General features: G+C 40.9%; 6 protein-coding genes, 1 non-coding gene and 1 pseudogene across 9 annotated transcripts; 2 read left to right on the forward strand and 6 right to left on the reverse strand.

Annotated features, from left to right (window-relative positions):
- Positions 1–677: 677 nt before the first annotated feature.
- NPM2 (nucleophosmin/nucleoplasmin 2) lies at positions 678–8244 on the reverse strand. The gene is made up of 6 exons (XM_088138792.1): positions 8175–8244; positions 7991–8076; positions 6089–6208; positions 5701–5794; positions 3781–3965; positions 678–698 (listed from the first exon to the last, which is right to left on the reverse strand). The coding sequence occupies exons 1-6, from the start codon at positions 8242–8244 to the stop codon at positions 678–680; spliced, it is 576 nt and encodes a 191-aa protein (XP_087994918.1).
- Positions 8245–19348: 11104 nt separating this feature from the next.
- Positions 19349–25700, reverse strand: LOC112540544 (uncharacterized). The gene is made up of 5 exons (XR_003084625.2): positions 25632–25700; positions 25201–25265; positions 22871–22935; positions 21020–21136; positions 19349–20707 (listed from the first exon to the last, which is right to left on the reverse strand). It is a non-coding gene; the product is annotated as an uncharacterized LOC112540544 (transcript).
- A 907-nt stretch (positions 25701–26607) lies between these two features.
- CHEK1 (checkpoint kinase 1) lies at positions 26608–37876 on the reverse strand. The gene is made up of 13 exons (XM_088139120.1): positions 37783–37876; positions 35954–36038; positions 35452–35675; positions 34463–34527; positions 34290–34359; positions 32468–32656; positions 32188–32292; positions 31227–31322; positions 30339–30447; positions 29414–29591; positions 28879–29010; positions 28356–28457; positions 26608–27961 (listed from the first exon to the last, which is right to left on the reverse strand). Exons 2-13 carry the CDS (start codon positions 36016–36018, stop codon positions 27866–27868), a joined length of 1431 nt encoding a protein of 476 aa, XP_087995246.1. The 5' UTR covers positions 36019–36038; positions 37783–37876; the 3' UTR covers positions 26608–27865.
- A 2040-nt stretch (positions 37877–39916) lies between these two features.
- On the reverse strand, positions 39917–53721 carry STT3A (STT3 oligosaccharyltransferase complex catalytic subunit A). 3 transcript variants are annotated; one of them, XM_025166193.2, is made up of 19 exons: positions 53624–53712; positions 52515–52569; positions 50812–50934; positions 50518–50578; positions 49684–49805; positions 49167–49312; positions 48422–48512; positions 47369–47475; positions 46437–46601; positions 46062–46242; positions 45259–45414; positions 44712–44803; positions 44444–44599; positions 44014–44202; positions 43301–43417; positions 42922–43024; positions 42401–42589; positions 41656–41771; positions 39917–40169 (listed from the first exon to the last, which is right to left on the reverse strand). In XM_025166193.2, the coding sequence occupies exons 3-19, from the start codon at positions 50897–50899 to the stop codon at positions 40131–40133; spliced, it is 2118 nt and encodes a 705-aa protein (XP_025021961.1). In that variant the 5' UTR covers positions 50900–50934; positions 52515–52569; positions 53624–53712; the 3' UTR covers positions 39917–40130. The 3 variants fall into 3 exon arrangements, with proteins under 3 accessions (XP_025021961.1, XP_007427479.1, XP_025021962.1); XM_007427417.4 differs by lacking the exon at positions 52515–52569 and having other exon boundaries at positions 53624–53721; XM_025166194.2 differs by lacking the exons at positions 52515–52569; positions 53624–53712 and adding an exon at positions 52376–52514.
- A 2217-nt stretch (positions 53722–55938) lies between these two features.
- On the reverse strand, positions 55939–75390 carry EI24 (EI24 autophagy associated transmembrane protein). Its single transcript, XM_088139121.1, has 11 exons — positions 75198–75390; positions 71511–71656; positions 68574–68719; positions 65294–65354; positions 63185–63251; positions 61766–61890; positions 60759–60878; positions 60019–60130; positions 59505–59616; positions 58662–58736; positions 55939–57526 (listed from the first exon to the last, which is right to left on the reverse strand). The coding sequence occupies exons 2-11, from the start codon at positions 71550–71552 to the stop codon at positions 57376–57378; spliced, it is 1011 nt and encodes a 336-aa protein (XP_087995247.1). The 5' UTR covers positions 71553–71656; positions 75198–75390; the 3' UTR covers positions 55939–57375.
- On the reverse strand, positions 71126–71280 carry LOC112542837 (U2 spliceosomal RNA; annotated as a pseudogene).
- A 19527-nt stretch (positions 75391–94917) lies between the features above and the next one.
- On the forward strand, positions 94918–98463 carry LOC103057475 (interleukin-1 family member 10-like). Its single transcript, XM_088138793.1, has 4 exons — positions 94918–94987; positions 96300–96422; positions 97445–97578; positions 98248–98463. Exons 1-4 carry the CDS (start codon positions 94918–94920, stop codon positions 98461–98463), a joined length of 543 nt encoding a protein of 180 aa, XP_087994919.1.
- Positions 98464–113797: 15334 nt separating this feature from the next.
- Positions 113798–123877, forward strand: LOC148216203 (interleukin-1 family member 10-like). Its single transcript, XM_088138794.1, has 4 exons — positions 113798–113882; positions 117915–118070; positions 121387–121520; positions 123662–123877. Exons 1-4 carry the CDS (start codon positions 113798–113800, stop codon positions 123875–123877), a joined length of 591 nt encoding a protein of 196 aa, XP_087994920.1.
- Positions 123878–143435: the final 19558 nt, after the last annotated feature.

Consider the following 143435-nt stretch of genomic DNA (forward strand, 5'->3'; position numbering starts at 1 on the left):
GTTGTGAAGACTTCACGTTTCAATTATTTATGCTGTGTTCCCTTCCTTTAAACCCCCCCCCCCTTCTGAATCCTATTTGTGGCATGCACACCACTGAGTTGAGAACTATTGACTTACAACATAAATTCTACAATTTTCTTCTGAGGTAGATAAAGCAATAATTAAAATAATTCCTTTGGACAATTTTTTTTTCTATGCAACAATGGCAAGTGGTACCGAAAGTAAGAAACTACACTTTGATAAACCTTGCACATTCAGAAATCATGAGTTAAATTGTAAGTTGGAGTCAAGGTTGTAAAACATTGTCCATCCCTGCCTTCAAAAAAATAGAAAGAATTCATTACGATGCAGTGAGAATGACTTGTTAGTGCACCCACATCATGCACTTTTTAAGGATTGAGGGCTGCTGAAGACCCACCAACAATACAGCAATGATTCTCCTCTTCACATAATGGTATAAAAGTGGCTGTTAAGGTTCCTAAATTGGTATCAAAAGACAAAACTATACAAAGGGGAAAGAGTTGTCCTTAAACACACAATTCTTTTAAAGTTATTTATTTCCCTCGCTTCACAGGTAGGATCCCTCTCTTTGTTTTCCTAGGCTGTACCCCCAACTGTATTAACACCTACGAAGCACCACAAGATCAGAATATCACTCAAATTATCACCTGCTGTGCTCACCGAAATTTCTGCAATGCCTGAGAAAAAGTTGGAGGATGGAAAAACAGAGTGGAAAGAAAAGGAGTGAGCTCCCAATCTGCTCTGATATCTGGACTGCTAAGCAATTTCTGCACAATGGTTCATGCCATATGATGGCCTTCTAACTCCAGAAATTTGCATCCCTGCTCTTGAACAATAACAGTGAAACTCAGCATAGTATTCACTATGTAATCACATACTGATTATTTGATTGAAACTTCAAAGTCTCTAGGCAGCTTCTTTTAGATCAAAGATGGGGCCATCTGGGTTGGGGATATATTTGGTTACCAGGTACAGCCAGGGAATTGATAGTAGAATCATTAGCAGAGCCAACATTTCTAATTTAGTGGATCGAAAGGATTACATGAAGTCAATTTCTTCAAGAATTTGGGAGGTTTTGCATAGCCCTTTTTACTGTTTATTTGTGGATGTAGAAAGCGAAGAACTCAAGCCACAGAAAATATCCAGCTATGAAATAGTGGCTCTTCAGTTTGGGGCATTACATAATGAACTATGCAAGTCAAACTAGCTCAGCTGTTGACATTCATCCATCACATAATGAAGGTACCTAGATAATGGAAGGAAAAGGAGATGTTAATCGGGATAGAGAAGACAACCAGGGAGAGTTGGAATATTCCTTAATAGCTATCTGCTCTGGAAGAAGCCCATATTCCAATGGTGACAGCAAGTGATACAGTAAGTTATAAAGGATCCATAGAATGATTCAGAAATAGTAAAACAGGGATGATGGACATTTCAGTAGAGTTTTGTGGCCATGCTTTGATAACACTGGGGAAAGAAATGTACCACAGGGCTTCATAGAGAGGAAATCTTGGCTTATCTTCTATCACTGGTCAAAGGAATAATTGTAACTAAAGATTGAAGACTGAGGCTTGCTGAACATCAACTAAGTTCATACATTGATCTAAATCTTAAGTTATGTGTTTGATTTTGGACTGGCATGTTGTCATTTGTAAAGCATGTTTTATAACCAGTTCAGGATCACAGGACTCCTTTGGGTGTGTCCTCATAGCCACTCATAAAGCTGCCATAAAATTGAAAATTTTATATGACAGAATAAGCAGCTATACTATACATGGAGAACAAACATATTTAAGTATAATTTTACGGTGTTTAAATTGCATCACCTTTTCTTGTGCAAGTTCTGATTTTTTAATGGATCCAAGCTCCTGGCACATAGTTATGCAGTCCATAGCCAGAAAAGACTAAATCATGACCTTATTGATGCACACCCCTCCCTTCCTCTATATCAGTGTTTCTCCACCTTGGCAGCTTTCAGATGGGTGGACTTCAACTCCCAGAATTCCTCAGCCAGCTGGCTGGGGAATTCTGGGAGTTGAAGTCCACCCATCTTAAAGTTGCCGAGGTGGAAAAACACTGCTCTATATAGAAACAAAGGCATAACAGCTTGTTCAAAAATATTTGGAAAAAAAAGTGTAGTTAAGCATGTATGAATGCAACCATTGTCTGAATTTTTAAGCCATTATGTAGGCACAATTCTGCATACCCAGAATGAAGTGTAAGAAATAAATACTTCTACGTTACCCTCCTAATTCCTACTGTGGCTGAAATCCTAGCACTTTCCATTCAAAAACATAAAAATGTTTACTTCAATCTTTCCCAAAACTTGCCCTCCCTTAAAAAAAGCCACAAAGCATATTGATGTGAATATTTAATTCCTTTATAAGAAAATACTGACCTATCTGAATCACTTTCCAAGTATATCAGTCTATACTTCCTCCAAATCTCTGGTTTATACTATTCTTTAATTCTCTTCCATTACTTTCTTCCTATTTTTTAGCTCATCTTGCCAACTTGTCATACTGGTCATATACATTTAGAATGAATGGAACAGACAAAAGTAGAGGAAGATACATATTTTATTTTATATTTTATTTTATTTTCTAATGGCTTTTTAAAGTTCCTGAAATAGAAAATGAGGCTTAACCATTTGTAGATCATGTGCACATTAGATCTAGAACATTTATGGCCTTTCATTCTACATTAGGAGAGAGGACTTCAAATTTCCAGAAATGCATAGGTTTGAAAGCAAGGTCTTGCAGTATCTGTTTTTGCTTCAGGGATGAAGTGCCCATATAGATATGTATATATCCAGTAAGTGAATGCCTTGTGGAAAACATATAAGAACCACCTTGTTCTCTGGAGAATCTCTTTGGATTTGAAAAGTGTCTTATTCTTTTCTCCATCAAAGGGGTTCAAGGAAGCCACATCTCACCTTGCATGGGAATTTATAGCCGCAGTTCCCCCTTTTCAACAGGCTTTCTCCCTCTGTTTCCTTTTTTTGTCTGTAGGAAAAAGCCAAGGCATTCACAATTACATGGACCCAGAGATGCAACCCATAAGCATTTAATGAAGCTGGATTTTTAGCTGGCTTGCTAACTTAAACCCATTTTTTTTTTAGCTTAGAATGGTGCATAAACCCAACCAATTCCTGCTTCCTTCATGAAGGTTCTTTACTATCCAAAAACTTGAGGATACTGTATTTTAGGACCAGATAGATTAATGTAAAATTCACTTTAGGTTGGAGCTGGTGCTAGGCCTATGTGCAAGTTACCTGTCATCTTTTGAAATATGACAATAGACTGAATATTAAATGAAAGACATTCATCCTAGTTCCTAAAAGATGGACAACCTGTTCATCTTTGAGAGACACTTGCTTTTCTTGAATAAGTTCACTAGGAAAGAGCCATCTCTTTACAGATTGCTAGTATCACTACAGAAACCAGCAATCTTCAGCAACTCACTGGAAGTAATGAGGAAGAAATTATAAGGAATCCTCACAGAATCTATCAGTGGTTGCTAGTTTCTCACTGCCATTAGCAAAGCCAGGAAACAGGAAGTGAGGAATCAGGCTGATTGACAATTATCAAATTGTTGTTTCCTGCTCCCAGTGGTAACGGGCTAGTGGGAGAAGTGACTAGAACTTCTGGTGATTTTTCAGACTATTCTTTTTATGGAGAACAGTTGAATTGGCTTGTAAGTTGGCCACTTATGCATTAAAATCTAATTGTTTCTTTCTAGCCATGAGTGTAGCTTTACCAGAGCTGGCTCCTGAACAGGGGGTTCTTGTTCCTTCTTGGCTGCAGCTATTCGCTTGCTGGGTGGATGTTTCATAGGTTTTACAGGTGAGTCTTCCTTGGAAGAACTTTCTGCCTCATCATTTTGCTGTGATGAAGAAGATGATTCTCCCTCCTGATCATCATCTCCATTCCAATGCAAGCCAACTGCAAGACAGACTGAGCTATAATGCTGCTAGTTGTATGAAAAGCTACCCTGACTGGAGGCACAGGCATACCGCCATAGACTACAAAGTCAGTTTTCCTCAGGGACAAATTAAATGGAACATCAGTAGTACTCATGCAATTAATTTGCATTTTTTTGTCATCACATCTTCAATTCTATATACAGAATTCAGTTCTGAGAACTTGTACCACCATAGGATTGCCATTTTTAATAAACCCAATTACACTGGAAAGTTGGCTTCCAGACTTTCAAATTTCTAGAACTCATTGTTTCTACCACACATGTCAACCCCATACTGTCAGGATCAGTTCACAACCCACAATACATTCCTTTTTGTAAAGAGCAATACAGTGGAACCTCGGTATATGAACTTAATTCGTTCCGTGACTCTGGCTGCAACCCGAATTGGTCGCAACCCGAAGGAAATTTCCCCATAAGGTTCAATGTAATTACCATTAATCCGTTCTGGCATGGAGGACAGGGAGGCGGCTATTGCTTGGAGGGAGAGGTCCCCCCCCCCCCACGACCACGTGTCAGGGGTGGAAAAATGGCCGCGGACCACGTGTCAGGGGTGGAAAAATGGCCGCGGACCACGTGTCAGGGGTTGGAAAATGGCCGCGGACCACGTGTCAGGGGTTGGAAAATGGCCGCGGACCACGTGTCAGGGGTTGGAAAATGGCCGCGTATCCTGCTCGTACCCCGAGGCGGAGTTCGCAAACTGAGATAAATTTTTGCGGCCGGAGCTGGTCGTAACCCGAAAAGTTCATTAACAGAGGCGTTTGTAAACCGAGGTACCACTGTATGATTATTTAATTCAACCTGCTTCTACTCTTGGAGGGGAAACACGTTATCCAGCCACATCACCTCCATTTTTAGACTTACAGCATTCACGGAGAACTGCTGAAAAGCAATAATCTACTGAATGTAGCTGACGTTTCAAATGAGGCTCAAGATTCAACTAAGCCTGGCTTAGGTTTTTTTTCCTGCAGTTTTCCCAGCAAAGGAAGGGAAGGGAGGAGTTGCAGCAAACAAATTCATGTGTTTAATATTTGCCATTAAATCTTTGTAAAGATGGACTATATATGTATATATTCAGCCCAAAACAATCCATTACTGGATGAAGGTCTCTTTACTGAAGATTATGGATTGTAATCTACCATGCTGATACAGTGTGGGTTGGTAGATATGTTTCCCCTGTGTAGGGCTGAGAAAGTGACTAACCTGAAGTCACTCTGCCAAAATCCATATGTAAAGAAGGACTCAGACTTGCTCTTCCTGCTTCTAATCTAGCCCTCTAATTGCTATACCACACTGGCTTTCACGCATACACAGACAAGCTGGGTTTGCATATTATAGCCAGTCATCGTTTGTTTAAGCACAGCTTATTAAAACTATGATCAGCTTGGTTCATACAACATATTAAGTTATAGGTCACAGTTTCTAAATCACAGTGGCTGGGTTCCCACAACACACTAATCCCAAATCAATCCAAATATATATCTGTATAATGTATGAACCCAGCTTTAAACTGATCTGCAGGTGATCACAGCAAAACAGCTATAGATCCAAATTAGAGAAATAGACAAATGTGTTTTCAGAAATTATATGGAAAAAATATCTTTCACAAGAACATTTGAGCAAATCTAAAGAGCCGCTTAATAGAACCCAAGATCACCTTCTGGTTGTCCCATCAGGATCAAGTGCTTTGGGTTTTACCTGTTACATGTTGTCCAGCAAGGTACACAGGTCCAGATCCTGATTTTAGCCTAAATGTGATGGGAGGAGTCAGATCAAGACCTGCTAGAGTTGCCTAGAGAACATAAAAATTCACAGCCTGATAAGCTATTCAACATTTCAATTAAGCAAAAAATACAAAAACCATTAATACTAACTTGATAGACTGAACACTGGCTAGTAAATTCTGCTGTTGCATCTATGGGATCAAATCAAAATGACCTCTAGCTGAACTTCAGTAGAGAAATTTTTTAAACAGGATGACTATGCTAGCTAGAAAGCTTTGGAGGAAAAGCTAGGTAGAAGTTGTTTGGAATTATCTTCCAAAAAAGAAATTCTAATAAAAAATAATTATGATGACATAACTCACCATCGGAAGCACAGAAAGTTTCAAGGTTGCAATGCGCACTGGAGTTGAATTTGTGCTACCCTTTGGTGGTAGGATCTCTACAACATTGAATTCATCTCTGGCATTTTCCCCAAGGCAGATCTACTTGAAAGAAAGGCAGAGTCACCAAGGCTAACAATATCTGTTGGACCACCATTTCTGAATGCAGAGTTCTGGAGACAGATTTGTAGGCACCTAACTATTTCTAGAAACAATCCTATTCTCTAACCAAGAATTACATTTGGTTTAGCCCTCATATATCCTAGATGTAAAGCTACTGAGGGTGAGTTGACTGAGGTTTTGGCTTATTATGTTGCATAAACCCCAGTCATTCTAATGTATAAACCAATGTTTAAGGTTTATGAGACAACCTGTGGACCCTTTAGGTCATCATTTCAGAGATATTTCCTTATCTAAACAGAGAAACAGAATGACCAAGGGCAAAAAAGCAGCAGGAGTGTGAGCGATTTACAACTTGCTGCCAGCTTCCCCATTGACTTTGCTCACAAATCTTCCTTCCTCCATCTTCCTTTCCATATATAATATAGGCTTACACCATTTGCCCTCCACTCATGACAGCCCTGGTTAAGCCACCTCCTCAGCTGACCAGTGAAACTGGCTGCCATTTTGCTGGGGGGAGGTGGAACAAAGGGAGCCATGGAACATGAAGAAAACTGCACCCAGGCTCACCATTCCGGCATGTCCCAAGGGCACCCTCCCTTGAGGGAGGAACAGGACTCATCTGTCAACCACCAGCACCCCCCAGCCAGCCCTACCTCACCAACAGGTGTCCAAGTCACTTCCTCGTCCTTCCCTCAACTCCCACAGCTGTTAAAAGATTAACTTTCAGCCTCATTTCCTAAGCAGCTAATTGCTGATTGCCTGTCAGCCTTACCAGCAGCCAACTGGCACAAGGGACAGAGTGAGGTGGGAAAGAGGTCAGGGATACACCCATGACTATCATATGACCTGGACTGACTGCAGTGGCACAGCAGCAGCCACAAATTTCAATTGCATGGAAGTTATGAGTCCCAGATTTTGGATGCATTCTGCAAGTTAGCCCATTTGAGGTATCTTGATTTAAAAATTGTTGCCCTACGGTGCACTGTTTTGCCCAGTTGAAGGTTACAGACATGAGTTTTAGTGGTATATAGATACAAAATATATGAATCTAGCATCCGGGTCTTACTCAACAAACCATTTCACTACAACATTAGTACATAATATAAGCTCTTAGCAAGACTTTTTATACAGTTCCACATGTCTGGATTTTGTAAATAAGGTAGAAATATACCTAGCAGTTTGAATACTAGATATGAAAAGAAAGGGTAAAGGAAATTCATCTTCTTTGGGGGAGTTGGTTATGGTTAAGAAAAATTTAGACTTACTTACAGTATTTCTATGACACTATGTGTTTTCCCCAGTGTATGTCTACATGTACCCCATAAATATTCCATAAAATCTAGAGACCCTGGATCTAAAGAAAATTGCACACAATATGCCCTATACCTATACAAGATTTAGAAAGTTGACAGTGTTTCACATCTGTTATATTTCTCTGGGGATTCACAAATTTAGAAACCTTTCCCCCAGAGTCTTTTGGAGGAGCAAACTATAATTCAGTATTCAAAATATTCAAAGTGGAGATTTCTTTAATTGAATTCTATGAAACCAAGCTTTTCAAATATAAGCCCCAACATTATTTCAATGTTGTGCATTCAACTGTACATTGATACCAACAGGGGGAGGGGAAAACCATTGATGTGGGAAGCAGTGGGAAGAAAGTATGTGTGAGGAGAAGAGAATGGTAAAGTTCAAAGGAACATTTGGCCCCCAGGTCCCTCAGAGTCCCTCCTCCTTAAAAAAGACCAGCCATTCACTTACTGTTCTTAGAGCTAATTGCTGCTCACAGGACCATTCTTCTGACATATCAAATGTGTATTCCGGGCTCTCCCTGTTGAGCTGACATCCTGAATAGAAAAAGCGGACATCAGAAAGTGGTTTGGCCAACTCACCCTCTCCTGTGGTTTACCTAGAGTAGATCAAATATGGAGGGAACATTTCTTACCCCAGATTACACAAACAGGCTTTTCTGAGCGAAAACTGTCATCAGTAACAGAACTGGCATCCAAGGCCATTGCTTCGAGAAAGATCCTCTTAAAAAGATAAAGAAAAGAGACTGTGTAAATTCTGGACAGTCAGCAGAAAGACTACTCACATCTATTACTTTAGCATCAAATCTGTAAGGAACAACATCATAGGCCTGCTTCTTTGGGAATTTAATTGCAGCTTGAGTTGAGCAAAAGCAATGTATGTTGTTTTCAGCCACCAAATATCTGGTTTTACTTCCCTGAAAATAATCAGAATACATAAGAGTGCAACTGCTATTGTTGCCAAGACTCAGGAACAAGATAATATAAAACCATTCACTTACAAACAGGTAACATTCTAAAATTCATTTCCTTAGAAACAACATGCTCTCACTTGTTAATACAATATATTTTAAAAGAGATTATCTAAAATGAGTAGTTTGAAAAGAAATGCTACCAAAGTTCAAATACCTGGATTACAGAGCTCTGCCTAAAAGTCTCTCTTAGATCCCTGACACAGACTACTGAAATAAAAGATGGTATCCAGGTTAACTTCCCCACGAAGGTTCTCTCTCATGGTCCCTTTTTCCTTTTCACTATAATTTTTAGATGGAAAACCCAAGTCTAACTAGATGGTCTTCAAAAGCTCTTTTAGGTGCTGTTTTCAGCTGAAAAAACAAAAAAGCAAACTAAATTGCAAATTTGTTGAGACCAAGCACAAACAAGTTCTTGATATATATAAGTTTTTCTCAATATTTTTTAGTTCAGATCAGCATAACATGAGAGTTTCATGCAAGTAACTCACCAAAGACTCAGAAAGTAGCACCAAAATCTACTCTGAAGAGATAACCTTTATAAAAAGAAAGCAGGTGGTCAATGTTGCCTTAGGCCAATCAATTAAGCCTTGCAACTAGAGTAAAATTTCAGCCTTAAAGGAAATCAACCCACTTCAACTGAAATCTCTCCCAAATTGTGGGGGTGGGGGTTATAAACCAACTTCCTTCAAGCTGGTATTCTCCAGTCTTACTGTTCTACAACTCCCACCACCTCAACTTGCAGGTTCAGGTAGCCTTGGTAGGTTGGATATTGGAAGTTATAATCCAACATATGATATCTGAAAAGCATGAGCATTGTGAAGAACATTCTGTAGAGCAGGGAAACAAGTTTAATCATGATTTATTGAATTAATTACAATTGGCTGGGCCTGCCTATATTAAGCTACAATCTAGGATTAACAAACCACAATAGAGTCTACCCTAAGCCTGGGGTACAAAAAGTGTGGCCCACAGGATGCATGTAGCCTACCAGCATCCTTCTGGGGTCTTCTCCCCACCAACATTTAGAACACAACTTCAATATGGAGCAGAAAGTTCAGTGTGACCTTCAAGTTGGCAGAATTGAAACACCTCTGCACTAAGCTGCATTATAGTTGACTTGTTGTACAAACCTAGCTTATTACTTTAAGAGGAAGTTTCAGGCAAGCACAGCCTGTACTGATGGTTACAGAACTGCAGAGAAAGATACAAACTGAGGCAACTGTTTAATTTTTTTTTTTCACAATTAGTTGGATTCCCACCTTGCATTGAACAATAACATCATTTATTTGGTTCTGAATTAGTTTATGTGAACCCAGCCATTCTGCTTGTGAACCATATTTTATGGTTCAGTGTAATGTGTGAAGCCAGCCAGCTAATCAACAAGCCATGATTAAACATATTGTGATTTAAAATGATGTATAAACACAGACATCTGACTTTCCCTATAACTGCATGAGACACAACATTGGGATGATTAGAGAAGCAAAAATTGAGGCCTGTGTATTTTGTTTCCTTAGTGGGAGGTGTGGTCTTTCAGTTATGGCTTGGTATTATGTACAAACATAGATTCTTGACTTATTGAACAAACCCTGGCTTTTAAAATCTTCAGATGATCTTCATACAGTATGTATAATTGTTTGGTTTTGGGGAGGGATAAATTAAATAATTCAATAATGCCAGTTCCTATCATATTTTCCTCCAAGAAAGACAAATTCAGAAAAAGTATTTCTAAATGAGTGAAATAATTTCAAACTGCTGTTTGTCCTGTTGGGTTCACACTAATACACAAGGTAAGCTAGGTTCTCATGGATTGTTTATTTAGTTGATTTACATCCTTCTTGCTACTCAGAGAACTACTTTTTCTCCTGCCCCAGGAAGTCCACAGTACAAGGGAACTCTAATGCTGTCCAGAGTTAAGCAATGATACCTATCTGGGTTGTAACGATCTGAGCAACTGCTAATGATTCAAAAGGTTCTAACTCATTGGTGGAATCTAGTAGTTTTAGACTGCATATTTTGCCCCAGATTTGGGACAATTGTGAGAAAGTTGCATGCCTTTGTACTTTTCTCAGTTGCACATTTTCCAATAGAAAAGACACTAAGGAATAAATCCCATTAAATACTATGGAATTATAGGGTATAAAGATGTCACAATCTCCAGCCTACCAACTCATGGATTGACATCATATTAAACTGGAATGTGATTTGATTGATTTTGACTTAACAGTTGTGTGAACCTAGCACTATCCATATTATAAACCACAGTTTATGCTTCACATTACATGTGGACTCAATCAATTGTGGTTTGAATGAAATATAATTAAATAAACCATGAGTTCGCATGATTGTGAACCAAATCTGTTGTGAAAATAATATGAGAAAGCAGGCTATATAAACTACTTTGAGTGAAATCGTTTATTTTAAATTGAGAATCAGTTTTTGCCTCCCATGATTGCTTTCTTTATGAAAAATTCACACACAGAGATAAGTATACGGAATTTTGTTGGTTCAGACAAAGTTTGGTTTTAATCAAAATGACATATTGCTAGACAAATTAGCAATCAAATTAATAATTCCACACATTTGGGTCATTGTGGTAGCTTCCTGTTGTCCAAAGCACTGTAGCATTCTGTTGCATTTACACTCAGACACACAAAGAGACCTTCTGTTCTTTGTGGTTGATAGCAGAACCCTAAAAAGTAGAAAAGATGATACAACTTTTCTATAGAAAGAATTTTCCCATAGGAGAAAGGAGGGCTACCAATCAGCTGGCAAATAAGGTGGAAATTTAAACACACACACACACACACACACACACACACATTCTGGAAAAAAGAACTGTTGAAAGGAGGAGAGATAGGGATATAATGGCTGGCAAACCAAGATGGATCTAGACAGTGTTGGCTGTTGAAGTTATGTGGTTTCCAGGAGAGCCCAGGTCAAGACTCTCAGAAGTGAAGCAAGGAGCCCCAAGATAAGACCTACCAAACAAAGAGAATCACTGTGAGTGAAACTATGTAGCAGGATCTATATCTATCTTGAAATCACATTTCTGTAACCCCAGAGAAAGAGAGAAAGAAAGTTGACTGTTCTTGTAAAAGGATCTATGTGATCAAGTCATGAGGATGCAGTTACACTGTGTTTCTGGAAGAACACCCAGACAGTTCCTTTAGGTTGTCCCCTGAAAATCTCATTATTTTATCAAGGTGTAAGAAAGAAAGGAAGGAAGAAGTTTCTCATTGTGGTTAAGATTGGAAACTATAAGTATACTATACTTGGGTTGTGAAAATGCAGACCACTGACTAGATGACAGGAAAGAGTTGGAATTTTCATATCTTATTGCTCCCCTCTGGTGGTCATCTGGATGTCTGTAGCCGAATCTTCTGCAAAATGCCAAGACCAGAAGACCAAAAGAAACACAGTGTCTTTCAGATTATCTTGATACTGAGCTTTCTCTTGCTCTAAGCCCATTCCTTTCCACACTCTAGTTTATGGATTGCAATAATCTGTGAAGCAGCAAATAATCTCATGCCAAATCTTAGAACTGTAGGTTCTGTAATCGTCACATTCCTGCATGCATCCAGCTTCAGAACTGATCATAGTTTTTGCTGGAAAGAGAAGGGGAAAAAAAACTTTTCAGGTCATACTCTTAAGTATCTGGTCCTTTTCTATGATGTTAGCTGTGAATCTTTTTTGTTACTCCAGAGTCTGAAATCAAAATGGCCAACATGATGTTTGGCATAAATACCAAACCTTTGATGCCATGTTTCTTTTCTTTTTTAAAAAAATATTTTATTAGAATTTTCCAATACAATAAAAGTATAAGGAATTAAAAGAACAATAAGAAAATAGAGTATTGAAAATAAGAAAAAGAAAAGAAATGAAAAAAGAAAGAAAACAGAATTATGACTTCTGCCTTTCTTTCTATCAATTGCCCTCTTATTCTTTCTCCTTCCTCTTTGACCCTTTTTTAAACCCCGAATCTATGAATCATCAGTTCAGTCTTTTCTTCTTTCACCAAAAAGTCCACATAAAGCTTCCATACTCTTAAAAAAGTCTTCATCATTTTTTCCTTAACCCACTGGTGCCATGTTTCATGCTAATTCAGGAAGCTGAATTCACGATCATCTCTCTGTATAATAAGATCTTCATAACAGTAGTCCTGTATCATGCTTACTGCTGTATTGCCCCAAAATAAATATTTCAGTAAAAAGTTGCAGAAAGGCTTGGCTTTGAGTGAGGAGGAAGACAACTCCAGCTGACAGATATAATCTGCAGTCTCGCTGCATTTATTGAAATGGTACCTCTTCTTGCACACTTACAAAGGTAGAGTTTCAGTGTGTAGCAGCCTGCTTCTTCACCTGCCCAGCATAATTCATTTTTCAGAGAGCAATTCCCCTTTGGAAGTGATCTAAGACAGTGGAAACACCAGATAGCATATGCTGCAGAAGAAAAAAGTACAAGAGGGGAAAAAAAGGGGGGGGGGAATCATGAAAATTATTCTAAGATGTTATCATCCCACATGAAGCTTAACGAAGTTTGGGATTGGGGGACGGATGCTCTTTGTGTTTGTGTATGTGGTATGAGTCTGGTTGGTAGGTGATGGGGGTTATAGTCCAACACGTTGGATAAGGCACCAAGTTTGGGAAGTGTGTAATCTGGTGGAGTAAAGTTCCTATATTCCTATTTGATCTCATAAGTAGCATCTGAGGATAATTCTATTTAACAACCTATTTTTCTGTGTGCAGAGTGAGTTCCTTCTCCCAGATAGAAATATTAAAATATGAAATCTTTTCCCCCATCACAACCTGCAGCCTAACGTTTTATACAGTCAAGGAGAAAAACAAATAACACTTCATCCAGCGAGTTGTATCACCTGGCTCAGTGACATAAACCCTAAGGCACAACATTACCAAAATAAATCTACTTGACATGAAAAGTGCCATTGGACCTTCCACAGGATATTTGTGCAATCATCAAGAAGTCATTATTGGAGTGACAAAAGTAAAAGTACACATTAAAATGTTAGATTTTCATTACATAGTCAAATACTACCTAAAAGCTTAGATGAATCAGAGTGCTAACTCAGACATATAACATGGTGAGAGCTTGCTTTGAGACTGAAAACTCTTTCATTTTTCCAGCTTTTCTTCACAGACTTACCTGAGTATAGATGAAAGACCATCCACGGCCCATAGATTAGAAGTTTATTCATCTTCTGTCGTTGCTCTTTCAAAACACAAGAAAAGCGTCCTAGATGGGCCATTTAAAGAACTCTGTAATTTTATGAGGTGGATGAGAGGAGAGACAGGATCACAAGAGAAGTTTAGCTAGTCTTTCTGATAATACTTCCTGAGACAATCAACTCAAAACTTCCTCACTAACAATACAATGCACATCATGGAAGGAAAGAGGTTGATATGTTACATATTTATCCTGTGTCATCTTACCTTTCTATCCAGCTCCTTTCTGACTGAATCTCCAGTAAAGTTCTAATACTACAAACCGAGATTCCAGAAAGTCCCTAATGCTCTAACTGGAAACAAGGAGTAAGTGTGCTAAAAGGCCCCACATTCTCCCACTCCTGGAACATGGTATGGGCACATTGTCTGGTGTCATCCCAGCAGATCAAACATGCCACCTACACAAGCATGTACTTAGGTTTGTGATAGTATCAACTGGCAAGGGAGAAGAATGTGAGAGGTTGTGGTTTGCCCATTAAAACTATTTACTTAGCAATCTTTTACATAGATAGATAGATAGATAGATAGATAGATAGATAGATAGATAGATAGATAGATAGATAGATAGATATAGATATACACACACACATACACACACCAGCATCCCTTATTATGGTTGGTTGCACAGTCAGCCAGATGTTTAGACTGGATACGGCATTTTTATCCACCTATCAAGTCCTTCCCAAGGACGTGGGATAGACAGATGTTGTTGTCTGATGGTGTGAAAGGTATCGTCGCAGGATGTGAGCTGTTCCAAGTAAAGCTACCTTTTGCAATTCTGATGGCGATTTTGTCAATGCCAATGGTCTTCAAGTGCTGGTCCAGATATTTTGGGATTGCACCTAAGGCACCCATAACTGTTGTTGTTGTTATTGACATAACTTCTAGATAAGAACAAATAAAATTTCTCTAGCCATGGCAGAAACTTTTTTCCTGGCATTTTTCTTGCATCTGGTGCTATAGTGGATGGATATCTATTATTCTCTTTTTAAAGAAGATTTTAGACAGGTATGAAAAAGTTGCTTTAATGTTTGAAGCCTTAAAATAGGGATGGGGAACATTTGAGGAGTTAGAGGCTGCAACTCAGCCTCCTGATCTTCTGGAGGGCTATAAGAAGTCATCCAGTAATGGTGTGAAGATGTTAGAAGATTAGGCTAAAATTTTTCAACTGATTTTTTTGTTTAAGCTTGTGGGTGTTAAGGATAGAGAGATGAATAGAAGGCTTCAGAGGTAAATTCTGTCCATTTCTCCCCTTAAACCCACCCCAAAATCTAAAGTTTGAAATTGTGCTGCCAAAGGTTGAATGCCAGCAGAGGTCAGAGCTCTACAAGTAGGATGAAAGGGTACCTGTACTTTCAAACACAAAAGTTATCCTAAAAACAGTGGAAAATTGCCCCATTGATACCCAACAACATAGAATAAGCTCTAGAAATCATTAAAAAGTGGATCATAAGCATCCCACTTGTTATCTTGTTATATGGCATGAGGAACCTCAGAATCCTTCATAATCAGGGGGGCTGCTTAAGAAGAAAAAAAAATATTCATTGAAAAGATGAAGACATAACTTTTTCAGGGCCAGCCTGGAGGGTGTTCTTCTTGTAGTTAATGCCAAAGTTCTTTTCCTGCCCTCTTATGGATATAGAGGTTCATGGTGAAGCATGCGTGCCCAGCAGAATTCTTCCATTTCAGGACATGGCAGAGTAGGAATTGGCTTGTCACATTGGTAACACCAGGCAGCATTTGCTGCAAAAAGAGGTTAGGGAAAAACCACAATAAATGGGTGTGGACGAACATCAAAAGCCATAAAATCAAGGGAAGGGTGGTTATATCCAGACTTCCAAAGCATTACTAGCTATAAATGCATCTAAACCAGGAAGATAAAACCTATACTGTCCAGAATGCTCACTTGTACCTACCTCACATGAAGACATACATTTTTAGATACATGGAATCATGTCTGAGAAGACCAACAGCAAGTTAATTCTAAGCCAATTCCTTTCTTGAATTCTACTATACCATTTGCAAAAGCTAGCCAAAATGCTCTAAAGCCAGTCTACCGTTCCTCCACTTTGCCCTCCTTAACTGCTGTCCCAAATGTGTTTGTTTAACCTATGTAATGTGTAACAAATGTGTTTGTTTGAAACAGCTTCAAAGTAATGCTAAAGTACAATAACAAAATCACAATATGACACTATTGAAAATTAAGATTGCCTTAATTCACCTAAATGTTGTTCCTCTGTTCCCACCTAACTAATTGCCTAATGAAATTTGTTTTCACTGTCATACTTTACACAAGATAAATAGTTATTATTGTTATATGTAGAAATGCAAAATCCAAGTGATGTCTTGGAAGTGAAATGTTCCTATTGATTTATAAAATGCTTTGATTATATTTCAAGATCTAAATTTTTTTTTTGATTCTCCACTTTTTCTTTAGGGGCTGAAGTTTAAAGACTTACCAGTGGACATGTTGAAAAGCATCCAGAGCACATAAATCAGAAGTTTGTTCATCATCCGTCAGTGTTGCTTGCATTCAAGATGAGTCACAGCTGTGACTTTAGTGAATTGAAAATTATAATAGTAATAACATCAGACTACAATATAATGGAATTGTGAAAGAAGCTACAATGATTTTTGGGAAGCTACAATGATTTGGGGGATCTTAAACGTGCCTGATGATTGTTTTGTAAGTGGGCCAGGAAATGGCATTTCATCACACGTTATGCAAGATAGCAGCTAAGCTAGAGGTGCTGCTGATTTTCTTACCCCACCTTACTTTTCCATTCAGCAACTCTCTGACTGAATCTTCAGTAAAGTCCTCATGCAGCAAACCAAGATTCCAGAAAGGTCATAATGCTATCAATGATTAGAATTAAGTGGGCCCAAAGGTTCCATATTTGCTTCTTTTTTCTCCCACTCTTAGTACATTGTGATAGGTACACAGTGTGGTATCACTCAGTAGGAGTGCTAACCCTAAGTAAGTAGGTTTAGTGGGGTATGATAACATCAACACCCACGTTCAGAAGTTTGGTGTTCACTCATCAGAACCACTTTTATGGGGAAACAGCGAGAACCCGAAAGTCATTAACTTAGCATACGATGGACATAATGAGGTTTGGGAGGGTGAAGGCTGCAGGGGATGGTGCCAACATTTTCCATAATTTTCTTGTGTTGGATGAACAACCTGGGATTTAAAGGGGAAAAAAAGCATTTCTTAAACCCATTTTTGTGTCTATATATACGTATATATAAATTTTCTGCCTCAAAATAATTGGAAACAATGCATTCCCCCAATTTTCTATGATTAAATGTATTTGTTTAACCTTATTTGAGCAAACAAAGGAAAAGTCAAATTAACTTTGGTTTTAATTACTAAAACCGGTTACAAACAGCACAACCTTGGAAGCCATTTGTTACATTCAGATTAACAATGGGAATCTGCTATAAATGTCCCCTAGGAGCTAAGGGAAAGATCTTTAATTCCCATTGCATGACGCTGTCTGCCATCCAGAATCAGGTACACAACTAGCTATTTTCAACAGGGCCAGCACTAAATGAGAGTGCAGAAGGTGTGACCCATCAGTGTCCTTTTATAGAACCCAGAACCTTTCATGGAGAGTGGATCAAAAATATCATTATCTTTTTTTCAGCTTAGGGAAATGTAAGGCCCCCATTGTATTTTACAAAACCTGCCAACCATTTTCTTATTTGGACAACGCCGGTTGCTATAGAAAGCCAAAGGTGGCACTTACGTTATCCGAGTTTGTGCCCCTGAGTGGCAGGAGGATCTTAAACAAGCTGAGATGGCATCAGAATGCAAGTTCCTCACATTACATACTTGCATGCAAAGGGCCAACGTTGCTACAAAAGGGGCAGAATATGTTTGCGTTGTGATGTCACAGGGCATGCTTTAATTTATGGTTTGCCCCTTCTCTCTCCCACAGATATCAGTGCTGAATAGTGTTAACTGGATTAAGGAAAGAGAAAATAGCAGCCTGCGCTTTTTGATTTGCAAGGAACTCCTCACCTGGATTCACACAAGGACTCCAAGAGTAGCAGCAGCTCCCTTTTCAGCTAGCTACGGTCCCATTTCTAGCATGTGGTTCAGGAAGAAGCTGAACCGCAAGCCGAAGTTTTGAAGCATAGAACCAGCATCTCTGAGCCCACAAAGAAAATCCATCGGGCTACATCCAACATGTGCTTGCAAGTGAGGTGGCTTTCTGAACTTTCTTATCTGCTCCTTGGGTATTTCTCAGTAAGGTCATCTGAAATGGCAGAACCACCTCCCTAAAAGTCAGGAGCCGACCAAACCATGGCTAAAATAAGTCATGACTTGGTCCATGGGCTGACCATTTTGAATTTCCATTTTGTAAGCCAACAGGCAAGTGGAAAACACACAATATAATACTTTCATGCCATTCAATTCTCTTTCGATTTATTTATATCAAAAAGTATGTCCCCGCATATGTATTGACTGTCTTGGTTATTTGCTTGTCCTTTTGTGGTGATCAGCTTGTATTCTTAATTGCCTGATCAAAGATCAGAATACAGATTCATTCATTAATTTCTGAGAGGTATGCAGATCAAAAACTTGTGGACTACATGATCCTTCAAAAACTCCGTTTTTTCCACCCTCAGAACTCTCTCCAACTGAAAAGGTTATTCTCCTGCAGCTTGGAATATATTAATTCTGCACGTAGCAATTGAGATGTTCAGCCAGTGTGTGCTATTTATGCATTTGTTGTTTGTATTCTATATGCTAATCATAATGCTTTATAAAATTAAAATTAAATTATGATTTCAGTGCGTTGCAAGCCACCCTGGAAACGCTCCATTTTTTGAAAAACAGCATGCTAATATTTAAAATAATTCAAATACAATAAGATTATAATAAAATCTCTGAAGGTTCTTTGCAAACGTATACCTTTATTTCTGACCCTTAATTTCTGAGAATCTAGATCTTTTTATTCCAGCTCTATCCATCATTTCCAGGATTAGAAACAATGATAGATGGGTCCAACAATCCAGTAAGCAATAATATTAGTTTGGCTTTGGCTTATCATATTGTGTGAAGCCAGTCAGTTATGGCTTATTCAACAAATTGTGGTTAAACATCCATTAATATGATATGTGCCTCGAAGTAGACTTCATAAGTAAATGGATCTTTACATCCATGGAGTCTTCTTTCCACCAACAACACGAGCTCTTAATGCCCTGGTTGGATATGGTGGTAGAGATTCAGTGGGGCAGCAGTTGTTCTGGATTTCTGTATAGGATACTGCTGGACCATCTTTTCCAAGATCATAAAAGTATAAGTAATGAGAGCTTCAGAAATATATAGATTGGTTTCTCTCACAGGAAGAGCATCAAACTGTAAGGACTATAAAAGAACAGCAAAGTTAATGGAATACTTCACATCAATTTCATACTGAAATCTGTGTTTATTACTTGCAACTGTTGTAATTGATGATTGACAAAATAAAGCTGGGATTGTCCCCACACTCTTATCTCACACAAACATACACGTTCATGCTGGGGAAAGGGGGATGTTTACCATTTGAAATGGCGGGGAAGAGGGATGGTAAATTTTCCCTGCTGCATTTTGGGAAAGACGAGGGTAGAAGAAATCAGAGAAACCACACAACCAGTTTGAATTATCTTATTAGAAGACATAGCAAGATATATTATTACTCATTTCTCACTCCAAAAAACAAATCATGTACGTGGAAAGGAGAGAATAAAAGGAGCTCAAGTTTATTAGGATGTTTTACATTGTTTCTCAAGGATTAAACAGAGATTAACATTTCTTTATCACACAATATGCTAATCAGCTCGTCAGTGTAAGAATGCCTTTGTCACAACCAATAATTGTTTTGTAAATGAATTGGCACTTCCTATATCTGGAAATGGCTTAGACTTGCTTTCCCAATGTTTTATTGTTGGGATGGTGGAAACTGCTATTCAAAACATCTGGAAGGCCAAGAAACCTCCTGTACGTGAGCTATTAAGTAATCATTCCTAATGTCATGGTCTTGGTGGCTTCATTTTCTGCTCCCTACCACCACCACCACCACCTCCATCATGGCTATCAAAATCCAATATCCATGTCAGAGGAACGTCTCACCTATCTGATGAACTCAAGGGCAATCCATCAAAGTTTATACTTTAAAAAATGGTTGGTCTTTAAGGTGCCACAAAAATCTATATTGTTTTTGGTGACCCTCAAGAGAACTATGAGCACAATACAGCCTGTCCTACAATGCCTGCTTCTTGCATTCATATGCAGTGGAAGAGAATTTGCCATTGCTGGTCCAAGCCCTTTCTTCACATAGAAGGTGGCCCATCTTGTCTTTTTGCCTCAGGTAGGAAAGCATCAGTCCTGGTGAACTTGGAGTGATTTGGTGATGGCTCTATGTCGCTGCTGTGCAGATATGACACTCTGCCATTCAAAATTGCTCATATTTACTCATTCAATTCACTCCCAGTAGGAGTGATATGAACAAAAGCAGCAAAAGATTTGACAATTTGCCAAGGTTACTGTGTAGAGGCCATTTTTGTCTGAAAATTACATTTCTTCCTCCCCTCATTCCCTTAACTCTAAGTCTGGTGAACAGATCATTGTACAAAACCCTAAAGCACAGAGGCTTACTGGAAAGACATACTGTAAAGCTGTATCCCAATGGGTCCTTCAACCCACATAAACAAATAGGAAGTCACCACCACCATGTCACATTATTATCCCATGTGTTTGGAAGACACATATGAGTTGTCAGTAGCAGAAGGAATGAAGCAGCTGCTGCCAAGACTGAAGTTAAAGAAATTGCCAAACATTATATTTGTTACAGTAATCTGTCCTGCAGCAAAAGGTATACTTTATAAAGGCATTGGTGAACTGAACAATATCTACACAATAAGAAGTGCAACCTTGGCTTATTTTCCTAATGTCTCCTCCTGTAAATGAAAAGAGAAGGGAGAGATTAGGATTTTTCATTTATTTATTGCAATTATACAGTCTCACATTTTATTCCTACAACAAGGTAGGTTGTTTACTCTGCATTTCCTAAGGAGCAGTTCCTTCCATTGTTTCTTCATGAATTCCAAAGTCAGTCTTAGAACCATGGAGTTGTTTTGGAGAACCCTAATCTATGTATCTCACTCAACCAGAATGGAAAAGGAAACAGATTGGGGAAAACAGTATTTGTTTAGAAAAATGGCTCTGTCCAGTGTAGGCTTAGTATAACTTGTTCCGTTACTGTTTCTCACCTCTGGAGATTCTTTGAATGAAGCAAAATTGTGTTTTAGACACATCGCAGGTGGATGGTTTTCTACATTTATTGTCCTTTTTAACTGAATAACACTGATGACACGTGATTCCTTCAGCTGCATAATGCAAACAGAAGAGGGAATGAGGCAAAAAAAATAAAATAAAATAAAATAAATTCTACATGCACAGTCTAATAAGAAAAAGAAGGTCTCCTAGGGTTGAGGTCAACTCTTAATGATGTAATGGAAATATACATGCTGCTGTGGTTGTTTTGCACCAACGTAGAAGTGATTTGCTACAGCCAAGATATTTTTTCAACTTCTCAGTCTAACCTACAGGCTTTCTTGTGGTTTTCCATTCAAGGATTAACCAAGTCCAACCCTACTTAGTCTTTTCAAGGTCTGCAAAGGTCAGTTATATGCTGCCATCTGCTATGACTATACCTTCATAAGAAGAGAACTATAGATAATTTTCTTCTATTCTTTGCATGTCAAAAGTCTTCCCTCTTTCTCCCACCCAATCAAATTTGTTGTAGGATCATTCTTTTGGGGGTTTCATCTTAATGTAAGATTCCCAGAGGAATGTAAACAGGCAACTGCCACTTACAGGTGAGCGTGGAAAATGAAACAGCAGTTTACTATTACATGGAGGGAAATGCAGAAAGAGATGTTACAGTCAGTTCAGAGACTGTCAGCTGTTTATAATCACTACAAGAAAGTTTAGTCCTAACTGTGTCATGTCAGATCTTGGGGAAACTTCAACCTAGCTCATGTCTGTCAACCAAGCCTGAGAGTTCCCTTCTCTGTTGTAGGGAAACTAGATCAGACACACGGCAATAAATCTTAGAACAAAAAGACTGATGTGACACCTATTTAACACACTGAAGAATTAAGAATTGGACTTCAGCTACTTCAAGGAGGATTAATGCAAATTCCCCTAACAATTGGTACTAGCAAACATGTGTAACAAAATCCCATCCTTTTAAAATAAGGAAAACAGCATCAGAAAGACATGATTAGAAATGACGGCGGTTAAATGGGAGAGGATATATTTAGTTTATCTCATCCTTCCTCAACCTGATATCCTCCAAATATTTTTATTTCAACTCCCAGAATTCCTAGCTAGCACATGATCATTGGCTAGGAATTCTGGGGGGTCAAACAGTAATACGTTTGAGAGACACTCAGTTGGAGAAGGCTGGTCGAATAGTTAAAGGGCATGGGATGAAGGCTAGGCAAACTCACTGCCCATGGGATCTTGTTTCCTGCAATGACCTAGAGCATATCTATCAAGCATTACTAATATGGCAGCTAAAAACAATCTCCATTGAAAGCAAGAGGAAATATGACCACTTCTGCACAAGCAGTGAGTATTTGATTGACAACCAGTACAGCAGGAAGTGAGACTCTGGATCTGACTGCCCAGTGTTTTTACACTCTTGTACAGAGATTAAAACATGGCTTTCCAACTGCGCTTCACGCATATACATTTGACTGGTAGTATAAAAACGTTACTGTTCTTGTCAGTTGCTGATTGATGAAGTAGTTTTGCCTAGAAAGCTATTGGAAAATTTCAAAGGAAGTTATTTTTTTAAAAAAGAAAGAGGCCGTTTCATTCATGCCTCTAATAAGTTCATAAGACAAAGCTCATAATTCCAGTTTATTTTCTCTCAAGGCCAGGTTCCTAGATAATCTTGCCCAACTTTAAGTTGAATTTCCATCAGCTGAATAGCAATTATTTCCTTTATCCTGTCTGTCTGTATCTATATCTATATCTATATCTATATCTATATCTATATCTATATCTATATCTATATCTATCTAACTAACTTCTGTTCTTTATGGGCATACCTGTTGGAAAGGACAGCAATACTGAGAAGCCAAGAATCAAAATCTGAGTCAGGAGAAGTTTCATTCTGAAAAAGTCATTTACAGTTTATGTTTAAAAAATTATGCATATTTTGTTGGTTTTTCATGCAGATGCCTGATATAAGTTATATCACTAACAAATGTAGAGTATTTTCTTGCATTCTTAAATATTATCTTTATAACTCCATGCTATCTAAAATGGATCTATTCTGAAATCTTTGTATTTGACCAGTGAAGAATAGATGGTCAAATATTTCCACTCTTCTTTTTACTGTAATACATGTCTTATTAAAGGCATGGTTGGCCACGCTTTCAGTTTTTCAGTGCTTCTATAATTTACTAGGCACAATCTGTTTTAATGTTTACCCTTGCATTTTAGTTTTCAATGGGACAAACTTCTTTATGTGCCTTTAGACCATGTTTTTATTTCCTCAATAAAAAGGAAGGGAGAGAAAGAGAAAAACCGATGGACAGATACATAGACAGTCCAGCCGTATAACAGATGGACAGACACACATCTATAGCTGTGAATGTTCTGGTACTTCTGTGGCTACTTCAAATCCATGAACAACTGCAGAGCCTGTTCTACTCTCTCTGGACAATTTGTGTTACCTATTTTCCCAAAGATGGTACTTTTCAATGGATTGTGTCTCAGATCTGATATTTCATTTAATTCATTGGTTCCCAAAATAATCAAATGGTACCAAGTTCTGAATAGGACAGAAAGGAATCAAGTAAGTCTCACTGGTGAAAACACAAGCACTTTGAGCTACTGGCTGGATTGTAGCAGCCACTATTAAAAACTTCCAATGATGTTAAGCACAGTTGTTCTGGGGAGGGAAGGAAGATGCATCAACATGTAGGTCTAAATTATGCCCCAAAATTCTTCAGATCAGCCAAATGGAAAGGGGGAAAGTATCTCTGAATGGTGTCAGTAGAAGTCACTTGCTAAGACCATCCCATGATTGGCTGGTGAGAAACAACCAAAGCCACTCTTGAATGTCATGAACCTCAGGCAGATGTCCTGCTGCTCCCATGGACTTAAACTCCAAACATTTAAAAATAATGGGGACAGTCCTGAACCAAACCAAGTTTTTCTTGGGAAAAAAACATTATATGGGCAACCAATTTAGGTGGAGTTTCCAGAAGACAATGAAGAATAATGAACAACAGTGGTTATATACAGTGGTACTTCGGTTCACGAACGCTTCTGTTCACGACCAATTCGGTTCATGAACAGCTCCGGTCGCAAAATTTTGCCTCTGTTCACGAACGCCGGATCGGGTTACGAACAGGATCCGCAGCCATTTTCCCTCCCGTGACACGTGGTCGCGGCTTCCTGTAGGGAGGGGGACTCTCCCTCCAAGCAATATCCACCTCCCCACCCGCCTTCCTGTCCTCCACGCCAGAAGTCGCATCGAGCAAGGTTAGCGTTCTCTCTTTTCATACTGTACTTTGTGTCATATTTTTGCAGTTTAAAAAAAACAAAAAACATATGATTCAGAACGGATTAACCGTAATTACATTGAACCTTATGGGGAAATTTGATTCGGGACGTGATCAAAAATCGGTTGGCGACCAAATTCGGAGGGGTCAGAACGGATTAACCGTATTTACATTGAACCTTATGGGAAAATTTGATTCGGTTCACGACCAATTCGGTTCGCGACCAGAGTCACGGAACGAATTAAGTTCGTGAACCGAGGTACCACTGTATTAAACTGGGGACAACAATCATTAATCACATAGGATGGAGAGAGACATAAACATATCAGCAGGTATTTTCATTTGTGTTCACCAAGTTTCCTAGCCTACCTGAATTCAATGCTTGTTTGAATACCTTTAATTAATTACAAACCTTCCTCGTCACCCAGGTTAATAATAATTGTGGCTAGTTTTCAGTTTTTGTTGAAACCATCCTGAATGTCATATGGGCTGAAAAGAAAGACTTAATTCTCCTTCTGATGAAACTCAGCTCTTGGTGACTTCATAGACATACCCACAAAGCTTCCTTGGACCAACACAGAAGTGTTTTGCCATTACCTTCTTGTTGGATAGTTGACATTCAGGAGTAATATCCAACCTTGGTAGAACCTTCTGATCTTCCATCCAACTACTAACTAGGCCTAAACCCTACTTACATCAGAGCCCAAGGAGGTTAGCTAAATGCTGTGACAAATCTAATGTGCAATACCTTCCTCCTCCCCATACACACTTTAGATCTATTTATTCCACCTCCATACATACATAGCATTCCCCAGAAATGATTATTGGACTTTGTTTTCAGGTCTTTTTCCTGATTCACAACTTACCTGCTATAAAGGAGAGCATGAATAAAGCAACAACAATCAATATCATATTCATGTGGATTTGTATCCTGAAAAGTAAACCAGAATGGAAAAAACAGATTGGAATGGTTTGTGAAGAACAACAAATTCCTTCCCCAAATTATAGAGAAGTATAGCCCAGGAACAAGCCATCCCTTTTCAGAAAGTACGGAAGCCTTTCTTCTTGTATGTTACCTGGTCCTTCAGTATATTGCTTAATAACCCCAACAGCCCATTTTCTTGAGTTCATGGTTCTCAATCACAGCTGTTTGCTTACAAAAACAATTTGAATTGCACCATTTTTCAGTTACTATTCACAGCCAGAATGCAAATAGGAATTAAGTATCTCTTCGTGTAGCAATATAATCCCTTGAGAAGTCTCACATCATGTGCTAAATCACAACAGATGTGGTTACCTTTGGAGTTTCATGAAGACCAGGCAGAGGTGTTTTGAAACAAGGACACTGAAATGCTGCTTAAGTTAGGTGAATGGGCAATGATTAACTCAAATTTAGAAAAAGTCTTGTGAGGGCAAAGTAGGTGTTTCCTTGGGATCACAGAGCACTGTGTAATTAATTGCAATATAACTAAATATACTCAGCTTAACTGCAGAGATATTGGAGGCTGGTTTAACTGTATATCTGCTAGCAACAAACAAGGAATGGATACCAATACTAGCTTGCATTTTAGCTTAATCATATGCCAGGGCAGTCCAGGAAATAAATGTTGGATGTTGATTTATACAGTCGTTGATTCCTGTCTTTGCATAAGATAGAATTCCTGACTAGCCTTAAGACTAGTCCATTGCAACACCTTTTGTGATAATTGGAATAGAGCCTGTTCAAATTTGAAGGAATAAATTCCTAAGTCCAAATCAGATCAATCTAAGCCAATTCAGAAAATCAATTTTCTGAAGTGGCAGTTCAAACTGGAACAGATACTCCGTGCTGGATAGATTTTTATAAAGCTACACCTAACTACAATTGCTTGGCTGATTCTTTTCCTCTCTTTGATATGCAGAAATAATTATATACATCACTAGTCAAACATATTGAAACAGGACCTATTTATAAATTTCCAACTCTAGTATAATTGTAGTACGCACATTTATCTAGATAGCCAAGACCAGTCTAGTGATGAAGGTGGCATACAAGAGGCAGGGAAACCCAGATTCAAATCTATTCTCGGCCATTGAAAACTTATTGGGTTACATTGGGCCAGTAACTCTCCCCCAGGCCAACCAACCTGACAAGGTAATCCCTACTGGAAAAAAAATGGGAGTTCTACCTATTTTGAGTTTCCAAAGATGTGTTATAAATCTAATGACTCAATCTCACAAATATACACAAGCTATACAAGCCACAAAACACGGGCACCCATAAACTGTGTTAGCGTATTTATTTTGACCAAATTTGTAGGACCACAGTATCTTCTCAATTTACCACATAGAGTTGTTCAGAAATCCTTCAGTACTATTGCAAGATAGCTGAAACACAGTATCACAAAGGGGAACTGCAAGAAATTGTTGAGGTCCTCCTCTTTGGTGGCAATAAGATTGACAAATACTTTCATTCGTTGCTTTATTTCCTCTGAGGCCCTTTAAAAGATCACATTGCTGAACATGGTTAAGTCAGAGTGGTCAGCAGCATGGTGAGAATTGAGGGTTCTGTCTCTTCTCTCCATTCTTCTCTGTGTCCACAATGGTACAGTCAAGCAGCGTCAGTCAGACACATGGTAACAAGAGCCTGAAACACCTGGAACTTCTAACAGACTAAGAGTGATGGGATGCAGGCGAAATTGCTAATATTATCCCACTTCCTCCTATTTACACATTTCTATTTCAGTGCTCAACAAGACAGATGATTTTTATGGGAAGGAGGAGACATTGGAAATAGAAAATTATTTTAATGAATCGCGTTAATAACATCTGTAATGTTTTCTAATTTCTTCCAAGTGAAAAATTAAAAATTTAAGTAGAATAGTAATACTTTTTTTTTTCAGCAACACTTGACCAGAAAAATAATCACAAGCTAAGCCAAGTGTTCTGATATGGAGTTCATGCTGGGTTTTGAAAATTCTACACCTCTGTACCCAAGTATACAAAATAAGTTGTTGCTTGGAGTTGGTTTTAATTTAATTTCCTCCTACTCTCTGCAAAAGTTCAGTTTGTATGCTTGAATAACACTTTGGAAAAAAGAAGAAAACATTCCCATCTAGAAAAGATGGCTTGTCAAAATATTTGAATTATCTGTATAAAGTAGAATGCAAACTAAAAGCCTGAGCAATCGAAGGCACTGGAAACTCTCATGACTATCAGTTATCCTAGGAAAAATATGTAATTATGTCCCATCGCAATATTAATTTCCCAATAGGTTACTGATCATTTGAGAGCCAAGAGGAATGGGCACTGAGTGTGTGAAGTCAGAGCATGCCTTAGCACAAACCAGTGTTTCTCATCCTTGACCACTTGAAAATGTGTGGACTTCAACTCCCAGAATTCCCCAGCCAGCCATGGGGAATTGAAGTCCACACATCTGGGAGTTGAAGTCCATACATCTTCAAGTGGTGAAGGTTGAGAAACACTGGCATAAACTGTCCTATGGCTGAAAATACTGCAGCCAAATTCACTTGTTTTTCAACCACAATGCAGTCATGTCACTGGAAGCCATAACTTCTGTGGGCTGACAACATCATTTAGTTTCTCTTTGATCTTCAGGAAATGCCTTTTGAACTCCAAACCATCACCCTGCATGAGGAAGGGAATAAAAAAACAGTTCAGCTTCAAAGTATTGTTACAGTACAAAATACAGGATTTTGACATACAGTATTTGGTATCCTATAAACCAATAAGAAAAATATTACCTAAAAAAACTCCTTTAGAGATTAGAAATGAAAGGATGATCAGGTCAAATTCTTACTATCTAAGATAGTATAAGTGTGCAGGTTTAATAATTTTAATAAATGTTGATTTATAATTAATGCTTGAGTTGTATACTATAAGCTACTTAGAGTCATATAACTGAAGCAGAATAGAAGCATTATTACTACTACTACTACTTTTTTTGTTAAACAAATCTTTTCTAAGTGCCCAAACTTCTTTCTTCTACCTGGGCTTACACATATTGCTAAATTGGACTTACCTTTGACAGTCGGAAATCCACAAGGATTTTCTCATCCATTTCCACCAAATTTGCTTTGAAAATTAGTTTGTTGTTTCTTCTATCCATGGTTGATATGGTGACCTTACAAGAAAAAGAATTATTGATCAGAAGGGAAGAAGTAACGTTAATCTTCCAGTCTACCTAGTGGGGCTGACAGAAAGTCTCACAATGTGTAATGTGCATTACAATCACGTATGCTCTTTACTGAAGGACACAGCAGCCTTATAAATGGTTTTCTCCCAAACAACATTCTTGAGTAAACAAGGAACGTCTCCCGCTACTAGGTAGACACAAGTAAACACCCTGAGAGAAATAAAAAGAAAAAAATCCTACAGCAAGACAATGAGCAGAGGCTACATTTTTCTTAATCATTACTTGCAAGGTGAAGTAAAGCCTAAGGATTGCAACAAACTGTACGGTACACGTGCAGTTCTAACTCTATTCTTGATTTGTTTATTCAACCAATGTATATCCTTCAAAGTGTTATTTGTTATTTTCATACCTGGTTTGTGCAGCCTTTCTTCCAGATGTAGCCCATCTTTTCACAAACCTCCTTCAAGACTTGGTAAGACTGGTCAGCATCCAATTTCAAAAAGAAACGGGTCATCCTCTTTACTAGACGTTGCCATGGGTTCTAAGAGACAGAGAGAAAATGGCAAAACCAACTGGAAACTGAGCAGGTAAGCTGATTTGCCTTGAGCCAATGGGATTTCAACTTAAAAGTTCGATGTGAGGTTTTCATTGAAACTATGCATTGATCCTTTAGTTCAGGGTTCCTCAACCTTGGCAACTTTAAGACGGGTGGACTTCAACTCCCAGAATTCCCCAGCCAGCCTTGGCTGGCTGGGGAATTCTGGGAGTTGAAGTCCATCCGTCTTAAAGTTGCCAAGGTTGAGGAACCCTGCTTTAGTTCTACTATGAAAAAAAATCTTCAAAATTATTAAATTCCAAACCAAAAACTACATAAGATGGGATCTGAACGGAAAACACAACATTGAGAATGAAGAAAAGCCCAAAGTTCCATTGGGCAGCGTTACCTGTGATGAACCTGGCGTGCCTAATAATTGGCTGTTTAGTAGCATATGCTCAGGGCAGGCTGGTTGAGAGAAGCTAATCCCTTGTACCAATTTCTCGATACTGCCTGCACTGCTGTCCCACAAGGAGAGGCCCGTTCTTGGTTCTGGCTGGGAATTGGAACAGGTCTTTTTCTCCTCACTGTCACAGCAAAAACAAATGTCATCCGTTAGAGTGCATCAAGTTTTCTAGTACCATACTTTAAGAAAGCACACTGTTGCCTTCGCTGAACTGTATGAGCCTTTATGATTGCATTTGCCCCTGACTATTAAAGCCAATCCTGACATACAACTTATGCCACCATTTTCCCCGACAAGATTCCAGGTCTGAGCATATTCCAATAGGATACTGATGCGAGACCACCGCTAACCAATCAAAATATCCAACAAGCACAGAGGGACATCCCAAATGGAGGATTAATTCAGACCAGCCTATTATGCAAAAGGAGCATTTTCAGTTTGATAGAGACAGGAAGAAAGGAAGGCTTTCCGAAGCTGAGACAGGTAGAACATCCTGATGGTGCAAGTGCATCAGAACGTGGAAAAGCTGGTGGCCTTCTGCTGATACACATTATTGGTATACCTAGCCTAGGACCATCAACACTGATAAGCAGCACCTCTGCAGGATTTCTGGCTGGCCATTTTCAACCTCAACTAGGAGATCCTAGGAAGTGAACCTGCAAATCTGAGCTACAGTCCTCTCCTCAAGAATGTCCAAAATTCCATCTGCTTGCCATATTCATGATAGCCATGTTTCTGTTGCCTACACGTACCTTAGGGAACTAATGAAAAGAACTCCATAAGCACACCACAAAAATGTACAGAAACAGTGCTGTTGCTATGAAGTTAAATAGATTACTAGACACTACACACACAAGGGTATCTTCACCTGTGTGCATCTTTTACTGGAGAGAAGTCCATATCCGATCTAATGTGTTTAGAAAAACCTCCTGGAGAATCAGAAGGTCCTCCTGAAGAGCCCCGAGACCGCTTTATACCTACAAAGACAGAGATTAGGATGCAAACAAAGGCAAGTTAAGTTACATTAAGCCTTTCAAGGCTAGGCTACAGCCTGCAGCTCTCTAGGGGTGTTGGCCAACTTATATTCATGTTTCTACTCAAGGATCAGAAAAAATAAATATAGACTTACTAAATGTAAAATTCCCCGAATGAAAATGAGAGAACTATCATATTGTCTGCAGATTTCTTTGGCTGATTCTCCCTTTCTGTTGCTAAAGCTAATAAAACCTTAGACAAAGAGTAAGTAGATCAAGACCTACTTTTCATATCTTAATGTCATTCAGATGGCACAAATTACTCGTGGGGGGGGGGACCATGAGAAGAAGTATTTACCAAGGTGGGGAATCAATGTTGGACCTTCCAGATGGTGCTGAACTATATACCCAGCAGCCTTAGCTATCACACTGAAGATGAGTGATGCTGGGAAATGTAGTTCAACAGTGAAGATGGAAGTTTCACATCCCTCCTTTATGCCTGGGACTATTTCAACAAGCCAAATATGGGTGTATTTGAGAATATGAGCCTGAGTCACCATCCTACGAAAATAGTGACAGTGAAAACCAGATTGAAAAAGAAATCTCAGCAACAACTCTTAATTATTATTCATTGGTGGTTCATTGAAATATAAAACTTTTTGAAGTATGACTTGCTCCTTCTGTGGCATACATGAAAATAGTAAAGCCACAAAACTCTACAACCCATAAGGTTTAAAAATGGAGTGATATGTTACACTAATAGGCATGTAAAATGCACTCACCTTTCCTTAAAGGTTTTGTATACCATCTGTCTTTTTTAATATCTGCAATAGTAAGCCTGGATGAGGGGTTTTCATTTAATATTTTGAGGAGTAAAGCTGCAAAAAAACAGAGAATTCGATCATACAAAATCAAATTCAATTAAGATGCTCTCTTCAGAAATGTGAAGTTATTTTCTATTGCAAAACATCTTCAAACAAAGCCTTTTAAAATTGGATCTGCAATGTTCTGTGGATGATGAATCTGAGTTCATAAAACATAAAGCAGTATTTTTATTGGGTACAGGTAGCATCTTCCAAAGGACATTACATATCAAGACATTACATAACAATACCTCTGTTATGTGAGCTGCGATGGTTGCCAGTTTGCTCCCGGGTCCAATTCAAGGTGTTGGTTATCACCTTTAAAGCCCTTCATGGCCCAAGACCAAGTTATCTGAGCCATCTTGCCCTGTTTATATCTGCCCGGCCCACTCAGTCCAGCAGAAAGGGCATGTTGTGGACCCCACCAGTCAAGGAATTTTGGCTGGCGGGGGTCTAGGAAGAGGCCCTTTTCTGCCATGGCCCCCACTGTATGGAACAGTTTGCCAGTTGAGGTGCAGGCTGCCTCCACCCTCCTGGCCTTCCAAAAAGGTGTAAAAACATGGCTATGCCGGATGACCTGGGGGCCTGATGGGGGCTCGCCTTGCTGGAGCTGGCTTATGGGATGACTGATACTGCTTCCCCCATCTTCCTGATTTGTATATTGTTTTTATAAATTTGTTATTTGTGTTGTAATTGGGGAGTATTTATATTTTTATCATTTTATTGTCTTGGTTTTTAATTGTAAGCCACCCAGAGTCACCCTCTGGGGGAGATGGGTAGCATATACATTTAATAATAAATAAATAAATAAAATAAGAGAGGGAGAAGTCTGAGATAATGTCCTAGTTTAGAGACAAGGTTATTCAGTCAGCTGAGGTACCTAGTGGCAATGAATCAATCTTCTTCCATGGGGAAAGATATGTCTTTCTTTCTTTCCAGTCACAATATTCTTGACAAGTATCAACAGGCTGGTCCCAGGGCAATTCTGCAGGAAAGGAAACCACATTTTTGAGGAAAATTTGTCAGCGTTTAAGAAAAACACAAAAGGTGACCCCGAAGATTCACAATTAATCCATACTCCCAACCCATAGGGACCTGCTATTTATTTTGTCAGAAAAGTTCCTGTTAGGAAAATAAATTACACCATGAATAGCTCTTACCTCCTGCTAACATAGCAGTAAGCACTATTCCACATGACCACACATCAACGGGCTCGGCATGGAATTCTTTCCTTTTTAGGACTTCTGGGGCCAGGTATGGAAGCGTGCCACATATCTTGTTCAACAATCGCTCAGAGCCGTTGTATTTAAATACAGTAGCTAGCCCAAAGTCTGAGATCTTGAGGTTGTCTGAGCAAAAGCATAAAAACACTGGGCATCGTCCTTCGCCACATTTGCTTAATTCAAATGAAATCACTCTAAAAGCTCCTAACATTTAACCCCCCCCCAAAATATCCAGGAAGCTGGATCAGAGGCAAAGGGGTCTCCTATAAAGAACAGAGGTCCCATTTCCAGCATTTCATTCATGAGCTTAATGAATATGTTGGGGAGGGGGGAGAATAGCACACCAGCTTCACCCTTCCCACGTTCATCGACCCTCTTCTCTTTCGCCCTACTGAGGAAGCAGGTCTGCAGCAGGCAGCTTCTGCAATCCATCTGGGATAGGAGTCGCCAACCTGCCACCCCCCCCCCCAATCCTAATTGCAAAAGGAGTTCTGCAGAAACTTTGACCTTCACTCTGTTTCCCCATCCAATCAGCTTGCTGCTTAGGATAAAGAGAGAGAGAACAGAGTGACAATGAGAAAGAGAGAGGACAAAACAGGATCTCACAAACAGGGAAAAAAAAGTTGGTAGAGAAAGAATAAGAACCTCTATCTACTTTTGGCCCTGGCCCCATCAAATCCTGGCATTATTCTATCCATTACATGGCCCCCATTGGAATGAAGCCCTTGACCCAAAGTTTGCTCACCCTCCATCCAAGGATCTCTATGCAGTTTAGAACTTCAGAAATAGGGTCATAACAACACAGGAAGCCTACCCAAGAGAAAACAGTTTCTCCTGCAGAAATTTGCAGAGGTAGACAAGGATAGCAAAGGCAGGATGGAGCAAATGTACTTCACTCTCCCCCAAATCCACATACAGTGGTACCTCAGGATACGAACTTAATCCGTTCCGTGACTCTGGGCGTATCCCGAGTTGGTCGTAACCCGACGCAAATTTCCCCATAGGGTTCAATGTAAATCCGGTTAATCCGTTCCGCCCTCCGAATTTGGTCGCACTCCGAAGCAAATTTTCCCATAAGGTTCAATGTAATTACCGTTAATCCGTTCTGGCGTCCGCGGACCACGCGTCAGGGGCGGGAAAACGGCCGGGGGCCGCGCGGCAGGAAGGGAAAACGGCTGGGTGCGGCGCGGCGGGAAAACGGCCGCGGACCACGTGTCAGGGGCGGGAAAATGGCCACGGACCACGTGTCAGGGGCGGGAAAATGGCCGTACCCCGAGGCGGAGTTCGCACATTGAGGTAAATTTTTGCGGCCGGAGCTGGTCGTAACCCGAAAAGTTCGTTAGTAGAGGCGTTCGTATCCCGAGGTACCACTGTACATTAAAACACTTAATGCCTAAATGCCTTCAGTGCTTCTAAACATGCCTGTTAAGGAACATCGCATTGATGTTAACAAGGCTGGCTTAAGAAAGCAGCATTAAACCACCTCTTATTTTGATTCAGATGGAAAATGGTTGAGTGAAAGATTAAAGTGCAACAATTTTTGAGTGTGAGTGACAAAATACAAAGGTCTTCTCTTTTAATTCTCTACTGGTGGGCTTCCCAAGAATATGTGGTGAGTAATAGCTGAAAAACAGAATGTTGGACTAGGAGTAATGTATCTGAAGACTGAAATGAATGCCTGTTTTTTGGAGACAAGCTTTTCTTTTCCTGATTCCCTATGGCCCCACATTTTTAGAGTACTAGAAGAAAAATTACGTACCTCTTGCATCAAGTAGCAGATTCTCTGGCTTAATATCCCGATGAGTCACTCCTATACTATGGAGGTAGACCTTATTAAAAAAAAAAGGATTTCTATTAATTCTTTCTGCCCGCCCCACCCTCAAAACAGAATGCGAGAAAAATCACATGAGAAGTCAGCATAGAGAAACTTACCACCCCAGCTATTAGCTGGTGGAAAAACTTCTGTGCTTCTGATTCCGGCATTCCGATATCAGGCTCTGAAGAAGATACCTTATTGTTATGCAGAAGCTAAAATAATCTGCATCACTAATAACTTCTTTTCCCCACTGGAATATTAGTAGAGAGATTAAGCTTTAGCAAAGAATATTTTATTCTGCAATCTGACTAATTTGAAACTTTTAAAACTGATATTAGTTCATTTTAAGGATGGTTTGCTCTAGATCAGGGTTCCTCAACCTTGGCAACTTTAAGACGGGTGGACTTCAACTCCCAGAATTCCCCAGCCAGCCTTGCTGGCTGGGGAATTCTGGGAATTGAAGTCCACCCGTCTTAAAGTTGCCAAGGTTGAGGAACCCTGATCTAGATACATTTAAATAACCCTGGAAGGATAAGGCAGCCAAACCTAGCTGCATTTAAACTATGTCCTAATTGGAGAGGCAGTTTAATATTGCAATTCTTTTAAATCTTCTGCATTTTCATTTTAAAATTGTCCCAACCCAAGCATATATCGCACAAAATAAGCAACACATTGAAAAAGACTAACTACTCTGCAACTGGTGATGCCTTTTCTCCAACCGGCTTGCGGGCCCAGCATGGCAGAACTGGCTTGATTTCAGAATGCTGGCTTGCAGTATCTGGTATTTTCTAACAAGGTTCATGCACTGCATTCAGGCATAATGAAATCTGTTTGGTTTGGTCTTAGTATGTTGTGTGAATCCAACCAAGAGTGGTTTATTCAGCAAACAATCAAACCATGGTGAAGCATATAAACTGGGTCTTATAAATTGCCCCACTGTGAAAAAGTGGAAAATTAATCAAATTGAACTAAAATAATCCAACCAGTTTGGAGTATCTTTCTTAGATCTACGGAGAAATTCACCAAGGGTCCCCAGTAGTAAAATAACACTGTCACTCTAGATTGCACGAAAGCCCAGTCTGTCCCCCTACAAATTCTCCTGTACCTATTCGGTCAAAGAGCTCGCCCCCACTGCAGTATTCCAGGAAGAGATACTGAATAGTGCCTTCTCGTCGGTGCCCGTAGAACTTCACAATATTCTCATGATTCAACATTTTGTTGATGCAGATCTCCTTCCTGATCTGATCCGGACATTCAACTGCACATTTGATGTCAACCATTTTCACCGCAACCGCTTCCTCGGTGCGCCTATTCACAGCTAGTTGAACTCTGAAGAGGAGACCAAAACAGGGTTACAGAGAAGCTTTCTATCCTTATCTGTTAAAGATTCGTCCACTTCATCTCTTAATTAAGTTCAATTTAATTCAATTTGCCCACCACCCACTTTCTTCTACCGAAAACAGGACCCCCTAACTTAAATCAGCATGATTTTTCTCTTCTGCAACTCCTCAATATCATCAACTACCATTTGCGGCTCACCCTTTTTCCACAGGCTTTATTTTGGTTTCAACAGCTCAATGTTTTCTGCGTTCACATGAGCTACTTACTCTCCGTATGCCCCTTCTCCAAGAGTCTGCACTAAGTCCCAGTCTTCCACAAACGGTACTGCCATTGTTGCAATCAGCACACCCACTGCAAAGATTTGAAAATAAGAAGGAATTTATTCATTTAATTATTAAGCATATTTATACAGCCGCCCATCTCACAAAAACATGACTCTGGGCAGTGTACAACATAACAACAGTTAAAAGCTCCCTAACAATCTAAAACAGTCAAACATAAAAAAGCATGTAATGTCAAGAGTTACAAAAAATGGCTGCCAGGTACTTGAACAACTCCTGCCAACTGCTAAGGTATTAATCCTATATAGATAGATATACTTAGGAATTGCATTTACTAATGAACACGTATGTAGCTAAGCTAAGCCAGGAGGGTAATTTAAGATGTACTTGCTCAGATGAGTCTTGAGACTTGAGCAACACATTAACTTGTTGGGGAAAAAAAAATTAGTCTCTTGCTGATAAACAAAGAATCCATCCTGCTTCAACCTGTTGTATTTCCATCCTGAACACAGAGGGTTTTCCATCCCTTTTTCCAGCCAACTTGTCTTTTATGCTGGCTGAGTAGCGAATTCAGGGCCCTTACCTATACGCACTTCCTTTTTGCCTATGACTCTAGAACCGTGTTTCTCAACCTTGGCAGCTTTAAGCTGTGTGGACTTTAACTCCCAGAATTCCCCAGGCAGCCTTGCTGCCTGGGGGATTCTGGGAGTTGAAGTCCACACAGCTTAAAGCTGCCAAGGTTGAGAAACACTGTTCTAGAAGGATTTAGAGTAATCTGCAGGAGGAGGAAAAAAAGATGCTCTGTAGGATGCCGAGGAGGAGAAAGGCTTGAGGCATAGCAAGCTTCTTCTTCCTAAATAAAACAAATTCAATTTGAGGCCCAGAATCCATTGTTGATGCAACCCCTAAACACACACACATATTTTTAACACATTGCAGGAAGTAAATCAACAGTTGCAACCTTCCCCAGACCTGAAGGCAGACTGTTGAAGGAAGGACATCTCCTGAATATTTCCATCCATCTTCTGGACCAAGAACCAGCAATGTGGTGAAGTCCAGAAGTTCGGAACTGCCATTCCTATAAGTCCCCACCTGCCTGGTCTATGGGCGAGGAGGGTAGGAATTACACCGTCGAAGAGAGCAGTGTTCGTCAACCTTAGCAACTTTAAGCTGTGTGGACTTCAACTCCCAGAACTCTCGAGCCAGCCTGGCTGGGGCACTGTGAGAGCTGAAGTCCACACATGTGAAAGTTGCCAAAGTCGAGAGCCACTGCTCTGGAGTCCCAGATGGGCAACCCTGGCTCAAACTCCTCAGATCCACCCCACCGAGGTGCCCACCCCTTTTATCCCAAAAGCACCGTCCATGCACACAGTTGCAGTGAACAACAGACTCAGGGCGCCCTAAGGGTTGCTCTTGGGGGTGGGGTGGGGTGGGGTGGGGGGTCCTCTAAAGGGAGATCCCCAAAGCAGCCCACTTGCTTAGCGACCGCGGATGCTAAATGGTTGCGGGGGCAGCTGAACACAGGGAGGGCTGGGCATGAATTGATGGAGCCGCCTGCCTTCCCCCCCGGGCGCTCCCTCGGTTGGCAACCCCCAGCTCGGCTGGGGGCGACGGCAGCGGGAGCTCAGGGGAGCCCCCCGGGCGGGAAGGCGGCTGGACCACAGCAGGACGGGACGGCGCCAGGCCGGCCTGTCCGTCCAGAGCGCGGAGCCCCCTCGCGGCGAGCCCCCTCCCACCCAGACGCCTCCGCTGCTTGGCGGCGGGGAAAGCGAGCGCCCCGCCGCTCCCTCCCGGGCTGCGCCCGCGCGTCTCACCCGCCGGCGGCGCCCAGTCTTCCGAAAACGCCGCTTCCCGCCAAAGCGCGTCGCAAGCCGGAGCCGGGCGGCCCGCGGGCGGAGAGGCGGAGGGTTCCGGCGCCAGCTCCACCCCTTGCCCGGCCTCCGCTCCAGCCGGCGAGGGCGGCGCGAAGAGCTGCCTGGACCCGCTCACCGTCGCTGCTCTCGGCGGAGGCGCGTCCGGCTGCAGCTGCGGAGGGCGCGCCCGGGGAGCCGGACCCCTGCCCGCCCGGGGCTGCGCGCCGCAGCCCTTGAGCCCTTTGCAGCGGGGCGGAGAATTCCCGGCGCTAATCGGAGTAGCCGGACGCCTCGGCGCGCGCGAGACTGACTTCGAGGAGACGCGCACCACCCGAGTCTTAGGAGCAGTTGCCGCTCGTTAGGTTTTAAGGCGCCCCGAGAGACTCGGGGCCCAATCCGTAAGCGGGTGGAGGGCAGCCTGGTTTGGATGTTCTGAAGTCGAGGTTCTGCTTTTGCTTCTAGTTTCATTTCTTGTTGGGGCAGTTGAGAGCGAGGGTTTTTTTCGGGGTCCCGCCATCCTCCCCATCATCTCCTGGATTTAAAACTCAGATGAGGCAGATGAGCAGGCCGAGGTCGGAGAGATGTGTGCAGCGCGCGTGCCAATTGTCTTGAAGTGCAAGGAATAGTGTAAGTGCACAGCCAAGGAACGCGTTGCTTGGGCGCGGGCGTGTGAGCGCGCAGGCTTAAAGATGATTTTTGCAAGTGACGTGGAAGCATTTCTGAAGGCTTGTATGAAACGTTGTGCTTTTGTTTAAATTCAGCTCACGGCTGGGGACAGGGACGTGGCAGAGCTCATAAAATAATACACAGTGCCGCTTCAAACAGTAGCTTGCATTTTCTTTATTGCAGCAATACTAAATGCAACCTCAATCAGGGATTTTAATTCCTGCAGCCTGAGCCCACATTTCATTTTAAGGGTCGAATCCAGGGTTTCTCAACCTCGTCGACTTTAAGATGTGTGGACTTCAACTCCCAGAATTCCCCAGCCAGCTATGCTGGCTGGGGAATTCTGGGAGTTGAAGTCCACACATCTTAAAGTTGCACAAGGTTGAGAAACCCTAACTAAATATAAAACCTGTTGAATGTAGCAGGGCTCGCTTCTGAGCAAACCTGTGATTTGCTTCTCAACATACATTTGAAATGTGGCCACATCTCAATTTCTTTCATTCTTGACCACGTTCCCCCCCCCCTCCCCGCATTCCAGTGTCCATTACAAAAAGGAATATTGCAGTATTCACAAGGCTAACAGGTTTACCCTAGTTAACTGCTGGGAACTAGAGACCATAATCTGACATGCCATTTATTTATGTTTATATTTTGCCATCCAGATCTCTTCCTTCTTTTATTGTTTTAGTTTGTACACATCCAACACCACCAGCTTTGTACTTTCATTCCAGCAAATGGTAGAAGAAAAGCTGGGATACTGAGTTCTCAGAAATCTCCATAAAATCAGACGAAGTATCAAGGAAAAATTTGGCCACTGTATTACACAGCATAACTCTTCCAGTTTCCCCCCCCCAATTTGAATATTTTATCAAAATTAAATGGGAGCACCCTTCAATCATATGGCTACTTCTTTAAAACAGGCAGATTTCTGAAAGATTATGTATAATTTACCTAGGGTATGTGATGGCTCTTGGATTTTTTTCTTCTTTTTATCATGAATACCTTACTTCATAATGTATAAAGCCAAACAAGCAACAGACTAAATAGGCCCATTTATATCTTTATATCACTGGAGTATGCAGGAAAGGAAAAAAATAGTATGGGAGAACAAGTTGGGAGAGCTAATTCAACTGCTGGCACCCTCTTGATCTATAAATATCAGATCAATTAGATCAGCAATCAGATTGGTACCATCCAGATCTATTGGGCAGAAATTCCCACTATCCCCAATCTGGGGAACAACGGATTAAGGCAGCGTTTCTCAACGTCAGCAGCTTTAAGATGTGTGGATTTCAGTTCCCAGAATTCTGGGAGTTGAAGTCCACATTTCTTAAAGTTGCTGAGGTTGAGAAACACTGGATTAAGGAAAACTGATTTTAACTACCACTGTGAATTATCAAGAGACAAAAGAGAAAGAAATGAACAAGAATCCACATTTTCCACACCCTTTTAATTATCCTATCGTAAAGCTACTCCTGATTTGGTAGCAGGTTTGTATTTATAAAAATCATAATACAGATTCATTACACGAAGATGGGATTTCTTGGGCAATTAAGTCCCAATTCCATGCTGACAAAAAGTATAAAAACCATCTGTTTCACAAAGGCTCGATCAGTGCTTATTATGGTACATCTGAAGGCAAGTTACGTTCTTGACAATCCGCGATTATCCAAGTCCTTTACCTGTTAAGACAAAATTTAATCTCTTTAGTTTTTTGCAGTTTTAGTTTTATAAAGTGGAAGGATCCCTACCTAATAAAACTAGAAGCCTTCCAGAGTAAAACTGTAATAACAAATAATAATGGATTTGTATTTATTACAGAGAGATGGAAATGCTCTTTTTAGGTAATTTGAAGCACTCTTTCCTTTCCCAGGATAAACTAGATTACATAAAAGTCAAATGATGTTTTATTTACCAAACCAGACTGCAGACTTTACATCCAAATTAAAATCTTGGAACTGTACACTAGCATACATAAACCAATGTAAGATCCATGTAGCATTTCTGTCTTGCTTTCTGAATATGGAAAAGAAATACTATATGGAAAATTTTGTGATGTATGGCAAATAATTCAACAGCCATTACCATTAAAAACACTGCCATACTTGTATTACTCCAAACGTTTTTACCCAATATCAAGAGAGTCAGCATGTATGGGTTATAACTTTCTATTGTAGTATCTTTCATGAATTCCATCACCTGCTGTGTTTCATAACTATTATTTTTCCCTTCCATAACTTACACAAAGAATCATTAGATATATGTTAGCCCAAGTGATTTCAGTAACATTGGAAATGTTGGAATAAAACTAAGTACCTAACTCTCTCTAGAAATGGAATCATTGGCAGATTTTTTTAATTCTAACTCTTGGCTCAAAATGGGAGATTTATCTACTTCGGAAACGCATTACAAAGTACAGTGGTACCTCGGGTCACGAACGCCTCTGCTTACGAACTTTTCGGGTTGCGACCAGCTCCGGCCGCAAAAATTTACCTCGGTTTGCAAACTCTGCCTCGGGGTACGAACCGGATCCGCGGCCATTTTCCGCCGTGACACGTGGTCCGCGGCCATTTTCCGCCCGTGCCACATGGTCCGCGGCCATTTTTCCGCCCATGACACGTGGTCCGCGGCCATTTTCTGCCCGTGCCACATGGTCCGCGGCCATTTTTCCGCCCGTGCCACGTGGTCCGCGGCCGTTTTTCCGCCCTGCCACGTGGTCCGCGGCCGATTTTCCGCCCTGCCGCGCAGTCCGCGGACGCCGGAACGGATTAACGGTAATTACATTGAACCTTACGGGAAAATTTGTTTCGGGTTGCGAACAAATCGGGTTGCGACCAGTCACGGAACGGATTAAATTCATAACCCGAGGTACCACTGTAATAGAAATTAACAGTTCCTTGTTCCCTAGCTCCCAAGTGAATCAGCAACAGAGGTTTTTAAAGGTTGGTAAAATTTAATTAATGCCAAACTCTAGTCCAATGCAGAGCACTTATGTACAACTATTAAACAGAGACCACTACAACACAAAATTCGAAATCTAGGACTTCAGCCTTGTACAGAAAGGCTGTGGGAAGGTCTTATATTAGTTGCCAGCATAAAACAGTACACATCAACTATCAGTTTTGATCAATTCCCCCCCAAGTATATGATTGTATGTAGTTTGCTTACTTTATATATTCGAACTAGCCAGTGTTCTGTGGTATATGCTTCTTCCAAAACATCAAGCTCAAAGTCTTTGTTGCCAATTTCAGCATTTCTCACTCTGTCATAACCTGGTGGGCGTTCTAAACACGGAGGACAGAAAAAAATGACTGGAAAAGCTTCCCTATTGACCATCCATTCCTTATCCTATTAATGCCAGCTATCCCACCCTAAAAAAAACACCTTTGGGCTTTTTCAAAAATCGGGGTAACTTTTTTTAAAGGCAGTATTACATCCATTATAGCCTATGCCTTATTCTGTATCAAGCTCGGAGAGAAGACAGAAGCAAAGCAAAGGGGATGTAAAATATGGCCACATCATGATATAAATTCCAGGTTCTCATAAAGCAAATAATATGAAAGACTATTGGCAGAAATCATAGAAAGCTGTAGAGAAAGTAACAATGGAATACAAATCTGGTTCAAGCTCAAAACATTTCCAAAATACTCAAAATAGCACTTTTAGTGCTCAAGGTAAAATGAGATAAAATATTTTATACACCCCAATGTTACTATTATCCACTCCATGGAGAATATAAAAAAAACCAAAACAAAAACACGGTAATTTTCCAAGGAACAAATTGTACAAGGCACCTAAGATGACTCCATCACGACATGCTAACTGCAGAGAGGAGCAGACAGACAGAGAATAAGGGAACATCCCAAAATCTAACTCCTGAATCATTCTGCAAGATACAGATGAAATCACTCACTAGCTTCTGTGTAGACCTGTCCAAAACGGTAGTAGCACATCTTGTACATAAGGCAGTTAAGCAGCACCGGGGAGCCCTCTCGGTCCACCCGGAACTCTCCTGTTGGTGTATAGTAATCATGCTCTTTTATGTGCTTCCCAGTGTCTGTGCTCCCTCCAATTCGCACCATCCACAAGAATTTGTTGATATCTTTGGAAGAGAAAGTAATGCAATGGATGAACCTGTTCTAATTCATCAGTGTTACAAGAGGCTTTACCTCCTAATATCAGAGATCCCACCCAAAATTAGTCTCTATTGCTAAATTAACTGCATTATACCATCAGGGGGAAAAAAAATCTCTCACTCTGGATTAACAAGGCCATCTGTTCATTAATGGGCTTTTTATACAGAAAACATGAAGAATACAAGAAGCAATTTATCAGCCGTTGTACCGAGATGGATTAGGTAGTGATGTGCAAAATCCAACAATTCAGAAACTCTGAAAGTTCCTTTCATGGGAAATAATAAAAACACAGCATTACCATCTGAAGAATATCCAGTGAGGCCTCCAAATATTACTAGGACGTAACTGACATCCAGCTCCCTCATGATCTCGTAAGCACGCTCTTCTGTGGATGCCATGGCCTGGAAACACATCAGCTCATGAATTCAACTGTCATCAATTTCCTGACTTATAAAAATATGTTGTTATGACTTTGGGCCACTTATCTACCACCTCAGTCATAACGGGTGCCAGCAATTTACAGGTAAAACAGAAATGAATAAGGATCTCACGCCTGCATTCAGAATTCCCTGAAGGTATAAAGGTTAATTCCCCATAATTTTTTTAAAAAGATGCTTTTATGAATTCAGAATACAACGAAGAATCATGGAAGTAATTCATAAGCCTTCAGCACCTACCTGACCAACTCGGGAAATATGCGTATTATTCCAAGTGTTATTATCCACAAGGATGGTTCGATTTGCCATGGCTGTTATCTGATAGCCATAATCCCACCAAGACATAACTTTTGCATCCTGAACTCAAACAAAAAGACAATCCATAACATTTCAATGAATTAATATGCAAATAAGACACTAAATTAGTGTTTCTCAACCTCAGCAACTTTAAGATATGTGGATTTCAACTCCCAGAATTCCCCAGCCGGCCATGCTGGCTGGGGAATTCTGGAAGTTGAAGTCAACACATCTTAAAGCTGCTGAGGTTGAGAAACGTTGCACTAAATGCAAATGAGCTGATTTGCGATGCTATATGGTGAAAAAAGGCTGGCTACAAAACATGTATTTTTCTGGTTTGTATTAGAAGCTTTTCAGTAGAATGAGAATGCCAACTCTCTAATAATTAAGATGATTAAACGGCTTTGTCCACATGCAGTGAAAAGATAAAAGCAAAACTATGAGCTTATTACACTTGCAGAGAATGTATTTGTCCCATTAGCTGTTTCAGAAATCTTTGTGATATATAAATATAAATTAGCTGACACACAGACTTTAGACAAAGCTTTGGTCACTAAGACTGAAACACAGACCTTTTTTAGCATTATGAGAACCTACAATCTGTTCTAATTTTCTTATCAAGATGCTTGCACAGAGACCAATTGTGCAGGTATTACCTCGGGTGTATTGTGACGAAGCCAATAATAAGCTTCTCTGAAGTCATCAAAAATAATCCTGCTCCCATCGCCACCACGAGCAGACAGAACTATTGAGGGAGAAGAGTATGCTTCACTGGTTACCCAAGTAGAATGAAAGGTATAAGTGATCAAGAAGAAGGCCATGACAAGGATCATTCCACTGGCAACCTAAGAAGCAACAGGAATCATTAAAACATGCCTAAGGTACTTTGAAAGAGAACACCATCTTGTTAAAGGAATGTTTTAATAGGCATTCAGAAGTGTCTATTTCTCCAGCAGATAATCTAGAGACAGTTCCAACAATATCTCCTTCCATTACTAGTAAAGCATCGTATGTCCATTATTGTAAATTGCATTTTTAGCTTACAACTAAATTAAACTAAACAATTATGCTTATACCACCACTCACTTCATTTTTGATGGGGTAAGTAGAATCCTGTTGTTTTTTTGATTTCTTGTCAGGTCGGCTGATGTCTAGATTTTTCATGTAAGTTGACAATACTTGAGAGACTCCAATGCCAGACAGAATACACATAACTGGGGCCAGTACCAGCATGAGACGAACCTATTAAGACAGCAATATACTGAGCACATTCAGCCATATGTGTATACATTATTTGCTGGGAGGTGAAATTGAAAAGGGGTAATCTCCTGGTAAGCCAACATTCAGGACTCACCATCACAGCAGAGAAATACATGCTGGTCACACCATACATGATGATAAAAATTCGAGCATCAGATAAATGACTGAAACAGTAATACAGACCAACTGTAAGACAGAAAGAGAACAGGTCAGCTGCTAAGCAAGCACAGAATAAGATATAGAAGAATCTTATCAAATAAAGCTTAAGACTGAATTAGGCATTTGCAGAATACAAATTTTCAAGGCACCAAATTCCAAATCCTTCATAATACCATCTTCCAATCAACTTTTTTCCCAAACTATTTGCTTGAACCCCTTTCCTAAGACCTTCCTTTAACTCTATTTTTCTAAGTATGGATCTGGTCCTTTTAAAAAAGCCAGGTTTCAGCAGAAAATTGTCAACGTGAAAGCATTTAACACATTTCTATACTAGTCAAGTCAAATTTTATTTTGGTCGAAGACCAGTATAGAACAAAGCAATTAAAAAACTGTTTGAAAGTAAAGAGGAGGACTAAACATAAGATACAAGCTAGAAGAATAATACAGAATATTATTGTTGCACATTTCTATACTATACAAACCTGGAAACATGAAAACAAGAAGTTGAAGATCAAAGTAGTAGGATGACCATGTGGTGGGCTGGTGCTCAGAAACTGAAGCAATGATTGGAATATTATTCTTTGCATAAGAAGGATCAAGCAATGAGTAGAAGCGTCCAGTCCATGGGGAAATTTTTCCTGATAAAATTGAGAAACAACCAGGCTCAACAAAAATATTAATGGTAGCATTATAATATCATTAAGTGATCAATATCTCAACATACCTGCATAATGCCTGAATTCCCTATGTATCTCTTATATTTCTAAAACAGAAATTCAGTTTTGCTAAAAGATAGAATCAAAATATTTATCTCAATTATGCCCATAATATTTAATCAGGATTATTTCTCCTTCCTCAAACTTATATTAAGATAATTGTTTTGCCTAAATGTAAAACTCTACTCCTGCAACCCAGACTGCATTTCATTATCCAGAACTCCCCAAAACTTCACTCACATGACTAAGTCCTACTGTTTATTTGATATGAAATGTCACCCAAAAGCTAGAGTGCTTTTATCTATTTCCACAATGTAAGTTGCTTTCAAATAAGTAAACAAAAACATTATTTTCAGGAAGCTGAAATGCCTCAAGATGCATGCTGACACAGTGAAACTATCTCATGTGTTCAGAGAGTTTATTGAACCCCAGAAAGAAAAAAGGAGAGCACACCAATCAAAAGCAGAGAAACTTTTCACTAAAATATTACTTTTCTGGATCCAATGGATTAATGTTCCAATGAAACTCTACAGAAATACATTAGTACACATTTTAAGAGCTGCAGCTACCTGTTAACATCAAAACAGCTCCTATTGACAGAAGGACAAAGCCAACCAAGGAGATCACACTCCTGAAGAGAATCTCAAATTGCTGAGGATTCAGTTTGCTGCGCAGATAATCCACGAAGGCATGAATCTGACATAGACCAAATACCCCCAGGGCAGCCATATGTTCAGATGAAAGAACAGGCTATGGGAAGGAAGGAATAAGCACAGTTAAGCTACTTTTTATGACAATTAAATGCTTTTCTCTGGCCAGCAGCCTACACAAGTTAGCTATTTGCCACAAACCACTATCACTAACAGATGGCCAAATCCATGGACAATTATTTCAAGAGCAGAAAAAGTTTTACCCAATTTTCCTCATTCTCTTAGATTTCTTACCTGGAAACCGACAAAAGAGATCTGCATTGAGAGGATAGTTCCTAGGCAGTACACAGTGCAATAAGCCACATAAATCCGGTGGGAGAACCGTCCAGTCAACATCAGTACCAGGACGTGAAGTGGAATTAGGTTAATCAAAAATACATAGCCACCCCAAGAAGAAACCTGGGAGAGAATACATGGAATACAGCAATTATATTTCTAAATGCCGTAAGTGTCTGACAGGTTGGGATGCTGGAGAGGCGAGTGACACAAAGGCTTTGCTTACCTCAACAATCTTATTGTTCTTAACTGCTAAGATCGAGGGTTGAGTATTCCTTTTGACATTAACATGCCAATCTTATAACACAAGCAAGACCAGCTGCTGGTCTATGGGGACTAATATAATGGTTTAAGTCAAATTAGGAGTAGGAAGGCACAGCCTGTTTGCCTTCATTCCCGAGGTTCAGTGACTGACTCCAGACCAGAGACAATCTCTCAGCTTAACCATCTGGCATGACTTTTGTGAGGGTTAGGATTGCATTGGGGAAGGAAAGAGAAACATTCTCTCTCCGATTCCAATAGGTAAGATGCAATTTAAATTTAACATATAACTAAGCTGTGAAAGAAAGAAACTAATCCGGCCTTTATTTAGCAAGATATAAAAATATAAAAATAGCTTGGCTAAGGAACACAGATGGAGGTTAAGAGTTGTCTGAAATAAGGAGAACAGCGGCACTAATCTTTCCTTTCCTTCTCCAAGTATAAAGGCCGATACTTTATATGAAGCTATGTAGTCCTTATCACCAAACCCGATGGCTTCAGAAACTTACAATAATATAACAGTGCTTACAAATGTGCAAAGTATAAATAACTTGGGAAATGATTCCAGGCAGGATTTAGTCTGTTTTGATGGGTTTACTCAAGGCATCTAGTGAAAAGTTATCACTTACCATGTAGAAATAGGCAAGAGCGCAAATGGCTGCCCAGTAAATAGAACCTGTCTTCACAGCTTTGATCCACATATAGTAAGTCAGAAGCATGCAGAATATAGCAATGCCTGGAAATAAACCAGATCTAAGTCAAACTTCTCTCTCTCTTTCAATCCAAAGATGCGTAAGGACAAACCTGTATTCCTACATAATAGAGCAAAAGATACTATAAAGCAGTATTTCCCAATCTTGGCAAATTTATGGTTTGTGAACTTCAACTCCCAGAATTCCCCAGCCAGCATGTCCACATATCTTAAAGTTGCCAGGGTTGTAAACACGGCAGTATGAAGTATCAGAAAGAAAAGGGGACAATTTATCATATATTTGTCTCTTAATTTTTCCTCACAGTGTTCACTTACTCTTATTCATGTTTCCAATTTATATCCACCCACAGGGCATGTGGCACATCCAGTAACAGAACTCCATAATTTTTAAAAACTTCATGAAATTTTATGAAGACTGCTATTGGTATCAGCAGAGAGCTAATCATTGTTTTAAAGGGTTCTTAAACCTTTGCACCATTTCTTTATAACAGATTTTTTTTCATAAAACTCTGAGAAGCAGCTTTCATGTGAAAAATGCATAGCAATGAAGCCAGAAATAGGACCCCTAACTATAAAGTAATTTTACTGCCAATAAAATTATTAAATCCAAAGCTTCTTTATTTCATACCAGGAACAAATGATTATATATCTGGCTTAATATTCAGATGGTTCCAATTTTAATTGTATTAGTCCATTGACTCGAGAGATGAATTAGGAGCATTAAATCAACACGCATCAGCCTTTAGAGATGATTACCAATACACGAATCAGGACTGAACCAGCCGGTTTCTTCAGTCCTTCTTGTCAGAGATCTTGGCATTTCTTTCCCATATAGACACACACACACACACACAGCTTGTATGACTGAGGAGGGAGAACCTTTTTGGTCCTCTTTCTTTCTAAATCATGAAATCTCCTCATGCAATTATAGGCTGAAACCATTAAGAACATTTTAAAAAACTGACCTCACCTTCATTATCGTAAGAGCCGGCAACAGAACGGGAGATATAACCCGGCACCACAGCAATCATTGCAGCTGCCAAAAGACCGGCTCCTGCATCCTAGACAGACAGAAAGAAGAAAGTCACTCATGCTGACATTGTTTCCAAGATCTGTAGAGAATACAGCTAGAGAGGGTCCATGTATTTCTTAGTCAGGCATGACCATTTTTCTTGCCTTTACTATTATTTTGCAAAAAGGGTACAGATCCAAAAGTAATGAATGAAGGGTGTTACAAATAAAGGCTTAATCTCTTCCATTACAAAAGCCCAAGAAAACTTCTAAATCCTGACCAGCAAAAGTCTTCCCATTTAAGCATCTATATTTTATTTCAGTATGTGACCTTCCATTATAAATCAGCATATATGAATGGTAGATCAGTCTTCGGCATAAGCATCTAGAAGCTTAAACAATCTTTCAGTGCAACAATACATGGGAAGATTGTGTATTACACTTTTCTTTACTGCTTCACAATATGCTAACACTATACCAACACAGATTTTCACTACCTCCTGTTTCCCCAAATAGAATGATTATATTAAGTTCTGAACAGCGTACAATTAACTATGAGATTATCCTTGCTTAAATCACAGCCAATCAATAGCTGAAAGGAGGAGGAAGCTTTAGAAATAAACACTGCCAGTCTCAACTCTTCTACAGCAATGCACAGAAAGTACAGCTACAATTCCCAAAGTAGGCTCTATCTTTGTTGTTACCTTAAGTTCTTTGGTGAGGTGATATGTTACTATGGTGGTGAAAGAAGAAAAGAGGGGAGCCAGAAACACACACACATTTCGGATGTCAATTGTAATGTGGAAGAAGTGCAGAACATGGTAGATGGCAGCTGATGTGATCATTAAACCTGAAATAAAGTAAAGCAGGGATGTCATTTGCAAGGAGTCACTGGTCTGCTGGATCCAAAAGTGAAAGTGATACGTTTTGAGAGACTTAAGCAAAATCTGGTCCACTGAGAAAACTAGCTCTCAGTATTAGTGGCCCACTACAGGCTTTCTTATATATCAGTAAGCATGCTTTTTCCTATAAAATGAAGTCAATACCACACTGGATTAATTCTGATTGGTTGCAGCATTACTTGAAAAATGAACAACACTGCTTACCCATTTGGGGAGACTCGTATCTTTAATCCACAGAACATCAGAAAAGAACCGTTCTGAAAGGTGATGTTGTTACAATACATTGTGCATTTGTGTTTCAGAAATGCCTGGCTCTTACCTGGGTAGATGGTTCCACCTATGATCCTCCCCAGGGGATACCATGCTCTATCATCAAACCAATTGTGAAATTTATAGAAACCCTCTTCTGCCAAGAAGCGAGTGGTGCGATAGTTAAAATACCTGTGTGTGAGTAACAGAAATCTGAGTCCCTTGGCAGTAAGATTTTACTGTTTGCTGTTCTTCGTATTATAGACTTGGCCTTCAGTTACAGTGCTTGTGTAGAAAAGCTCCCAATTCTAATATACAAATCAACACCAACTTGATAACAGCAGTTTCTCTTTTCACTTGGAAACAAGATTCTTATAAAATCCAAGCAGAAATATCCCAAATGCATAAAGGGTTCAATCTTCTCTGAAGGCAACCAAGAAAATTTAGCCTTGCATTGCATTTCCAATAGATTATTAGGCACTCTTTACCTTACTGTAGTAATATAAAACATTCCCTTATACAAACTGTTCATCAAACCAAACAGTTGCAGCTAAAGCATCTAATACATCCCATAACTATTCAACAGCAGCACAGGAATCTGAGTCAATCTCACAGTTGTAAACATTACTTAGAAGAAAAGATTGTATTATATTTCAAGTTTTCTAGTAAATCCAGACAGAACTGACTAGAATATTAATTTTATTGCAAAACCCACTGAATTTAATCCTACTTAAATTCTCCAGAAAAATACTCTTCCCTGATACATTTTGAAGCCCTACTGCTGAAGCAGAACAACCTATTTTATTATTCTGGAGCCTAACATTCTACAGCAACAAAATCTGCACCTGAATGCGACAAGGCAGATGATTTCTCAAATCAAATCAGAGTCAAGAGGGATACTTACGGATCAAATTCATGAATGACACTCTCAAATCGTAACACAGAGAAGAGTCTAGTAGAAAAAGCTGCAACCCAAAGAAAGAAATATGCACAGGTGATTAAGCGATCTTAATGTTAGTTATTTGCTGATTGGAAACATAAAGGCCAGAAATTTTGAGACACATCAAGTCAATACTGATTATATGATTAGGAGAACAAAATACCAAAGTTTAAAAGGCCATTCGCACTAAAAAAAACAACAGATAATGCTTATTATACATTACCCTTGCCAGCTAGAGTTTTTAAAGCTCAAACTTACAGAGAACAGCTGCCATTGACAGAATGAGGAGCTTGAGGAGGGTGTCCTGTTTTTCATAGGACAAACGGAGGAAACCTAACTTGGTCATTCTGGCAAAGGTAACCAAAGGCAGCACTTAAACACCTGAAAGGGAGAAACAAGAAAATTAATAAATACAAATTCTTCAGATCATCCGTATTAATGCACCATAAGCAAACATTACATGGGGTGGGATGGCTGCACAGATCTTCATTTTATTAGGATCAAACAATTTTTCTTCAGAAAGGCATTATTTTCTCAAAGCAATGTACAGGTACCATCCATCCATATAAGTCAGGGTAATTCTATATATACTTCCCCAAAATTCAGTGGGAAACACATCTTCAAGAAATGTTCAAATTTCATTGCTTTGTTTAATCACAACCAGCATGATGGTTTAAGGACCTAAACAATCAATGCCAACTAAAACAAGGAAAGGCTTTCTGAATGAGGTTTTCTTTCTAGTTAAACGTGTGTTCACAATGGATTCGACTGTTTAACCATTTTTTAAAGCTTCAAGAAGTAAAAGTTATGAAACACCACAAAACATTTGCCAAAACGTTCATAGCAAACATTTCAGTATTGCTTAAATTATCTTTTTCCACCCAGTAGCCTACAAAGGGACCTCAATTATTGTAAACTTTTGGATGTGGGTTTCAAACAGATGTTCAGGTTTTTAGAAGTCTGAAAAGGTTATCCTGACAAGAAAACTTAACAGAGTTTATCTGATGCAACCTTTAAACACTGCTTAGAGTAAATATTTGTTCACTAGCCAAGAGGGGAATCTACAGGAACATGTACTTTATAAAAATGAAATCAAGAGGAAAGTTAATTGCTTAAAAAGCCACATACATGGTTTATTTTTGCTAACAGGTGATCAAAGAGAAAGAAGAAACCAAAGTTCTACTTCAGCTTCCTATCTGAAATCCACTGTCTTTCAAACCAAGCTTCATTTAGCATTCAATAACAATCACAGATTTTATCTTAAACTACTCTTAGAAATGAATAAGAACAAAGTTTCCAATAAAAATTCCAATAAAACTAGAATTATAAGTGCTACTATTCAAATGCCCCAGTTACTAAATTACAAATGTAGAAGCTCCCACTAAAAATCAGAAGCAGTGCTAGGAACTATCAGTTAAGAGCAAACAGAATGAATAAAACATTATGACATCCCAGGCCAAGTCAGTCAGGCATATGAGTCACTTTTCAAGCAGGTTTCCCATTTTTAAGCTCACAACTGAACTGTAAGGCTGGAATACAGTATTGTTAATTTCAAGGCCACAAACGTACACAACAAAATTGTTCTAAATATATATTCCACTGTGCCTTTTTAAACACAACCGTTGCCACCTAGAACCCTACAGAATCATTCCTATACTCTGAGATTTAAAATCACTGAAAAGTCATCAAGGTGACATGAACCAACTTACCCAACTCTCCAACAATGACCTGAACAGATCTCCTTTCCAATTCTCAATGCCCCTAAACCCTTCTGCACAGTATAATATATATATATGAAGTATAGGTGGAACGTCAGACTTACAGAGATACAGATTTGCACTAAACATTAAGAGAAACTTCTCAACCTTCACTTGCAGTGAAACAGATCTCCAAGATTCTTTCCAAATTTTAATTTTCAAAAATTATACATATAGGGACATGATTTCATGGATTTAAAAGACCTTTGTGCATGCGAATGCTGCATGGAGCAAAGTCCTTGATGCATTTTCAGCTGTCCTGAAAAGGTGAAAATATATAATATGCAGCATAAGAAACTATGTGAATAAAACCGACAAACAGAACCACAGCATAAAAGTCAAACTTGCTTTACAGTTAATAAGATCATCTATCTGCCTTGTCTGGAAATGTCTAATTGGACAGTTATTAGCCTTCTAATAGCACTGCTAACACATAACGTTTTGACTGGAAATCCATCGGCCTGGACCCTTCCAAATGCCACAGTTACACAACTGTGATCCCTGTGATAAACAAGGCTGTCAAACACTGAGGAGGATGATATCTATCTCACAGGTAGAAAAATCAAGGAAAGTAAAAATGTTCCCGGGGGCCTGAGGCAAAAGGAAAATGTAATGACAGAATACAAGCCCCATTCTAGAGTTCAAATGGGTGGAGAAATCATACCTTAAAGCTCTATTAAGCTTTAAAATACAGAGAAATCCCGTTCAATGAGACAATTAGGCTACACCCTTCCTGGAAGCCCTTGTATTTTCCTGCTTGCAGACAGAACGTGGTTGGTTTCACACGTTGCACAAGGCCGTCCTGAGCTCTGCTTCTGGCTTAAAGGAATAGGTGAACTAATAAACCACGCTTAAACGGATCCGGGTTTAAAGCTAACGTGTGAAGTCACCCTGCCTGCGTGTTTTGATTTAACTCATCCTCTTCGCGGGGCTGAAGCAGCGCTTTCGGGGGAAACCCTTCTCTCCCCTCCCTGAGGGCTGGGAAGGATGGGCACCTTCTCCCTGATGAGCTACTTTTCTAGCTGCAAGACTCCCTGCAGGTTTAGGGATTGGAAGACACCCGGTCAGCGGCGGCCTGTGCAGAATGAAGTCGCACAGCACGCTCGGCCGCCTGGGGAACCAACCACCCCTTCCTTCCAGCGGCCGCCCTAGGCCGATCGCGCGTGGGGTGGGGGGGAGTACCCACGGCCCCCCAGCGGTGACCCCGCCGCCCAGCAGCCGCCCTCCTCCTCTCCCTCAGGCTGCAGCCACGCCGCCTTCCCCGCAGGATCCCCTTCCACGCCTGAGACGCCGGCCGGGCGACGTTTCCTCACCCGGGACTCAGAATTCGTTCTTCGCCCCGCTCCCTCAGCCATCCGCTCCACGCGCGCCCACTCCCAGCACCGCAGCCCGCCCGCTTCCCCGAGCCCGACGGTAAACAACTACTGGCGGAGGGGGACGTCAATCACGTCTATGGGCCCGCCCTACGGAAGAGACGACTGGACAGAGGGCACGTTCGTCACCGAAGCGGAAGCTTGAGGGACGAGCGCCGCGAGCTCCGTCCCCGATAAGAGGGGAGGCGTGCCGACGGGGGTGGTTGTCTTGGAGGATGAAGGGAGTTTGGTTGAGACACGAGTAGTGACGTGTCGCTCTGGGGTAACGGGCTAAGACAGACAGAGTTTGGAGGGGGCGTGGCCAGAGGCTTTCACGTGGCAAGAGACGGCGTGGGGCGTTCGTGGCTAGGAAGAGCCGGCCGGGCCTCCAGCGTGGGTCGGGACCGGCAGACTTGAGATGTGGAGTCTCCTGCAGCCTTCCCCGGTCCGACGCCCTCCAGCTGGGCCGAGTGCGACTGCCAGAAACCCGTCAGCGTGACCGCACCAAGCTGGGCATTAGGGCAAGTCTACAGTGCCAGCGCTTCCGGAGGGCATCAGGCTGACAACGGCTGAAGACTTTTAAAGGGCCATTTTGGCGGGCGACTGATTGCTCATCAGTTAGTTGTTTTATGGCTAGACGAAATCAATATGCCACTGATTTCAGTTGGCGTATTCCCAAGTAAGCGTACCTAGCTGGTAGCTTGGGGTATTGTTTGCCCAACGTCCAGCAGTTACAGTGCAAAACCATCTCGGTCCGAAGACTTTCTCTTCCCATCCCCTTTTCAAAACGAGGCAGAGTGGCAATTGGGTACAAGGACGCCCCTTTCTCAGCAGTACCTTCTCTTTTTCTAGTGATATAGGACTCTGCATTTTAAAGATGGAAGAAGTCTTTAGGACAGAGGTGGATAAGGAGTGTCTACACGTGGCCCTCAAAACCTTGGGGGCTACCCCCAAAATTAAATAAATGTTTGTCAGAATCTTTTTGTCAGACAGGAGAAATTGTTAATAGAGGAAGGCTGCGTTTGCACTACACACTAGATAGGCTAATGTGGCGTGGAGAGTTGGTGGTTCTGTGGGATGTAAGAACCTAATACATGTGATTTATTTAGGCAAGAAATGTTACGTGCATACACATTAATTGTATTTACCCCAGGTTTAGTTTACCGTGTGTAAATCCAGCCCAAAGAGTAGTAATATTTACAGTATTTTATTAAGTGTAGGACTAAATGTTATCAAAATTAAAAGTTTGGCCTTTCCCCCATCCAGTTCTCAACCTGGTTCTATTTTACCAGATTTGAAGGGCAGCCTCAGACATCTCTTTCAAAGGTATTCTTTAGACAGTAATGTGCATTACAGGTAGTCCTCACTTAATGACCACAATGACTGGAAAATTGGTTGTTAAGCGAGTCACCATGTGACCAGACCTGATTTTACGAACATTTTACAATGGTTGTTAAGTGAATCATGTGGTTAAGTGAATCCAGCTTCTCCAATGGACTTTTGCTAGAATTCATTTAACGACCACATGATTAGCTTAACAACTGCAGTGATTTGCTTAACAACTGTCATAAAAAAGGTCACAAATTGTGATCACATGACTGCAGGGGGGTGACAGTTTGAAGTGAGTGCAAGTTGTAAAGCACTTTTTCCAAGGTCATTGTAACTTTGAACAATTCCTAAATGAACAATCATTAAGCGAGGTCTACCTATATTTTCAAATGTTCTAAGTCAGCCCTAGGCATTCTGGTGCTCTCCTGTTCTTTCTACCTCAGTCCTACCCTAATGACAGCTGCTAGTTTTCTGAAAGGATATAAACAACTATAATAAATAATGACATAATTTTAAGTACTAAATCAACAACAGCGAAATTCTTTTCCTCACACTTCCCTTCCCGCCCTTTTTTTTTAGATGAATTCCTTGGGTTTCTCTAGTGATGTCTATTGGGCAGCATCTGAAAAATGCTGCACAGTGCAAGTCAGAAAATAATCTATTCACACAAAGCAGATGATCCTATGCCATTCTTTTTTACCTATATATATCTCCATACTAGTTTGTTTAGAAGATTATCTCCCTCACTCCCTGGAAACCATAACTTTAACCCCTTCTGCTCATATCTGCTGCTTTGGCCATAATGCCATTTTGGCTTGTTTCATGAGCACAGAAAAGTTTGAATCAGGAACAGAAAATTCTATGAGCTGCTTTGCAGAAAGTTTAAGTTTTTACTCTGGCCTTCTCCCATACCCATCAGAATCAGTTTCATGATTTAGTCTCACAACCACTTTGTTTTTTTCCATTTTCATTTAATGGTTCAGTGTGAAAATACAAGAGAAAATGTTTGTCTGTAGACTGACCTCAGTTCTACAAAAACCAGAGGGCTTTTTAAAAAAAAATTCATAATGTTTAGCTGTACAGAAATTGACATGCATAAGGAATACTGCCTAAGATCAGGACCACATTATACTTCTTTGTGCATACACAATTACATATGTACACACACAGACAGATGAATACATATGAAGTTCACATATCCTGAGCTGAGGAGTCCTTAATTTCAGCTGCAACTACAATCACACAGGAGCACTTTGGTGTACATCATTTTCACTCAGCTGGTACAACTCCAGGTCAGGCTTCCTATCAATATTTGAGTTGGAGGCCTTTGAAACTGACTGTAGCAAGTTCTACTCTTGTTGCAAAGGCAAATTCTCTGTCTTGCATACTGGGCTTAGCACCAATGGCCCATATGTAGACTTGTGCAGAAGCCCTGTTAAAACCAACGACACCATCTGATTTTCCATAGATACCTTTTAGAATCTCCCTTGTGTACAAGCCCTTTCCCCCCCACAAAAAAATCCACTCCCAGGATCCATAAAGATGTTCCTCAGAAACATTATTTCTTGCAAGATTTTAACAGTATATTGCCAACATTACAACCCCAGACACAAGAGTTAACAAGTTTCCACTTCAGTGCCTGACTTTACCCGTACGCTTTTCAAATTTCCCTTTCAATGTTCAGAAGGTGCTTTTCAAAAGCTCCAAGGATGCAGTAAAAAACAAAAACAAAACTATACATTCTGTTCTTAAGGTTAGGAATTTGCTGCATCCACCAAAAGCAGATCCCTTCAAAACAAAAACAAAACAAACCCAAAAAATTAAGTGATGCCACCAGATGCCAGGAAGAGGAAGAGCCCTCCCCACTCTCTGGAATCTTAACCTTGCACTAATGTTACATGATCCACTTTTCATTTCAGCACAGCAGGGATTACAAAATCCTGACCTGAGTTAACTATATAAAGAACTGTGATCATTGAGAAAAATCCAACACTTGTGGTAAAGACCCCATCAGCATCAGAAAGCTACAACAATATGCATTACAAAAACCATTCATCCTGGGAAATGGGGGGAGGTGAGGAAATATACAAAAAAGCACACAGAAACAGGCCCATTACACGCTATAAAAACAAGCAAAGAACCTGACTTCCGAAATAAACTCACAAAAGTGTTAAAAACCCAGACTCCTCCCACCCACCCAAAGTATTTCATTCTACCCACTCAGTGAGATGCAAACCAATGTCCAACAGGGGCTTAAAAGAGAGATCAGAAAAGAAAATGCACAAGCCCCATGGCAGAATGCTTACTGCCCTTCACAGAATCACAGGAACGTGTATCCAATTGTCTGAACAGTTCTCATCCTCCCTCCCCACTTTGGTTATGGTTCAGTGTGCCAGTCTGGCAGGTGAGGAGCGCGGTGAGGGCAGTCGATCAGCAGACGAAGAGCTGCTCAGGCTAGACTGAAGATAAACTGTCTTGTGAAATAGCTTGTTGCTAAGGAAGACGACCAAGGAAAAGAGGCGTAACTGGAAGTGGCTGAAATACAAGACAACCCCCGTTAGTTTCTTAGCATTTATTAAGATCCCTTTAATTCATGGACATATTCTGCATTAGAGCCTTTCAACGTACAAAATCTACCTAACACTAATTAATGACGTGAGAGGACAGTTCTTGCCATTTTTCTCTACTGCTGAAATGTTTTTCAATAGTGCAACTTTTAGACCTATGTGTTTTGTAACCAGCACAATCTTCTCTGCTTGCAATAACTATCATAGCTATTACGGCAGGAAATGATATACAGTATGATCTGCTTCATTGGGGCATATGCCTTAACTATATTTGTTCTTCCTGACAACAAAATCACCTTTTCCTTCTATTCCTCACTAGGCGTGAAATGCACTCAGTTACTCTAGCATGGGAGTGGGCAACCTCTGGCCCCATAAAGTCTTGCAGTTTTGTAGCCCTCCATATCCCCTCTTTTCATGACTGCTGGGCTATCAATTTTCTGCCATTTCTGAGATAGGGAAACATCTCAAGAACTAAGCTGTAAAATAGGCAGTTAAATAATAAATACCCCTCTTCTTCCCACAGGTGTAATATGGTTCTACCCACTTTGTGGCCCCATAATCCTCCAAAATACTGAATGCAACCCTTACCGGCTAATAAAAGCTTGCCAGGCTTATGTGGAAGTAAAAGACCCTGGCAATCTTCCCAATCAAGATTGTATACAGCAAGCCTATGCCAACTCACCATCAATCATAAATAGTACAGCAAAATGTTAATTTTATAGACCTAATACAGCAAACTTTGGATGCAGGAGACAACACTGAAGTTTGAACAACTTCAAATAACAAAGCCTACTGTTTCCAAAGCGTGTGGACCATTGACATAAATTCTTGAGAGTGTTGCAAATAACATACATAAATGTTACTTTATGTATGTGAATTGTGTATATTTGCATTTAACAGACATTTTCCCCCAGTTAGTCTGTAAAATCAAGAATTTACTGATAACCTCATTTTCAACACCGGGCAAAAATATCTAGTGAGACAATTAAGCAAAAAGAAATGAGCAGTTCAGCAATTTTAGGTAGACGGTAGTCCCTCGGTGGATCTCTCCTGGCTCGCTAATTTGTCAAGAACTTCTGCTGAAAAAGGGTAGGAATACCTACTATGCTTTTCCTGGTGTCTTCGATTCATTGGCGCTGATAATAAATAGAGGAAAAAGAATGGAGAACAAGCAGCCACTGTGGGGGAGAAGGGAGAGAAAATAGATGTAATTCAGGTCTTTCTGCAGACTAAAAAGAGAATGTATAAACTACCAAACAGAGATAGTCCTCGAGTTATGATTGAAATTGGGACTGGGATCACCGTTGCTAAGTGATGCGGTCATAAAGTGCGATGCCATGTCCCAGAGCACAGGGGTGCTGCAGGGGCCTGGGGGAGGCCCTGGGAGGCCTGGCACAGGTCACATGCAAGTTGGGGGGGTGCTTGGTGTGGTGCAAGCTCAGAAAGGCTGGGGAATGAGGCTGCGGGGTGCATGCGATCACAGGGAGGCCAAGGAAAGAAGATGTGGGGTGTGTGCGAGCGAAGGAGGGAAGGAGGGTGCGGTGCGCACAAGCGAAGAAAGGCAGGGGGGGAGACTTACCCCAGTGATTTGCAACCATCCTTGCCTTGCGGTCTTCCTTGCCAGCTTCCCATTGACTTTGCTTGGGGGAAACCAGCAGGGGAGGTTGCAAATGGTGATCATTTGATCGCAAGACGCTTGGCAATTGGCTGTAAGTGTGAATGGATTGCCAAGCACCCAGGTTGCAATCACTACTCCAAGACCAGCTTTTCAAAGACTTTGTTTCTATCGCTGTTTGCTTTTATCACCGTTCTGGGAATTCTCTTTTTCTCCTTCACCACTGCATCTGCACCAACTCTCTTTCCATTAACGCCATACCTACCTTTCCTCCTCTCCCTCCCACAGAAAAGAAAAAGGATGGAATGTCTCCAGTTTCTCAGTAAATCACCTGATAATGTAAGAAGACTGCATTGCAGTGAGAAAGGCCAGTGGTAACCCAAATCCAAAGTAATAAGGCCAGTTCCTTTCAATGTTGGATAATCGTTGATGCATTTCAATTCCTGGCAGGAGAAAAGCCAAAAACATATGGTTAAAGAATTAATGCTGAAACAACAATACTGGATTTCACATTCCAGGAGTTCTGATCCCAATAATTCCTTAGATACGTTAGCATTTTAGGAAGTGTTATGTAAATACACCTTCATCCCACATATCAGTATTTTATTTAACATTGCTGATAACAAAGACCACCAACCACCAGTAGCAGAGAAAGAATAAAATCTACTCTTGATTTTTCAGCTCTGCTTCTGCCATTGGAGAACTCTCCAAAATTCTACCGGAAGAGCGTTATATGGAATTTTTATACATTGGTGCAAAACCATCACAACACTTCAGAACAAAATAAGGGAATTTTTTTTTATTAGTTACACTGAGAATGACAGTGGAAAGCGAGCAGGACTCACCTTTATTAAACCAACGGTATTCAAAGCAATACAGTGAGTAGAGCAGGGACATATGAAGCAGACTAATTAACTGGCCGATGATATCAATAGGAAACAGGCTCACAATCATCCCCTGGGGAAAGCAAGAAGAAATCAGTTTGAGAGATCGTTCCCTTCCATAGAAAACGGAGTTCTGTACCGCAGTACAAAAGCCCAATTCATTAGCCATATTATGAAGAGCCCAAGGAACTAAACAATACTTGATTCTCTTCTCCCCTGGTATGCTCTGCTCCACTCCCATTATTGGGGCACTACTAAAGTTGGATCCCAGTTCCAAACCCAACAAGTCCATGGCCATCATTCTTGGCTAGAACTCAAGGCTAGAAGTCCAGCTATGCACATTTGAACAACAAAACCTGGTCTGTTGTTCCCTCTTGCGTGCCAGGAGGACATGATTCCAAAAACTCTCCATTACAAGTGGCTCTGAAGAAGTGATAGTGTTAAGGTTGTGACTGGGAGAGAACTACCATGTAAATCAAACTGGCTAATGACTTATTTTTAAGATGGCATAATTCACTCCTTTTGGTATTTTTGCTTCAAGTACTCTTTCCCAGTCCTCTCTGCTTTTCCATCCTGTGATCCATTTTTTGTAAGATCTGCTGCATATAGGGTTCTGCATCTGGATGTCCTTCAAATACCGATGTCTATTACTCTTAGTGTCTGGACAGTCTGAGTTCAATGTTTTATTTCAATGTTCTTACCTGGATGAGAAAGAGAGCTTGCAGTAAGAGGTTAAACAACATGTCAGCAATGATTTTACTGACACTGGGGAAAGGCTGCGGCTTCCTTCCTGACACCTCAAATGCCAGATCAGCAATGTCCTGAAAGAGAAATAAATATTTGAGAAACTAATTCTTCAAGACAAGACTCTGTTCTTCTCATTTATTGATCTCCCGTCATCATAATTTAGTTTCAAAAAAGAATAAAAGTTATACACCATTTTGCATAGAAGTATATCCAAAGGTTTTGCATATCCAGAACCATAACTTCCACTGGGAAAAACGAATGTTATTATTCATGTACTTAGGAAACTATAATGCTTATACTGTCCTGAAAATCATCCCAGCTGACTAGTAAGATGCTATTCCCTAGCTTTTTTTCAGATGGAGCCTGCTGTCAGCATACAACTAAGATTAGAGCTAATTAGAAACTTCCATTGCCCACAGATGTTTCTTGATAACTAGTATTCTAGAATCTATTTTAGACACCAATGAGGTACTTTCTTCCAGTTTCATAATCACAACATATTGGTACATAACCACTCAATATTCATTTTATATGGGCTAAATTTGCAGATCAGTATTTATTCTGTGAAATAGCATGCATTAATGTAAAAACTAATATTTGTGTGTGGGGGGGGGAATAAGCAGGTACCAGATGCATATAAGGAAAGTGGCTTGGAGTTTGCAAGTAATAGTACCGATATATCTGGATGGCATAAGGATGGGAAAAACTGAGTCAGATAAGGTAAAATAGAATGTGTGTGCATACAAATAAACTAGCAACACCTTAACCACAACTTTAAAGACAATCACCATGAAGTCAGTAATAATCAGATTTACTTCTGAATAAATAGGGAAAAGATTGCAGTCTTGAGTATCCCTCATCATGTGAAAAAACACTGTACAGTATATCAAGATGTGTTTTATGTGACATAGCCAAGAAGCACTATGTCACGGGGTATCACTTTCCCAGAAAAATTACCTACCTGAAACCAAATGGCATTAACAACTTTACTGAGCACAAAGAGGGGAAGGACCCAAAGGGCACTGAAGATGGACGTGAGGATAAATTCCAACCAAGACCAGACATCACCATGTAATGAGGGGTCGCCTTCCAAAACAGAGACAACATTTTCAACAGTAGTAAGTACAAATGACAATTTAGGTGCCTTATCTGAACTGCTATATCAGAAAAAAGAAAATGCATCTTCCCTCTACAAATCTGGCCACAGGTTGATAATAGATCAGTTAATGTAGACAGGACCATAATTATAGCTTCCTTTCATTCAAAAGTGTTATTTCATCCAACACATTTTTTTACAAAAATATCCTCCTAGATATCGTTCTAATTTTGGCTATCCTTTAAGAAAATGCCTTTGCCACTTTAACGGCTTGTTTATTTCTGGTTCAAAAATTATAGACTTTGCATATCTGAGATGAAGTCAGAGAAAGCATTTCTATTCCTGTAATAAAACTTGCAGCAGCCTGCATATTCGCTGAGTATAAGTATCTGAATGGTGTTCAGCAGGAATCACTTCCAAATAAAACTACCTTAGTATTGGGCGGCTAGCAATTTATTAGTACTTGCTATTTTTTTTCCAAAAATCCCAGAGCAGGAGGAGAAACTCTAAAGGCCCATAAGACAGAAGCAAGAGAAAGTGATGCCCTGATGAAAGTTTGGCTCAACTACAATCATATCAAGCTATGACTTGCTGAATAAACTACAATTGGTTGGATTCATACTTTGTGCTGAAACATAAACAACAGTTTACAACCACAATATTTCAGTTGACACAACACATTAAGCCAAAGCCCAACAAATTTCATTATGGCTTCATGCAATGCTATATATCTAGTTCCTTTGAAAAACTGTGGGAACATGATAGGATCCTCCTTAGTTCTCTTTGTTAAAAAGTTGTAAAGAAGCTCTTTACGTATTCTATACCATTCAATATAATGTTCGACAAAAAAAATTTAAACTCCTGCCCATCAGTTCTTAATTTTTTCTTCTTATGTGATAAAGTGTGTATACCACTTAAGTTTCCCAACAACATCAAAGCATGAAAAATGCTATTGGAGATATTAGCCTTCAGCCTAAAGAATAGATCTCAACTTGTAGTACCATGTGGCAGAGAGTTTAAAAAGACCTGGAGTAGGAATAAAAAAGCTACTTTATCTACACTTAAAGAATGTATGTTTTGACCTTTTCACTCTTATTTGAATGAGATTAGGAAAATAGAGTACCATGTTGCAGTTTTGAAAATGGGGAGCAGGGGAGGAGAGTAGGATAGATTCAAAACAACAAATTGTATACTTGTCCATCATGACATAATTGCCTAATCTAGACACAACGAATTATTTACTTGACAAAGAAGGCTAAATGCCTTAAACAGCAATATACTTACCAATTACATGTGCTGTTGCTGATTGAAGCAGAGGTATGAATACCCGGTAGAACAAGAGGAGGCTAAGCTAAAAGAAAAAAGCAAGAAGGAATAATTCAGTTTTAACTATTCTTTTTTAAATGCATATGCTGCAATGGGGAAAAATTTTTTCCCAAGGTCCACAAAATACAGTTCTGCTGTTTTCTATAGTTGATCTTCAATCCTGATATCTCAGCGCATATTTCTGAATTTCTTAGTGAAATTCATGGTTTTCCCCAAGTACATGCACAGGTAAACGTATGAGCAGATAAGAACATACATTATTATCATGATGAATCTTTACAATTATGACCGCTCCAGCACACACATCCATTCTATGGGGAAATCATAATAGGGAAAAACATAGCAAAAAGAACAGTAAAATGCTATAGACACATGCAAACTTTCCCTAAACTGAAATTAGGGATATACTGTAAAATGCTTTGGATCCACAGCCAAAAAGGCACTTGGAAAAGGTACAGGACCACATGCCATACCCGTCAGTACCTCCTCAAAGAAACTGCATCTTTTCTTGGGCTTGTACAGTACTGTAGTCTTTACAATCCCAGGAAAACATGCATTTGAATTATGAAGATACCAAAAAGTGTGATGAGGTGCTCTGGAATAGGAGTGGGCATCCTGTCAACAGCCTCTTAACTCAAGCATATATTTCCTGGGATTGCATGGCTATTGGGTGAGTCCAGGAAATGATACAGCTTCTTTAAGAAGGCACTGACAGGTACAGTGTTTATACTCACACCTGTTCTGAAGCACTTTTTTGGTCTGATTTAAAGCACTGGTGAATTGAAACACTGCTTGCAGACAGAGACCACGAACCCAACCTTTTGATTAACAACTGAGTTCACAGATCTCATTTGTATCGCAGTCACATTTATCAACCTATTTTGGAATCATAACCTAAAAGCCATTATCGCTAGTTTAATTCAAGAACTGTTAGACATCAGAAGTGTGACTGCAGAATAGTATACGCAGTACTGCTCATTTACCCTTCCAAAAATACCAGATTTAAATTTTGAGAAATCCAAAGCCTGCGCTAGACCTACAGAAGTTAAATTCACAGCAATATAAATTATACTATTGCTACAATATTTACCAATTTGAAGCACCTGGAATTACTTAATTAAAAAGAGAGACAGCTGTGCTATTGACATAAGCAGGGAAATCCAATGTAACAAATTTTCACTTCATTTCCACTGACGTTGCTCCATGTATTTCTAAGCTCTGCTGTATATATACAACCTGGAGATCTAGAGGCATGCTGTACAGCTTGTAAGTAAAAGCCTAGATTCTATGTGGCAAGGTACATTTTGCATATATGGAACACTAGACATCATTTATCATAGTATCCAGAAACAACAAGCATTCAATTAAAAGGAAACCATATGAAATCTCTGTGTGTGCAAACATGCACTCCCCCAGACATACACATTAAACAGGAGAGTTCAAACAAGAACAATTTTCTTTCCATATCTCAGTGCTATTTCTTTAAATCCAGACTCTAAATGAAAACTTAAAATGTACAATCAATAAATAACACAGGATGTAAAATATCCAATATGTCAGTCACAATGACAATCACATAATACTCTGTTCAACACTAGACTGGATGGACAGATGCATTCACGCTGGCTGAGAAATTCATTCAAGAATGAAAGGACTAGAAATTATTCAGCAGCATGGAATTTAGACAGAACTGTGCCTCACAGACATTTTGTGGTAGGCCAACAATTTTATGGCAGTGATGATTAGCAACAAAACAGCACAAGAATAAAATTAGGCTCCATTTGTACACATGGGCCCCAAACCAGTTTATATGTATTAAAAAAATATTGGAGTGGGATATTAAAACATTGGTAGTCCTGCATCTAACAAGGCTAACTATTTAAATCTTAACTAATCCTTATCTGAGAAATGGTAATGATTTCAATCACTATTCAGTTTGTTTCTCAGTTTGCAACATTGTCCAATTATGTAATCAAAGCAAGTCAGCATATTTGCAAAAAGAACAAAGCAACTGTTTCAAATTATGTTGCTGTTCTTTTTTTAAAAGAAGCAGCAAAATATACTTACCCAAAATACACCTCCATTCCATGCACAACACTGAAGTATTCGGCTTACTATCCGGGGTTCACTATAGAAAAAGAAAAGAAAAATGCAAAAACCAAAGCCAACATCTACTTTTAAAACCACAACTATTTAAACACAGAAAGAGAAAGGAGTGCTTCAGACAGGGAAGCAGATTCTTTCGACTGTGTGGCATCAATCTATTTGCAACCATAAAAATGCAAAAACATCAATTTCCAATATCCTAATTAAATTTCAAATTGTTGGGAGCCTCATTTGGAAAAACTATTTTAAAAGTTGGGGTTTACATGCCAGTTTTCCTTCTTTTTCTCTATTATTTGCTAAGCCTATTTAGGCATTCATAATTTAACTATCCAGCATTACATGAAAGTATATGTAGAACTGGTTATTGTTTAGTACCTAAGAGAAATGTGCAGCCTTTTTTCCTTTCTTTTTCACAAAGTAAACCTTTTTTTAAAAAAATGTGCAATTATAACTACAGAAGCTATTGGGCAAGAGACTAAATTTAATATTTATTTATTTATTTATTAAATTTCTCACCCGCCCATCTCCCCACAATGGGGGAACTCTGGGAGGGCGGAGCTGGCGTCGCGGCGATACGGCGGGCGATCCTGGGCTCCCAGGATGGCAGCCGATATCTCCTCCCCCGGTCGGTCCCGATGGACCTAAGCCGTCCCGTAGAGATGGCGATCGCAAAGGGCACGTCCCGCGGATCTCAGGGACGCCGCAAGTCCCAGATTGATCCGGGGAGAAGCTCTTGAAGCCGGCGGAGGAGAGCCAGCCAAAATGGCTGCGAAAGCCGGGACAGCTCCAAAGGAAGAAGGAAGAGAAGGGTGTCAACTGGGTGAGATGGACTTTTACTATTCAACTATTCTTAGAGAACACCTTAAGTAACTTAAAGAGATTTTTAAAAGTGAAGAAAAGTGGATTAAGCGGCGAGATCGAGCCTTATAAAAAAAGGGGGGAAATTTTTTTTTTTCTTTTCAACTTTCCCTTTTTAGTGGAATTGGCAAGATGTTTTTCTCTTAAAAAAAATATATTTTTAACTGGATTGGCTTTTTCTTTTTAATAACTCTTTATCTTAAGCCTTTTTTTTTATTAAGATTTCTTTATTGTTGTAAGAAATTTATACTTTTTGATTTTGAAATGGGGAAAGTGGAGTTAAGAGAAAGTAAATGAAAGAAAGTTACACTGCCATCTAGAGGCTCGACATAGTGCTTTTTTTCTTCTATTGTGACGCATACTCAAGGACCCTGTGCTTTCTAAAAAGATAGTGGGATGTGCATGTTTATACAGGTGCCATCCGTAACTATAAACAAGAAAGTGGAGTTGAAAGTGATTTTGAAAATATTAAGATGGAAAGTTTGAGCTAGTCACAAGAGCCCTGATTAGTGGCAGTAGCTCTTCTTTCTGCTAGAAGCTCTGCTTTGCTCTCCATTCCCCCCTCAGTTGGATTTTTTTAAAGAGACTTAGTCTTTCCCTTCCTCTCCTTTTTTTTTTGTTTTTTTTGTTTCTTATTTTTGGCAAGAACAAAGATAAAGAATCCTTTGACTCAATGAAGGTTTATCAATATAATAAACTATACGAGAAACACAATGCAGAAAAAGATCTTTAAACTATTGAGGATGACTATAAAAAACTGGAAGAAGAGCTGCAGAAATTCCCGCAAAAAAAAAAAGAAAAAAGATATTAAAGCTAAAATGGATTTAATTAAACATAAAACGGGATCAATGGAAAAGGAAGAAATAGTACAAGAAATCAGAAACATTAAACAGAATTATTGTGAGGCTTATAAACTGAGAATTAAAAGGGTTAATCAACTGATAAATGAAGAGGGACAGACTTGTTCTTGGCACTGAGGGTGAGAAAAAGATTATACAAGATTATAATGGAAAATCGTACTAAGAGAATGCACAAAAAGAAGATGTAAAACAATATTGAAAGAAACTACTTCAGATGTTTAAAGAAAAAACGAGGGGAATACAACAATAATGGAACTGACAGAAGCTTCAAAAAGCAGAATGTTTGAAAGGACATTTATTATTGCTTTCTCTTATCCAATAATATAGAAAAAGGAATAAACAGCTAGATATTTTGGGATATTTGAATGAAAAGGGTGAACTCAAAATTATGCAAGCGCTGGAATAAAGTATAAATCTGAGATATATAGTTAAAAATTGTATTTGATTCTAAATGTTCTAAGAGATTAGACATTTATATATGGTTGAATATAGTAACATATAGATTTTAAACTAGAGATATTTTTGTTGAAACATGTAGTGAAGAATCTGGTTAGAACTGTAACCCGGTTAGAACTGTAACTGATATTGTAACTGATACTGGTTAGAACTGTAACTTTTAAGAATTGGAAAAATTAAATATTACTTATGCAGGAGGAAGTTATTGAAAATTATGAAATGTGCAGAGATGAGTTAAAATGAGATTTGAAATTAGAGTAAGAAGATAAGTAACTTGTTTTTATTAATGATTGGATGAGAAAATATAGTAATGTAATGGATTAGGAAACTTTATAATAGAAATTTGATATTAATTATTATATATATACACATATAATCGATAGATGAAAATGTATTACTAATCCTATTGAAAGTTAAAATTTCTTGTAATAAATGATTTTATAGATTAGCTATGAATGATTAATAATTGTTAATTGATAAGTATACAAGTATATTTTGAATAGATGATATGAGAATTTAAGATTATGAAAGGGGCACCAACGAGTTGGTAACTGGTTGACACACGCTATAAAATGGAAGATGCTTTTTTTTTATGCCTTTTTATGGTTTTGTTTGTCCATGTATGTTTTGTGTTTGTTGTAAAAATAAAAAAATATTTAAAAAAAAAAATGGGGGAACTCTGGGCGACTCACGCCAAACATTAAAACCATAAATATATATAAATACATAAAACATCCGTTTAAAAGCATCTTAAAATCTTCATCCCAAGTCTCTTCCTATTAAGAATCCAGTGGCTTCTGGTGATAAAATTAAACAGCTACATGGAACACAGTCAGCCCCTCAAATGAGACCGGCTGGGAGTTCCACATAAAAGAATACTTTAAACTCCTTGTTTAATTCAGCCCATCCAATATAAAATAAAAATCCCTACTAAAGATTGCCTGTTCCAGTTTGTACACAGCCCATGCCATAAGACAGGATTTCTAGGGATTTGCTGTCATCTTGATGATAAAACACTGATGGATGATTACTGATGGCACAAGGCAATTCCCAAGCTTGGTACTCACTTCTCTTGCTTCCTCTCTTCACTTTGGGCTCTTCGTTGGGCAAGCACACTACTTGCTCTTCTTTTTCGCTGCTCTTCCCTTTTTTGCTGGATCCGAGCATCCAGCTTGGAGATTGTGCAGATCCCCCATATGGAATCTTTAATTCCCTACAGACACAAACATTGAAATTCAACACCCAGTATACAAGTCAACAGACTATATACATGTTATGAAAGGGAAAAAACAGAAAGAGTAACAGAAGTGTATATAGTTAAAATTTACATTCAACTGAAGAACAATTAGCCAAGTCCAGAAAGATGTTCAAAGAAGATAATGTGTCTCCCTCCATTTTACTTCCAAATTCCCCTGGAAAAGGGAAAATGAGTCTCAGCTGAATCAGCTAATTGGTTTCCTCTGACATCAAGATAAAGCTGCCAGGGTCACCCTCTGGGGGAGATGGGCGGCATGTAAATTTAATGATAGATAGATAGATAGATAGATAGATAGATAGATAGATAGATAGATAGATAGATAGATAGATAGATAGATAATCAGGAGAAGAAAAATATCCTTATTAGTTCAAAGCCTCTCTGCAAAGAATGAGATAGAATTCGGGATTGTAGCTTTGGAGGTAAGGTAGGATCATTCTTTAAGTGTTCTCATAGAATAAAAATCTCCCTCCATGAAATAAGATAGCACAAGAGAGGAGGAGTGAATGAAACCTTGGGCTAGCAAACCTTAATATGCTAGTATAATATTTGCATTTAAAAGAGTTGCACCCATAATCTCTAAAGCACAATTTATAGAATCCAGAATTTTAGTCATCTACCACTTTGTATAATGTGAAGAATGGATTTTATTCACTTTGCCATTTTTAGACAAACAGCTGTGACTGATTCACATTTCCATATTGCTATCAAGTGGTAGCACAGAAAACCTTCAATTTTATGGATCTAAATTTAGCAGATCTTATATATAACAGATCTTATTGAAATTTCAGTAATAACCTTTGCCCCAAGCAACAAATTACATTCTGAAGGAATGCAAAAATCATAAAGTAAATGACAACAGTTCTGAGAAAGAAGATCAGAGAAAGAAACTCAAAGTCAACTGCCTTGATTCTGTTTGGTATAGGAGGGGGCAGAAGGATATTCTGGCAGGCTTTCAAGATTCTGTTATTTTACCCTATAGCAGTAAAATAGCATTCCCGAAATCCTTGCTTTGTCTGTTTCCTGACCTATCCTACTTGGAAGGGCTGACAAGTCCTGACAGTGTTCATATATTTTACTTACATTGCATACTCATTATGCATGACTAATATCCCATTCAAAGTTTAACATACATTCAGATCCAACACTCCTTGCCTTTTTTGTCTGTTAAATCAAGAGTTTACTGTGACAGATATGAAAAGACAGGTGCTAGTAGCAATTTTGATGCTTGCTATTCTGAATACACCTGAAGGAATTTTGTTCACCTTAGCACAACTCAAATTCTGCAAACAATTCCTAATCCCCAATATGTATGAAAAATGTATGATACAGTAACCCTTTTGAACATTTATTTTAATATTGAATACAAATGATAAATAGTAAATGCGTCAATATCATGACTACAGGTAGTCCTCACTTACCGATCACTCGTTCAGTGACTGTTCAAAGTTATGACAGTGCTGAAAAGGGAGACTTACGGCTGTTCCTTGAAGTTGCGGTCATCACAGCGTCCCCATGGTCATGTGATCGCAATTTAGGCACTTGGCAACTGGCACACATTTATGATGGTTGCAGCACCCCTCAGTCACATGATCGCACTTTGCAACCTTCACAGCTGGCTTCTGACAAGCAAAGTCAATGGGGAAGCCGACAGGAAGTCATGTTGCAGTCACGTGATGTCACATTTAACAACCCTCAGTGATTCGCTTAACAGCTGCAACAGGAACTGATGTTGTGAATTGGTGTGGTCATGTAACGTTTCACTTAACAACTGTACCACTTAGCGATGGAGTTGCCAGTCCTAACTGCAGTCAGTAAGTGAGGACCATCTGAAGCTTCAGAAACCCTGCTATAGAAAGGGTTGCAACTGGTGCAAGCAATGAAAGCTTGTAATAGTAACCATATTTCATTAATTATTAAGTGAAAACCAGAAACTAAATGAAGTATATGTTTACCCTGGCATTTGACTCAAAAACCAAGTGTGGCCCCTAACCCAAAATAGATTATGTACCCCTGTTGGGTTTTTGAAATTTAAACATCTGTTGCCTGCACATTTTCAAGACTGACCTTGAAAGATATCTTAATGAATATCAAAATGCAACCATCCAGGTACTTCAAATGTTTGAAATAAGTTAGGTATTTGCTTTGGATTTTCTTGTTTCTGCTGACTTTTTCTCAAATGAGATGTCTAAGCAACTACCCAGTGATTTCCTAGCCAAGTCTAACACTTTTAAGCAAAGATAAATCAATTAGAATTACCTACCTTCACTGCTAAATTACTTATAATAAAATCATTAAATGTCCCTAGAACTCAAAGTGATTTGTCTCCCCTTTTGAAATGCATGGGGTTTGGGTTTTTTTTTTTTAAGATTATGTAATCATCACAAACAATGCCAACATCATCTTGTCATTAACATAATGGAATCAGAGTTCAGGAACTCCCTCTTTCCATATACTAAGGATCACAGTTACACACACAGATACTACACTTGATCTTAGCCAAAAGGCTGAGAAGCAATCACACAGTTGGAATTAGTAACTGGGATGGATTTTACTTGATAATTACACAAATTGTCCTAGTTGTGAATATAGTCCTGGAGGATCCTGAAACTTCCCTTCTTCATACTGCTGAAGACAGACTTGCTTGATGACAGCTAACATATATGTTAGTGGCTGAAACACTCTGAAATCCAATCTTATCTTAAATGCACTGTCATCTATAACAGCAACAATAAAAGGAACTACTTACCCTGATAAGATCATTAAGGAAGATCTTGACACTATCTGCCATATCTATGCCAGCATTGCCTCGACATCTAAAACTATCAACTGCGAGGTATAGGGAAGAAATGACCCCAGGCCTGTCTCATTGTGAAGACATGAGAAATTGGTAGTCTGACAAAAGAAAAAAGAAAAAGATAACTATAAGAGAAGCAATGAAAACTAATGGTATGATTATAAATGGAGTATGTTTGTCCTGAATCATTCCTAAATTCATATGGATCATATATGGAAGTATCTACAAGATCATACTAAATTCATTTTAGATTTGCTTCTTCCAGACCACACATAAACATCAGTGCTTAAAGACCTTTGCAAATATTTCACCTGCCATAGCAACAAGTAGTAACACAATGCTCCAAATATTCAAGTCTCATGTTTGGGGTGTGGGTGATATATAAAATCATGGCAGAAATATTTGAAGAAGCAATAACAGTTCAGTAGGGATAGTTTCTATTAACCACAAGTGAGACCAATGCACACTCACAGACATGCCAAGCCCATTCTCAGCCCCACTGAGAAGCCAACCCAAACCATTCTGGTCCTCTAACACACTTTCAGTCATTTCTTTCATATTTTACATTATTCATTTGTGTTTCCACAAATAAATAAATAAATAAATAAATAAATAAAAATGTTTATTTTACTTAGCATTCAAGTATTTTTTTTTACAAAAAAGGAACAAGAAGTCACAAAACACAAAGAACCCACAACCAGAATTTTGTCTTTCATCCATCTAAATCTCTTTTCTCTTATTTTCTCAAAGTTGTTACAACAACCAGAGCAATGCTTCAGAGAGTCACCAAAATACTAGTGACCAAAGTAAACCAGAGAAAATATCAAATCAGACTGCAGAAGATGGCAAAGCAGATGGTGACAGATTAGTCTATGAAAAGAGTTCTCCAAAGGAAACAGGCTGGATGCCAATGAAATATGAATAGGGATCTTTTATTAGCAAACATTTAACTGGATAAAGTTTTTCATTTTTAATCTGTGAAGTTAAAATACAATTTAAGATCTTAATCTGACATAATATGCTGGATTTTTTTTTTATACAGGACCATCATTGTACAAATCACTTTACAGACTAATACAAGTGAGGAAAGCCAGAGTTAGATAATATATAGGACAGTACAGAGAATTAGAATTACAGAATTAGAGAGTATATAGAAGGATTGCAAAACCAATTACTTATGTATTTAAATTTAGGTTGCCCTGAGATATTACACCAAACCATCACTGATGTTTAGTCATAGCCTAGAACATTACTGCAACTATCAAGGATGATTTAACAGAATCACAAATCATGATTTGAGGTGGTTTTTCAAATGATGGCTTGTACTTCATTCAGCATAATGAAAAATTGATGCTTAGTGTCTAACCTGACAGAACGACTGATCTACAAAAGAAAAGGGAAAGCCAAGAAGTTGCTCTAATCAATTGTTCACATGTTTGGAAGTCCAAAACAAGCTTAACATTTTGAATATCAAGGTTTAACTTTGCCTGGATTAAACCTAATGATCATGACTCAGGGGTTAATTTCTAGACAAGCACCAAGGAGCAACCTAAGGAGGTATCAAAACTGCTTCTACGGACTAGAACAATCATAACCTGAAGCAAGGTGGAGGGTTTTGTGAAGAAGTTGATGCCAAGACAAAAATTACATTTAATTACTAAATTCAATTAAATACAGGTACTATGATTACTCACAATATTTTCTCTATCATAGGGGATTTGGAGGTCAAGCCTATAGCTTTGGGAAACTAATACAGGGCTCTGGAACATCAGGCTGTGACCCATTCTATAAATCCCAAGGCCTCCTGGCATAAGATTAGCAATATACAAGCAGCTTATTTTCTCATAAATCAATCCAGGTCTCCACAACAGTCATACGGACTGCATAAAGTATAACTCCAATGCATCTACTGAATTGGAGTCAAACCCCTTCCAAATTAACTGTCAAACGTTTCATATTTCAAACCAGAACAACTTTATTTGCATTTGCAGTAATAACACTTAGGTGTTAGTATGAATTACAGTACTAGGTCTCAGAGGTCTGAGACTATTTGTAAGAAAACCTTTCAGTTTCAAAGAATTATTTAGCTTCAGCACTTTGAGATACAGCCTCAAGCAGCCCTAGGCATCACAATATATAAGCACATCTGATTAAATCATGTTACTTGAGAACAGAATTACTACTGTATGGTGATTTCAGTACTCATTCATTGTCTTGCCAATACAGAATTGGTGTTACTTCTAGGATGGTCCTGTGTTTAAAATGTCTGCAATGCAATTGAAATCATGCTTCAGTTTAGTGGTACTATGTCACACACCCAGTACAGTTTCTTGAACATGTTTATCCTGGTCAACTTTACTACGACACTGTCAGAAAAGCCTTTGTGATTCCCCCAATTCCCAGTACAGAAAGATCCGGTTCTGAGAAAATAACATATTAACTAAATTTACTGGGCAAACCTATAGATGCAGCAAAGCTTGAAAAAAGAACTTAATGATTGATAGTGTAGGCTTCTAATTACTGCACTAGCCTCCTCTTGATAAGGAGATTAGCTCAGAAGATTGTTCTTGTATGAAGTGTAACAGACCATCTCTCTCCTGACATCTGAATTGCTTGCCAACAGTGCTGAATGAGAAGGGAAACTTCTTCAAAAGGAGCGGGGAAAGCTTCAAAGTAATGGACCAGAGAGAAAAAAGAGAAGGGAAAAGCTTGGGTTCCACAAAGGATTGGGGTGCAGCAGTGTTGGACTGCAAAGACAGGCTCCAAATTTAAAGGATCTGGGTGTAATATGAGGAAGATAAGAAAATGGCATGGGGAAAAGAAATGGAAAGTCCAATAGAAGAGAATATCAGTAGCTCAGGGCTGAACTGCCAGCACTGATGACGTTACCTGGTTGGGTAATGAAACATTTGCAAGCAAACAACCAAGCTCAGAGAGCACCAAGGACTCTACAGAAATGGAAACACTGTGGGTGATTGGGTATCATCATCATCATCATCATCATCATCATCCAGACATGAAAGCTGGCGGGGTGACTTGGGGCCAGTCCTCTTCTCTCAGCCCAACCCACCTCACAGGGTTGTTGTTGTGGGAAAAATAGGAGGCAGGAGCATTAAGTAGGTGCACTGCCTTGAGTTGTACAAAATAAAGGCGGGATGATATTATGATGATTATGATTATATTATTATTCCTGCAAAGCACAGGAGTGAAAACAGATTAGAGCAGGGGTCCCCGTCCTGGTCCCGTCATCCCCGTCCCGTCATCCCCATGCACCATACGCTGCTGGTCAAGGATCATGAAAGATGCGCCCAGCCCCGCTGGGGAGAACCCGTCTCAGACCCGGCAATGGCAGAAGGGGACACGCCCGGCCTGAGGGGCCACAGCATCCCTGCTGCCCAGCCAGGGCCGCGGCCAGTGGAGAGGCCGGCGAGCGGTGGGCGATGGGCTTTGTAGTCAGGCCCACCGGGAGGACGCGAAGTGGGAGGGAGGGGCGGGCGGCTCTCAGGTCCGAGAGGGGGGAAAGCGAAGCGACCCCGGGCAGGGAAACCCGCAAGCTGCGGAAATCCGAGAGAGACCCCCGAAAGGAAAAGCGAGAGGCGGCTCCCTCCTCCGCCAGCCCTGACGGCCGTCGATACTTGCCAGCCCAGGCCTCCCGGGGTCCGCGACGCCGCGTGGGCCGACTCAGGCGACGGACAGGCCCGCGCGGTTGCCAGCCTTCAGCTCCTCGGGCAGCACCGAGCGGGACGCCACTGCGCAAACGCGCTCACCTCACACGGCTCTCCCCCTTCTTTCTCAGTCTCGCCAGGAGGCAGCGCCCGCGCCAGGGAGCATCCCGGGCTTCGTCTTCCGGAGACGCGCATGCGCCGTCCCGCGAAGGAGGACATGCGTAGTTCGAGGCCGCAAGGAGGCCGTCGGGCAGGCGCGCGCTCTCCTTCTCGCCTCCGACGCGCGTCAGGGCGTTTCAGACCTCCGGAGACCGTGAGAATGGAGCGTGGAAGGAATCCGCCGTGGTGGTTGAAAAGCCACAGTTGTGACCCAGGAAATCCAGCTAGTATGCTAATGTCTGTAAACTGCGGTGAAAGGAAGCACGGCTTAGTATGCTTTATGAACGCAGCTGTCTGTGTGTGTTGGGGGGTCTCCTCAGCCCTATTCAATACAATCGAAGGCTGCTGCTAAGGCCCTTCCACCCTAGTGATTTATAGCGTCATCCAGCCACGTCACAGCAATTTGCATAAGAAGTCAAAATGGCTTCTACCTCTTCGGTTTTCAGTCCCGTTTTATGAATGTGGCTTTTAAAATATCGGGATGAAGCACACGCGTCTTCGCACCTGTCACTGAGTTCAGAAGGCAGGAGGACACTGGAGTGGGACAAGCACATCAGTGTCCCAGTATTTCCCATCATAAACTGCCCACTGGTATGGATGGGACACCGGGCGTTTCCATAGCCAGAGAATGGAGAATTAAAGAGATTGCGTGCCTGCGCCTTTGCGGTGCCTTGACCTGCTCAGACAAGAAAAAGCAAGAACATGATACGAAGGAAGACTCTCTTCTATAAAAAGTCTGCATACATCTTCCCATCCAAGGGAAATAGGTGGAGAAATTCTGTTTCGAGTATCCTAGCAGGAAGAACAACACTTTCTTCTATGTGTGACCTCGAGTTAGTTCTTTCACTCCTGGCGGCTGCCTGGCCTAGTCCGCGCAGTTTTCTTGGCAAGATTTCAGACGTGGTTTGCCGTTGCCTCCTTCCTAGGGCTGAGAGAGAGCAACTGGCCCAGTGTTGCCCTTCATGTTGAAGGCGGGACTAGAGCTCACAGTCTCCCAGTTCCTAGCCTGATGCCTTAACCACTAAACCGAACCGGTTCTCACAACACATTAAACAAATCTTTTTATCATGGGAGTGCATATGCATATAAGTGCAACGCTGAAAATTCAAAAGGGAAGTAGGCTGCATAAAGTGATTCTAAGAACTGTAGCTGAGAAAGCTACTCATTTAACAACAATAAAAAAACTGCACTGCTTTCGAGTCTAGTTCTGAGTCTAGTTCTAAGGGATGAAGCTCACCTTTAAAGGCTTTTGTTTACATTATTTGAAAGACCTGCTTCAGTCATATCTACTTTCCCCATTCTTAAAAGACAGAACAGAGGCCTTTCTCATTATCCTCTCAGAGTTGCTAAGTTGGTCAAAACCAAACCAAAGGAGTTTTCAGTAGTGGTTCCCAATTGACTGAACACTCTAAAACAAAATGCCACTAAATATCTAAGCAAATGGCTTATTTTAACATATTAATCCAGCTGCAATCCCATGCTCACTTGCTAGATTAAAAAATAGGGAGATTAAACATCAGTAATTAAAAAATGCCAAAATTGATTTCTTGACTGGTTTAGTTAAAGTCTCTAAAGTATCCTTTCTAGCATAAATAACATCCATTGTGGTAAATTCAGTTACAGTATAAGATTTAAACAGCTTCCCTGTTTAAAGCCTATCTCTATGAATTAATCCATTGAAAATCTAATTAAAGTCATTTATTTAAATCAGCTTCTATTTTTCCCTTGCTAATTTCAGACATTTATGTATAGGGTCTTAAATCAATACACACTAGTAATTAAACATACTGTGATAGTATTCTTGGATAACAAAGAAGTAACCTCAGGAGCTTGGTTATTTTAAATTAGTTCTTCCCTATAAATCAGCTAGGAAGTAAGTTGGGTACAAAGTAAGATTTTCAACACTAGTTTTGGACTGTATTCTGCAAAATCATATCCTGCCTTTTGAGCAATGTAAGAGATGGTTAAGAAGCAGTAATATTCCAGTCTTACTTTTTATAAGACTGTGAAGACTCTGGAAAGTTTATTGCTTTTAATGGATAAGAAGTTCAAAGGGCATTATCTGTGATAATATGATAAAAGACAATTTTCTTAATGTAATGAACTATTTGCAGAGTGTTTGCATGCTGATGAAATGAGGAAATACTATGTCAAATGATTAAATATAATCTTGCATTATCTTAGAAAAAGCAAAAGGATGGCTAGGTTTAAAATGCTATATATCACTGGACAAAAGTTTTGATCACATTCTGAAAAGAAACAAAGAGCAATGAAATCAAGTACAGTACTCAGCATCAGAGTCAAAAGTTTCATTTCTCAATTTTCAGCCATTAAATTTGTTAAGCTTACAAAAGCAGCATGAGAGTAATTTTCTAGTCCATTAGATAAATGGGCCGTTTGTCCCAATTGCCAAATACAGTGGTACCTCGGGTTATGAACGCCTCTACTAACGAACGTTTCGGGTTATGACCAGCTTCGGCAGGAAAAATTTACCTCGGGATACAAACTCGCCTCGACTTATGAACCGGATCCGCGGCCGTTTTCCCTGCTGCCACGCGGTTGCGGCTTCCTGTGGGCAAGGTTGCGGTAGCAAGGAGACGTTCGGTGAGGCTTGTGGTGTGTTTTGCGGTGTTTTGCGAAGGTTTTTGGTGTGCGTGTTAGCATGGCTCCAAAGAAAATGCAGAGTATTCTGCTAGGCTAATCTGAAACTATAGATTTGCAGGAAGAAACAGCACTTATCTTTGGCTAGATATGCATACTATACAAAACTCTGGTTTACTTGACTCTGACTTATTCAATAAATCATCACCAGCTGGGTTCATACAACCTGTTAATTTAAAAATCATGGTTTGCCAACCACAACAGCAGGATTCACATAAAATGCTAAGCAAGCCCATAGAACCACAACATGGCTTAGGTCAATGTGTCACTTGGTTATCTTCTGTTTACAGTCCCACAATCCTTTGATTCCAGAGTGGTTTCACAAACATCTAGGATAACTACTAAGCAAATGGGTAAGATGCTACAGCCTTCAGTTTCACGGAAAGTTTCAACTATGCCAATCCTCCAAATGTTCTAGAAATCACAGGCATAGTGTGCAGTCGTTGGTTTAATATGACCAATCTTCTATGATCAAGCTGGGGAACTTTTTCAAGGGCTGAAGAAGTGAGGTAATTGTTCATCTCACATGACATGACAAACAGAAGAGTTCTGTCACTTTGGTTTCCTTGTTTACCAATCCTCTCTGGTGTATGGTACAGCCAACCTCAGATGTATTGCTGTCCAGAGAAAACAGAATAACTAATGTCTTAAAAAGCTACTGCCATTGATAGATAGATTTTAGGCAGACACTGTTATAAATTACCCATCTATTTCTGTTCTTTATAAAAAAGACAAAGTCTCATTCTGTAGATTTGCAATGCCACCCATTTGACTAGTTGGGTATTTACCCATTGTTTTGTGACCAAATACTGTCAATAAAATGTGGAGATGGTTGGTTACTTTTTGTACTTAATTATTTGTTATTATTTCATTATATAATTTACTTTATTTGTATACTGCCCATTCTGGAAGTCTACACAACTGATGTTGGTGTTGTTATTGTTTTTAGCTATTTATTTGTAAGGCCAAATGTCTGGATTGCTTCTGCCTACCCTTAATGTAGTCCAGGCCAAATCAAATAGCATAGCACAACCAAGCTACAATTATAACCTTTGAATTTACCAACTGGGTTCACACATTATTCTGAACATGCGGCAGGAGGAGAGGGGCTATATGCATGAAGCACAATCTCATTTATGATTATGCCAAATTACTTCACAAACACACTCTTACATTCTGGCTAAACCTGCACAATGCACTAGCTAGGTTAAAGTGAGATTTGGGAGCTTACACTAATTCTCTTGGGAGTCTCCAAGTTGGTCAAGCACAACCATTTTTCCCTGAAAAAAGATTTCAGATTCCAACAAAGGAAGAAAGAATTTAGCTACCTTCCTTACTGTGTTCTCAGTAAATCTAAGATGATCTTCCTGTTTATAAGGAAGAAAAACCTAGGAGAATTTAGGAAGAAAAACCTAATCTAAAAACCTACTTTTTAGGGGAGTATAATATTCATAGACAAGAGTATAAGGGAAATCCAATGGAATCTCTCCTTGGATTCAGTTTGGTCTTTTTCTGCAAGGAATGCCAGCTCCCCAAATTTCTAATTATTCTGCATCCCAAAATGTTTCCTTCTTCCTGATCTGTATTAATGCTTTTCATGAATATGGAACAGTCTTCCAAAAATGATCTATGGAAATAATACTCCTGAAACAGAATCCAGGGCTGTAAAAGACCCAATGAAGAGCAAGCCTGGTGTGTTTAGAGTGAGAAGCATGCAAGATATTTCAGTGGAAAAGTGATGTGATAAGATCAAGCTTTGCAGTCAAATCTGCAAATCAAGTCTCTGAAGCAATTTGATGTATCTAATCAGGCGCCTTGCAAACACTTTGGAGTGATTTGAAAGCTGTTTGGAAATTCTCATATTTTCCAACTTTGCAGTATCTCAAATGTTATTGAACTTTCATTTCATACATGGACAAAGTAGTGGGTGGGACATTGATATGATTCATACTCTGTTATTGAGAAGAATCTTTATCCAGTGAGCTTCATCACCTGTGCAAACCCTGCCTATCAGATGACTTGCCTGTGCTTGGGGAAGGATCATAGAACACATCAGTTGCCACTGTACTGTACTATTAGTGTCTCACTTGTCTGCTATATTTGTTTAGACAACTGCATGGGAGGAAGGTGAGAAATGCCCACAGGATATTCTGTAAAACATTGGTTACTACCAAGTCTATGAACTGAAGATACATTTAACAAATGTGATATGTAAACTAATGTGGATTTATTTCTTTAAATATAGTTACCTTAATAAATGTTAGTACCTGGAAAACAACCTAGATTTAATACTTTGAAAAAATTATCATTATCGTCTCTGTCAACATTTTGTGGGAGCAAGCATCCCCATCCTGTTCTTGGAACTGAACTATAATTTTCTTGAAGCTTACTTACATTTGAGGCTGAGAAAAGAGTAGGAAAAATTCCATTATAACAAAATTGTGGAAGAAAGGAAACTCGGATTTGAATAGTAAGTAGATAGACACAGATAGAATAGATGGCTTGATATCCTGTTCATTGGCAGTTGATCTTTTATGTAGAGAATGACTTCTGCTAGTTTGTAAGAAAGCCTTTTATCTAAACATCTCGAGTCTTTGAAAAAATGGTTGTTGGCTAGTTTCTGAGTACAGAGCCGAATACAGTATCTGAATGAATCAAAGTTGGCCCTACGTGAACTCAGACAATACTCATACTTGGATCATGATACTAGAGAAGGTTAGTATGTTAACCCAAAAGGGGTCTAACATCAAAAGGGATCTAACCGTTTTTTTCTTTTTGTTTGTACGTGTCTTTTACACGTTTTCCCATTTTTTACTATTTCTGCATATGATTTTTTTCTTTTTTGTCTTAGACGTAAATATACGCATTTGACAATACCTTTCTTTCATGTAGGAATAACTTTATACTTTTCAGAGTTGAAAATGAGGCTCAACAATACTGACAGCTTCTGGCATTAATCAAGACATCTGCATAAGCACTAAAGGAGGAATACAGTGGATCTCTGGATCAGATATTACCATTTTTTTTCTCTGAAAAAACAAAAGCAACACGCACACACACACACATACTGGAAAATAGGAAGGAAGGGAAGGAGGGAGGGAATTCAATTATCTTTCTTACCATATTCCTCCATGATTCTAAAATGACCATCCCATTTTGAAGGCAGGTTTTAGGAATAGTATAGTATTCATAGGAAAAGTTATAAAATGAATGCAAGAAAGCTTCTCCTTGAATTTACTTTAGCCTTTTTCTATGAGGAACTCCAGTTCTCCAAAATTTAAATTATGCCTGCATCCCAAAAGGTGTCCTTCTGTCTCATCTAACTAAATGCCTTTCACAAAAAAGGAACAGTCTTCCGAGCATTGCTGATGCAATCCTCCATCTTTAAGCCAGAACTAAGAAGCAACTGGGAATGATGCAGAAAAGGGAGTGTTATTCTATGTATCTCTGATGATCCATTCCAGAAAACAGCTTCTGGAAGTCAATCCAATATTCTGGGGGTCCCTCCACCATCAATTCTGTCCTTAATATCATAATGACTAGGAGAGAAGAAGTGAAGTTGCAAGTACATCATGCACAGGTGTGAGGGAAAACAAGGTCTTACCTAAATTTATAGGAGAGGCATCCTAAAACCAGAAAATGAACAATCCCAAAATGAGGAGCATGGAGTTTGAATGCCTCATAGTGCTGAGAGCAAGTATCCAATGCTGAGTTGAGCCATTTTATAGATTGTCCAATAGAGAAATAGAGCTGACCATTCATGCAGTTGGAACAATGAGTTCGTTCATAACTACAGACCTTAAGTACAGTTCCACTATACCTATGTACCCCTCATTCTGTCCCTATTTGGGGTAAGTAGTTCTACATAGGGCACAGCAAATGAGTAAGGCCTCCCTTTTTGATTCTGAGTTTTATAAGAGGTTCCGTTGTAAACCTGCGCGTGGGCTGGGGGGCCAAAAAAATGTTGCACCTGAATTCAAAAACGGAGGGAGGCAGGACATTCGGGGTTGAATTTTATGGTTAGAAATGGTTTTGCAGAGACTTTTGTGGAACGGTTGATTTGGCTCCTGGGGAGCCAGAATTGGCTGTTCCGCAAAAGTCTCTGCAAAACCGTTTCTAAGCATACATTTCCACCCTGAATCTCACACCACCCTCCATTTTTCAATTCGGGTGCAACTTTTTTTCAGCCCCCCGGCCCGCTCGCCTACTGCCGGCATCACGAATTTTCCTCCCGGGGAGCCAAAATCGGCCATTCCGCAAAAGTCTCTGCAAAACCATTTCTAAGCTGTCAGAATCCTCACAAGATTTAACAGCAGATTTTAGTGCTGACTTGTTTGTTACTTGCTTTTTACCTGTTGCGGTTCTGCCATTGTAAAATGCGGGGGATGGGGGGAAATGGATGGAACACCGTTAGAGGCAAATGGCTCCTTATCACAGGTACTGGAATGCTCAAGGCCGTACCAGCGAGAGAATCAGGAGACTAAGGAGGCAAGGGGGGTGAAGGAGGGAAAAGAGTAAAAAACAACTTTTGGCACGCACAGGCTTAGTCTTAGCAATGCTTTGGAACTGTACATTTGTTCTCAATAAATGAAATTTCTTTTGAATCAATACCGGTTGCAAGGAAAGTTACTGGACTTGGGAGCAGTGAGTGGCAGATCGTTACATTTTGCTAAGACTCCCAGTGAAGACTTCCACCGGGGAGATTACCCTGCGGGGAGTCCCAGGCATCCCGTTGACCAGGGCCTACCAAGCAACAGAATGGCCGACGATGTCATTGAGGAAGTGGAAGAGGCGCCGCTTCCCCCTCGGGTGCTGTTAGAAGTTAAGGTGGTGTCCCAGGAGGAGCCAGTGGAATCATTGCGCCAAACCCGCGCGGCAGCGAGGGCAATGGCAGCGAAGGAACGGGGCCCTTCGATGAAAGAGTGCATGGGAAAAGTGGAGGCGCAGCTGGGGTCCCTATCTGATGATGTGCGAGCTATGAGGATCATGGTGGAGAAACTGCTAGGAGAGGAATTTACGCTCCCTACTCAAGAGTCAGCGGAGACACCGGGAAGAACGGAGGCAGTGGAGCAATCGGGCGAGGGGGAGACCTCCAGCGAGGACGACGAAGATTACTTACCTAGCCGAGCCAAAAAGAGTCCAATGCAGCAGTGGGTCATCTCCATGAAATTCAGGGGTGATGCTAAGCAGCTTGCCTGATTATCACCCAGGTTTGGTTCTACATGGACGCTATGGTGAATTGTTTTGCAGTGATGGCTGATTTTGGCTCCCCGGCAAGAAAATTTGTGATGCGGGTAGTAGCCACACAGTCTCAAACGCCGAAAAAAAGTTGCACCCGAGGAAAATTCGTAATGCTTGCAGTAGGCTCATGGGATTGGGGGCCAAAAAAAAGTTGCACCCAAATTGAAAAACGGAGGGTGGTGTGAGTTTTGGGGTGGAATTTGATGCCTAGAGAAAGTTCTGCAGAACGTTTTGCGGAAAGGCCGATTTTGGCCCCCTAGGAGGAAAATTCATGATGCTGGCAGTAGGAGTGTTGGCCTGGGGCCGAAAATAAGTTGCACACAAATTGTAAACCGGAGGATTTGCTGAGATTCGGGGTGGAATTTTATGCTTCGTGAAGATTTTGAAAGGCAATTTGTAGAATGGCCGATTTTGGCTACCCGGGGTCAAGGGTCGTGACCCCAGGGTCATGGGTCAGGACCCCAGGGGCAAAGATTAAGCGCTCAGTGGCAAAACAAAAGACCCTAGGGTCAAAGTCCAGGGTCAAAGGTAAGGTCCCCGGGGGTCAAGGGTAAAGACCCCAGGGTCAAGTGTCAGGACCCCAGGGTCAAGGTCAGGACCCCAGTGTGAAAGTTGAAGTCCCCAGTTGTAAAACCAAGGGCCCCAGCGTCAAAGGCCAGGACCCCAGGGTTAGACATCAAGTAAGCGTGTCGGACGGGGCCGAATATAAGTTGCACCTGAATTGAAAAACGGAGCGCGGGGTGAGATTAGGGGTGGAATTATATGCTAAGGGAAAATTTTGCAAAGAGTTTTGTGGGACGGCTGATTTTGCCTCCCCGGCAAGAAAATTTGTGATGCCGGTAGTAGGCACACGGTCTCAAGCGCCAGAAAAAAGTTACACCCGAATTGAGAAACGGAGGGTAGGCTGAGATTCGGGGTGGAACTTTATGCTTAGAGAAGGTTTTGCACAGAGTTTTGCAGAACGGCTGAATTTGGCTCCCCGGGAGGAAAATTGGTGATGACGGCAATAGGTGCGTGAGCCGGTGGGCCGAAAATGAGTTGTACCCGCCTTGAAAAACGGTCGGCGGGATGAGATTCTGGTTTGAATTTTCTGCTTAGAGACAGTTTGCAGAGGATTTTCCATAACGGCCGATTTGGGCTCTCCAGAAGGAAAATTCGTAATGCTTTCAGTACGCGCGTTGGCCTGGGGCCGAAAATAAGTTACACAAAAATTGTAAAACGGAGGGTTTGGTAAGATTCGTGTGGAATTTTATGCTTGGGGAAGGTTTTGAAAAGAGTTTTGCGGAACGGCCGATTTTGGCTGCCCGGGAGGAAAATTGGTGGCATCGGTAGTAGGTACGCAGGCCGGGCGGCGAAAAACAAGTTGCACGCGAGTTGAAAAACGGATGGCAGGATCAGATTCGGGGTGGAATTATATGGTTAGGGAAAATTTTGCAGAGTTTTGCGGAAAGGCCTATTTTGGCTCCCTGGCAAGAACGTTTGTGACGCTGGTAGTAGGTGCACGGTCTGGGGCGCCGAAAAAAAGTTGCACCCGAATTGAAAGACAGAGGGCAGGATGAGATTCGGGGTGGAATTTTATGCTTAAGGCATGTTTTGCAGAGAGTTTTCTAGAACGCCCAATTCTGGCTCCCCGGCAGGAAAATTCGTGATGAATTTTTGTGACGAGTGAAGTGGCAAAGCTAAAGACCCCTGGGTCAAAGGTCAGGACCCAGGGTCAAAGGTCAAGACCCCAGGGTCAAGGGTCAAGACCCCAGGGTCAAAGGTCAGGACCCCAGTGTGATAGTTGAAGTCCCCAGTTGCAAAACCAAGCAGCCAAGTGGCAAAACCAAAGACCCCAGTGTCAAAGGTCAGGAACCTAGCGTCAAAGGTCAAGACCCAGGGGCCAAGGGTCAAGACCTCAATGTCAAGGGTCAGGACCCAAGGGCCAAAGATTAAGAGCACTGTGGCAAAACCAAAGACCCCAATGTCAAAGGTCAGACCCCAGGGTCAAGGGTCATTACCCTAGGGTCAAAGGTCAAGATCCCTGGGTCCAGGGTCAGGACCCCAGGGGCAAAGATTAAGAGCTCAGTGGCAAAACCAAAGAATGTAGGTTCAAAGGTCAGGACCTCAGGGGCAAAGGTCAAGACCCCAGGGTCAAGGGTCAGGACCCCAGTGTGAAAGTTGAAGTCCCCAGTTGCAAAACCAAGGACCCAAGTGGCAGAACCAAGGGCCCCAGGTCAAAGGCCAGGACCCCAGGGTCAAAGGCCAAGACCCCAGGGTCAAAGGTCAGGACCCCAGGGTCAAAGGCCAAGACCCCAGGGTCAAAGGTCAGGACCCCAGGGTCAAGGGTCAAGACCCCAGGGTCAAGGGTCATGACCCCTGGGGCATGGGGCATGACCCCAGGGGCAAAGATTAAGAGCTCAGTGGCAAAACCAAAGACCCCAGGTTCAAAGGTCAGGACCCCAGGAGCAAAGGTCAAGATCCCAGGGTCAAGGGTCAAGACCCCAGGGTCAAAAGTGAAGACCACAGGGTCAAGGGTCAAGACCCCAGGGTCAAGGGTCAGGACCCATGTGTGAAAGTTGAAGTCCCCGGTTGCAAAACCAAGCAGCCAAGTGGCAGAACCAAGGGCCCCAGCGTCAAAGGCCAGGACCCCAGGGTTAGACATCAAGTAGGCATGTCGGACAGGGCAGAATAGAAGTTGCACCTGAATTGAAAAACGGAGCGCGGGGTGAGATTCGGGCTGGAATTATATGCTTAGGGAAGATTTTGCAAAGAGTTTTGCAGGACGGCGGATTTTGGCTCCCCGGCAGGAAAATTCGTGATGAATTTTTCTGACGAGTGAAGTGGCAAAGCCAAAGACCCATGGGTCATGGGTCAGTACCCCAGGGCCAAAAATTAAAAGCCTAGTGGAAATACCAAAGACCCCAGTGTCAAAGGTCTGGACCCTAGGGTCAAAGGTCAAGACCCAAGGGCCAAGACCTGAGGGTCAAGGGTCCTGACGCCAGGGTCGTAGGTCAGGACCCGGGGAAAGATTAAGAGCCCAGTGGTAAAAGCAAAGACTCCAGGATCAGAGGAGTGGACCCCAGGGTCAAAGGTATGTCGGACAGAGCAGAATAGAAGTTGCACCTGAATTGAAAAACGGAGCGCGGGGTGAGATTCGGGGTGGAATTAAGATTAAGAGCTCAGTGGCAAAACCAAAGACCCCAGGGTCAAAGGTCAGGACCCCAGGAGCAAAGGTCAAGATCCCAGGGTCAAGGGTCAAGACCCCAGTGGAAAAACCAAAGACCCCAGTGTCAAAGGTCAAGACCCCTGGGTCAAGGGTCAGGACCCTAGGGCCAAAGATTAAGAGCCCAGTGGAAAAACCGATGGCCCCAGTGTCAAAGGTAAGGACCCTAGGGTCAAAGGTCAAGACCCCAGGGTCAAGGGTCAAGACCCCAGGGTCAAGGGTCAAGACCCCGGGGTCAAGGGTCATGACCCAAGGGGCATGGGTCATGACCCCAGGGGCAAAGATTAAGAGCTCAGTGGCAAAACCAAAGACCCCAGGATCAAAGGTCAGGACCCCAGGGGCAAAGGTCAAGATCCCAGGGTCAAGGGTCAAGACCCTAGTGTGAAAGTTGAAGTCCCCAGTTGCAAAACCAAGGACCCAAGTTGCAGAACCAAGGGCCCCAGCAGCAAAGGCCAGGAACCCAGGTTTAGACATCAAGTAGGCGTGTCGGTTGGGGCCGAATACAAGTTGCACCTGAATTGAAAAACGGAGGGCGGGGTGAGATTCGGGGTGGAATTATATGCTTAGGAAAAATTTGCACAGAGTTTTGCGGGACGGCTGATTTTGCCTCCCCGGCAAGAAAATTTGTGATCTGGGAGTAGGCACCCGGTCTCAAGCGCCAGAAAAAAGTTACACCCGAATTGAGAAACGGAGGGTATGCTGAGATTCGGGGTGGAATTTTATGCTTAGGGAAGATTTTGCAAACAGTTTTGCGGGACGGCGGATTTTGGCTCCCCGGCAGGAAAATTCGTGATGAATTTGTCCGAAGAGTGAAGTGGCAAAGCCAAAGACCCCAGGGTCATGGGTCAGGACCCCAGGGCCAAAGATTAAAAGCCCAGTGGAAATACCAAAGACCCCAGTGTCAAAGGTCAGGACCCTAGGGTCAAAGGTCAAGACCCAAGGGCCAAGGGTCAAGACCTGAGGGTCAAGGGTCATGATGCCAGGGTCATAGGTCAGGACCCGGGGAAAGATTAAGAGCCCAGTGGTAAAAGCAAAGACCCCGAGAACGGCCGAATTTGGCTCCCTGGGAGGAAAATTGGGAATGACGGCAATAGGCACGTGGGCCGGTGGCCCGAAAATGAGTTGTACCCGCCTTGAAAAACGGTTGGCGGGATGAGATTCTGGGTGGAATTTTCTGCGTAGAAACAGTTTTGCAGGGGTTTTTGCGGAACGGCCGATTTGGGCTCCCCAGAAGGAAAATTCGTAATGTTTGCAGCAGGCGCGTTGGCCTGGGGCCAAAAATAAGTTATAGAGAAATTGTAAAACGGAGGGGTTGGTAAGATCCGGGGTGGAATTTTATGCTTGGGGAAGGTTTTGAAAAGAGTTTTGCGGAACGGCCGATTTTGGCTGCCCGGGAGGAAAATTGGTGGCATCGGTAGTAGGTACGCAGGCCGGGCGGACAAAGAAAAGTTTCACGCGATTTGAAAAACGGATGGCAGGATCAGATCCGGGGTGGAATTATATGGTTAGGGAAAATTTTGCAGAGTTTTGCGGAAAGGCCTATTTTGGCTCCCTGGCAAGAACGTTTGTGATGCTGGTAGTAGGCGCACGGTCTGGGGCGCCGAAAAAAAGTTGCACCCGAATTGAAAGACAGAGGGCAGGATGAGATTCGGGGTGGAATTTTATGCTTAAGGCATGTTTTGCAGAGAGTTTTCCAGAACAGCCAATTCTGGCTCCCCGGCAGGAAAATTCGTGATGAATTTTTGTGACGAGTGAAGTGGCAAAGCTAAAGACCCCAGGGTCATAGGTCAGGACCCCAGGGGCAAAGTTAAAGAGCCCAGTGGAAAAACCAAAGACCCCAGGGCCAAAGGTCAGGACCACAGGGTCAAAGGTCAGGACCCCAGTGTGATAGTTGAAGTCCCCAGTTGCAAACCCAAGCAGCCAAGTGGCAGAACCAAGGGCCCCAGCGTCAAAGGCCAGGACCCCAGGGTTAGACATCAAGTAGGCGTGTCGGACGGGGCCGAATAGAAGTTGCACCTGAATTGAAAAACGGAGGGCGGGGTGAGATTCGGGGTGGAATTTTCTGCGTAGAGACGGTTTTGCAGAGGTTTTTGCGAAACGGCCGATTTGGGCTCCCCAGGAGGAAGATTCGTAATGCTTGCAGTACGCTCATGGGATCGGGGGCCAAAAAAACATTGCACCCGAATTGAAAGACAGAGGGCAGGATGAGATTCGGGGTGAATTTTTATACTTAAGGCATGTTTTGCAGAGAGTTCAATTCTCTCAAACGGCCAATTCTGGCTCCCCGGCAGGAAAATTCGTGATGAATTTTTGTGACCAGTGAAGTGTCAAAGCCAAAGACCCCAGGGTCATGGGTCAGGACCCCAGGGGCAAAGATTAAGAGCCCAGTGGAAAAACCAAAGACCCCAGTGTCAAAGGTCAGGACCCTAGGGTCAAAGGTCAAAACCCAGGGGCCAAGGATCAAGACCTGAGGGTCAAGGGTCATGACTCCAGGGTCGTACGTCAGGACCGGGGGAAAGATTAAGAGCCCAGTGGTAAAAACAAAGACCCCAGCATCAAAGGAGAGGACTCCAGGGTCAAAGGTCAGGACCCTAGGGTCAAAGGTCAAGACCCCTGGGTCAAGGGACATGACCCCAGGGGCATGGGTCAAGACCCCTGGGGCAAAGATTAAGAGCTCAGTGGCAAAACCAAAGACCCCAGTGTCAAAGGTCAGGACCCCAGGAGCAAAGGTCAAGATCCCAGGGTCAAGGGTCAAGACCCCAGGGTCAAAGGTCAAGATCCCAGGGTCAAGGGTCAAGACCCCAGGGTCAAAGGTGAAGACCACAGGGTCAAGGGTCAAGACCCCAGGGTAAAGGGTCAGGACCCATGTGTGAAAGTTGAAGTCCCCGGTTGCAAAACCAAGCAGCCAAGTGGCAGAACCAAGGGCCCCAGCATCAAAGGAGAGGACCCCAGGGTCAAAGGTCAGGACCCTAGGGTCAAAGGTCAAGACCCCAGGGTCAAGGGTCAAGACCCTAGGGTCAAGGGTCAAGACCCGAGGGTCATGAGTCAGGACCCCAGGGGCAAAAATTAAGAGCCCAGTGGCAAAACCAAAGACCCCAGTGTCAAAGGTAAGGACCCCAGGGTCAAAGGCCAAGACCCCAGGGTCAAAGGCCAAGACCCCAGGGTCAAAGGTCAGTTTCCCAGGTCAAGGGTCAAGACCCAGGGGTCATGGGTCAGGAGCCCAGGGGCAAAAATTAAGGACGCAGTGGAAAAACCGAAGGCCCCAGTGTCAAAGGTCAGGACCCTAGGGTCAAAGGTCAAGTGCCCAGGGTCAAGGATCAGAACCCCAGGTCAAGGTTCAGGACTCCAGGGGAAAGATTAGGAGCTCAGTGGTAAAATCAAAAACCCCAGGATCAAGGGTCAGGACCCCAGGGTCAAAGGTTAAATCCCTGGGGTCAAAGGTCAAGACCTGAGGGTCAAGGGTCATGACCCCAGGGTCATGGGTCAGGACGCAGGGGAAAGATTAAGAGCTCAGCAGTAAAACAAAAGACCCCAGGATCAAAGCCAGGACCCCACGGTCAAAGGTCAGGATCCCTGGGTCAAAGGTCAGGATCCCAGGGTCAAAGGTCAAGACCCCAGGGGTAAAAATTAAGAGCCCAGTTAAGAGCCTAGCCCAAGGAACTCTTAGAGACCATGCAGGGTCAATCAGCAAGATTTATTAACTAGCGCTTATTTACAGAATCTTCTCAGACTGACCATTAGTTTCCAGGCAGAACTTTCTACTATCTTCAGGAATGTTTAGGGATGTACCAGCTTTCTCCGCTTATCTCCAGAACGTTGCTCTGGAGACGAGAGCACCGTTTTCACCCCCCTTCCTCCATTCCAGTCCATCACATCAGTGGAAAAACCAAAGACCCCAGTGTCAATGGTCAGGACCCTAGGGTCAAAGGTCAAGACCCAGGGGTCAAGGGTCAAAACCCCAGGGTCAAGGTTCAGGACCCTAGTTCAAGGGTCAGGAGCCCAGTGTGAAAGTTGAAGTCTCCAGTTTCAAAACCAAAGACCGAAGTGGCCGAACCAAGGGCCCCAGCGTCAAAGGCCAGGACCCCAGGGTTAGATGTAAGGTAGGCGCACCGGATGGGGCTGAATATAAGTTGCACCTGAATTGAAAAACGGAGCGCGGGGTTAGGTTTGGGGTGGAATTATATGCTTAGGGAAGATTTTGCAAAGAGTTTTGCGGGACGGCTATTTTGGCTCCCCGGGAAGAAAATTGGTGATGGCGGCAATAGGCCCGTGGGCCGGTGGGCTGAAAATGAGTTGTACCTGCCTTGAAAAACAGTCAGCGGGATGAGATTCTGGGTGGAATTTTCTGCGTAGAGACGGTTTTGCAGAGGCTTTTGCGTAACGGCTGATTTGGGCTCCCCAGGAAGAAAATTCGTAATGCTTGCAGTAGGCTTACGGGATTGGGGGCCAAAAAAAAGTTGTACCCGAATTAAAAAACGGAGGGTGGTGTGAGTTTCGGGGTGGAATTTTATGCCTAGAGTATGTTTTGCAGAGAGTTTTGCGGAAAGGCCGATTTTGGCCCCCTAGGAGGAAAATTCGTGATGCTGGCATTGGGTGCGTTGGCCTGGGGCCGAAAATAAGTTGCACACAAATTGTAAAATGGAGGGTTTCGTAAGATTCAGAGTGGAATTTTATGCTTCAGGAAGGTTTTGAAAAGAGTTTTGCGGAATGGCCGATTTTGGCTGCCCGGGAGGAAAATTGGTGGCATCGGTAGTAGGTACGCAGGCCGGGTGGCCGAAAAAATGTGGCAACCGAGTTGGAAAATGGATGGCAGGATGAGATTCAGGGTAGAATTTTATGGTTAGGGAAGATTTTGCAGAGTTTTGCCAAACGGCCTATTTTGGCTCCCCGGCAAGAACGTTTCTGATGCTGGTAGTAGGTGCACGGTCTGCGGCACCGAAAAAAAGTTGTACCCGAATTGAAAGACAGAGGGCAGGATGAGATTCGGGGTGGAATTTTATGTTTAAGGCATATTTTGCAGAGAGTTTTGCAGAACGGCCAATTTTGGCTCCCCGGCAGGAAAATTCGTGATGAAGTTTTGTTACGAGTGAAGTGGAAAAGCCAAAGACCCCAGGGTCATGGGTCAGGACCCCAGGCCCAAAGATTAAGAGCCCAGTGGCAAAACTAAAGACCCCAGGGTCAAAGGTCAGGACCCTAGGGACAAAGGTCAAGACCCCAGGGTAGAGGGTGAAGACCCCAGGGTCATTGGTCAGGACCGAAGGGGCAAAGATGAAGAGCTCAGTGGTAAAACGAAAGACCCCATGATCAAAGGCCAGGACCCCAGGGTCAAAGGTCAGGAACCCAGGGTCAAGGGTCAGGACCCGAGGGGCAAAGATTAAGAGCCCAGTGGGAAAACCAAAGACCCCAGTGTCAATCAGGACCCCAGGGTCAAAGGCCAAGACCCCAGGGTCAAAAGTCAGGACCCCAGGTTCATGGGTCAAGACCCCAGGGGCAAGGATTAAGAGCCCAGTGGCAAAACCAAAGACCCCAGGGTCAAAGGCCAGGACCCTAGGGTGAAAGGTCAAGACCCCGGGGTCAAGGGTCAGGACCCCGGGGTCAAGGGTCAGGAGCCCAGTGTCAAATGCAAGGCCACAGTGGCAAAACCAAATGCCTCAGGAGCAAAGGCCAAGACCCCAGGGTCAAAGGTCAGGACCCCAGGTTCATGGGTCAAGACCCCAGGGGCAAGGATTAAGAGCCAAGTGGCAAAACCAAAGACCCCAGGGTCAAAGGCCAGGACCCTAGGGTGAAAGGTCAAGACCCCGGGGTCAAGGGTCAGGACCCCGGGGTCAAGGGTCAGGACCCCGGGGTCAAGGGTCAGGAGCCCAGTGTCAAATGCAAGGCCACAGTGGCAAAACCAAATGCCTCAGGAGCAAAGTCCAGGACCCCAGGGTCAACAGTCAAGACCCCAGGATCAAAGCAAGGACCCCAGTGTGAACGCTGAAGTCCCCAGTTGGAGGGTGGGATGAGATTCAGGGTGGAAGTTTATGCTTACAACTGAAAGCAATCAATCCACCAATCTGAATTTTAATAAATTCAATACCTCATAACACATAATAAAATGTAGAAATTATTAAATAAAATAACTATTTTAACTGAAAACACAAGAACTCATAGTGACTTAAGAAACTGTTGGTACGCATTTTGGTAACTAAAATGCTACTGTTGTAAATCCATGCTAAGGTAGGAGTACAACATTCCTCCGATTTCTACTAGTGTTTTGAAAAGTGAACTATTAGATCAAGATCTAATGTTCCATGCCACACAAGCTGTAAAGACTTTGCTCAGACTGGTATGCCATGATGGGTTTGGAAGTCCCTGAAGACACAGTTAGTATTTCTCTTTCTTTAGGCTGGGTAGTGATGTGTCCCGGCAAGTATTGAAGCAGTGTTATTTCCCTAATCCCTTAATAGAGGTGCCCCTGATGAATTCCCCCTGTAGAAAACTTCACACTTCCCCAATGCCCAGAATCCACCTACGCTTGCCTCAACCTGGCAACCTCAACTTAAAAGAAGGGAGGTATGTAGAAGAGTGAACTTACTACTTGGAGTGAGCAGGCAGGTTTCTCCTCCTGGGATCCAGACTTTTGGTGCAGGGTTAAAACAGCCCCACCCTCTCCTTAATTGGAGGTTTGTTTTATAGAAAGGGAACTGAAAGCAAGCATGTGTGTGGGTGTGTCAAGAAGAGGAGAGGAAAGTGATGGCTAAAAGAGAGGAGGAAGGGCGAAGGAAAGATCTCTGAAAAGAGGAGAAATATAGTTTATGGAGGGAAGCTGAGGGAAGAGAAAGAAGATTGGAAAGTGAGATCTGAAGAGAGGATTCAAGGAGCTTAAAGTGCTTCTTAAAGGAACCTAGTCACCTTTGGCAGAGGCAGCATTTATTTGTTTCCTAAATTTTGGCCAGGTAAAAGGTTGGGCAAAACTTTTGTCATGCTGACAGCATTGATTGGCGGGATGTGGGAAGAAAAAAAGCAGTTGGTGCACTGGATCAGCCAATGATACATGTCCCTGGAAACATGAGGCCCAATTGGTGTAATATACAAGCATTAGTCATATTATCCTTGGGCATGTAAACCGCATCCGCTGGTGGTTATAAAACGTTGCGTCAGGCCCAGAGGAGATCAGAGAAAGAGAGACTTCCATCCAGGACTCAGGAGGTTTCCACATATGCACAGGTATTGATTCTTCATTTATCTGCATAGACCTTCTGGTACTATATTGTCTGCTTCCAGGGCCAAAGGATCTGTAAGGGAGGAGATCTCAGATTTAGCCAAATCTCTTTCTAGGAGATCTGAGATTTTCCCTAGATCTCTTTCTAGTCAGTTAGGGAAGAAGTTCAAGCTATTTCCTCATAGCTTCTTCTAGAAATGTGGAGTCATTGCTGAGCCAATATATCAGTAATGAGGAAATACCTTCTACCCTCCGAGTGGCTTGGCGATGCTAGAAGATGCTAAATGTCACTAGTGGGGACGTGGCCTTCTACAAGCATGTTTGCCTGAGATTTTCATCAGCAACATGGTTCAGATAGTTCATTTCAAGAACTTCTTTTAAAAAAAACCACACTCAAAAACTCCATCACTGTTTTCTTCATTCTGGTTCTAGTTCTGGCTGGTTGGAAGAATTTACTGCAATTGTCATGGGTTCTTTTTAAAACTGCACCCAATTTTATTGACACAGACTTAAAAGATCCACCAAAACCACTGGGCCTTTGCAACTTTCCACACTGTGCTCTTATATTTCCACTTTTCCTTGCTCTGCCACTACCCTTCTTTTCCTCTAGGTCAGCCAGTCTTTGTGAAGGAAAGCATGGCTTCTTTTATGGGCCTGCTTTTCTCTGTTTGCTGCTGCTGTGGAGCTCCCAAACCACACACTTCTTCCCCCCTCCTGTTTCAAGGTTGCAGATTTTATAAGCAACTCTGCCACGCGGATGCTGAGGAGAAGGGGCAAACAGGAGGGAAGGAAGGCAGCCCAGGGGCCTGCCATTTTTTCTCCACAGCCTGCTCTTCCACACCCTCCCCTTCTCTCTCTCTCTCTCTCTCTCTCATTCTGCATTTTCACGATTGAAAATTCACAAAATGAAGATCTTATCCATTACAAATAATTAACAAAAAATTAAGAGGTTTTTTTGGGGGGGAGGGGAGTAAAACTCCATCACTGTTTTCTTCATTCTGGTTCTAGTTCTGGTTGGTTTAAAGAAGTTATTGCAGGCCATCTCTATCTATCTATTCTTAATACTGTGTTTTTCACCATTAAAAAACCCACAAAATGAAGATTCTATGCATGAAAAATAATTGACAAAACACGAAGGGTTTTCCAGCTGTCATTGCAGAACGCCCAACCAGCTCTTGCTGAGGAATTCTAGAGAAATCTGAAAATTTGGGGACAGCTGGAGAAATGGCAGAAGCAGCCAAAAAGAAGACTTGGGATGAAGAAATTACAGAGTTATTCAAAGACTATAAACCAGGTAAAAAAAAAAAATCCTTTTTTTTTCCTTCAGTGGTCTGGAGACGTTTCCAAAGCATGCGTATATTCTAAATATTTTAGAAAAAGTAGAAATAAATTTTGTTTTCCCTATTCTTTCCAATACATTCTGGCATGATGTTAAAAAGAGGAGCCTGATGCTAGTTTTCCCCCCAGAAAAGTCCTCTGCCAGAATTCATGAAAAATATTCATGCACAGTCTGGGATGTCAATCAATATTCTACTAGTTAACACTGTTAAGCATAACCAACTGATAGTTAATTTTGAGTCAGATTTTAAGTGACTGCCTGCTACATATTATTACAATTTTCTGCTTCCTCGTCTGATTTTTGCGGAAAGCCAGTCTGAGACAGTATATTTCCTAAGGAAAGAGGGCACAAACCCAGCTCTAGGCAGAGTCTAGCTAAGGCTGGATTTTTGTACACATTTGGCAATATCTGCTGTTGATTTCAGGCAGAGGAATGTTAAAGGTACAAATCTCAGGTCCTGAGGTAGTGGGTGATGGAGCTCTGGAATGATATTCTGGTTTGTAAATGATTGTTGGCATTTTTTCTGGACGTTTAATTAATTTTGCCTTTTTATTGTCCTTTTATTGGCGTATTGGGTAAGCTGCCCAGAGTCGTAACAGATTGGGGTGGCCTATAAATCCCGTAACCAGCTAACTAGCTAACTAGCTGTTGTTGGCAAGGGAGGGTAGAGTGCAGAGGAAGGAGGAATGTCAAAAGAGAGAATTGCTTTACACAGGACTGAAGATCGTCTTTGCCCAGTACACCACACTAGGTTAAAATGGGGTTAGGTTTCTTTTGCAGGAAAGCAAGTTGTGGATATAAAATAATAGCATTTAGCTGTGACTCAGCTTATATTGAATATTTATTTATTTATTTACTTATGAATCAAATGGCATCCCACTTTTCAGTGCAGTCAAAGCAGCTTATAGCAATAAAAAGTACAAATGATAAAATATTTAAAAGCAAACAAACAAAAAAACCCCCTCCAATACAATTAAGATCAGTGGTAAAATTACAGTCAGTATTAAAATCAGCCCTAGAAACAATGGAAAGTGTGATAGAAGAGATGAGATTTTGCCACATAGTGGGACTAATGCAGCTTCCTGGGCAGAGTATTCATTGCCTGAGAACCCCATCGAGAAGCCTCTCTTTCACATGATGCATTAGATAAATCCTTTGGTGATAGATACACCTTTTAAGCTTACTGCAACACACGACATGTAATTATTTCTTTCTCCAAACATGCTCTTTACTTGCATTATATGAGTGCAAAAATTTCCTCCACCAGATGAGGTTCAATATCTTCGGGAAGTGACTCCTCGTTTGTTCAGATTTTGGGATATCAACCATAAGTTTCTTATCGTGATGAACAAGAAGTTAGTAGCAAGTCCAAATGATTCAGGTTCATCAGGTAAAACAAAGAACTATTTATTTTTTGTTTGTTTGTTTATTTATTTATTTATTTATTAAATTTGTATGCCACCCATCTCCCCCAATGGGTGACTCTTGTAAAAAGTTGTTGGTTTTTATTGGAACAGCTCCATCCTTCCTTGGCCAAAATTACTGATGGGCCATCTCTGATGTTCAGAGTGGATAATGGAGATGTCAGAACTGGCTGTCTTAGAACAGAGTGGGGACCATTTTGGTAATGCTACCCTGAATTCTTGGTTAAAAGATTTCCTGCTGAATTCTCCACTCTCTAAATCTGGGTCCCCAACATTCTGCATGTGTGCACCCCTGTGCCCATAGATATTTGGATCCTTTAGGTGTTGGAATTCAGAAAGGCCCCACAGTTAGATGGTAGAGAAATCCTGAGGGGTTAGAGTGGGCTTGGAAAGTAATCTTCCATTCTGAATTCTTATTGGTATTTTACGAGTGGAAATGTGTACCACACTAAACATTTGGAATTAAAATGCTACCATGGAAAGAACCAGGGCATTTCTCCCAGTTCCAAATTTCTCCCAGATTCAGCTGTTCCCAGAAGAAATCAGGAGTCTGGTAGCCCTTTTTCCAACTAACATATCTTATTAAAAAGCATAAGCTTTCATGAGTCACAGCTTGGGCGCATAAAGTGGCTAGACTGATGTATCTCTATTTATCACTGCATCTGATAAAGTGAGCTGTGGCTCATGAAAGCTTTATGCCTTTTAACAAAATGTGCATGTTAGAAAAGGTGCTACTAGACTCCTGATTCTTTGCTACCTTCGATTAATATGGTTCTCTTACAATGTCTACAGTGACGTGTGCCTACAAAGCCTTACCTCTAGATGAAAACTTGTAGTTGTTCTTACCAGTTTCTCTTGCTTTGGTAGATCTTATTCTTAACCTAACATCAGTGTCTTCTCATCCAAAACATCCCAACTAATAGAAAAAACTTCTCATTTTTCCCCTCCTGTCCTCGGACACCGTCTCTTCCTTGTGATCCTCTCCCAGAGCAATTGATTGGTGTGCTCCCTAATCATGCCCTAGATGTAAAACAGCAGCCCATCTTTATGGGTCTCCCAAACAACACACATACGATGAGCTGTGTGAAGTCTGAGGAGGGTCAGGTCCAGCTCCAATTAACGGTGAGTATTTCAGTTACACCTCAATAGGGGACGACAGTTTCTCTGGGAAAATGATCCTTGCTTGTCCTTTTATGATCTATGATTTGCACCATTTATATTCTCTGCTAGTATTAAAAGGTCTCACATATTTTCCACCAATGGAAGTGTCAATTTAGAGATGCTTACATGGGAATTATCATCCTGTGTCAGATCATCTTTTAGAGGGCATTCAAATGATACGCTTGCCAGATTACAGAAACTTCTCTCTCTCTCTGTTACATGTTACCTTGTCATGAACGGATGAAGATTTTTATTTTATTTTTGCAAAAGTGCAGTAGCTTCAACAGTACTTTGACTTATGTGTAGGTCAACAGATATATTTTGTGTATACCTGTATATACATACAGGTATGCACAAAAGATTCTGGAAAGTCATTTGCTCCCATGTTCTACCTGATTTCTAGTTACAGTTATAGCTATTGTCACTGATTTATTAGCTAAATATTTGGTTTCTTTTGATCATTTTTAATAGTAAGACGGTGACAAAGGAAACTTTGCTTAAAGAGGACGCATTGATGTCCCTATTAGTGGAAAATGTGTCTTCTAAGGAACTATGAACTATTCATTAAGAATTTTGCAGCCATGCATAACTACATAACTTCTTTCTAATGAAGCCTTCCTGTTTTCTTAGGATGGAAACATTGTCAGACTGTACGAACAAAATGAGAAGTTTTTGGACTTCAGTTTTTACAGCAGGACGGATGGTGGCTCAGAAACATGCTCTTTTGAATCTGCCCAGTTCCCCGGTTGGTTCATAAGTACTTCTTCTGAACCAGACAAACCTATTGGTTTGAGTCAAAAAGGAGGACCTGGAAACATCCTGTTTCACTTTGAACGAAAATCGTGAATCAGAAATGTTGTTTTCAAGGAGGAATAGAAGAGATTGTTTTGCTACATTTTGTAGGTGATGGAACTTTTTTTTTTTTTGCACAGATTGGCATGGGGTTGTGATAAAGAAGCAGAAAGTGTGATCAGAACTAGATCAGGATTAGATAACAGCTTGCCTGAGGTAGAAAACCTGCTGTACATTGTGATCTTTTGAATAAAATATCATAAGGGCTGAACCAAACATTTTGAGAACAAACAGACCTGTTATATAAACATGTTAGAGATATCTTCAGTTCACAAGGCTTAGAAAACAATGGCTAAAAGACTGTTGACTTGAAAGGATGATGGAATAGACCTAGAATTTAAAGGTTGGGGCTAACATATTTATAGGAGTTGATTCTTGTGTCTGTAAAGTAGCCCTTCCTGCAATTGTGGCTAAAGGAATGCTTCAGAGAACAGTTATCTGAAGCATGTTATCCAATGGTTTATACAGCCCTATTCTGTACTGTATAGACCTTGCTGCAAACATTGGCTCCTTGACATGTATGGTTTTACAAAAGAAGAAAAAATAATGAACTAATTAAAACATAATAAAAACAAAAGTGTAATCTGCAAATTTGTTGGGAGTCAGTGTCTGGCTTTCTGTGAGTTTTATTCAGATATTTTTTAAAGGCAAATACCTAGGCCAACTAATATCTCTCTGAGGCAGCACAGATACAAGTAAAAGGACTTGTACTCTGCCGTAACCACGCTGGTGCCATTAGGACTTTTCCCCATTTCATCATCTCCTGCCCCAGTTCCCAAGTGGCATCAACAGACCACTGTGATCTCTCACCACTGGAGATGTGCCTGTGTGAAAGAAGCAGAAGGAACCCAGACCTTTGGGGAAAGAAGAGTGTGGTTTGTCTATCTGGTTAGGTTGCATTCCATCCACTCTCTCTCCTCCATAGTGAGAAGCAGGATCTGGGAGGAGGGTGTGGTTGCTTACCACATCTTAAAAGTGCATGCCATTGATGTCTGCAGCGCAGGGGGAAAATGGGATTCTCCAACTGAAACCTTGATTTGCATGTCGTGCCTGCTTTCAACATCTAATTGCCAGGTTGCCAGCAGTAGCGTGAAAGGAGGGGAAAGGAGTAAGTGCAGTATTTTCCCTGAGTGTGATGAAACTTTACCTTGGAGAAAACCTTGGCAGAAGTTGTAGGATGATGCATGAACAGATATGAAGCATTTGTTTCCTGTTTGCAGGGGAGATACTCTCTATTAAGGAGAATCATGAGATACAGCATCCCATCACCCACATTTTAAGGCTCTTTGATCACAAAGACATGCTTCATTGTGTTGATAGCTAGCTTCTGTTTGGTCACTAAAACACCATTTGAGAAAAGGCTCCTTAATTCTGATCCAACGTTCATTTGTTTCAATTCTTGTTTTTGCATGCCATGGATCTTGATAAGTTTCACTCCTGTGCACTTAGAGTGTTTGATCCATTTAGATGACGATACATAGAAGAAGAAAGCAGAGACAAAGAGGGGTTTGCTAGGAACTGTAGGGAAGGAGAAAACTTATGAACATTTATGAACTAAAGGATTAAGATGAAGGTCTCATGTACCCTGAAAAGCAGAGTGTCTGCATAACACAAATTGAATTACTAGAGAAAACAGATCTCAGGCCAATAAACTGAATGCCAATAAGCTAAGGAATGTAGCTGGGGAGGACCTCTAGAGTAAACACAGTTTTGTAGAACATTTTATTTTATGTAATATCATGTCCAGTTCATGTGGAATTTGAAGTGCCACATGTTTAAGTATGTTCTCCTTTATTTTTTTTTAATAAGAACTTTATTATATTAAGAATACAATTAAAAACAAAAAAGAGAATACAATAAAGATAGAAAATAGAACTAAAAGGAAAAAGACAAAAACTAACATAGCGAAGATAGATAGAAAAATAGAACGGAAAGCGACTTCCGACTATCTCCCATACAGATATAAATACAAATTAAGAGAAAGTTAATCTCTTACTACTAATTAATCCAAATTCACATTATTTCTATCAACACAAGCCACCTAATTATTAAAACCCACAACCAACACTTTCATTTTTTCCCTCCCACAAGCATGTAATCTAAGAACGGTTGTCATAAGGAGTCAAATTCAAAAAACGATATCTTTTATTAATGCTATTAATTTTGCCATTTAAGCCAAGTCCGTTAATTTAATAATCCATTCTTCTGCTGTAGGTATTTGTGGGATCTTCCATCTTTCTTGGCTTGTTCATCTTCGAGATTCATCTATAACAACATCTTATACATTTTAACAATAACATATTCATCATTTATACAAAGTTACATCTCAAAAAAAATTATTTCATTAACAAATCTATAATTCTTTATCCACTATTCAAACAGTTGCATAGATTCAAACAGTTGCACTATTCAAACAGCTGGAGAAGACTCTTAAGAATCCCAGAGACTGCTAGGAGGTCAAACCAGACATTCTTAAAGGAAACCAACCCTGATTGCTCATTGGAAGGATTGATAATAAAGCTCAAGCTCAGATACTTTGGTCACCTAATGTGAAGGGAGGACTCTTTGGAAAAGACCCTGATGCTGGGAAAGATTGAAGGCAAAAGGAGAAGAGGACGGCAGAGGATGAGATGGTTAGATAGCATCACTGAAGCAATGAGCATGAAACTGAGCCAACTCAGGGAGGCAGTGAAGGACAGGAAGGCCTGGCGCGATATGGTTCACGGGATCACGAAGAGTCGGATGTCAGAATCCTCGCAAGATTTTATAATAGATTATTAGATGGCTAGTTTAAAAAATGGCTTTTTACATGCTGTGGTTCTGCCATTGTAAAAGGGGGGGGGTAGGAATGAGAAACCGTTTAAAGCACATGGCTCCTTATCACAAGCTCTGGCATGCTCAAGGTCATACCAGCAAGGGAATCAGAGGACCAAGAACTAAGGACGATGAGGGGGGGGGGGGAAGTAAGAAAAACAGCTTTTGGCGTGCTTTTGCTCAGTCTTAGCAATGCTTTGGATCTGTACACTTATTCTCAGTAAATGAACTTTCTTTTGAATCAATATTGGTCGCAAGGAAAGTTACTGGATTTGGGATCAACAGGTGGCAGCTCGTTACATTTTACTAAGACTCCCAGTGCAGACTTCCACCAGGGAGATTGCCCTGTGGGGAGTCCAAAGCCTCACGTTGACCGGGACCAACCGAGCAGCGGGATGGCTGACGATGTAATTGAGGAAGAAGAAGAGAGACCGGTCCCTCCTCCATTGGAAGTGAAGGTGATAACCCAGGAGAAGCCAGTGCAATTGTTGCGCCAAGCCCGAGCGGGGGTGAAGGCAACGGCGACGAGGGGATGGGGCCCTTCAATGAAAGATCGCATGGGGAAATTGGAAGGGCAGATGGGGTCCCTATCCGATGTTATGCGAGCGCTAAAAGCAGCGGTGGATCAACTGCTTGGAGGGGGATTTACGCCCCCCACGCAAGAGTCAGTGGCCACACCGGGAGGTACGGAGGCAGCAGAGCAGTCGGCCGAAGGTGAGACCTCCAGCGAGGAGGAGGAGGATATCCCACCTAGCAGAGCCAAGAAGAGCCCGATGCAGCAGCGGGGCATCTCCATGAAATTCAGGGGAGATGCTGAGCAGCTGGCTTGCTTTATCACCCAGGTGTGGATCTACATGGAAGGCTATGGAGGTCTGTTCCACAGCGAGGAAGAGAAGGTCTCCTATGTGTCCAGTTTTTTTGAAGGTACGGCTGCAAAATGGGTGGTTGGCCTGCACAGGGCGAAGGACCGGGCTTTAAGGAGATTAGAGGATTTCATGGCGGTGCTTTGAAGACCCGTGCGTGGCGCTTAAAGCACAACGCGACCTGGAAAGGCTGAAGCAGGGGTCCAAGTCGGTATCAGAGTACGCCTACGAATTTCGCAGGTTGGCTCAAAGGCTGCCTCATGTGCCTGAAGAGCTCCTGATCGAGTTCTTCCAGAGAGGCTTGCAACCCGAGTTGTTGCAGTGCATGGTGTGCCAGGGTTTCCCCAAAACCTTTAATGGAAGAGTCGCTATGGCCGGCGAAGTGGAGGAGCAATGGTGCACCATAGAAGCAAGAACCCGACTTCCGCCCTTACCCGGCACAAAGAAGGCAGCGCCCAAGGCGAAGACCAGCGTGCTGGAAAGTAGCAGGAGCAGGCGCGTGTGTTTCAACTGCCGGGAGCCGGGGCACTTTGCCGCTGCGTGCCCTAAAGCGAAGATGGAGCAAGGAGGCAAGAAGACGGAGCGGAAGGGGCCAAAGTCTTCGAAGCCCGGCAAGAAGGAGTCAGCGGCAGTAGGCAGCGAGACGGGAGCTAGAGCGGCAACACGCCGCGGCGGCAAAATCCAGAAGTTGTTAGCTCCGTTCTCTTTCTGACAGGCAGCTGCTCTTCCGGAGAAAGAAAGCAGCTCACGAGAGGACTCGGAAAGCGAAGAGATGGGGGTTAGTCCCATTAAAATTTGGGTGGAACTAAGGGTGGTGAGGACGAAGCGAAGGGCAGAGATGCGGGCGCTGATAGACTCTGGCTGCTCCCGAAATCTGATTAATCCCGCCCTTGCCTGGGGTTTGGGACTGCACTTAAAGAGACTCAAAACCCCTGTGATTTTTACCCAGCTGGACAGATCCCCAGCGGGGGGAGGGCCGGTGGAGTATCGTACTGAAGAGCTCGAGCTAACTATGGGGGACCATAGAGAGACTATTAAATTCCTAGTGACTCCCATGGCAGGCAACCCAGTGCTTCTGGGCATGAACTGGTTAAAAAGGAAGAACCCAGAAGTGAACTGGGAGGAAAAGATCTTGCGTTTCCCGAAGGAGGGGGGAGTGCAAGTTGAGGGAATTACCGAAACGTTGTCAGATGAAGAGATGGGCGCTGTGAGTGGGGAAAAGGCAGGGAAGGCTGCAACTCAGATTCCCAAGCAATACCGTGACCTGCAGGAGGTGTTTAGCGAAAGGGAGTCAGATCAGCTACCCCCCCATTGCGCCAGTGACTGTGCCATAGAGATTGAGCCTGGGGCTAAATTTCCAAGGAAGAAAATGTATCCAATGACACCCAAAGAGTTGGAAGCCTTGCGGGAGTTCATTGATAAGAATCTAAAGAGGGGCTTTATTGTACCTACGCATTCTCAAATTGCTGCACCAGTGCTATTTAGGGAAAAGAAGGATGGCTCCCTACATTTGTGCACAGATTATAGAGGGTTAAATGCCATTTCTGCTGACAGCCGGTACCCCCTCCCTTTGATGAAAGACCTGTTGGCCCATTTATCCAAAGGGAAAATTTTCACAGAACTGGATTTAAGGGAGGCGTACTTCAGGGTGCGAATCCGGGAAGGAAATCAATGGGAATCCGCCTTTAACACGCCCCTGGGGTGTTTCCATTATGAAATAATGCCGTTCGGATTAAAAGGAGCGGTGGGGGTGTTTATGCAACTTATAAATGAGGTGTTACAAGAGCATTTACAGTATACCAGGGAGTGTTGGTTTATCTGGACGATATCTTGATTTACACTGAGACCATGGAGCAACATGTACAATTGGTCAGGAAGGTACTAAAAAAGCTACTGGAGGCTCAGTTGTATGCCAAGTTCTCCAAATGTGAATTTCATAAACAGCAAATTGACTATTTGGGGTATAGAATTTCGCATCAGGGAATTGAAATGGACCTGATCAAGGTGAAGGATGTCACAGGCTGGGAGGCTCCCAAAACCAGGCGTCAGCTTCAAAGTTTCCTGGGCTTTGCTAACTTCTATCGGCAATTCATACCCAACTTTGCCCAAGTAGCACTCCCACTCACCGATTTGTTGAAAACCAAGGGCAAGGACAAAGCAAAGGCATCAAAACCTGGAGCCCCCCTGGCCTGGACTAAGGAGTGCCAGGAAGCTTTTCAAAGTTTAAAGCGTCTGTTTACGGCTGAACCGATCTTAAAGCACCCTGATCCAGAACAGCCATTTGTCATACAGGCAGACGCTTCGGATGTGGCAGTGGGAGCTGTGTTGTTACAGAAGGGGGCAGGGGGGGAGCTGTTTCCATGTGCATACATATCCCGGAAATTTTCAGAAACTGAGAGATGCTGGTTGGTGTGGGAAAAGGAAGCGTTCGCAGTGCGCTGGGTGTTAGTTTGCTGGAGACACTTGTTAGAGGGATCACCCCATCCCTTTGAAATTTGGACTGATCACAAGAATCTAGAAGCTTTGACTGCACCGAGGAAGCTGTCACCCAAGCAAATGAGATGGGCACAATATTTTCATCGATTTAACTTCTCCCTGAAGTACATTCCTGGGGAAAAAATTTTTCTGGCAGACGCCCTGTCTCGATTGCCTCAACACAACAGCAAGCGGGAGGAAGTAGTCGCTCCTGTAATTCCATGTACCCAAGCAGCCCTAAGAGTGGTCACCAGAGCTCAGAAAAAAAGAGGTGAAGAACAACCAGAAGGAGAGTTGTTGAAAAAATTAAATGCCCAGATTGCTCAGGATGATTGGTTTAAAAGCAACAGCCAATTACTAGTGAACAAGCAAGGGGCATGGTGGTGGCAGGATAAGCTGTATGTCCCTGCAGACACTGGAAAGTGGATCTTGCAAAGAAGTCACGACAGCAGAACAGTTGGGCACTGTGGTTTTGTGAAAACATTACATCTACGCAGGCGTCAATTTTGGTGGCCAACAATGAGAAAAGATGTAGGGGAATATGTAGCTACATGCCCCACATGTGCAATGGCCAAAAGGAGAGGGGGCAAACCAATGGGGCTTCTACAGACAGTAGCAAACCCAGGGGCTCCTTGGAAGCAAGTTTCCATGGACTTTATTGTAGACCTGCCTGAAAGCAATAAAAAGACAGTTATTTGGGTAGTTACAGACCTTTTTTCCAAACAAGCACATTTTGTGGCATGCCAATCCCTTCCATCAGCCCCCAAACTGGCTAAGTTATTTATACAACACGTCTACCGAGCTCATGGTGTTCCAGAACGAATAATTTCGGATCACGGGGTCCAGTTTACTGCCAAGTTCTGGAGGGCGTTCCTAAAACTACTGGGGGCATCGCAAGGCTTGAGTTCAGGATACCACCCCCAGACGGCGGGATCATGTGAACGTCTGAACTCAGTGTTAGAACAATATTTGAGATGTTTCATTAACTACCAACAAGACAATTGGGATGAACTGTTATCGTTTGCTGAAGTAGCTTATAATAATGCAGTGCACCAAAGCACTGGCCTCACCCCTTTTAAAATAGCTACAGGACAGGACTTTGTACCAATCCCAGAACTACCTAAACAATCCACTCAAGTCACTTCAGTTGATGAATGGGTCCAACAAATGACACAAGTGTGGCCTCAGATTGCTGCGTCGTTGAAGGAGGCCAGAGCAACATACAAGAAATTTTCAGATGCTAAGAGAACCTCAGAAAAAGACTGGAAAGTAGGAGATAAGGCTTTTTTATCTACCAAGCATCTTAAATCATTACAACCTTCCAGAAAGCTCACTCCAAAATTTGTAGGACCTTTTGTTATAGATAAAGTAATTAATCCAGTTTCATTACGATTACAGATGCCTGCTACCTTTAAAAGAATCCATCCGGTGTTCCACTGCGACCTGCTTAAACCCTATAAGGAGTCATCTCAATGGCATCCCTCCCCAGCACCGCCTAAACCAATGATGGTTGAAGGAGAACAACATTTTGAAGTTAAAGAGATACTGGACAGTAGAAAGCATGGGGGGGGGGGGGTTAAATTTTTAATTCAGTGGAAACATTTTCCCAAATCAATGGCTGAATGGGTTGACAAGAAACATGTAAAGGCTCCACATTTAGTTAAAAAAATTTCTGATGTTTATCCTACAAAGTCTTAACAATTAGAATGGTTATTGTATTATGTTTCTCTTTGCTTTTTCTTTTTTAGAGTGAAGAAGGGGAATCATCCGACTTGACATCCTCTTTTGTGGAGGGCCAGCATATCAGAATCCTCGCAAGATTTTATAATAGATTATTAGATGGCTAGTTTAAAAAATGGCTTTTTACATGCTGCGGTTCTGCCATTGTAAAAGGGGGGGGCCGCGTAGGAATGAGAAACCGTTTAAAGCAGATGGCTCCTTATCACAAGCTCTGGCATGCTCAAGGTCATACCAGCAAGGGAATCAGAGGACCAAGAACTAAGGACGATGGGGGGGGGGGGAAGTAAGAAAAACAGCTTTTGGCGTGCTTTTGCTCAGTCTTAGCAATGCTTTGGATCTGTACACTTATTCTCAATAAATGAACTTTCTTTTGAATCAATATTGGTCGCAAGGAAAGTTACTGGATTTGGGATCAACAGGTGGCAGCTCGTTACATCGGACATGACTTAACGACTAAACAACAAGAACAACAATTAAGTTGTTGTTGTTATGCTATATTTTAAGTTATGTTTGATGACAGATAATGACCATTCCCCAGTTCACCCACTAAACTTGCCTGATTTGCTCCAGTCCTCATAACCTAATTACTAGATTACAAATATCTTATATAAAAGCATAGACACAGCTTTCACCTGCGCAAAAGTCTGAACGGAAAACTCATTCTATTTTCTAATGTTGAAGATGGCTTTCTTGCAGCAGATCGGCATACCCAAAAGTTAGGTGTCTTTGGAAATAGTGCCATTTGGCAAACTATTGCCAAATGCTTTGCCCAATAAATTTCTCTCTCTGTCTAAAAACCACACAAGAAGGAGAACTTCATCAATATTGTGAACGATAGATGTCTCTGAGCTGAGCCTTGAAAAAGGTTATGACAAACTCTCCTATGATTTTAAAGCAGGAGAATTCAACCAAAGGCTTAAGGTTTTAGTAAATCTTGTTACAGCTTCAGAACTCTACCCAAAAAATGTCACAAAAGGATGATTTTTCCTTGTGGCCCAGCCTAAACCATGTATCAACATAGCCTCCCAAACTTACCTTTTCTTTAAAAGATGCACATGAGTCGAAACTTCAGGGAGGGGGGCAGATGCTAGAAAGCCTCCCTTTTTGATTCTGAGTTTTACAAGAAGTTCCGTTGTAAACCAGGCAATTTTTTTCCTTCCAGCTTCCAAAACCTCCAGGAAAAAAATGGCGGTTTAGTTTGACCTCTTATTTTGGGGAATGTTTAAATGGATATTTGGTTTTCTTTTTAACAAAACAACCAAGAACATTATGACTGGGTTTACCCAGTTTGTTTCTTATGTCAATAAAAAAGAAAATAACCCCAAAAAACTACCAAATTTCGATGTTTGCTGTTCAGTTTCAAGATGCCTAGTTCTAGTTGCCCACTCTTGCCGCCAGTGTTTCTCAACCTTGGCAATTTTAAGCTGTATGGACTTCAACTCCCAGAATTCCCCAGCCAGCATGCTTAAAGTCCATACAGCTTAAAACTGCCATGGTTGAGAAACACTGTTTGCTGCAGACAATGGTGGGATAGAGGTGATAGTGGGGAGATTTGTTTGGAAAGAGATTCCAGAACAGGACCCTTGTTAGTCCATGTAGCCAAAGGAGACAAACCAGCTTATGTCATGCAAAAGGTGAACTTATGTCAGCAGAATTATTTTCTAGCTATATTCAATTATTTTCCCTTGGAGGTAAGAGAGTCAAAGGTCCTTTAGATAGGCCAAGAAGTTAGTTTTTCTAGTTTTGCAGCGATGCAAGGCTATTTTAGTTGATACTAAGCTGCTTTCTTGTCCTGCAGCTTTCTTGAGTCATACCCTTTTCTCTTCTCCTTCTCCTTCTCCTTCTCCTTCTTCTTCTCCTTCTTCTTCTTCTTCTTCTCTAAAGCATTTTATTTCCTCATCCAGCAAAAAAAGCCTTGAAGCCATAGTAAGAAATACAGAATCCAAATGATCCAATGAAAACAATAAAACATGCATTCCCTTCACCCTCTTCTTGTGAAAATCCAGCCTTCCTGGTTCCATATTGCATCCATATACATCAGAGAACTTGATCTTGTCATTTTTGCTTAGAATGACTTGTGGACTCTAATTCTCTTATCATGAATTGTAGTATGTAATGTTAATCTCTTTCAGTTGCTCCTTCTAGGATTGTAACTGTAACTGCAAAAGAGGCATTTAATAGCCTGAAACTCAATTACAGAGAAAGACACAAGTAACTGCTTGTAGCTATTGAGATGGAACCATAGAAGAGAAATCTGGATGAAGAATTGGCAGCTTTATTCCATGAATTTAAAGGTGAAAAGCAGCTTTAGGATTGCAATCTAAAACATTAGATGTACCATGTTCTTCGGCTGTGTATGGCCACATTTTCATCACAGGATGAACATGTTAGAACTGAGAACTGGTTAAATTGCTTTCATGCACAATTTCTTAACAATGGAGAGATTTAGACTCATTTCAAGGATTGTACAAAATGGGCCATGGGAAATATCAATATGCACGTTTGTAATTGCATCCAATCTCTTTGTGATTGACAACCATGATTTGAACCTTGGATGTGAAAAATGTTTGCAAGATGGTGTTTTGTGCCAACAACAACAATTTATTTTTTTAAAAAAACGTTGGTTCCAGCTTCAGTGTAAAGCTTTGAAGAAAAAGGAATAAAGAGGAAGGCAGTAGTGCAGGGCTATGTAGCCAATGTATTTTGCATGTAGAAGAATGAAGCTTTAGTAACTTGATTAAAAATGGAATATCTAGTTGTGAGAAAATGTAAGTTGGGGATTTTCCTCTTGGTTTTGTTTTATTTCTGGCCTCCAAGGACCATGGAGGACATAACATGGCAATACTGCTGGAAGAGGTGGGGCCAAAGTTGATTTCTTGCCTGAAGCACAAACTGGATACATTCGTTTTGATTCTCATTTCATTAAGAATAAAAATGAAAAGAAAAACCTGAAACATTATGCCATGCAGTTTTAGCATTTTGCTGCCAAGTTCCAACAACTTCACTTGGGGGGAACTCCAGGGGCTGTGATCTATCCTTAGATCTTCTCTTAGATTCGGGGGGAGGGAAAAGTGTAAGCAGCAAAATGCTTCATGCATGCTGTTCTTCTCATAGTTAATTGGCACTTAGTAGGAAAGAAATGTTTTGAGCAAACAGTAAGATATGGAGTGCCCTTGTGATCTTAAGGAGAGATGATTGAGATTTTTCTTCATTTCTCCTGGAAGAATGATGCTGGGGTCAAAGTGCTGGACTCGAAGTTGGAATACTTCAGTTAAAATTCCTATTCTTTGTTCTCTTGGGCGAGCTGAGGCATCATAGCCTCTAATGTCCTCCATCAGGCAGGATGCTGAGAGGAAAAAATGGGGAAGCAGAAACAAAAGAATAAAAATATGAACCACCAGACCTATAGAAGAACCTTTGGGCTATTTATGCAACATACCAGGGTGAAGAAACAGTCTATAAGTGGTCTCAGCTTCCAAGTGGCATGGAAATGCTTGCCTAAATAATTTCAGCTTTTCTGAATTTCAGTTACACGGAATTATAATAAAATATTTCTAATTTTCACAGTTATGAAGTGCATGTGTTGTCTTTTTAAGTAAATGTCTGAATTAAATGAGAAATTAGTATATAGTCAGATAGTATAAGCAACATTTTCCTGCAAATTGTCAGTATAGATACCACACACATATAAATAAGAATCACAAGAATGATGCAGATGTTACAACTATTTATAACAATCTAACAGTTATCTGATAAAGCACCTATTTTCTAAGTTCTCCACAGGTTACCTATGAAACGACTCAGACTATACTAGTTCAGTACAAAAAAGAGCAAGGAATGGGGAGGGAGGAGGAGAAAAGACAGACTCTTTCAATTTTATACAATTTGCCTCCTCCTCCCCCTGCCCCCAAATATGGGCTAATTTTTTTCATACAATAAGCTGACAGCAGACTTGCTATCAGCCAAGTCATGTTACAACCAGAAGTGGTCCCTGGGAAAGGGGCTGATAGATTTTCTCTCTCAGACTTGGATCAATTTTGTCATGTGTAGAGGGGTGCAAGGCAGGTTTTGCTGTCTACATCAGAAGGCACTTAATATGTGAAATCTGACCATTGTAAGATCTGTTCCTCCCCAGCTAGGAGTCAATATATTGTGAACACACAGACACACAAATTCATTTTTGCTTGAAGTGTTTCTAACCAGAATTCTGCTCCAAAATGATAAGAGGGAAATACAACTAAGTATTCTTTAGTGCTGTGGAGTCCTTGGGGTTCTCTGAGCTTGGTTGTTTTTTTGCAAACGTTTTGTTACCTGACTAGGTAACATCTTCAGTGCTAGAATGGAGTGGGGTTTGCTCTCTGTTTATATACAGTGGCATGCCCTGTCAGTGTTGGTGTCCCCGGTAGTTCCTTGATTAGAGTATTGTTTACTGTTTGATTGTATGACTGGTGATAATCTTGGTGTTAATCTCTGCTTATCTAGGTGATGATTGCTGGTGAGGAGATGTTCTGATCTTTTGTTTCTTTTTATTGTCTCTGGTGGATCATATTTTTATTGTTACAGTCCTTACACTGTATGTTGTAGATGACTCCTGTTTTTATTTCTTGGGTTACTGGGTCTTTTGGCTTACTTAAGATGTTTTGGAGGGCTTTAGTTGGTTTGTGTGCTACAGAGATGCCATGTGGTTGTAATAGTCTATTGGTTGTTTCTGAGATGTTTCTGATGTGTGGCAGTGTTATCCTTTTCACAGCTTGTGTTGGTTGTGTTGTAGTAGGTTGAGTGGTCTCAGAGGAAAAAACAGGCGTCATCTACAACATACAGTATAAGGACTGTAAGAACCACTACGTAGGACAGACAGGCAGAAAGCTAGCAGAGTACATCCATGAACACCAACTAGCAGTCAGAAGACATGATGAAAAGTCCTTAATCTCAGACTTAATCATAGTTTCAACTGGGAAACTGTCAGCATCTTAGACCAAGCTAAATCCAAAAATGCAAGGGAATTCTTGGAAGTTTGGTATTCAGACAAGGCAGCCATCAACAGGCACATAGAGATAAACAATTTCTATACACTATTCAAAAGAGACAATAAAAGGAAACAAAAGTTCAGAACATCTCCTCACCAGCAATCATCACCCAGATAAGCAGAGATTAACACCAAGATTATCACCAGACATACAATCAAGCAGTGAACAATACCCTAATCAAAGAACTACTGGGGGGGGGGGGAGAACAGCCCCCCACCAACGCTGGCAGGGCATGCTACAGTATATAAACAGAGAGCAAGCCCCACTCCATGCTAGCACTGAAGATGTTACCTAATCAGGTAATGAAATGTTTGCAAAAAAACAACCAAGCTCAGAGAACCCCAAGGACTCCACGGTTCAACCCTGGGCTATGCATATTCTCTTCTATTGATTCTTTAGTGCTTTCAGATGGAGAAATCTCTTGCCAACAAAAGCTTTGCATTGCCTAAATCATTCTGTAAAGAAGCAAAAGCTTAACAACAAACCATTTATGGGATCATGGTATTTCCACTCAGTTGGAAGGCACACCCACCAGTGTCACAAGTGGCTATAAATTATGTAAAATCTCAGAGGTGGACACACAGAAGGATCTTTCAGCCAAAGAAAATTGTTATACCATTACAGGTACAACCTTCTTCATTATATTTTTTGCACATTCTTTCCCTGTCTGTTTCCAGAGCTAAATCATTCCATAGTGCTAAGTTCTTTCTTGGCCAGTTTTGCCATCTATTATTGTGGTCATCTGAGCACCAGATTAGAATATGCATTTCTTTTCTTGAGCTTTTAATAACAAGAATTCATATGGCTTTTATGATTTGCCATTTAAAAAAAAATCTGCACACTACTGCTCGATTTTAGTCAGTTTGATTTTGAGGTGGTATTGATGAATTTACTATTAAACCTCTCTGTGTGTCTCTCCCTGTGTGTCTTTTGCAGAGAAGACTAATCAATTTATGAAGCAGATTGTGACAAAACCTGATGCTATTATATGCTACAAGACTCTTTGTTGTTTTACTTTGTAAATAAATTTCACTTCTCCCTCTTGCATTAGAAAATAGAGGTGTAAATCTTGCATGGGTGATGGCAGGATTTTGAGCAAGTGGATTAAACCCTTTTTAAAATATAAATTCTTACACATCTCCCAAATGGTATCCAAAAAGAGGAGGAGGAGGAGGAGAAGGAGGAGGAGAAACAACCACCACCCTAGATTGCACCTACACTTTAAAGAGTTAAACATTTCCTCTCCCTCTGAACAAAATTAAAAGACAACCTCAGATTCTTTATCTTTTCAAAAATTGAGTAATGCATCTTTGCTCCACTTTTCACAGTTTGCTTTGTTAACTGGTTCCTGGTCTCCATTCCTTTTCAGAACAAGCCTATCTTGATATAGGGTGCTCTGGTTTCTGCTCAGATTATAAAAACTGTGCATCTCTGATTAGAGATACAGGGTTACAATTGCAGTACATGTGTATTTCTCTGTGCTGCTGAATTTTATCTTCCTTTGAAGCAGGAAACATTCAAAAGCAACATTGAAAGCCCTGCAAGAGATTTAACATGGTTAAAGAAATGAATCCCCAATATCCTCCCTACCGCCCTTTCTATAGTGAAAAGTCCCAGCCTTGTTCAGGTGCGTGATGCAAACCCAATCATTTTGCATTGTTACTTTAGCCAACTGTGGCTCTTGAATCCCTCTTCAAAAGTCTTCCTTATTTTAGAGCATAAGACAGATGGGTACTTTTCTTTGAGGAGAAAAAAAAATGTGGAGCTGATACAGACAATTTCAACATGTTAGAAGCATGGAATATGGCAGCCAAATTCTTTCCTAAGAAACACTCCTAACAAATGAATCAAACAGATTAATCAAACTAAAGAAAGTTCTTTGCCAGTGAAGATCAGCAAAAGTGTGGAAAATACACTTGTTAAATTTCTTATAGACAGTAAAACAATAGATTTCATCAGGAAAGGAACTGCTACTCTAAGCATTATGAAAAAACATGAGATGAGATGGAGATGAGTCTGCGGAGTCATTTAGAAGTACTATAATATGAATGATGAGGATAGAGTAGATCTGCTTTGGAGACATTCAAGAAGAGTAGACTTGAAGTGAAGGAGGCCAGGGGTTTTCATGACACATGGCAGCAGAGATTTCATAAGAAGGGGGGGGGGGGAATCATGATGTACGAAAGTCAAAGTTTTTTAGTGCCTGGAAACACCAACAGATCTCTTTCCATTCTGTGGGTGTTCATAATGTGCTGGATGGCCTCTCTATTCTCTGTCTCTCTGGAGCCACAGTTTATGATGCTAAATACCTTTAACAGATTCTCTTAGGACAGTAGTATCAAGTGTGGAAAAGTTTGCTAAGTCCCTGAAGCAGCAACAAAGCTGGAGCAACTGCGAAAAATAGTAGAAATGAGGATCCAGGAGAATAAAAGCCATAAGAAGACATGGGATGAGGAAATGATGGAATTCTTCCAACAGCATAAACCAGAACACGGTAAAAAATTACTTATTATTTTGTTTGTTTTTCTTGAGATATTTCCAATTTAATAAGGTAAAATATATTTACCATAAAATACTTATGGAATTATGATCTATAAACTAAAAACTATAAGTGAATAAATTTATGAATCTAAAATCTATATATTACCATAAGATTTATAGTTTAAAATAGTGGTAAGGCTAAAACGTATAGAACTAAGAGCTATAAATAAATGAATGCATCTTACAATTGTAAAATCTATAATCACTATAAAAGTTATTGAACATAATGTAAAATAGCCTAACTTCAAATAATAATAATAATTAATAATAAACTTTCAAGTAATAACCTAGTTTCAAATAATCTTTAAATACTATCTAATCACATTAAACCCTAACTTTCAAATAATACCTAACTGAATTAAAATAATAACTATACATTATTTATGAAGACTTACAATAATACATTCAAATATCTAGGGGCAAAGGGAAAGTGCAGCCCCTAACATGCCCCTTCAGATCCATGGTTTTGAAATATGTGAGCACCACTGTTGTGGACCACATAAAAATGAGACATCTTCACTGTGACATCTCATGAGACATAATTTGATGTGGCAGCTTGTATATTTATTTTCAAAGAGAAATATGATGTTAAATCTCTCTGAAAGTGCCCAGTGCCAGAACTGGTGCAACTGATTCCAATAGAAGAGAATGTATGTAGCTCAGGGTTGAACTGTGGAGTCCTTGGTGCTCTCTGAGCTTGGTTCTTTTCTTGCAAACGTTTCATTACCTGACTAGATAAAGACAAACAATCAAGCAGTAAGCAGCACCCTAATCAAGGAACCACCAAGGAGAAAACCACACACCCACCCTAACTGGCAGAGCAAGGTACTGTATATAAACAGGAGCAAACCCCACACTCACTAGCACTGATGATGTTACCTCGTGGGGTAGTGAAATGTCTGCAAGCAAATAATCAATCTCAGAGAGTACCGAGGACTTCACTGATGCAACTGATGTTGGGCTTTAACAATTTAGAGCGATCACACCCTTTTTTCCCTGATAGGGTCAATATTAAATATAACAGATATAATAATAGGAAAGATGGAGCAAACATAGTCAAACATTCCCAGTAAATCCAGTGGTAGATATGCACCTAGCTGATCTTGGCTGATCTGTAAACGCTAAGCAGGATTGGACCTGGTTAGTATTTGGATGGGAACTGTCAAGGAATTGCAGTGCTGTTAGCTAGACTGGGAAATCAATAGAACATCTCACAAGATGACAGTGGCAGACCACTTCTGTACTGTTGCCAAGAAAACTACATCAATGTGCCCATGAAATCACCAGGAGTCAAGCTTGACTCAAAGGAATTTTTACCTGAATGCATGAACAGGATTATTCCTTAATAAAACAGCTGCCTTTACCCTACAGGCAAAGGTACAGTAAGTGATCTCCTACTGACGTTGATGGAAAAACCAGTTCTGCAAGCTGGGTCAATTTAACTGAAACAAAATTGAGTGAACGACAACAGAGCTCAGAGCTTAGTTCTTCCTTGCCAGCTTCCCTACCAAGGGCAGGGCAGAATTCAGGGAAACAAGAAGCAGAAGCAAAGTGGGGGATGAGTGTGTGTGTGTGTGTGTGTGTGTGTGTGTGTGTGTGACATCCAAAGCAAACAGAGGCACAAGATAAGAGTCTCAGAGACAGCAGATTTGGGGACAGCTTCAACTTACAAGGTCAGATCCTTGAAAATGAATTAGAAATCTTTCAGGTGCCACACCAACACCAAAGGTGGACAAACATATAGTTCTTTCACCCCTGTTCCTTATCTATACTATACAATCTATACTATACTATACACACTATACAAATGTGATCAATAAATAAAATTAAATAAAAATACATACTGCAATATTACTATCCAATTAAGTTATATATTATATCTGTAAATTATATATTATGTGATTCAGTCTGGAATCGAGCATTCCTTCGGCTCCTGATCTCTTGGAAGGATGGCGGGTTTCTTAGGCCAGAGAAAAGAAGAAACCTTATGTTTTGGTAGAGCTTCTGGAGGAGCTTTTTGTTCTTGTTGTTCAGTCGTTAAGTCGTGTCCGACTCTTCGTGACCCTATGAACCACATTGCTCCAGGCCTTCCTGTCCTTCACTGCCTCCCTGAGTTGGCTCAGTTTCATGCTCATTGCTTCAGTGATGCTATCTAACCATCTCATCTGCCGTCCCCTTCTCCTTTTGCCTTCAATCTTTCCCAGCATCAGGGTCTTTGCCAAAGAGTCCTCTCTTCGCATTAGGTGACCAAAGTAGCTGAGCTTGAGCTTCATTATCAATCCTTCCAATGAGCAGTCAGGGTTGATTTCCTTTAGGATTGACTGGTTTGACCTTCTAGCAGTCCAAGGGACTCCTAAGAGTCTTCTCCAGCACCACAGTTCAAAGGCATCAATTCTTCGGCATTCAGCCTTCTTTATGGTCCAGCTCTCACAGCCATACATTACTACTGGAAAAACCATAGCTTTGATTATATGGATCTTTGTCGGCAAGGTGACGTCTCTGCTTTTTAATATGCTATCTAGGCTTGCCATAGCTTTCCTCCCAAGGAGCAAGCGTCTTTTAATTTCATGGCTGCAGTCTCTGTCTGCGGTGATCTTGGAGCCCAAATAAATGAAGTCTGTTACTGCTTCCATTTCTACTCCTTCTATTTGCCAGGAATTGATGGGTCCAGATGCCATGATCTTAGTTTTTTTTAATGTTGAGTTTCAAGCCAGCTTTCGCACTCTCCTCTTTCACCCTCATCAAGAGGCTCTTTAGTTCTTCACTTTCTGTGATTAGGGTGGTATCATCTGCACATCTGAGGTTGTTGATGTTTCTCCCTGGAATCTTAATTCCGGCTTGTGATTCTTCCAGCCTGGCATTTCTCATAATGTACTCTGCATATAAGTTAAATAAGCAGGGTGACAGTATACAGCCTTGTCATATTCCTTTCCGTATTTTGAACCAATCAGTTGTTCCATGACCGGTTCTAACTGTTGCTTCTTGGCCCACATATAGATTTCTCAGGAGACAGGTAAGGTGATCTGGTACTCCCATCTCTCTAAGAATTTGCCATAGTTTGTTGTGATCTACACAGTCGAAGGCTTCTGCATAGTCAATGAAGCAGAAGTAGATGTTTTTCTGGAACTCTCATGCTTTCTCTATGATCCAGCGAATGTTGGCAATTTGATCTCTAGTTCCTCTGCCTCTTTGAAACCCAGCTTGTACATCTGGTAATTCTCAGTTCACGTACTGCTGAAGCCTAGCTTGTAGGATTTTGAGCATAACCTTGCTAGCATGTGAAATGAGTGCAATTGTGCAACAGTTTGAGCATTCTTTGGCATTGCCCTTCTTTGGAATTGGAATGTAAACTGACCTTTTCCAATCCTGTGGCCACTGTTGTGTTTTCCAAACTTGCTGGCATATTGAGTGCAGCATTTTAACAGCATCATCTTTTAGTATTTTAAATAACTCAGCTGGAATACTGTCATCTCCTCTAGCTTTGTTGTTAGTAATGCTTCCTAAGGCCCACTTGACTTCGCTCTCTAGGATGTCTGGCTCAAGGTCAGTGATCACACCAGCATGGATAGCAGGGACATTAAGATCTTTCTTGTATAGTTCTTCTGTTTATTCTTGCCACCTCTTCTTAATCTCTTCTGCTTTACATGAATAAAATGAATAAAATGGAGGAGCTTTACATGAATAAAATAAATTCATACATAATGCACACATAAATATGGTAAGTAGATCATTCCAATCAGTCGTTCCCCATTGCATATTTTAGTCATGTCAAGCAGTGATGTCCAGGGCCCATTCACCCTTTCCTTGCATACTTGAGCTGTAACCCCCAAATTAAACGGGGCAGCTGACAAACAATACATTTACTAAATGGAGTACTGAACCAAACCAGTTGACCAGTTGATACTTTTCCTTTGCTTGCATGGTTTTAAGCAGAATGAATGTCTATATAAATATATGCATATCTTTTCCATATCATATCTTCCAGATCTGAATACGACTTATGTGAAACCATCTTCAGATGGAATTCTGCTTCTAAGTTTAAAAAACCCCTACTTCTTCTTAATTTGGGATATTAGCCAGAAATTCCTCTTCATGGTCAACAGCATGCTGGTAGCAAACCCACAGGATTTCAGTTCACCAGGTACCAAAACCTGATAGGATTTATATTACATTCTCCATGTATAATTGATGGAACATGTCATGGACTTTTTGTTAGTTCTCAGGATTTGATGAGACAGTGCAAAACACCTATTGAGATATTATTGTTGGTCGCACAATCAGGCAGATACTTACACTGGATTTAGCATTTTTATCCACCTATCGAGTCCTTCCCAAGGACCTGGGGATAGGCAGATGTTGCCTGATGGTGTTAAAGGTATCGTCACAGGATATGAGCTGTTCCAATAAAGCTGCCTTTTGCAATTGACTGATGGTGATTTTGTCAATGCTGATAGTTTCAAGTGGTACTCCAGATGTTTTGGGATTGCACCTAAGGCACCTATTACTATTGGTATTATTTTTGCTTTCTTTTGCCATAGTCATTCCTCTTCTATTTGCAGCTTTTTATATTTTGTGATTTTCTCCAATTCTTTCTCTTCTATTCTGCTGTCTCCAGGTATTGCAATGTCCACTATCCAGACTTTTTTGTCTTTCTTATCAACAATTGTTAAGTCTGGGGTGTTGTGTGGCAGGTGCTTGTCTGTTTGAATTCTAAAGTCCCAGAGCACTTTAGCGTCTTCATTTTCTATTACTTTGTCTGTTTTGTGGTCCCACCAGTTTTTGGTTGCAGGCAAATGCTATTGCTTGCAGATATTCCAATGCACCATTGTTGCTACTTTGTCATGCCGTTGTTTGTAGTCAGTCTGTGCGATCTTCTTGCAGAAGCTGACTAGGTGGTCCACTGTTTCTTCAGCTTCTTTGGAGAGGTGGCATTTTCTGTCTGTTGCTGTCTTCTCAATTCTGGCTTTATATGCATTTGTTCTTAAGGCTTGGTCTTGTGCAGCCAGAATTAGCCCCTCTGTCTCTTTCTTCAACTTTCCTGCTCTTAGCCATTGGCAGGTCTTGTTGTTATCTGCTTTGCCTGCTAGTTCTTTTGTGTACTGGCCATGTAATACTTTGCCTTGCCATGTCTCTTTCCTATTCTTCATTTTGTCTTTCTTATAGGCCAGTTTGGTTTCTTTGGTATTCAGTAAGCCTTCACGGTATAGTAGCCTCAATGCATCTTCTTCATTGTCCTTCAGATATTCTTCCAATGCCCTTTTTTCTTCTGAAACGGTCTGGTGTACTTGTAATATTCCATGCCTGCTGTTGCTGTTGCTGTTGCTGTTGCTGTTGCTGTTGCTGTTGCTGTTGCTGTTGCTGTTGCTGTTGCTGTTGCTGTTGCTGTTGCTGTTGCTGTTGCTGTTGCTGTTGCTGTCTTTTGATTCCTTAGCAAGAGTTAGCAAGGTTATTTACAGTTAGATAAGCCAAGTCTGGATTCTTCCACCTTCAGTTGATTGTTTTTATTGAGAACCCGCATGGAAGGAATGAAGCCATGGCTTTAAAATTAACATGAATTGTAGAAGGAACTTTTACTTTTCCTCTACTGAACACTGCATGGCTTAAATGTTCTCAAAAGGCTCATTTATGTACTCTCTAATATTGATTTAACATGCACGTACACTAGTTTATTTCAACAGATTCTACCTCTATTTGGAATTAAGATAAGATCAAAAGCATATTCTCTCTCTCTCTCTCTTTCTCTCTCTGGCACTGGATTTCTCTCTCCAATTTGTAAAACATAGTTTTCATCTCTCTCTCTCTCCCAGAGTCTCTTCAGCACTCTTCTTCAGATCATGCCTGCTCTGCTTCTGAGAGTATTGTCCTACTCTCTTTTCAGTAATGTAACACTGCTCAGTCCAACTCAGAACCTTCAGCCAACACGTGCTCTTTGCTAAAATCATCAGTCTTCAACAACCAATGCTATCTAGATACATTTTTGGTTGCCAGCCATTACACCTCCACCTTGCCTGCTAAAAGTCTCATCTTCTTCCCACAAGTCCCTGTTTAAAGACTATACCTCTGCCAGTTCAGCAGCAATCTTGTCCTTCTCCTATGAAGAAATCTTCCTTTTTTAATTATAATTTTTATTAAGTTTTAAGAACAATAACTACAACAAACTAAATTAGAACAGAGAAAACAAAAAAGAGAAAAATGACAGAAAAAGCTGAAAGTACAATAAGAAAACAAAATAGAAGAAAGTAGAAAGGAAAAGAAAAAGATATAAAGAAAGATATAAAGGTACAAAGAAGTAGCTTCTGATATTCTTCACAGCAGTTATAAGTAGAATTATATTTTAACCTCGCTCTCTAAAGTTACATCATGGCTCTCTTCTTTCTATAATCTATCCTTCTAATCACCAAAACCATAAATCACAAGTTCATTTTTTCATTTTTATGCAAAAAATCCATAAGGAGTTTCCAGTCATTTCAAAGGCATTTTTTTCAGGAAAAAAAAAAATCTTTTGTTTTCTAAAATTACTGTCCCCTTTATCTGTTTAAAACTTTCTTGAATCACAATCAAGCTTTTTGCTTTTAAATTAAAATCGTTTAAGGAACCTTTTTTTCTCTCTCTTAATTCCAAAAAGAAGGCAACTCACTGAGAGTCTTTGTTCTTCCCCGCCATTCAGAATATCTCTTTTAGGTTATAAATTAATTATATCCAAAGGTGTTTAAGAAAGTGAGTTTTTTGCCAGCTGTATGTCCATAAAGGCTGCACAGTGGTTTAGGGTGCATTGATATTCCCTCAGCTCCCAAGCCACTCAACTCATGCTCAACTACAAGAAACTCAATTCCCATGGTCTCCTCATGAGGAGCAGCTATCTAGAACACAAGAAGGCAATCCCCCAATCTCTCCTTCCTCTGGAGAGATTTTTGTCAGCCAGAACCCATCTCTTGGGTGCCGATTTCACTGAGGTGCTGTCCCTGCTCACAGAGTTGCTCACAAGGATGTCTAACTTGCCATAGGTCCTCACCTGGAAGCCTTCAATGGGGAAATCTTCCAGTGGGAAATGAAACTAGTTCCTGTTTCAGTTTCTCTTCTCGGTTAACCAGAACAATGTCTGCTTGGGTTTCTGGATGGCTACATAATAGGATGGTAACAAGCCATGGGCAAAAGTCAGCTGTCAGAGGACACATTTGTAAATTCTGGGTAATGGAAGTGCTAGGGCTTAGCATTCTTTTTTGGAGTTAATGCTGTACTATCTTATTACTTAGAACAAGACTAGCTGTATGCTCAATTTTCCACCTACCGCAATTCTAAATAAGTCTCATATATGTTCCTATTGGGTTCTAAAAGGTTTACTTATTATCCTACAATTAACCTTGCACCTGTGGCTTTTTCATCCACATCTTCTGGACCAGCAGAAGAGGTTCTGCATTTTCCCTTGACCTTGTTTTTTGTCTATCATTCTCCTCCAGAACAGTGGATGGCTGTGCTCCCCAATAATGCCTTAGATCCAAGACAGCAACCCATCTTTATGGGCCTCAAGGGTAAATCACATACCCTGTCTTGCATGTTGTCTAGCGAGGGTCATCCTCAGCTACAATTAGTGGTGAGTTGTCATCATAACTTAACATAGCTCTTTCTCTTTACAATGGCAGCATTTATGCACTCCATTACATCTGTACAGAAAAGGATTGTAAAAAGCAATATTTTGCTGAAGATGTAATAAGGACATCTTTCAAACATGTGTTCTTACAATGTCCTATACTTACTAAATTTTGGGAGAAAGTAGTGAGATAGATAGATAGATAGATAGATAGATAGATAGATAGATAGATAGATAGATAGATATAATGGTGCAACAAAAGCTAAAATTTTCAGAGGATAATATTCTTTTGAACTATATACCTAGTACATGGAACTTGGCAACTGGACAATGTAAATGGATTCTCCATGCCCCTACTTTGGCCAAAAGACTGATATAGCAGCACTGAAAAGATAAATATATGGCTCCATTTAGTCAATGGATTGAAGACCTGATTACACTTGCCACTTATGAGTGGGTTGCCTATAGACATAGACTTTGGATGGGCAAGTATAATGAAATATGGGACTCATTTATACAAAATACACTGGGTTAAAAAAAATGGGATGGTCATATAATTCTATTAGAAATATATATGTACTTGAATAATATTTGTATTAGATAAGCTTATATAGAATTGTAATCGTGTACTATTATAATGATATATTTACTTTTTTGTTGTTATATTCACTTTTATGTTAAAGCACTTTTATGTTTTTTCCCCTTTTTTGTAATTAATAAAAAGTTAATTTTAATAAATGGCAGCATTTATGCAGCACACATAGCCTGCTTACTATATCACCCATTTTTAGGGCTTACCCAATACAATGAGCCATACACTTACCAAATGGGCTGGGCTTGCTGAGCACGGTAAGACACACACACACACACACACACACACACAAATAATAATAATACTTAATAATAATAATATGTAACCACAATTAACTCTAAACAAACTTGTACAAAAGCAACTGCTAGAGTCTTCACCTAAGTGAAGTGGCTAAGTGGAAAAGCTGAATTCCAAGAACTAGAGGTGATTCCAAACCTAGTAGTTTCTTTGGAACATCTTTCCCTGTTTCACAACAGTGATTCCTACATTCTGAAACTGGATAAATCTTTGCTGTTCTAAAGTTTACCAGGTAGGGACAAAGCTTTTCCTTTATTTTAACTTCTGAAAAATATGCTTACAGAATGGTTAATTGAGTTTTGAAGGCTACTGTGAAGTCTTAAATGTGGGATAATCTTTCTTTAAATTGAAACTACTCAGAAGAAGCAGGGAACATAAAGTCTTGTATATACTATGGCTGATCTCCAGAGCAGAATGAAGCTCTGGATGTCACAATGGGAGATATTTGATTACATGATAACCACATGATGTTTTCTATATTTTCCTTCCATGCTTTTTATTTTTTTCAACAGAATCCACTAACAACACTAGGCTGTCCAGCATTGAAACAGAAAACCAATTTAAGGGCTACTGTGTCTTTAGTTAAATGTTCCCTGTAATTGAAAGTGCAATATGTTAAACTGCTATTGTTGAGATATTTGTTATGAACAGTCCCTGAATCCACCAACTTCTCATTTTGAGGGGTTACCGTTAGTGTTTTTCAGATTAAAAAATAAATAAATTGGACAATTGTAAATAATACTGGGAACAAGTACTTAATCCCCACTGGTGAAGAACTGATTTCTGAAAGGCCATTCATGGCTAATTCTTTTTGTGCCAGGTTAGGAATTTATGATAGTCTTCGATGGCTGCTCACTAGTAGGGTTTTCAGATGCTGCTTGTTCTGGTACTTTATTTTATGTCTTTCCTCCTTGCCTGATTTTTTGTGACAAGATGAGGAACCCACAATCAGCACACCACATGGTCTTCCCCTTGCTATGTGGCTGGATCTGGCCACCCTTTTAATTACTCACATGCTTCCCACTTAGCATCTCACTGGAACATTGTGAGAAATGAAAAAGAAAACCCTATCCTGAATTGGCCAGCTCTCCTTGGACTCTTGCCATCCCAAGAGGAATGAGGAGGAAGCAGGACATGTCGATAGAGAAGAGACCCGCCCCCAGACCCTTTTGCCTAGGACTTCCAACCCTGTGGGCAACTCCAGCCAATCTATTGTTGCAATATTCCATCTAACCAAACTTTCATGTTTTCTTAGGAGAGAGACATTATGGAGCTATACAGACAAAATGAGAAGTTTTTGGACTTCAGTTTCTACAGCAAGACGGATGGTGGTTCAGAAACTTGCTCTTTTGAATCTGCCCAGTTCCCTGGTTGGTTCATAAGTACTTCTTCTGAACCAGACAAACCTGTTGGTTTGAGTCGGAAAGGAGGACCTGGAAATGTCCTGTTTTATTTTGAAAAAAAACCATGAATCAGAAATTTTGTTTTCAAGGGGAAATAGAGGAAATTGTCTGGGTCCAAAAGGAGGCACTGATGTTACACTCTTTTATTTCAAAACAAATTAGAAGGAAAAAGTGGAACTCTAGAATTATTTAAGGGGAATGTCTATTTCAGGTTTTATGGGGAATGCAAGTTTTGCAAGAAGTAAAAAAATGCAGTCTTATGCAACTGAGGATGCTGTTAGCAGATTGAGGAGAAGTATTTGGAATTTCTCAGATTATAAGGCACTTAAGTAATGTCTGTTTGTTATTTATCATCAAAATGAACCCTAACTAAACAATAAATATATAATTATTATATCCTGTCCTTATGTTTATTATCTGTTAAGTGCATCCCAAACAGCAAACTTGTGTGTGTGTGTGTGTGTGGGGAAGGGAGGGAGGCAGGCAAAGAAGGGAGGCAGGCAAAGAAGGGAGGGAGGGAAGAGTTGCAGGAATAACATATTCATTTTCTCCCTAGAGCTTTTCCTTTCACTTTGTATTTTCTCATTTTAAAGTTTCATTCCTCATAAAAATAAGCCCAAGGTGGATCCACCCCAGACCCATTCTGCCTACCCTTCCTCCTTTACTCCCTAATGGGTACCCTGGATTCTGAAGTCTGCTTGAGCTAAAAGGAATTTCTTTGGGAAAAGAAATCACCTGCAGTGTCACCTGCAGTTTCAGAGGAAAGTGCCAATGATGGTAATGTGGATTAACTGAACAAGCAAACAAACAAACAAAAGATAGAATTTATTACCTCCTTAAAGCCAGATGGGGAGGACCTGATGAGGTTTTTAAATGCTGGTTTTATGACCCCTTTTTACTTGCTCACCTTCCCCCAGGGGATCCCAACCTATTGTTTGAGAACCCTTGAGTTAAAGTCATATATACTGTAACTTGATTATGGAGCCAGGGGTAAAGTGGAATCCAATGCTACAGCAAGGATTACTAATGCTTATATTCTTAGGGTTTGCTCCATTATTATTGCAACCTGATTAAAATTTGATAGAACTGTTGTAGCATTTTGTATTAGTCACATCCCTGTACCTTAGAATGCTTAGGAAACTTGAATCTAATTCAGTTTCATTTGTATATCCAGTATAATATCTTTTTCCATATCATTCTTATTGCTTGTCATTTATAAAGCCACATTCAGATCAATCTCAGTCCATCTAGTAAAATTTGTTCCTCTTCCAGAACGTCTTTTAAAGGCAGTCTATCTATAATGGCAGACGCTTTTAAGATTATCTTCTTGCGCCATTGCTCAAAAATATCCTCCAATACATCCAATGTTAAAGTGTTTTGCTCCATTCTGTGTTAGTAAGTCAAATTTAAGTGTTCTTCCCCTTTAATTATAACTATTAATTTCAACTGGCTCCCACTAGTATCCAACATTCAAATTCCTATCCTATCTTGTTTTCTTTTAAGAATTCAAAACAACAGCATTTTCCCATGGGAAGGATTCTTATGATTAATTTCAAAACCTTATTTCAAACCCATCTGGACCCTTAGTCCATTTATAACTTCCCAAAATCAATGTTCTAATCACCCTTTTGCTGTTTACTTCAATAAAAAAAATTTTTTTTAAAGTCCTTAAACTTACCTTTAAAACTTCTTTCGCTAGGGATTGAAGGAAACTCGCCTGGTGTGTATTATAACACTTGTTGATCGGAAGTTTCTTAATAGTTGAAAAGCCATTAAGAAGCAATTTTCAAAGTGATTAAGAAATGAGGCTCAGCAGAATTTTATGTCCATGTGGGCTACATTATGGCTGTAAGCTTAGATGGAATCCCTCAACTCCAAGCTGCTCAACATATGAGCCAACGGCAAAAACCTCAGTTCCTGCAGTTTACTCATGAGAAGCAGTGGTCTGGAGTACAGGTGGGTGATCTCATCATCTCTCCTTTTTCTGGAGAGATTTCGGCAGCCAGAAATCTCCATCTGGCTGTTGGTCTCCACCACAATGCCAAACCCGCTCCCTCAGAGACGTCCATTTCACCATGTCCTTACTGAAAGTCTCCCTTGGGAATAAGGGTATTGTACTCTACAGTATCCCATTGTATTTTACTTTGGTAGGTGGAAACACAGCAAACATTAAGGGTTGATAGGCAGTTTCTGGGTGGTGTTGTTTTCATTATTTCAATGGCAGATTTTTCGGGGGGGGGGGAATGCAGTATGCTGTAGGGCTATGGAGCACTCTGGACTGGATCTTTAAGATGTTGACTGCAGGGGTCACAGTTGCACACCTGATGCTCTGATGTGTATTTCAGAGACTGAATCTGAAGGGCTGGACAACCATATTATATTACATACTTCTGGGCATAAACTGAAATTTCAAATATTTGGAACCCGGGTTAAGAATGCCTGGGTTACAGATGACCCATAGTTGAGAATGGAGCCTATTGTAGCAAAATTTGAGTTAAATACACAATTATTTGAGTTAAATACACAATGGTTCAAATTCATTACACAATACTACTAATGTAGTATTATACAATAATACCGTTCTGGCTTATATATAAATTCGATTTAAGGCTAGACCTTGGAACGGAACTCATTCTTAAACTGGGGACTACCTGTACTTTGATTATGCAAGCTTGGATGTCACCTTGACCCAAGAAGTCTTGAGGACAAGATGCGATGTCTAAATATTAAAGATGTTAACCAAGTCAACAAGATATTTATCTGTTAGGCCCAGCCCAAGAATAATGGTGAAATAGTCCAGTTGAGTTAAGTTCCTTTATCTGCATACCCCTTTAGACAGAATCTTGCCAGACTAAATCTATACTACTGCAACTAGTAGATATACCCTGGGAGGTTCTAGGGAGTGGCTATCCTGAACCTCTTTCACTTCCCACATTCCCCCGTGGACTATGCTGCCTTTTGCCTCCTCCCCCCTCCTGGAATGCACCCCCTCCTTCCTGATAGCCTTGCTCTCTGTTGCTATCCACCACATAACCCTCCTCTTTATAGACACATTCCATCACGTTATCTGAATTTTTGTTTGGTCTCGAACTGAAAGCAATCAATCCACCAATCTGAATTTAAGTAAATGCAAGTACATCATAACTCATAATAAAATGTAAGAATTATTACATACAGAACCAAGGGCCCCAGCGTCAAAGGCCAGGACACCAGGGTTAGACGTCAAGTAGGTGCGCTGGATGGGGCCGAATATAAGTTGCACCTGAATTGAAAAACGGAGGGCGGGGTGAGATTCGGGGTGGAATTATGTGCTTAGGGAAGATTTTGCAAAGTGTTTTGCGGGACGGCTGATTTTGGCTCCCCAGCAAGAAAATTTGTGATGTCGGTAGTAGGCACATGGTTTTGCAGAGAGTTTTGCAGAACGGCCGAATTTGGCTCCTTGGGAGAAAAATGGGTGATGATGGCAATAGGTGCGTGGGCCGGTGGGTCGAAAATGAGTTGTACCCGCGTTGAAAAACGGTCGGCGGGATGAGATTCGGGGTGGAATTTTGTGCGTAGAGACGGTTTTGCAGAGGCTTTTGCGTAACGGCCGATTTGGGCTCCCCAGGAGGAAAATTCGTAATGCTTGCAGTAGGGTCACGGGATTGGGGGCCGAAAAAAAGTTGCACCCGAATTGAAAAACGGAGGGTGGTGTGAGTTTCGGGGTGGAATTTTATGCTTAGAGAAAGTTTTGCAGAGAGTTTTGAGGAACGGCCTATTTATGGCTCCCCGGGAAGAACGTTTCTGAGGCTGGTAGGCGCACAGTCTGGGGCGCCGAAAAAAAGTTGCACCCCAATTGAAAGAAAGAGGGCAGGATGAGATTCGGAGTGGAATTTTATGTTTAAGGCATATTTTGCAGAGAGTTTTGCAGAACGGCCAATTTTGGCTCCCCGGCAGGAAAATTCGTGATGAATTTTTGTGACAAGTGAAGTGGCAAAGCCAAAGACCCCAGGGTCATGGGTCAGGACCCTAGGGGCAAGGTTAAGAGCCCAGTGGCAAAACCAGAGACCCCAGTGGCAAAGATCAAGACCCTAGGGTCAAAGGTCAAGTACCCGGGGTCAAGGGTCAAGACACGAGGTTCAAGGGTCATGACCCCAGGGTCATGGGTCAGGACCCCAGGGGCAAAGATTAAGAGCTCAGTGCCAAAACCAAAGACCCCAGTGTCAAAGGTGAGGACCCTAGGGTCAAAGATTAAGAGCCCAGTGGCAAAACCAAAGACCCCAGTGGCAAAGGTCAGGACCATAGGGTCAAGGGTCAAGACCTGAGGGTCAAGGATCATGAGCCCAGGGGAAAGATTAAGAGCCCAGTGGCAAAACCAAAGACCCCTGTGGCAAAGGTCAGGACCCTAGGGTCAAAGGTCAAGGCCCGGGGTCAAGGGTAAGACCTGAGGGTCAAGGGTCATGAACCCAGGGTCATGGTTCAGGATCCCAGGGGCAAAAATTAAGAGCTCAGTAGCAAAACCAAAGACCCCAGGAGCAATGGCCAGGACCCCGGGGTCAAAGGTCAGGACCCCAGGGTCAAGACCCCAGGGTCAAGGGTCAAGACCCCAGTGTGAACATTGAAGTCCCCAGTTGGAGGGTGGGATGAGATTCAGGGTGGAAGTTTATGCTTACAACTGAAAACAATCAATCCACCAATCTGAATTTTAATAAATGCAAGTACCTCATAACACATAATAAAATGTAAGAATTATTAAATAAAATACCCATTTTAACTGAAAACACAAGAACTCATAGTGACTTAAGAAACTGTTGGTACACATTTTGGTAACTAAAATGCTACTGTTGTAAATCCATGCTAAGGTAGGAGTACAACATTCCTCCGATTTCTACTAGTGTTTTGAAAAGTGAACTATTAGATCAAGATCTAATGTTCCATGCCACACAAGCTGTAAAGACTTTGCTCAGACTGGTATGCCATGATGGGTTTGGAAGTCCCTGAAGACACAGTTAGTATTTCTCTTTCTTTAGGCTGGGTAGTGATGTGTCCCGGCAAGTATTGAAGCAGTGTTATTTCCCTAATCCCTTAATAGAGGTGCCCCTGATGAATTCCCCCTGTAGAAAACTTCACACTTCCCCAATGCCCAGAATCCACCTACCCTTGCCTCAACCTGCCAAAGGCTAAAGATATGATTGAAAGTCTTGAGTCCTGTTGATGAAATGAAGCATTGGTGATGCAAACTAAGAAATCCTTAGAAATCCTTACAATATACAGGGAGTGCTTTGTGCTAACACATGTTTTTACATTTCATATGCAGATTTTTTATCCTGTCAGGGACAAGACCCAGAAGCAAATAATGAAATGGCTAGTAAAGCTGGCATGACAACAGTGCCAAGAAAAGACCTTGTCACTTAAAAGAAGGGAGGTATGTAGAAGAGTGAACTTACTACTTGGAGTGAGCAGGCAGGTTTCTCCTCCTGGGATCCAGACTTTTGGTGCAGGGTTAAAACAGCCCCACCCTCTCCTTAATTGGAGGTTTGTTTTATAGAAAGGGAACTGAAAGCAAGCATGTGTGTGGGTGTGTCAAGAAGAGGAGAGGAAAGTGATGGCTAAAAGAGAGGAGGAAGGGCGAAGGAAAGATCTCTGAAAAGAGGAGAAATATAGTTTATGGAGGGAAGCTGAGGGAAGAGACCACTTAGAGAAAGAAGATTGGAAAGGGAGATCTGAAGAGAGGATTCAAGGAGCTTAAAGTGCTTCTTAAAGGAACCCAGTCACCTTTGGCAGAGGCAGCATTTATTTGTTTCCTAAATTTTGGCCAGGTAAAAGGTTGGGCAAAACTTTTGTCATGCTGACAGCATTGATTGGCGGGATGTGGGAAGAAAAAAAGCAGTTGGTGCACTGGATCAGCCAATGATACATGTCCCTGGAAACATGAGGCCCAATTGGTGTAATATACAAGCATTAGTCATATTATCCTTGGGCATGTAAACCGCATCCGCTGGTGGTTATAAAACGTTGCGTCAGGCCCAGAGGAGATCAGAGAAAGAGAGACTTCCATCCAGGACTCAGGAGGTTTCCACATATGCACAGGTATTGATTCTTCATTTATCTGCATAGACCTTCTGGTACTATATTGTCTGCTTCCAGGGCCAAAGGATCTGTAAGGGAGGAGATCTCAGATTTAGCCAAATCTCTTTCTAGGAGATCTGAGATTTTCCCTAGATCTCTTTCTAGTCAGTTAGGGAAGAGGTTCAAGCTATTTCCTCATAGCTTCTTCTAGAAATGTGGAATCATTGCTGAGCCAATATACAGTCAGGTCCAGAAATATTGGGACATCGACACAATTCTAACATCTTTGGCTCTATACACCACCACAATGGATTTGGAATGAAACAAACACAATGTGCGTTAACTGCAGACTGTCAGCTTTAATTTGAGGGTATGTACATCCAACTCAGGTGAACGGTGTAGGAATTACAACAGTTTGCATATGTGCCTCCCACTTTTTTAAGGGACCAAAAGTAATGGGACAATTGGCTTCTCAGCTGTTCCATGGCCAGCCGTGTGATATTCCCTCAGTACCCCAATTACAATGTGCAGATAAAAGGCCCAGAGTTCATTTCAAGTGTGCTATTTGCACTTGGAATCTGTTGCTGTCAACTCTCAAGATGAGATCCAAAGAGCTGTCACTATCAGTGAAGCAAGCCATCATTAGGCTGAAGAAACGAAACAAACCCATCAGAGAGATAGCAAGAACATTAGGCATAGCCAAAACAACTGTTTGGAACATTCTCAAAAAGAAGGAACGCACCGGTGAGCTCGGGAACACCAAAAGACCCGGGAGACAACGGAAAATAACTGTGGTTTGCCAAACGACATCTAGAAAAGCCTTCACAGTTCTGGAACAACATCCTATGGACAGATGAGACCAAGATCAACTTGTATCAGAGTGATGGGAAGAGAAGAGTATGGAGAAGGAAAGGAACTGCTCATGATCCTAAGCATACCACCTCATCAGTGAAGCATGGTGGTGGTAGTGTCATGGCGTGGGCATGTATGGCTGCCAATGGAACTGGTTCTCTTGTATTTATTGATGATGTGACTGCTGACAAAAGCAGCAGGATGAATTCTGCAGTGTTTCGGGCAATATTATCTGCTCACATTCAGCCAAATGCTGCAGAACCCATTGGACGGCGCTTCACAGTACAGATGGACAATGACCCAAAGCATACTGCAAAAGCAACCAAAGAGTTTTTGAAGGGACAGAAGTGGAATGTTATGCAATGGCCAAGTCAATCACCTGACCTGAATCCCATTGAGCATGCATTTCACTTGCTGAAGACAAAACTGAAGGGAAAATGCCCCAAGAACAAGCAGGAACTGAAGAGTATCACCAGGGATGAAACCCAGCATCTGGTGATGTCTATGCGTTCCAGACTTCAGGCTGTGATTGACTGCAATGGATTTGCAACCAAGTATTAAAAAGGGAAAGTTTGATTTATGATTATTATTCTGTCCCATTACTTTTGGTCCCTTAACAAGTGGGAGGCACATATGCAAACTGTTCACCTGAGTTGGATGTACATACCCTCAAATTAAAGCTGACAGTCTGCAGTTAACGCACATTGTGTTTGTTTCATTCCAAATCCATTGTGGTGGTGTATAGAGCCAAAGATGTTAGAATTGTGTCGATGTCCCAATATTTCTGGACCTGACTGTATCAGTAACGAGGAAATACCTTCTACCCTCCGAGTGGCTTGGCGATGCTAGAAGATGCTAAATGTCACTAGTGGGGACGTGGCCTTCTACAAGCATGTTTGCCTGAGATTTTCATCAGCAACATGGTTCAGATAGTTCATTTCAAGAACTTCTTTTAAAAAAAACCACACTCAAAAACTCCATCACTGTTTTCTTCATTCTGGTTCTAGTTCTGGCTGGTTGGAAGAATTTACTGCAATTGTCATGGGTTCTTTTTAAAACTGCACCCAATTTTATTGACACAGACTTAAAAGATCCACCAAAACCACTGGGCCTTTGCAACTTTCCACACTGTGCTCTTATATTTCCACTTTTCCTTGCTCTGCCACTACCCTTCTTTTCCTCTAGGTCAGCCAGTCTTTGTGAAGGAAAGCATGGCTTCTTTTCTGTGCCTGCTTTTCTCTGTGTGCTGCTGCTGTGGAGCTCCCAAACCACACACTTCTTCCCCCCTCCTGTTTCAAGGTTGCAGATTTTATAAGCAACTCTGCCACGCTGGTGCTGAGGAGAAGGTGCAAACAGGCGGGAAGGAAGGCAGCCCAGGGGCCTGCCATTTTTTCTCCACAGCCTGCTCTTCCACACCCTCCCCTTCTCTCTCTCTCTCTCTCTCTCTCTCATTCTGCATTTTCATGATTGAAAATTCACAAAATGAAGATCTTATCCATTACAAATAATTAACAAAAATTTAAGAGGTTTTTTTTGGGGGGGGGAGTAAAACTCCATCGCTGTTTTCTTCATTCTGGTTCTAGTTCTGGTTGGTTTAAAGAAGTTATTGCAGGCCATCTCTATCTATCTATTCTTAATACTGTGTTTTTCACCATTAAAAAACCCACAAAATGAAGATTCTATGCATGAAAAATAATTGACAAAACACGAAGGGTTTTCCAGCTGTCATTGCAGAACGCCCAACCAGCTCTTGCTGAGGAATTCTAGAGAAATCTGAAATTTTGGGGACAGCTGGAGAAATGGCAGAAGCAGCCAAAAAGAAGACTTGGGATGAAGAAATTACAGAGTTATTCAAAGACTATAAACCAGGTAAAAAAAAAAAATCCTTTTTTTTTCCTTCAGTGGTCTGGAGACGTTTCCAAAGCATGCGTATATTCTAAATATTTTAGAAAAAGTAGAAATAAATTTTGTTTTCCCTATTCTTTCCAATACATTCTGGCATGATGTTAAAAAGAGGAGCCTGATGCTAGTTTTCCCCCCAGAAAAGTCCTCTGCCAGAATTCATGAAAAATATTCATGCACAGTCTGGGATGTCAATCAATATTCTACTAGTTAACACTGTTAAGCATAACCAACTGATAGTTAATTTTGAGTCAGATTTTAAGTGACTGCCTGCTACATATTATTACAATTTTCTGCTTCCTCGTCTGATTTTTGCGGAAAGCCAGTCTGAGACAGTATATTTCCTAAGGAAAGAGGGCACAAACCCAGCTCTAGGCAGAGTCTAGCTAAGGCTGGATTTTTGTACACATTTGGCAATATCTGCTGTTGATTTCAGGCAGAGGAATGTTAAAGGTACAAATCTCAGGTCCTGAGGTAGTGGGTGATGGAGCTCTGGAATGATATTCTGGTTTGTAAATGATTGTTGGCATTTTTTCTGGACGTTTAATTAATTTTGCCTTTTTATTGTCCTTTTATTGGCGTATTGGGTAAGCTGCCCAGAGTCGTAACAGATTGGGGTGGCCTATAAATCCCGTAACCAGCTAACTAGCTAACTAGCTGTTGTTGGCAAGGGAGGGTAGAGTGCAGAGGAAGGAGGAATGTCAAAAGAGAGAATTGCTTTACACAGGACTGAAGATAGTCTTTGCCCAGTACACCACACTAGGTTAAAATGGGGTTAGGTTTCTTTTGCAGGAAAGCAAGTTGTGGATATAAAATAATAGCATTTAGCTGTGACTCAGCTTATATTGAATATTTATTTATTTATTTACTTATGAATCAAATGGCATCCCACTTTTCAGTGCAGTCAAAGCAGCTTATAGCAATAAAAAGTACAAATGATAAAATATTTAAAAGCAAACAAACAAAAAAAACCCCTCCAATACAATTAAGATCAGTGGTAAAATTACAGTCAGTATTAAAATCAGCCCTAGAAACAATGGAAAGTGTGATAGAAGAGATGAGATTTTGCCACATAGTGGGACTAATGCAGCTTCCTGGGCAGAGTATTCATTGCCTGAGAACCCCATCGAGAAGCCTCTCTTTCACATGATGCATTAGATAAATCCTTTGGTGATAGATACACCTTTTAAGCTTACTGCAACACACGACATGTAATTATTTCTTTCTCCAAACATGCTCTTTACTTGCATTATATGAGTGCAAAAATTTCCTCCACCAGATGAGGTTCAATATCTTCGGGAAGTGACTCCTCGTTTGTTCAGATTTTGGGATATCAACCATAAGTTTCTTATCGTGATGAACAAGAAGTTAGTAGCAAGTCCAAATGATTCAGGTTCATCAGGTAAAACAAAGAACTATTTATTTTTTGTTTGTTTATTTATTTATTTATTTATTTATTTATTAAATTTGTATGCCACCCATCTCCCCCAATGGGTGACTCTTGTAAAAAGTTTTTGTTTTTTATTGGAACAGCTCCATCCTTCCTTGGCCAAAATTACTGATGGGCCATCTCTGATGTTCAGAGTGGATAATGGAGATGTCAGAACTGGCTGTCTTAGAACAGAGTGGGGACCATTTTGGTAATGCTACCCTGAATTCTTGGTTAAAAGATTTCCTGCTGAATTCTCCACTCTCTAAATCTGGATCCCCAACATACTGCATGTGTGCACCCCTGTGCCCATAGATATTTGGATCCTTTAGGTGTTGGAATTCAGAAAGGCCCCACAGTTAGATGGTAGAGAAATCCTGAGGGGTTAGAGTGGGCTTGGAAAGTAATCTTCCATTCTGAATTCTTATTGGTATTTTACAAGTGGAAATGTGCACCACACTAAACATTTGGAATTAAAATGCTACCATAACCAGGGCATTTCTCCCAGTTCCAAATTTCTCCCAGATTCAGCTGTTCCCAGAAGAAATCAGAAGGAGTCTGGTAGCCCTTTTTCCAACTAACATATCTTATTAAAAAGCATAAGCTTTCATGAGTCGCAGCTTGGGCGCATAAAGTGGCTAGACTGATGTATCTCTATTTATCACTGCATCTGATAAAGTGAGCTGTGGCTCATGAAAGCTTTATGCCTTTTAACAAAATGTGCATGTTAGAAAAGGTGCTACTAGACTCCTGATTCTTTGCTACCTTCGATTAATATGGTTCTCTTACAATGTCTACAGTGACGTGTGCCTACAAAGCCTTACCTCTAGATGAAAACTTGTAGTTGTTCTTACCAGTTTCTCTTGCTTTGGTAGATCTTATTCTTAACCTAACATCAGTGTCTTCTCATCCAAAACATCCCAACTAATAGAAAAAACTTGTCATTTCCCCCCTCCTGTCCTCGGACACCGTTTCTTCCTTGTGATCCTCTCCCAGAGCAATTGATTGGTGTGCTCCCTAATCATGCTCTAGATGTAAAACAGCAGCCCATCTTTATGGGTCTCCCAAACAACACACATACGATGAGCTGTGTGAAGTCTGAGGAGGGTCAGGTCCAGCTCCAGTTAACGGTGAGTATTTCAGTTACACCTCAATAGGGGACGACAGTTTCTCTGGGAAAATGATCCTTGCTTGTCCTTTTATGATCTATGATTTGCACCATTTATATTCTCTGCTAGTATTAAAAGGTCTCACATATTTTCCACCAGTGGAAGTGTCAATTTAGAGATGCTTACATGGGAATTATCATCCTGTGTCAGATCATCTTTTACAGGGCATTCAAATGATACGCTTGCCAGATTACAGAAACTTCTCTCTCTCTCTCTGTTACATGTTACCTTGTCATGAACGGATGAAGATTTTTATTTTATTTTTGCAAAAGTGCAGTAGCTTCAACAGTACTTTGACTTATGTGTAGGTCAACAGATATATTTTGTGTATACCTGTATATACATACAGGTATGCACAAAAGATTCTGGAAAGTCATTTGCTCCCATGTTCTACCTGATTTCTAGTTACAGTTATAGCTATTGTCACTGATTTATTAGCTAAATATTTGGTTTCTTTTGATCATTTTTAATAGTAAGATGGTGACAAAGGAAACTTTGCTTAAAGAGGACACATTGATGTCCCTATTAGTGGAAAATGTGTCTTCTAAGGAACTATGAACTATTCATTAAGAATTTTGCAGCCATGCATAACTACATAACTTCTTTCTAATGAAGCCTTCCTGTTTTCTTAGGATGGAAACATTGTCAGACTGTACGAACAAAATGAGAAGTTTTTGGACTTCAGTTTTTACAGCAGGACGGATGGTGGCTCAGAAACATGCTCTTTTGAATCTGCCCAGTTCCCCGGTTGGTTCATAAGTACTTCTTCTGAACCAGACAAACCTATTGGTTTGAGTCAAAAAGGAGGACCTGGAAACATCCTGTTTCACTTTGAACGAAAATCGTGAATCAGAAATGTTGTTTTCAAGGAGGAATAGAAGAGATTGTTTTGCTATATTTTGTAGGTGATGGAACTTTTTTTTTTTTTGCACAGATTGGCATGGGGTTGTGATAAAGAAGCAGAAAGTGTGATCAGAACTAGATCAGGATTAGATAACAGCTTGCCTGAGGTAGAAAACCTGCTGTACATTGTGATTTTTTGAGTAAAGTAGCATAAGGACTGAACCAAAGATTCTCAGACCAAACAGCCTGTTGACTTGAAAGGATGATGGAATAGACCTAGAATTTAAAGGTTGGGGCTAACATATTTATAGGAGTTGATTCTTGTGTCTGTAAAGTAGCCCTTCCTGCAATTGTGGCTAAAGGAATGCTTCAGAGAACAGTTATCCGAAGCATGTTATCCAATGGTTTATACAGCCCTATTCTGTACTGTATAGACCTTGCTGCAAACATTGGCTCCTTGACATGTATGGTTTTACAAAAGAAGAAAAAATAATGAACTAATTAAAACATAATAAAAACAAAAGTGTAATCTGCAAATTTGTTGGGAGTCAGTGTCTGGCTTTCTGTGAGTTTTATTCAGATATTTTTTAAAGGCAAATACCTAGGCCAACTAATATCTCTCTGAGGCAGCACAGATACAAGTAAAAGGACTTGTACTCTGCCGTAACCACGCTGGTGCCATTAGGACTTTTCCCCATTTCATCATCTCCTGCCCCAGTTCCCAAGTGGCATCAACAGACCACTGTGATCTCTCACCACTGGAGATGTGCCTGTGTGAAAGAAGCAGAAGGAACCCAGACCTTTGGGGAAAGAAGAGTGTGGTTTGTCTATCTGGTTAGGTTGCATTCCATCTACTCTCTCCCTTCCATAGTGAGAAGCAGGATCTGGGAGGAGGGTGTGGTTGCTTACCACATCTTAAAAGTGCATGCCATTGATGTCTGCAGCGCAGGGGGAAAATGGGATTCTCCAACTGAAACCTTGATTTGCATGTCGTGCCTGCTTTCAACATCTAATTGCCAGGTTGCCAGCAGTAGCGTGAAAGGAGGGGAAAGGAGTAAGTGCAGTATTTTCCCTGAGTGTGATGAAACTTTACCTTGGAGAAAACCTTGGCAGAAGTTGTAGGATGATGCATGAACAGATATGAAGCATTTGTTTCCTGTTTGCAGGGGAGATACTCTCTATTAAGGAGAATCATGAGATACAGCATCCCATCGCCCACATTTTAAGGCTCTTTGATCACAAAGACATGCTTCATTGTGTTGATAGCTAGCTTCTGTTTGGTCACTAAAACACCATTTGAGAAAAGGCTCCTTAATTCTGATCCAACGTTCATTTGTTTCAATTCTTGTTTTTGCATGCCATGGATCTTGATAAGTTTCACTCCTGTGCACTTAGAGTGTTTGATCCATTTAGATGACGATACATAGAAGAAGAAAGCAGAGACAAAGAGGGGTTTGCTAGGAACTGTAGGGAAGGAGAAAACTTATGAACATTTATGAACTAAAGGATTAAGATGAAGGTCTCATGTACCCTGAAAAGCAGAGTGTCTGCATAACACAAATTGAATTACTAGAGAAAACAGATCTCAGGCCAATAAACTGAATGCCAATAAGCTAAGGAATGTAGCTGGGGAGGACCTCTAGAGTAAACACAGTTTTGTAGAACATTTTATTTTATGTAATATCATGTCCAGTTCATGTGGAATTTGAAGTGCCACATGTTTAAGTATGTTCTCCTTTATTTTTTTTTAATAAGAACTTTATTATATTAAAAATACAATTAAAAACAAAAAAGAGAATACAGTAAAGATAGAAAATAGAACTAAAAGGAAAAAGACAAAAACTAACATAGCAAAGATAGATAGAAAAATAGAACGGAAAGCGACTTCCAACTATCTCCCATACAGATATAAATACAAATTAAGAGAAAGTTAATCTCTTACTACTAATTAATCCAAATTCACATTATTTCTATCAACACAAGCCACCTAATTATTAAAACCCACAACCAACACTTTCATTTTTTCCCTCCCACAAGCATGTAATCTAAGAAGGGTTGTCATAAGGAGTCAAATTCAAAAAACGATATCTTTTATTAATGCTATTAATTTTGCCATTTAAGCCAAGTCCGTTAATTTAATAATCCATTCTTCTGCTGTAGGTATTTGTGGGATCTTCCATCTTTCTTGGCTTGTTCATCTTCGAGATTCATCTATAACAACATCTTATACATTTTAACAATAACATATTCATCATTTATACAAAGTTACATCTCAAAAAAAATTATTTCATTAACAAATCTATAATTCTTTATCCACTATTCAAACAGTTGCATATAAGTAAATCAGTAAGATATAAAACCTTCTAACTCTAACCATTCTTTTATTTTAAAATTTAATTCGCCCTATCCCTTCGAATTTTTCCCAACAAACGAGGATTTTATTCTTTTTCAAAGTATCTGTCAAAACAGCATGATCCTTTCCCTTTCTTGAAATCCTTACTGATATTTCTTTAGGCATAGTTATATCCACATTTTCGGGGTTAAGTTTAAAATCAGAGTGTACTTGAAAGATCGAGTTTTAGGATTTGTCCAATTTTGTCTTCAGAGCGGCTCATTGGAAAAGATTGCACTTTGCCAAGAGACAGAAGCAGGAAAAATTAGTTAGTGCCCCGATATGTCTTCAACCAAGCATGTATGGAAACTTGCGTATTTGGAAAACATGTACTTGATCAACACAGAAAATAAGAAAGCTGGGTGAAAGTGTGGCATGTGAATTACTTTGCCTCCCAAACTGGAAGATTCTCCTTTGAAAGAACAAAATACTAGAGCTCCCCTTCTAAAAAGTTCCAGATTTTTTTTTTTACCTACATGCTGTAAGGCATTTTTAAAGCAGTTGGAAGAAGGAAAGAAGGAAGGAGGGAATTTTCATGTTTTCTTTTTTTTGGAGGACTCTGCAACTGGAAAGATTGCTTCTGGACAAGAAATCCTAGGACTGCTTCGTATGAAGCTTGGCAAATTGTTCTCCTCAAAAAGGTAAACTTTGCCTACTCATTGCATCTAATTCTGTCAGGCAATTAAAAACAAACAAAAATGTCATCAACAGATCTTTTAAAATAAAAACTGAATTTAAAGTTGCCTATTATAACCTCTCCCCCCACCCCCTGAAACTAATATTTGGCAAGGTTGCTAAAAAGTTACTCCATCCAAAAGCTTCATCCAAAATTGTCACTCAGAAACCAAGCTCTGGCGATTAATTGATTAGCGTACAAGTTTAATAAATTATCATCAACATCCACCACCACCATCCTCTCAAAGGTAGTCAATAGAAGAAACAGAGATAGATTTTGACACTGAAATTTAGTCAGATATTTGCATAAGAATCTGATAAATCTGAAGTGTTTCTGAATCACTGTTTCAGAGTCTGAACTGTTTTTTAAAAAATCTGTGTACTTCAGTTTTAAATATTCCTGATATTACTTCATATATTAAATAATAAATATTACTCTCAGACAGCCATCCTTCTAATTTACAGATTGTCCTAACACACCAACATATAGAAAGAAAAGAGATATGAGGAGAGTGGCTGAGTGGGTGGAATCAAAGAAGGAAAATGAATAAAAAAAATTCCATCATATGAAAATAAAGCCGATAAGTGTTACAAGAATTTAAGACCAACTTATCCAGAGGGCATCAGATTGGGAAAAGTAATCCATGGAGATCAAAGGCTGGCTCCAGACATAAGAGTTGCTTTTTAATGAAATGGGTGGTGACAAATTTGATTAATAAATAAATATAAATAAATAAACTGAAGATGACCGCTGTAAGGAGATTAAACCCTCCCAAAATACAAAGAGATAAAAATCTTATGTGTCTGACATAAGTCATATGTGTTTTGTGCTTGGATATCAAATACTTCACTGGAACTTGCTTTTTTGGGGGGTGAGAGTAAACTTAAACTCTATTAAAGCATTAAAACAGTGCACACAAAATGAGCAGTTCCTTCCTTTATCTCACAAAAGCTTTGGGGGTGGCCCTGAGAGACTTCAAAACGCTTGCTTTTGGGGGGATTGGATTGTGGCCCTTGATATACCCCTCAAAGGACAAGAATGTTCTCTATTGTTCAGAAGATGTTGCACAACTGTGCATTGCAGTTTGAAATGTAGTACAGCAGACCCTGAGAATAATCTGAACAGGAGAGGCGTAATGTTCTGCATGAGATGCGATACTGTCAGGATGTTAACCCTGATTAGGAGGTGGGGGTGAAGGAGCAATACAGCAGAGTTAATGAATTTCACACAGGGCTGATCCAGTGTAATTACCGGGATTCCATTAGTCATGGGGATGATTTCCCGAATCATCCACGGGCCTATCAGTCACACCCTCTGATAGTTATAAAATGTTGGGTCAATTCCAGAGATGATCAAGCAGAAGGAATCTTCAGCCCAAGAAAGAACACCTTCACAGGCATTGTATCCTGCTTTCTTGGGTTAGGTTACCTGCTCCTAGGACCAACCGTCCACAGGTCAGAGGACCTTTCCTTTTCTGCCAATACTCATTGATCTTTCTGGTATTTGGGGACTAGATTATGACAGGCAGATTTCCTTTTAAGAAAATTAGTCTGGATAATCCCTTATATTTACTTGTTTAAATATATTTATCTTGCTGTTCTACTTGGCACTTTTTAGGGCTTGTTTATTTGATCCTGTTTTCCTTTCTTATAGTTCAGTTGTTATTTTTTAAAATTGTAAAGCAGGGATGCAACTTGTTAAAACCGTGTCCAGTAAGTTGGAAAAATGACAATAACTTTCTAAAAAATACAACTGGCAAAGCAGTTTATAGCAACTCAACACAGCCTGCCTTTTTGAAATCATAAGAAAAATTTAAAACTTCATGACACCAAATAATAATAAAACAGCTTGAATTTCCAAATGTATTAGACTGGTTCTGATATCTGAAAAATCTCACCACCAAGTTCAAATGAACTTTGAGTATCTTTAGGCTGGAATAGCAGGATTCAAATCTATATACTACTAAAACGCTTGTGTCTGTTTGTCTGTTAGTAACCTTCCATTGGGCAAAACGGTGCATCATACAGCAACAGTTTTTGAACCAAGGTATCTCAGATGGGCTAACTCACAGAATGTAGGACCCATTATGCCAGTGGGGAGGAAATTTGGGAAAGTTGTGGCCACTTCAGCGCTGCTGTGCTGCTGTTGCTTCAGCATGACCATGCTGCCACAGTCATGCAATCTTCATTTCCGGTGTTCCCTGACAGCTTCCCACAACTCAGTGAAGAAGCTGGAAGGGATTCTAAACTCTTCTGAGGTGATGATGGCACAATTAATTAATTAAAATTAAATGAAAATGAAAAAGAAGATCATCAGCCCAATTATGCCACATGGAATCAGAGGAGGGGCATCATGGTCAACAGATCATGTGGCTGTCATTTCAAACACTCCCTGACAGCTTCCCATAAGCCAGTGGGGAGGCTGGCAGGAATTCTAAACTATTCTGAGGGAAGGAAGGAGGGAGGAAAAGAAAGAACAGGGCAGAAGGAGGTAACTGTCCTGTTTCAGGTCTCAACTCACACAGACACAGTTGCTAGGTAAAGAAAGCAATTTACCCAAGGTTGAGCAGATAAGAGCAGATAAGGGAGCAGATAAACCAACAAAGTCTCTTGGAAAGAAAGCTTGCCTGAGTGGTTTTGATTTCAACAGGAGCACACAGAAGGGTAGTCAAAATCCAGTCCAAAGTTCAGACAGCCAGATCAGATTTGTCATCATCGGACTGCTCCAGCTATTCAGGTGGTACTTGTGGTTGATCAGCCTCAGGTGATTCTTGGCTTTGTCTCTCCTGAGGATGATATTCCACAGGTTCAGCTGGAGCAGCTTCTTCAGAGTTAGATTCAGAGTCTGGGTCCTGGGCCATGACAGGAATGAGGGAAGGGAGGGAGGGGAGTAGGAAGGCAGGAAGATTTCTGATACTCCCTGCCAGCTTCCCACAAGGAAAGTCAATGAGGAAGTCAGCAGGAAGTCAGAAGTCGCTCCCACTGCTTTTTTGCCTGCCAGTGGTCATTCTGTTTCTCTGTTTAGGTAAGGAAATATCTCTGAAATGTGAACCCAGTGGGTCATAGGTTGTCTAGTGTCTTACTAAAATCTCTTTCACCACTCTCAGAAATTTGCTGTAAGCATAATATAAGGGAAAAAATAATGAGTAATGACACAGTGTCCTATTTTTTTTGTGTGGGAGGGGTGATGGTTCTATTTTAATATGGTTCGCATTTTGGTTTTGTCCTTTCACAAGATAGGAAACTGTAGCACTAGATAATTTGGAATTCTGAGGAAAAGAGTAAACCTTTTTCAGCAGGCTTAGAATACCACATGGATGCTATAAATTTCTCCCAAATTCCTATAAATCTCCATCTTTATCACTGATAGCTCACTTCTGCTCCCTACCTTCATCTTATCCTGCACGGCAGTATGGCTCCCAGCACAAAAGGAAGGCACTTAGTTGGGTTTTTCACATAGCTTTTCCATTAAGCAAACAACTTCAAAAAAGCTAAAACGCATTTAAAGATGCAACAAGCCAACACATAATCTGAAGATAACAAGTGTGTGTGTGTGTGTGTGTGTGTGTGTATAGTGGCAGGGTGTAAGATGCAGGCAGGAACAGCATACACTGAATGGCACAAACAAGTAGCCGGCATTGTGTACAGGAACATCTGCACGATGTATGGACTAGATCCTCCCAAATCCAGATGGGAGATTCCTCAGAAGGTCATGGAGAATAACAGAGCTAAGATCCTGTGGGACTTCCAGATCCAGATGGACAGGCAGGGACTGGCCAATCAACCAGACATCGTGGTAGTAGACAAGGACCAGAAGACAGCAGTGGTGATAGATGTAATGGTGCCAAGTGACAGGGAAGTGATAAGGAAGAAGGAGTATGAGAAGCTGGAGAAGTATCAGGGCCTGAAGGAGAAACTAGAGAGATGTGGAAAGTAAAGGCCAAAGTGGTCCCCATGGTGGTAGGAACACTCGGGGCTGTGACTCCTAAGCTGGGAGGTGGGAATGGCTCCAACAGATCCCAGGAACAACATCAGAGCTCTCTGTGCAGAAGAGGGCAGTGCTGGGAACGGCTCAGATACTGCTCAGAACCCTCAAACTCCCAGGCCTCTGGTAGAGGACCCGAGATTGAGGAAGACACATACCACCCATAGGGGTGAGAGGGGAATTTATATATGAATATATAGGCTAAACAGATAGCCAAGAATTCACACACTGAACCAAAAAACAGCTACAAAGGTTCCCTTCTAGACCGTTATTCTGTGATGGTAGAAAGACACAAGTTCAGAGTTGAATGCTTCTAGTCTATGTGTTCCCC

The sequence above is a fragment of the Python bivittatus genome, unplaced genomic scaffold (assembly GCF_059951505.1).
Source record: "Python bivittatus isolate LINGU-HERP-01145 unplaced genomic scaffold, Pbiv_v1 ctg000320_np1212, whole genome shotgun sequence".
NCBI lineage: Eukaryota > Metazoa > Chordata > Lepidosauria > Squamata > Pythonidae > Python > Python bivittatus.

Coding starts and splice junctions, on each gene's coding strand:
- NPM2 (XM_088138792.1), bottom strand. CDS start 8,244: ATGGCCTTGGATGCCAGTTCTGTTACTGATGACAGTTTTCGCTCAGAA. Junction 8,077..8,174: donor GCCTGTTTGTGTAATCTGGG/GTAAGAAATGTT, acceptor TTTTCTATTCAG/GATGTCAGCTCAACAGGGAG. Junction 699..3,780: donor CTGTTCAGGAGCCAGCTCTG/GTAAAGCTACAC, acceptor ACTTTTTCTCAG/GCATTGCAGAAATTTCGGTG.
- LOC148216203 (XM_088138794.1), top strand. CDS start 113,798: ATGAGGATCCAGGAGAATAAAAGCCATAAGAAGACATGGGATGAGGAA. Junction 113,883..117,914: donor ACAGCATAAACCAGAACACG/GTAAAAAATTAC, acceptor CATATCTTCCAG/ATCTGAATACGACTTATGTG. Junction 118,071..121,386: donor ACAGGATTTCAGTTCACCAG/GTACCAAAACCT, acceptor ATTCTCCTCCAG/AACAGTGGATGGCTGTGCTC.
- STT3A (XM_007427417.4), bottom strand. CDS start 50,899: ATGACCAAGTTAGGTTTCCTCCGTTTGTCCTATGAAAAACAGGACACC. Junction 45,415..46,061: donor AGCTGTTTTGATGTTAACAG/GTAGCTGCAGCT, acceptor CAATTTTATCAG/GAAAAATTTCCCCATGGACT. Junction 43,025..43,300: donor ATATTTCCCGAGTTGGTCAG/GTAGGTGCTGAA, acceptor ATGTGTTTCCAG/GCCATGGCATCCACAGAAGA.
- EI24 (XM_088139121.1), bottom strand. CDS start 71,552: ATGGCAGATAGTGTCAAGATCTTCCTTAATGATCTTATCAGG. Junction 68,720..71,510: donor TCCTTAATGATCTTATCAGG/GTAAGTAGTTCC, acceptor TTGTGTCTGTAG/GGAATTAAAGATTCCATATG. Junction 60,879..61,765: donor TTAATGCCATTTGGTTTCAG/GTAGGTAATTTT, acceptor TTTCTCTTTCAG/GACATTGCTGATCTGGCATT.
- LOC103057475 (XM_088138793.1), top strand. CDS start 94,918: ATGGCAGAAGCAGCCAAAAAGAAGACTTGGGATGAAGAAATTACAGAG. Junction 94,988..96,299: donor ATTCAAAGACTATAAACCAG/GTAAAAAAAAAA, acceptor TTCCTCCACCAG/ATGAGGTTCAATATCTTCGG. Junction 96,423..97,444: donor AAATGATTCAGGTTCATCAG/GTAAAACAAAGA, acceptor ATCCTCTCCCAG/AGCAATTGATTGGTGTGCTC.
- CHEK1 (XM_088139120.1), bottom strand. CDS start 36,018: ATGGCAGTACCGTTTGTGGAAGACTGGGACTTAGTGCAGACTCTTGGA. Junction 29,592..30,338: donor CCAGTAAAAGATGCACACAG/GTGAAGATACCC, acceptor TTGCTGTGACAG/TGAGGAGAAAAAGACCTGTT. Junction 29,011..29,413: donor GCACGCCAGGTTCATCACAG/GTAACGCTGCCC, acceptor TCTGTCTCTTAG/AACCCATGGCAACGTCTAGT.